Source organism: Camelus dromedarius, chromosome 24 (assembly GCF_036321535.1).
Source record: "Camelus dromedarius isolate mCamDro1 chromosome 24, mCamDro1.pat, whole genome shotgun sequence".
NCBI classification, from domain to species: Eukaryota; Metazoa; Chordata; class Mammalia; order Artiodactyla; family Camelidae; genus Camelus; species Camelus dromedarius.
The window spans coordinates 11,171,349-11,287,698 of NC_087459.1; the positions used below are offsets into that span (position 1 = coordinate 11,171,349).

Below are 116,350 nucleotides of genomic sequence, written 5' to 3' on the forward strand. Positions count from 1 at the left end.
CTGCCTGGGTCCCCACCGGAAAGAGCAGGGAGCTTCAGGGAGCAAGATGCCTGTTACGGGGTACAGCCCAGCAGTCCAGGCAGGTGAAGGCCAACAGCTGTTCCTCGGTTGGGGTACTCCGGCTCTCTGCTAGCTTTTCAGGAACAATTCAGCTGCAGCTATGAGCTCTTTGAAGCCAGTTTGAAGGGAATTGAAGAACTTAAATGGAAACACGTGTGGAATATATCTGGTGAATGTGCTTGATAAGCAGAATTTTTGTATTTTTGTAGAGGTGGGGAACAGAGAAATAGCTGGTGATGGAGAGGGCATTGAGTCAACAATGCTTTTATTTCCCTCAGTAGAATAGGATGGGATGGTGGGCCAGGTGTGATGCTGGGGGAGGGAGAGGCTAACAACCTAGAGGCAGGTGGGGATGATAGCGGCCCTCAAGCCCTGTGAAAGCAGGAGGAAAGCAAACCCAGGGCCCTGGAGGAGGGAGCAGCTTCTAGAAGGGGGAGCATATGTAACAGGAGGCTCACAGGGCAGGACTGGAAGCCTTGTGGAGAGATTCCTTTTGCCTGAGGAGAAAAACTTATTTTTTTTTTAAATTGAAGTATAGTCAGTTTACAATGCTGTGTCAGTTTCTGGTGTACAGCATAATGTTTCAGTCATACGTATACATACATTCTTTTCATATTCTTTTTCATTATAGGTTACTGCAAGATATTAGAAATGGTTCCCTGTGCTATGCAGTAGGACCTTTGCTTATTTATTTTATATATAGTAGTTGGTATCTGTAAATCTTAAACTCCCAATTTATCCCTTCCCACCCCCTTTCCCCCCAGTAACCATAAGCTTGTTTCCTCTGTCTATGAGCCTTTCTGTTTTGTAAATAAGTTCCGTTATGTCTTTTTTTTTTTTTAGATTATACATATAAGTGATATCATACGGCGTTTTTCTTTCTCTGTCTGACTTCACTTAGAATGATGATCTCCAGGTCCATCCGTGTTGCTGCAAATGGCATTATTTCATTCTTTTTATGGCTGAATAGTATTCCATTGTATATATAGACCACAATTTCTTTATCCAGTCATCTGTTGATGGACATTTAGATTGCTTTAAAGTCTTGGCTATTGTAAATAGTGCTGCTATGAACATTGGGGTGCATGTATCTTTTTGAATTAGAGTTTCTTCTGGATGTATGCCCAGGAGTGGGATTGCTTGATCATATGGTAAGTCTATTATTAGTTTTTTGAGGAATCTCCATGCTGCTTTTCATAATGGCTGCACCAAACTACAAAGAATACTCGTATTTACATCTTCTTTGACCTCTGATTACTCAATCTATGGCTATTAATCAACATTTCTCTAAGAAAGAAACATTAAAAACTGTATACTACTTTCATAACTAATAAACCAAAACTTACACTTTTACAAATGTGTTTGCTCCAATTTTTAAATGAGTGTATATATTGAATGGAACTTGTAAAATTTAATGAAATCACAAATCTGATAGATTCTCTTCAATGCTAAAAGTAGCTATAACATTTTAAAAATAACATTTGCTAACATCTCAGAGCTTAAGTACCAGGTCCTGTTCAGCTTTAGATATGTGATATTATCAATATTCAAAACAGCCCCATGATATAGGTCCTCTGATTATGGCCTTGAAATTCAGACATGGAGAAACTAAGCAACTTGCTCATGGTCACACAGGCAGTTGGGACTGGAGTCCAGGGTCCCATGCCATGTGCCCCTTTATCATTATAGTGAATACAAAATAGATTGTAACCATTTCATTAAAACCAATTAGAGAAATGCTAATAGTAATCACTTCCTTGTTTTTGTTTGTAGTTTTATCATCTAAGGATCCGCTCCTAGACATTATGTGTAAGTTTTAACTTATTTCTGAAAAAGTAGAAAAATACATATTGGATGACGTTGTGTCCAGCATTATTTATTCAGCATGACTTAGGAGATTTATCCATTTGTAGCCTGTAGTTGTGTTCCATTCATCTCCTTGTTGTATAGTCTTTTTTATTTTTAATTGAAGTATAGTTGGTTCATAGTCTTGTGTCCCTTGTCGTATAGTCTTTCACTGTATTTATATTTGTATATATATTTATATCACAAATCATGTATCTGTCCTGATACAGATGGGCTTTGGGGTTGTCTCCAGTTTTGGGCTAGTGTAACGAATATGACACTAACAGTCTTGTGTATGCTTCTGTATTTATCAGCTCAGGCTACGATGACAACACCACAGACAGGGTAGTTAAACAACACATTTATTTTCTCATGGTTCTGGAGATTAGAATTTCAAGTTCAAAGGTGCCACTATGGGTGGTTTCTGGAGAGACTTCTGTCCTCGGTCTGCAGATGGCTGCCTTCTCTCTGGGTCCAAATGGCCTTGGATGAGCAGAGGAGGAGGGGTGGAGGGGCAGGAGAGGGAGAGGTTCTGGTGTCTCTTCTAATAAGGACACCAGTCCTATCAGATTAGGGCTCCACCCTGAGGACTTCACTTAACCTCCATTTGGCCCTGTCTCCAGGTACCGCCACACTGGGGATGGGGCTTCAACAAAGGAACTTTGGGGAGGGACACAGCTCAGACTGTGACAGTCTCCCAGGGCACATGCACGTAGTTTTGCCTTTTGCATTTAATATATAATTTACCGGCATATGTTGTTTTATTGTTCTTTGCTTTATTGCACTACGAAGATACTGCGTTACTTTACAAATTGAAGGTTTGTGGCAACCCTGCCTTGTCAGGTGACGGTCAGCAGTTTTTAGCAAGAAAGTATTTTTATTTATTTTTGGGTGTTTGGGGGGGGGGGGATTGTTACTGAGTCCAAACTCATTCTGCTCGCCGCATGACAGGCCAATAAATCGGGAGACAGGGTGTTGGGGCAAGGAATAGAGACTTTATTTGGAAAGCCGGCAGACAGAGAGGATAGAAGACTACTGTCTTGGAGAACCATCCTACTCTAGTTAAAATACAGGCTCTCTTTATACACACACACAAAAAAACAAAACAAAACAAAACGGGGGGGGAGGGGTGTAGTTCATTGTTGCAAACTTCTTGCTGTAGAAATTCTTTGTTCTTGTAGCCGTCCATGTGGGTCAGGCCATGGTGTCCCTGAAAATCTCCAAGAAAACAAAGGTTATTCTCTATTTGCAACTTGCCATCTCTACATAAGTGCAGAAGTGCATCCTTAAAGGTCAGAGTCCTGAGAACAGGCTCTCCTGTCTATTTTAGGCTAAAGGCAACATTGTTTAACAAAAGGTGCAGAGCTGGCAAGACTGAGCCTGGAAAACAGGGCACAGGGTTATAACTAAAGGAAGAGATCCAGTATAGTCAGATCTGTTCTCCTCTATTACAGGATTAGGTTTGTTTGTTTGTTTGTTTGTTTATTTATTTCTGGAGGGACTGGGGATGGAACCCAGGACCCGTGCATGCTAAGCACGTGCTCTACCACTGAGCTATACCTTCCTCCCACCAGAAAATATTGTTAAATTGAAGAGTGTATGTTGTTTTTTTAGACAGTGCTCTTGCACGTCTAGCGACTACGATGAAGTATCAGCAACGCTTTTACACGCACTGGGAAACCAAAGCTTTGTGTGACTCACTTTGTTGCAATATTTGCTTTATCGCCTGGTCTGGAACTGAACTTGCAGTATTTCCGAGGTCTTACTGTACCTGGAATTTAATAAAAGATTTTATTGTGTTAATTGCAGATTCCCATGTAGTTTTAAGAAATAGTCCAGAGAGGGAGGGGATAGCTCCGTGGAAGAGCGTGTGTCTAGCAAGCATGAGGTCCTGGATTCAATCCCCAGTAACTCCATTAAAAATAAGGAAAGAAAGAAAAATCCAAGTACCTCCCCCCCAAGTAAAATAATAAATTTTAAAAAATAATAAAAAGAAATAATCCAGAAAGATTCTTTGTACACTTTTCCTAGTTTCACATCCTGGTGCCATTTTGAGGAACTGTAGTAAACCATCACAACCTGGACATAGATATGGGATTTCTCCCCTAGTTTTATTTGCACTTATTTGTGTGTGTGTGTGTGTGTGTGTGTGTGAATTAAGGTCTACACAATTTTCTCACCTATGTAGTTCTGCGCGTCCACCATCACAGTCAGATCCTTGATGTTGCCTTCTTTATAACCACAACTGCTTCCCTCTCACCAGTTGATTTTTGTGTATAGTATGAGGTCACATTTGTTTTCATTTCTTTTTTAAGTGATCTGTATTCAGTGGCCCTGGCATCATTTATTTACAGGGCCATCCTTTCCCCACTTCTCTGAAGCATCCCCTCTGCTGTAAATTGTCTCCATGTATGTATGAGTCTACGGTTCTTCCATTCATTGTCCCGTTTGTTTCTTCTCACATCGGAACTGCGCTGCCTTAATTACTACTGCACCTTTAAAAAGAGGTTGCTATGTAGTAGAAAAAGCTGTTTCTTACTTTTCTTCTGTAAACATTGCCTTGGCTATTCTTGGCCCTTTGTATTTCTTACTAGTTTCCAAAGGGGGAAGGTATAGCTCAGTGGCAGAGCATGTACTTAGTATGCATGAGGTGCTGGGTTCAATCCGCAGTCCCACCATTAAAAATAAATGGACAAACCTAATTACCATCACTCCTACCCCCACCAAATAAACAAGAAAACTAGTTTCCTGATGAATTTTCCACAACAGGACCTATGTGACATCTCATTCTCAGAACTAGAGTGAACTCACACCGATGTTTCTTCTCTCTCACAAAAGGGGGCTCCAAGGCAGCAGCTGTGTGTTCCCCATCAATGTTGTTACATTGATCTGACCTCGGGCTCTGGTCTCTAATACCCTCTGGAAGGAGCTGGGATATTGGGAAGATGGTTCTTACAAACCTTTGGCTATATAACTTCCTGCCATGAAATAAGGAGTGAAAAAGCCAAGCAATGTCAAGTTTAGATCCCCCCGCCCCCCTTTTCTGAATGGAATTAGGCAACTGGACTGTAGGAACGAGTCATCTCTGGCGGAACTGAGCTGGGAGTGGCTGTTGGGAGGCTTGGGCCGTCTTGCCTCCCATGTGTTGCAGTGGGTCCCAGGATCAGCATCTGATCTGCAGCAGTGTGGGAAGGGCGCTCCAGAATGGTCCTAAGTTGGGGCAGGAGAGCAGAGCCTCAGGACCCCCTACATCCATCCATAGCTTGGAGGTGGGGTTAGTCCAGAAGGAAGCAGGACCCTGGGTGGAGCAGCTATCCTCAGACAAGGCGATCCTTCTGACTGGCCTCTGAGAGCTGCTTCCTGGTACCTGTGCTACCTGCAGCTGAGGGATGCGCCCCAGGATCCTGGGGTGGGTCTGGGAGATGCCACTTCAGATCTGCTGCTCAGGTATGTGCTGGGAGCAACAACTCCAGTGCTCGGGGGGCCTCACTTCCTGGGATAAACTTAGAAGGGTCTTTAAGGACTCATCATCCCCTCCTGTTCTGTCCTTTGTAGGTTCCCCTCACTCCCATTTGGCGCCTCCGCTGGTCTCAGTGGCTTGCCTGGAGGTATGAGCCTGACCTTCATCCCGGAGAGGTCAGCATCCCCTTCTTGGGTCTTGCCTGCTGTACTTTTCCACGCCACCAACAGAGGCCCAGGGGGCAGCAAGAGAAGGCCAAGCAGAACCCGGGACCGCACCCTTCCCTGCCCTCACTGCTGACACCGAGTCTCCCTCCTCCTGGCCCTCGCGGTCAGTCGTCCCTGTCCAGGTGCTGACCTGCTGATCCCAGAGGGCTCGGGCAGCAGCTGGAGCTTTTAGTGTCACAGACTCGCCATGTCCCCTGGTAGAAGTGTTCTCTCACCTTTGTGAACCAGGGTGAGAGGCCCTGGTTGCAGGGACGGGGAGCACCAGTTCCCCACGTGGGTCGCTTGGACAGAGTAGGGCCTCCTTTCACCTTTTTGCTCCTCTGCCCTGAGTTTTGTCGGTGATGGAGAGCTACATACATGTGACGTGACTGATGTGAATTCAGATAGCTTCCTGGGTAAGGGCATCTTGTCCCGGGCTGACACTTTGTGGCAGTGTGGGCCTCACACTTGCTTGGTGCCAGATCATGTGATCAGACCCAGTGGGTCCCCTGGCCATGTTGCCCACTCCTGCTCCTCTTTTTGCCATAAAGTGGGTCCCTTGGTCTGAGGTGATATCATGTGTGACCCTGTATTGGTGGTTTCAACATTGTTTAGAGATGCTGGCTGAGGTCCTGTGGGCAAATTCGTATCTGGAAAATGTGTCTAATCCCATCAGAATTAACTGCTGCCCCTTTCAGGGCAGAAGGGGCTCCGCTGTCATCAGCTTTGTTGATGCTGCAACAAACACAGGAGTGTTACCGAGTCCAAACTCACTCTGCTTGCCGCATGACAGGCCAATAAATTGGGAGACGAGGTGTTGGGGCAAGGAATGGCGAGTGTATTTGGAAAGCCAGCAGAGCAAGAGAACTGCATACTAATGTCTTGGAGAACCATCCTGCTCTAGTCAGAATACAGGCTCCTTTGATACAAAAACACAGGGGAGGGGGTGTGGTTGGTTGTTGCAAACTTCTTGCTGTAGGAATTCTTCCTTCTTACAGCCATCTATGTGGGTCAGGTCATGGTGTCCCTGTTAACTGCCAACAAAACAAAGGTTATTTTCTATTCTGCAACTTGTTATCTTTATGCAAGTGCAGAAGTGTTCATATCCTTAAAGGTCGGAGCCTTGAGAAAAGGCTCTCCTGTTTACCAGACAGCCTAAAGGCAACATTGTTTACAAAAGGTGCAGAGCGAGCAAGACTAAGCCTAGAAAACAGGGCGCAGTGGTTAAAGCTAAAGGAACAGATCTAATACGGAGTCAGATTTGTCCTCCTCTATTACAAAGTCTTTTAGGCCCAAATCCACGGGAGACCAGAACCCCAGGTGCCAAGGGGATCCCTAGAACCTGAGAGTCACACACCATGGCCCAGGCTTCCCAAGGGACTGCACCCTGCATTGGCTCACCTGTCACACTTCTTTAAACTGGGCTCCTAGACTGTGGGCATCCCTGTTTCAGCACTGAAAACAAATTTAAAACAAGGTCAAAGAGCAATGTGAAAACACATACCCTGGGAGGAGCGGAGAAGAAAACTCAGTATTCCTGGCTCCTGACAACTTCATTTATTATGACAGCCCAGCTGCTTCTCCACACTGCCTCCCTGATGCTTCATACTTAAAAAGGAAAATGACCTAGTAGAGATTTTTAATTAGTCTAAAACCCTTGAGAAGTTGACTCGAAGAACACCTGCTAAATTTTCAACTCTTCACTCATTAACAGTGATGTACAGACATTAAACATAGTTGTCTCTCTTCCCAGACAACTATGTTCCCCAAAAATGAGAGGAGTGCTTTCCACTGGCCCCTGACTCTCATGACTGAGAACCTCCTCTGTGACTTGCCTTTCTAGAGCCCAGACCCCCCTCACTGCTAGAACTCTCCTTCAGAGGGGTTCCTCTTACTAGCATCAGCGAATCAACTCAGTCCTTCTTGCCAAAGACCGTCCCTCGTCCAGGATGCACCGCACACGCGGTCATTGCAATAAGTGCTCCCAGTGTTCCTGTGAACAGGTTAAGTCAGTTCCGCACACTGAGCTTGGACTCTGTGGGATCTCTTGTTTCTAACAATTCAAAGTTATGACACTCGGCACAAACTTAAAATAAGAACCTTGAGAATTTTAAACGCTTATGCTTCATTCTTTACCTAGAAGCATAGTTAAATTTTGGGAAGCTTGGGAGATGCATCCAAAGACAAAGCCCTGAGATTTTACAGGCACCAGTGACCACAGCATCCTCCGCATCTCCAGCTCTGTCAGGAGAATGTGCAAGGCTGGGTTCTCACAGAAACTGCCCAACCCCGTCCCTTCAGTCTCCCTCTCTTCCTGAAAACCGCGCCGAGAAGACCAGTGCGGAGGCCGCGCGGGGAAGTGCGGGAGCCCGGCGAGGTGCAGGCGGCGGCCCGGGGGCAGGAGGGGCCGGGGAGCGGGGCAGTGATGCTACGACCGCGTTGGGGGGTGCGGCAGGTGCCCCGCGCGGCGGGAGCCCGCTCCCTCCCGGTGAAGTGAGGCTGCCAGAGACTAAACTGACCCCGGTTCGCCTCTGCCCACCTGCCGCCCTTGGCCTCCGGGCCAGCCGCCGTCCGCAGGGGCCGGTGCTGCCGCAGCCGGGCCGCCTCGCTCGTGGTGCCCGAGCGCCCGCTGCGCGGGCTGCGCAGAGCCCGCCTCCTGTCATTTGAGGATTTTAACAATATCCATCGTTTTCCTCTTTTAAACCATAGATCATCTAGAAGCAGCATGTTGCTTGTTTTCTACATTAGATATATAAGGTTTTTAAAATGCATTTTTTACATATAGATTCCTAAATTAATTGTATTTGGGATAGAGAATATGACCCCTTTGTGATTATTTGAAATTTGAAACTTGGCTTCGTTTGCTTCAGATTTTTTAATGCTTCAAATGTGCTGGCCTTCCACTGTGGGGTGCACCACCGCCTGTATGTGCAAATGCGTCCATTTTTGCAACTGTGCTAATGGCAACACCCGTCTCTTTCCTGATTCTGTTTTCTTCTTGACATAGCAATTACTGAGAGCATTGTGTTAAAGCTTCCTAATAGGAGATACATGTATTTGTCAGTTTCACCTTGCAGGGCTGTCAGTTTTGGTTTTTATATGTTTTTAAGTTGTGCCGATTGGTGCGTGTAAGCTCAGAGATCTGACCTTGTTTACTCTTTATTAATGTTTTGCTCTTACTGCAAAGTATATAGTGCCTGAGAACTCATGTAGCTGCAGGACGTGATTGTGGTTATTTGCCCAGAAATCTTTCCCTGGTTACTTTCAACCTTCTCGTGTCCTTGTGCGCACGTGCGTACGAGCTCGTGTATTCAAGTTACTCCGTGGGTCCCTATGTGTCTTTGACATCTCTTGTGAAAAGAACATGAGTAACATTAAAAATGCAGTTAAAAAAATCTTTATAGGAACTTACTTTAGACCACTGATTCTCAGTATGCATATTTTATTTTATTGTTACTTTTTATTGAAGTATAGTCAGTTACAATGTGTCAGTTTCTGGTGTACAGCATGTTTCACTCATACATCAACATACATATATTTGTTTTCATATTCTTTTTCATTATACATTACTACAAGATATTGAATATAGTTCCCTGTGGTATACAGTAGCACCTTATTGTTTATCTATTTTATATATAGTAGTATCTGCTAATCCCAAACTCCCAGTTTATCCTCTCCCCGTCCTGGGTAACCACAGGTTTGTTCTCTATGTCTGAGAGTCTGTTTCTGTTTTGCAAATAAGTTCATTTGTCTTTAGATTTCACTTATAAGTGATATCATATGGTATTTTTCTTTCTCTTTTTGGCTTATTTCACTTAGAATGACAATCTCCAGGTCCATCCATGTTGTTGCAAGTGGCATTATTTCATTTTTTTTATGGCTGAGTAGTACTCCACTGTAGAAATCAGCATGCATATTTTAGGTTGAACGCTGGTATTTATTTTGTCCATTCCCTTTCCACTCATTTTTCTGGTTCTCTGTTTCTTTTCTTGCATTCATCTAGTTTCTCTTCTTATCTCATTTTCTGTTCTGCTAATTTAGAAAGTGTACACCAGTTTCTGCTTTTAAGTAGTTTGGAAATGCACATTGAACTTAACATCTAAGGTAAGTTCATGTCTACCTACCTTCCCCAGATATAAAATCACCTGAGGCCATCTGAACTGCTGTGGGATGAGTGCTGACCCCTAGCTCAGTACATCCTGCTGTCCTGCCGACAAGACAAAGCTGAGTTTACTGCTCACCGTGGTGACGGAGACGACTGGGCAGCCTTGCTGTCATCTGGGGCGGGGGAGCAGAGCCAGATTTTCTTGAGGATTCGAAGTTGGGTTTCAAATGGAGACTTGATGAATTGAAGAGTCAGGTAAGAATTAGGATGTAATGGTGTAGAGTTGCTGGAAACAAGGCAAGGGTTTTCAGGTATGGGGTTCCATGGTGTTAGGTAGGAAATTATGCTTTGAGTTGAAGGAGTTAATGGTTCTCTGGCAGAAGTTCCTGTAATGAACAGAAAAGTTATTTGCCTGGGCAATGATGAAGACACTAGCATAGGAATGCTGTGTCACTGTTAGCAGTTAACTCAGTGGTTTCATCCTTATTGTCCAATCACTACCTTTACCCCCACGCCTGATGGTACATATTAGTTACTGAGGTTTTTTGTTTTGTATGTTTTAACTTCACAAGTTAAGCATGTGTTGTTATTATCACGTATAATCAATGTTTCTGTAGCTACACCTCTGTGTTTACTTTTGGCGTGAATGATTTCTTCTTGCATTTCAGAATTTAGGGGGTGGATATTATTTGATTTCTTTAAGTACAGTCTAATTTAAGTGAAAGCTCGTTGGAAGTAAATACTCAGTTCTTATTTATTTGAAAAGTCCTTTGTTTCACCTTTATTCTTGGAAGTTAGTCAGACTGCACATGGAATTTTAGGTTTACCCTCACTCTTCAAATTTGGCCAGACTGGACATGGAATTTTCAGTTGTATGTTGGTGTTTTTCTCCGTAACATGAAGATGCCTCTCCATTGTCTTAAGGCTGTCGAGAAGCTAGGTCAGATTACTGCTGACACAGCCCTGCAGCCTCCCGCTCGGTGGTACATTCAGGGTGCGCAGGGGGGATGGAGCTAGGGCCCCACCGCAGGTGCCTGTGTACCTCCTGTGGCCCGTGAACCCCTGTTCTGCATATTGAGGCTGGGCAGTGGCCCACAGGGGTCCAGAGCATATTTGTCTCACTGTAATCTTGGTGTCTTGTGCCTGGCTTGTCCTCCTGAGAGTTCTCTCATTTCCCTGACAGTTCAGTATTGCATGAAAGACTGATTTTCTTTGAATCATTTATTCAGCAATTTTTGTTGTGATGTACCAACAGGAGTTTCTCTGCCTAACTTTGTCCACCGCATGGCTGGAAGCAAGACTGTTTCAAGCAAATAAAGTTTCTCCTAACAGGATTCAGTACTCTCAGGTTCAAACTTAAAGTTGATTTTTTTTTTAATGGTAGAATTGACTCTTCTCCATGACAGTGCTAGGGAACTAAAATACAGATGTGCTGCCACTGAAATGCATCTTATGAATGTAAACTGCCCCATTTTCAGTATTTTTTTTTTAAGTCTGAGACATGGGAGAGTCTGGAAAATGTGAATGAGTGTTTTAGCTATGTCTGTAAAAGGACAGACTCCAGTGAGATGTTTGAATTTCCCCCCACAGCCCTGGTGGCTTCTCAGATCACACTTTATAAAGAAAGAGATACAGGTGTCTTTATGCTACTGAAGATGGATATTATTATAAAGAGCAAAGCAAGTCAGAGGCAAGTTAGGTTCTGTCGTGTTATAGCCTGAGAAGCCGTGCAGGCAGCATGGTGGAGGTGTTGGTGTGGGGCTGGAGCGGAGAGACAGGAGTGTGTGTGTGTGCGCGCGCACGCATGCACATGTGTAAAAACATCAGTAAAAATTACTGAAATATGTCTTGTTTTTCAATATTGTCTGTGCCTGAGTGGCTCTTATGTAAGTGACATATGTTGTCTCAAGAGGTGATATTTTTAGTGGAAAGCTTCTTTAAAAATATTTGTGTTTGTTCTTCTGACTTAAATAATTTATACTCAATTATGTATTATATTTTACAAAGAGAAATACCGTAAGAAACAGTGTTTGCAATCAGTTGGTCCAGTTTAAAATAGGGCCTCTTTTTCACCAAAACAACGGGCTCTCTTTTGGAGGAAAATTATCATCAGTGCCATGGGGGAAGAATTTAATAATAGAAATGCTAAAAGACACTAAATGAGATAAACAACTGTTTAATATTTAGAATTTGAGATGATTAAAATTGTTAGTTTTTCTTTAAAATTAAAAAAAAGTCTCTTGGACCCTCTCCTCACTTCCTGCTGTTTGTAATGGAATTCACATGGCATTGTCATTTGTTCATGTGCTCATTACTGTTGAATTCAAGGAGCGTGTCCTGATCACCGAGTGAGGTAGGAGGGTGAAGGCGGCAGCGGTGAAGAGGAGGAGGCTGCGCCCTCAAGTAGCTCCCAGTCTGGGGAAAGAGGCAGACAAGTAAACATGCAGTTAAAATAAACGCCTCCAGTCCCAGAATATGTTCAGTAACACGGAGCACAGTCATTACCATAACTGACGGTGTCTAGGTTGCTTTCTTGATCATTTTCTAATTGAGGCTTACCAGCAACAGTCTCTAAGTAATTGTTACTCATTTATTATGGAGAAATTGGGTGCAGACATTAACCCCCCACCCCCACCCCACGCAGACCTCAAGCACTCAAATGCTCATTTTCTGTGTTTCCCTCTGGTGGGCAGAACTTTCGAGCATAGCATAGATTTTTTGTATCAATTTCTCAAGGACAGTTGCAAGCTATAGAAGATAACATTTTAAGGAAGCAATTATTTTATGAAAAGGAATAAAAATATATCTTAGTTCCATTGCTATGCAATGGAAATAAAGGAGGACAATATTATTTAGCCAGTAATGACCTTACAGACCCATCAGTGCATCATAAGAGTTTATTTTTCAAGCCAAACATTTGCACGAGCCCCTTACATTGATGGGGGGGAGGGGAGGCAGCACTAGTCATGATTTGGCATGACTGATCTTGCATTTCAGCCCCGAGAGGTCCAAAGGTGTCCCAGGAAGCCCTCGACCTCTGTGGTCTCCAGAGCCGGGGCTCCGAGTGTGCAGCTGGGTAGGAATGAGTTATCCTCTGCCTGGGAAGCCCAGTCCTGTTCTGATGGCGAGAAAAGCTCAGGTGGAACAAAAGCAGCAGTGCCTTTGGAAGGTGTGCCATGGGAACCTTGCTGTAAGACCTGATGAGTTTTGCTTGGTGTTCCACATGGCCACGTGGTTCGCCTCCCTGCATCCCTGGCGAGGGGTAGGGGAACCCAGTTGGCTTGGAGCATTGATTATTCATTCTCAAGACTTTCTGAAAGGGCCTGTCTTAGTGGCAGCAAGTGCAGGTGGGTTACCTAAACAGACCACTGCCCTTTCAGGGCCAAAGGGGAGGGTGCTTTGGAGGAACCTGTGAGGGCAAACGTAGTGTCTCCTGCAGTGCCTGTTGTAGTAAGAAGGGTTGTGCGTCTTTAAGCACAGAAAGATTCCTGACCATCCAGAAGGATGGGGATACAAGGGGGAGTAGACCTTGACAAATAGGTCAGAGTTCAGCAGCAGACAGGCACCGACTAGATCCTCAGTAAAAGTTAGTTAAGATAAAATAATAGGTGGGTTACAAAGGACTGAGCCCTCCAGACAGAGTCAGGCTGGCTCCTAGGAGCAGGTGACGCTGTGGAGCGTGGTTGCGGGGGCTGGGTCTGAGGGCTTGGGGTACTTGGCCATGGCTTTGCATTTCCTTCTTTCCTCTGGGAAGCTAAGTTAAGGGCTTAGTGGCAGATAGAGCATCTTCTGGTTTCTATTTTAGGTGACAATGCTGACAGAAGCTGTGCAAAATAGATGGGAGGAGAGTTTAAAGGCGCTTAGAAGAGTTGAAGGAATTTTATTTCTCAGACACAAACTTTACAGGTAGATCATTCCTCAGCCCTGCACTTGTCCTGATTGTTTTCTGCTTGATCTAATGACAGAAACCACCCTCCTCTCTGGCCATCGCCCCTTCTTTGTTAAAGCTCCCTGTGAGGGCGGGGGCAGGAGGGGCGCCCAGGGACCTGCGTTTGCAGAAACTCTCCATCGGGATGGATGCGTTCTATTTCAGAGCTCCATCCTCTTGGTCCCAGGGCACAAGTTTTGGGAAGAACAAAATGACCAACTTCAATATTGTTGACAATCAAAATATTTATATTAAAGACAGACCAAGGAATAATTTAGTGTGATAAGTGACCACACAGTTACAGAGAAGAGACGCCTTTCTCATTCCTCCAAGGGTTAGGGCAGGTTCCCATGGACTCTGAGAGGAGCAGATGGCACAAACCGATGTTCGTAGCTCCCAGGAACACTGCTACTGCAGCTCTGCTACAGGTGTGCTGTAGTAGATCAAATCCCCCCACTAGGGGACGGCATAAGTTGAAAGTGGGATTTACACAAGAAAGTGTCACTTTAGGAGTCTTTGAGTTTCAAATAACCACACAAAATTAGCCAGTAACTGACATAAAAAGGAAATGTTTGGACGTTTCAGAACACCTCAGGGATGGGCTTCATCCGTGTTTGAATGATGCCATCCACGCTGTCCATTTTTCTGCCACCATAGACTTGCTTCCTCCCATGGTTGACTTTCTCCTCCATCAGTCCATCTTTGTCTTCGTAAAATGGCAGACAAAGCCAGAGAAGTGCCCAGATTTTAGCACATGAAATCTCTGAGGGAGCCAGGAACTTTTCCTGCCAAAATTCTCAAAAGAGTTTTGATTGGCCTGGTTTGAGCCAAGTAGCCATCGTTGGATCAGTTCCAGGGGGAGCTGGGGGTAGGTGTTAGGGTACCTGGCAAGATTGGGGTCACCTGCCTATCCTGAAATGAAGTGAAGGACTGTATTGGGGGATAAATGGTTCCTGAAAGCAAAACTTTCTTTTTCCATCAGAAGGAGGAATTGGTGGTGGTGTAAAAATAACCATCCCCATGATTGCTGTTAAGACCCAAAAGGAGTTAAGTGCAGCTTTGAAACGTACACCTACTGTTTTTCCTGCCGGCACAGCCCTGTGGCCACAAAATCAAGTTCTTTTAGAGTGAAGATGTTGCCCTTTCCAGCACCTCTTTTGAGTACAATTAGCTCAATGGCGTAATGTATAGTTTTGTTATCCTTTGACCTCTGTAGCAATTACTTTTGTAACTTAAAAAAAAAAATCATTTCCCGAGAGGGCTTAAAACGAAGGATCGGGATCTGGCCAAGTCTGAGATCAAGGGACTCTGCCCTTGGCTAATAAGATGTTTTGGTTTTATGTTTTGAAATATTCAAAATCAACATTCCAGCAGACAAAGAATGAGTCATGTAGCCCCCAACACGCACGTCTGACTCACCCATAGCTGTCTCTCTTGGACTCTCTACCTTTGTCCTGGGTCCTGTCCCCGCCTCTCCTACTCCCAATACCGCCCTCTCTTTTTGCCTTCCTTCCCCGCCTTCCCTGTTTATTGCCCTGGTACCACTTTTCCCACAGTGATTCAGAAGGAGTTTGATGGTTTGCAGTCTGTGAGGATTTGGGGAATCTTTGGGTACCACCTAGTGCTACGTCTGTACTTGGAGTTGCTCCCATGTCTTCCCTTGGAGTGATGGTGGAATCTCCTGTTCGACTTTCCCACTGGCATGCTGATACACATGGACAACTTTTAGGTCCAAAGAAATACCTGTATCGCTGGGCAGCTAGCTAGCTATCTGCCTGTGTCTTTTTACCCGCAAAGGAAAACCGACCAAGAGCAGCTCAGGGCCCGTCAGCATCACAGAGGACCTCTGCGTGCGCGCGTCTTACACACGTGGCTATGCTTCTGCGCTGGCTTCTTGCTTCTCAACTTACTCAGTGTCTTATGCAGTTAAAAAAAGGCAAAGAGCAGGTATTTGCTTTCTTTTCCTTCAAACTTTGAATCTAGTGCATTGGAGAAATGCAACTTCCGCCCTTTTTGGAATGCTGTGTTAACATAGTATAATTTTTACTGGTTTTGTAATTTTTCCTGATTTTGCCCTTCCCTGACTATGTTTTAAAAGACATTGCCCCCTTACACCCAAGTGTGGTTGTACTTGTGTTGTTGGTTTGTTTTGAAACATTTTGCCTGCTTTCTCTTCAGTATTTCTGGATGTAAACTCATCCTGGTGGTATAGTACACGGCTGCTTGAAGTGCGAGGATGACTTCTGACTATGCCAAGCATTCCGCAAAGTGTATTTTATCTGTGATTAACCACTTGACTAACAATACTGGCTAACAGATGTTGCAAAACAAAACAAAATAAAATGTGTCTATTGTTTGCTTTCCTATTAATTTTGGTTTAAAACATGTTTGCACTTGTCTGACTTGTGTCTTATTGACATTGATTGGCATATTAAAAGTCACTCAGTGCCTGCCTTAAAGAATACTGGAAAAAAAAAAAACCTGTATCTCCAGTACTAAGCTATTAATACGTTTTTGCTATATAGCTTTCAAATGACAAGCTCTCTTCAGTTCACCTGGTCATGACATGGGCTGTGTTCAGATGCCAGCTCTCTTTAGGGTACAGCCTAACTTCTGAAGAAGTTCACCTTTAAGTAGGCTACCTCCGCTGGCTTTTATAGGACAGGGAGCTGCTGACTTAGGATTCACTTCTAACTGATTGATGGACTTGTTTCTAATTGTGATTTGATTTCCCATCTAATGCTTTTGCCAGAATGAATCAGAAGACAGAAGTTTCACAAAAAGATGATTATTTTGCCATTTAATTGACAGAGGTTGAAATATTTAACAAGACCCTCTAAGTTAAGCTTGAATGATGTCAGTGCACCTGATTCACATGTGAAGGTGGAGATGGGCGTTAAGGGCCGCCTTCCCGCCTCCTTGGCCGTGTCGGCCATCCATACACCTGTTTTCAGCAGAAGGGCTGCCGTGAGTATTTTTTCCTTGCCCGTGTTCACCACAGGTAAGGCAGTGCCCCTGTGTGCCCCAGTGGACTGATTCTGTGAAGGCAGAAGCAACTATGGGCATTCACTGAAACTAACAGAAAGAATAGAAAAAAGGGGTTTTCTGTTGTTAGACAGAGGATCTCAGAAATCAGAGAAAAAGTTCTTTTATTGGATGAAAATAGTTAATGATTATGCTATGGAAAAGACCTTATTTTAACATCTCATTGAGTCAAATCAAGGGAACCTCACCTTAATTTAGGACAGTGTTCTAACCCAAGGGTTTATGGTGGTCATGACTTGCCTACAGATGAGATGAAATTCAATATAGGTCATGATGGGTGCTTGTCTAAGCTACCACTTGGCTTAAAAACAGTTGGCAAGACCTCTGTGTGTTCTGAGATATGCACCCAAGGGTGGGTGGTGTGGAAGGAGGGCAGAAGTCTGGTCCCCAGGGAGTGAACTTTGCCTCTGTGACCTCCAATTCAGAGCTCAACGAAGGTTAGCAATGTGGGAAGATGCTTCTTTTTGGATCGGGAAATATGCCCTTGCCCAGAGTAATGTATATCTTCTTTAATTTTTGACAATAGAAACATTCAGGTTATGGTACACAGAGCTGTATGTTCCTACGCTGGTATTAAAACCCCAGGGGACACCATGAGGCGAATGGATTCTTCCTCACGCAGCAAGGTAAATTTCTGGATGTATTTTTCTGTACACACAGTACTGGGGCTACTCGGTTGGAAAATAAAGAAATTCCATTTTCACATTGCTGTGGGTCCCACACTGATGACTTCGGTGGTTTAGTGGGATGAATTGGCAACTCCTGCGCTTGAGAGAATCTCACTGACGAGGAGGAACACTGGCTTGGAGCGCCAACCACAATTCAGATCCAGTTGTGTCATTTGCAGTTGGCTTTGTGGCCTCGGTTCAGTTCCTTAGCCTGTTTTATCATTGTATTCTTTAAATAAAATAAGGGGACTGGGTTCCAGATGAAGATTCAAGTCACTTCCAACACGGAAAGATTGGTTTGCTCGGGCTGTCCACACACATAGGGTCACAGTAACGTCTGTTTTCCCTTTATCCAAACAGGTAGTGCTTTATAAAAGTTCTCTGAAAATGTTAAAGTACAAGATAATATCATAACTCTTCTGTTTCTATGGGAAAAAAGCACTTTATGTTTCCTAAACTGTCATTTTACACATGATCCTTTGTATTAAAATTGAATTTTCATTTGACATTACTTCTAAGTGGCAAATGTCAGAAGTAGTGATATACTCCGTATTGTCATCAGTAAATGGTTTCTTTTTCTTTTTTGTCAATTAAATCTGCTTTTTTTTTTTTTTACTTTTTCGCTCACATTTTACCATATTTAAAAAATATACCCCAATAACTGCTGTAAAATCTTGTATTTGGTTTTTTAAAAGATTTTATTTATTTTTATTTAGGAGGAGAAGGTAAGTAGGTTTATCTATTGATGTTTAGAGGGAGTACCAGGGATTGAACCCATGACCTTGTGCAAGCTAAGCATGCAGTCTACCACTTGAGCTATGCCCTCCCCCCTTAAAATCTTGTATTTCACTCTCTAATTGTTTTGTTTAGCAGAGAGAAAAAGTAATATAGGAAAATTAGCTTCTTATAAAACTACGAAGTAGTTCTATGTATTCAGAATGGTGAAAGATTTTTTTTTTCCTGGATGACTATAAACCTGGTTTCTGGGATCCTAACATTTATCGTTATTATAATTTTATTGTGTATCATTTCTTTTTTTAAAGATTTTTTAAATTGGAGTACAGTCAGTTCACAGTGTTGTCAGTAAACACATTTTCTGGAAATGCCACTACCACTCCTGTCCTGTCCGCTCTCCCACCTCCCACACCTCGCACATCACTTGGCCTCCTTCCTTCCCATTTTTGAGCTTTAAGAACTGCCTTCCTATATTCAATATCTTGTAATAACCTTTCATGAAAAAGAATATGAAAGAATGTATGTATATATATTGCAAGACCGGGACATTGTGCTGTACTCCAGAAATTGACACATTGTAACTGACTGTACTTCAATCAAAAAAAAAAAATCACCTTCCTTTAAATTAAGTTTAATGGGACAGAAATGTCACTGCTTAGGAATCTATCAGGTGCTTAGTTACATCTTTTGTCATTCTCAAGCCCTTAACTGTATGACTTAAGCCCAGGACAGATCCCTAAATGTGACTGAACCAACAGCTTTGGTTGAATGTGCTGTGGAGAGGTCATAGTACAGAACTTCCCCATTACACACAGGACACTTTGACGCTTCATTGCTCAAAGATCCAATCCCCCTCCCGAGTTATTCCTCAGAGCTCCTTCAAGCATGTGGGAAAATAAGCAAATTTTCAAAGCTCAAGGACCCTGTACTCCCAGTCTGCCAAGAGCTGCAGGTTGTTCCCCAGATGGCCTCTGACTTACCCCTCCTCCTTTCTCAGGAGAAACCCCACGCTTTAACCTCAAAGACATCATGCAGTTCTTGACTTTTCTTTCTGCGGCGCCCCATCTCAGCCTGTCTGTTTGAATAAGCAAGCTGGTTCATGATATCAAAATATTTGTGTAAATGGAGCCAGTCCTAATTTACTGCTTCTAACAGTGTTTCATGGGATTGTGGTAGGCTGTTTGTGCTGAGGTGTCGGGGTTAATCTCGGTGGCAATGAGACCTGGCCCGTATGTGATGCTAGGGAATGCTGGCCCCAAACTCTCTAATCACAGTTTACCCACCACTTAGATTAAGAACTTCCAAACACAGGACTCTAAGAGTGGTACCTCAGTCCCCACGTGGTGCTGCTCTTCTTTTAGGCTCAGCAAAATTTGGAGGCTTGTTTATTTCTCTCAAGAGCTTGAAAAGGGGGAATTTCTTAAGAGCCAAGAAAGAAGATTTGAAAACTTATTCAGAGTTTTCCATGCAGCCTGCAAAGAAAGGAAAGAAGGAAAAAGAGAAAGGAAGAGAGAAGAAAGAGAGGGTGGGAGCAAGATGGTCTGGATGCTGCGGGCTGTCTGCAAAGGGCACTCCTCTCCCAATGTCCATGTCACGGGGCTAGGGCAGAGAACCCTGGCAGATAGCAGCCATGTGACCGCTGCTACCACCTACTGAGTGTCTGTTTGGGAAGCCCTGACCTGGGTTAGTCAGTCACATGAGCTCTTTCAGCCACTCTTCTCGGTAGAGATTGTCCCTATTTTACAAAAGAGGACACAGGCTGAAAGAGGACGTGAAAATTGTCCAAACAGACAGAGCTGGTAAAGGGTAGAGATGGTCCTCCTACCTTGGCTCAGAGGTGAAGCATGATATAAGAGCAGAGTTACCCCTGACTCTACTGGCTGTTATGTTATTTCCTCAGCAAGAAAAACATCATTATCTGTCTTTCCTGTTCATCATAAAACTGAATAAAAACAACACCTCGTAGCGTGGCCATGATCACGTGACCAATTTACTGCCTCTCTGATGATTTTGATGACTAGGGAGTAACTGGCTTATAACACATCGTCCCTCCCCAAACCTTTGGCTAACGATAGGAATTTATTGCCATCAAGTCTTTACGGTCAGTGCAAGGTTCTAGTTTACTTACTTGGGCTCTGGCTTACTGTGCTGCAGTGGGCGATGTGCGTTTCCCCTCCTTGGATCGGAGATTAAGTATGAGCTGAGGGAAGGCCACTAAGTGTAAGGAGGCCTCAGGGACAGGGCAGAAGCATCGACATCATCCCTGCCTTCAGGGAACATCCATGGTAGCTGGACCCAGGGGCGCTTGAAAGAAACAAGACAATAAGAAATTAACTGCTGAATTGTGAAGAATAGGCTAGATTTGCAAAGTGTAGGAGTCTGAACAGAAATGAACTGCCTGGTGGAGGGTCACAAGTCCAGGAGACGCCAAAAGTTGGTATTTCCCTTCACGAACTCACCACTGGAAGGTGGCCTTTAGCTGATGATCCCAAATCTGGTGTGAATTAGACATTGAATAGTGAGCAGCTTCTGGATGACAGGTATTATGTGAGCAGAACTCTCCAAATACCAACCTGTAAACCAGAATGAAATGTGTTAAATTTAAATGAAAAATGTAATTGTCCAAGGTTCTGATCTGACAAAGAGGCAAATAAATAACAATTGGCGGTTTTGTATGTGGTGTATGTGAATGTGGGGACCAGTGCGTCATCACAAAGTGGCTGATAAATGAAGGCTAGTCTCACAACGTGTAGAGAAGTGAGGCGTCGCAGGAGGCGGAGAAAGATTGTGGAGTCCCGGTGGCGGCTGGAATCCTCTGGGTTATGTTAATGAGGGCTGAAATCATGGGGTTTCAGTATGAAGAGAGGAAATAGACTGACATCTTTGGAAATGAACAACAGTATTTGCACTCACAACTTATGGGCCAGGCTGGGTGTGATAAGGGAGGACTAGTCAGAGACCACTTCATAACTCATTAATCTCCTGTTTAACAAAGCAGGTGGGGAGAGCTAGAAAGCCTTAGCTACAGTTCTGCTCGTTACTTCCTTGAGAGAGGTAAACTGTTTAGTCAAAGAGAATGATTGATAGTAAAAATAAGGCTGGAGATTTACTGGAGAATATGCGAATACTGCTTTACAGTCCTTTATTCAGTCCAGTGACCACTCCTGAGGCTGAGATATATAAATATGTCTCCTAACTTGGAGACAGATTTCAAAATGAAATAGTGAGATTCCTTAACCACAGAATTCAAACACAGCGAGTTGCATAACCAGTATTAAGCTAGTGTGCCAAGTGTCTACGGCAGATCAGAGTGCTCACTGTGGTAACGGTTAGCATGTGAGAAAATGAAGGATGATTCACATCATAATGAATTTCTAAAAAAATAGTGTCTAATTTATTACTCTGAAGAATTCAAAGTCCAGTGTCCTCATTTTTTAAAAGCCACTCGCAGTTATTTTTGAGAAAGTCAGTCATGCTTGTAGTAATGTGAATAGCCAGAATTAGAGAAAGAAGAGGAAAAAACTTTCAAGAGTATAAATATTAGTTATATAGGATTATTGCAAGACCACATGTAGAATCATGACTATTTGGTTACTTACTCTGTCTGCATATATTTGTATAGAAATATGTATGTTAGCATATATGTATCTGTAAACTCACTCACCCAGTTATCCACCCACCCACCTACCCATCCATCCATCCATCCACCCACCCATCCGTCCACCACTTACCCATCCACCCATCCACCCATCATCCATCCACCCGCCCACCCATTCAGCCATCCATCACTCAACAGTCATTTAGTCCTTACTATGCATGAACTAAATGCCATGGGAAATAGTGGGAATAAAAAGATTATTAGATGGAGCCCTGGCCTCCATAAAGCACTGAATAGTAAGGGGGTAGGCATGCAAAAGATATAACTGAAAATTGTAATGGGTGTGGTGCAGACATGCTGGAAAAGCTTGCGCCTTTTTGCCTGTGGGACTCACAGACAGTCTGAGAAGATCCTATTCAGCTGGAATCTGGAGGATACGTGGAATTGTGCCAAGTGAAGTGGTGGAGCAAATACTTCTGGCAACATGGAGGCGGCATCAATCAACTTTTAAATCACTGAGCGCAGGACCCATTGTTTTAGAGGAGTCATTAGGCAGGTTTTAAGTGTATCCAGTGAAACGTTCCACCACATGTGCTTGGAACCCGTTAGTCATAACTTGGAGATATAAAATGCGTTCTTGGCCTATGACAGGAATATTATTGCTGGATTGCTGCTCTTAAAGAGGTGACCATATTCGCTATCTGGTGAAATGTGCAGTCTCTCCCGGGTTAGGTCCACAGACGACTTAAGCCCTGAGTAGCCCACAATTACTCAGGTGCCCAAAGGCCCACAGGCGGACTGGAGAGTTGTCCATGTCATGATATCCCTACAGTTTGCAGAGGGTGGGGGCAGGGAGAGGTTGCACATTGCCTTCAACTCTCACTTTCTCGTGTAGTTTGAAGGACTTCAGTTCTCATGTCAACCCAATGGAATGAATGGGTCAGTGTTCCTGCCTTAGTGTCACATACCAGAGGCCAGGGACTTGGAGACTGAAAAAAAAAAAAAAAAAAAAAGGAAAAAAGAATAGAAATGCAGCCCCTGCCTTCCAAGAGCTTATGTTCTAAGCTCGCGTCTTATGCTAATACAGTATTATAAAGACATTTCATGGGTATTTTCTTTATATTTTAAATTCTACTTTTTCTTTATATTTAAAATTCTAAATAAATGAAAATATCAACAGCTGTCATTGAAACCAGGGAACATAAATTGCTCTAAGTGCCTACTTGTCAGACATCAGTTTTGCCTATATGTGGGGTGATTACCACAGCTTTTCAGGTAAGTTTCTGAACTATCTGAAACTATTCTATTTGGTTCTATTAAATTTCCAAAGTCATATGAATAGGAGGTTTTTCACACTAGCACAGGATCTGGTCCTTACCTAATTTATATGATTTTCTTCTTTATCTATAAGATGAATACAATTAAGAAGTGAAATGCATGATTGATTCTTGACATTTTCAGAGAGGAAACTGAGGCTTACTGGAATAAGTAGGTAGATAAAAATCTCTGAATATATGCATGGAAGTCGGGGTGAGTGGAGGGATAAATTGGGAGTTTGGGATTTGCAGATACACACTACTGTAAGTAAAATAGGTAAACAAGTTTATACTGTATAGCACAGGGAACTACATTCAATATCTGTAATAACCCATAATGAAAAAGAATATGAAAAGGAATACATGTATATGTAGAAATGAATCACTATGCTGTATGCTGGAAATTAATATATCCCTGTAAATCAACTATATTTCAATAAAAAAAGAAAACCAAAGAAATTAAGGGGGAAAAAAGCTATTCTGCCCCTTCTGTCACAGGGTGAGAAATCTAAGAGAAAACATTGGAGCAAAAGAGGAAACGGGTGGGGAGGGTATAGCTCACTGGTAGACTGTGTGCCTAGCATGCACGAGGTCCAGGGCTCAGTCCTCAATACCTCCATTAAATAAATAAGTAAATAAATAAACTAGTGACCTTCCCCTTCAAAAAATAAATAAAATAAAAACAGAATAAATCTATAAAAAACTTTTAAAAAAGCATGCAAACTAACAAAAAATAAAGTTAAAACTAAAACAATTTTTAAAAAGAAATGCAGAAACACAGTGAATGATACATTTGAAACTGCTGAGAAGGGCAGAGTCTTCTGGGAGCCCAGGAACCTCCTAAGGGCTTGGGTAGGAATCCTGGTCATTGGAGCCCCTGGAGGGGGTCATTTTACCAGGATGAGGAAAGAAATACAGAGCAAGGGGAACATTTTAAAAGTGAGATGAGGAGAAGACAACAAACGGGGGACCTCAGTCGCCCGGCCTCAGGAGTGGTGCCCAGGGCGGTGGGTGCAGCCACATGGGTGAGGAGCCCAGGATTTCTTTCCCTTTTCATGCTGCAAAATATGAAGTCATCAACTTTGCAGGACTTACCAGACTGACCCAACCACCCAGCAATCTGAAATGTTTCTTTGAATCTGAAGATTTCTGTTTAGTTTCCTGAGAAATGACAGTCTTGTCTGGTTTTTTGGGGGTTTTTTTTTGTTTTTGTTTTTTGTTTTTGTTTTTTGCCTTTGGCCTCATTCTGTAATCAGGTTGTGAAGAAGGGATCATCCCACAGATCCCATAAATCTTTAGTCACTGGAAATAAAAGTGGTGACCCTGGAAAAATTCAAAGATCGATGGTTTCAAAATTGCTAAGTAAACTTAAAAAAAGTTTATCCCATCTTTACGTTATTGGCTCAGCCAAGCACCCCCGCCCCCTCCGCCCCACCCCCGCCAGCGCAGGAAGAACAGGTGGGACGAGGCCGGGCCGCCCCCCGCCCTGCTCTCTGGAGGCCGAGGGGCAGTGGGCTCCCGCGACTTTCGCGAGGGCAAGGCCCACGAGTACCGGAACCAGGCATTCGAAGGGCGGCCAAGGGAGCGGCTCGAGGCCGGGCCCAAGGAGAAGCCCTTGGAGGAGCCTGAGGCACCGCCGCCGGACAGTCGTCGGGGCCCAGCCCTCGGGGACCGCAGGCAGGAGCGCGAGCTCGGGAATGCTGGGGGCGGGAGCGGGCGGAACCTGGAGCAGGAGCGGGACTGGGACCGCGGCCGCGAGTGCGACCGACACCGCGACAAGGATGCCGGCCGCGAGTGGGACTCGGGTCGCGAGCGGAGCTAGAACCGAGACCGCGGCCGCGATTGGGACCGACACCGGGACAAGGATGCCGGCCGCGAGTGGGACTCGGGTCGCGAGCGGAGCTGCAACCGAGACCACGACCGCAGGCGCGACCGGGAGAGGTCCCGCAGCATGGACCGCCACCGCGACCAGGCCTGTGAGCGGGAGCGCGGCGGCGAAGGGACCACAGCTGGAGCCAGCAGCGTCCCCCGGGACCTCAAGGCTGAGGCCTGGACGCCCAGACCTAGGGCCGTGGGCTCGAGATCCGGGCTCACAAGCGGGTTCAACAGGGGGTCTTTGAAAGAGCTCTGAACTCAGGCTGAATAGAATGTTCTGGACTCCAGAAATGACTCATTTTGTGTATAATGGCTTCTCACAAAATTTCACACCTTTCCAATTTTGATGCTTTAAAAAAAACACACCAAGAACTCAACATTTCCATTAAAAATTACTGAAATGAGTTATCTACAAAAGCATATTGCTTTCTCAGATTCTAAAGTTATCTTTTCTAGTAACTTGACTCGTAAATTGTTTACATTTTTTTAAATTGCGTTATAGTCAGTTTACAATGAGTGTCAATTTCTGGTGTACAGCAGAATTCCTCAGCCATACATGAATATACATATATTCATTTTCCTGTTCTTGACTTGTAAATTTTAAGGGAAGTTGAGCTTTTAGGACTTGAGCTTTAAGGGAACTCCCAGAGCCATACCTTTCCTGACGTCTTGCCCGTGTTTCTGTTTCCGGAGGCTTTGTCAGTCTCCTGGCTGTGAGAGAGCCATGTTGGGTGTTAGCTCATATCTGGGAGGTTGAGAAACGCAGAACTTACAGGTAAGTCTTTCTCTTGTCATAAAGAAATTTGAATTACAAATTCAGCCAGGGAACAAAACACGTTTCCGAGCAAAAGCTCAGTTTTTTTTAAATTGAGTTACAGTTGGTTTACAATGCTGTGTCAATTTCTGGTGTGGAGCACAATTTTTCAGTCATACATGAACATACATACATTCATTTTCATATTCTTTTTCCCTGTGAGCTAACACAAGATCTTGTATATCATCTTACATTTTTTCAAAAACATGATTAAAAGCAACATCTGAGTAGAAGTTGTTAAATTTTAAAAACAGTTTATTTTAAAAAGGTTTAAATTTTACCACCCTAAAGAGAAAATAAACCAATTAAGTGTACTTTAAAGGGGGAGGTGGGTTTCTTTGATCTGAATAATCAGGAAAGTATTGTTTGTTGAACTTTACCATCTGAGCATTTCTTTCTGTATCCCAGGTAAAGTGCACTAGCTCCAAACTGTTACCAGGTTATAAACTTGCCATCAAAATCGAACAATACTTGTATAAAGGACGAAATGGAAAATAGTGATATTGGCTCAAGAACTACAAACTAGAAAGCTTTTCGCTGTGAAATACAGTACACTGTATTTTCCGAGTACTTAAGTGTGAAGTAGAGAAAACCTAATTTATTTGACTGTACAAAGACACTTTGGTAATTTTTTTTATATTTTTATAAACTTACTTTTGCAAATGTAAAATTAGAGAATTTCATTTGTTCCTCAGAGTCTATTCCATTGTATATCACTACAGATTTTCACTTTCTGACACAAATGTTTTACGGTATGAGAACAGAGAGAACTTACCCATTTGGGATGATTGGTTATAGACCAGAGTCAGTAGGTTAAATTGCATTAAAGTGGTGTCAGGTCCCAACATGTGACGTGATGTGAAGGTTTTTTTAACATATAAAACAAACTTTTCTAATTTAAATATGACAAATGTAAAAATCATGTGTGTTTCTTTAGGTTTACCTGACAGAAATTTCTGTAAATTGTATTTTATATTGCAGAGTATTATATCACTGTACATTAAAACATGGACTTCAGAACTTTGTTCCTTGAAGTAGAATAAACATCTACAGAAGGAAAAAAAAAAATAGAAAGACAACACAGGTTGGGAGAAAAATATTTGCAAATGATGCAACTGATAAGAGCTTAATCTTGAAAAATATACAACCAGCTCATGCAGCTTAATACCAAAAAACCCCAAACAACCCAATCAAAAAAATGGGCAGAAGACCTAAATAGACCTTCCTCCAAAGAAGGCATTTAGATGGCTAACAGGTACATGAAGAGATACTCAGTGATGCTAATTTTTACAGAAATGCCAGTTGAAACTACAATGAGGTATCACCTCACACCGGTCAGAATGGCCATCATTCAAAAATCTATAAATAAATGCTAGAGAGGGTATGAGGAAAATGGAACCCTCCTTCACTGTTGGGTCTACGTAAATTCGTGCAGCCACTATGAAGAACAGTATGGAGAATTAAAAAAAATAAAGCTAGAGTTATCATATGAGCCTGCAATCCCACTCCTGGGCATGTATCCAGAGAAAACTCTTATTTGAAAAAATAACGTGCACCCCATGGTCATTGCAGCACTATTTACAATAGCCAAGACATGGAAGTAAACGAAATGTTCATTGACAAATGAATGGATAAAGAAGATGTGGTCTATTTATACCATGGAATATTACTCAGCCATAAAGAAGAATGAAATAATGCCATTTGCAGCAACATGGATGGACGTATAGATTATCATATTAAGTGAACTAAGTCAGAGAAAGGTAAATATCATATGATATCACTTAAATGTAGAATCTTGAAAAATGCTAATGAACTTATTAACAAAATATAAATAGACTCATAGACATAGAAAACAAACTTACTGTTACCAAAGGGGAAAGCAAGGGTGGGGGAAGGATAAATTAGGAGTTTGGGATTAACATATACACACTACTATATATTAAATCAATAAAAAACAAGGTTCTAGTATATGGCACAGGGAACTATATTCAATATTCTGTAATAACCTATAACAGAAAAGAATGTGAAAAAGCAAATGTATATATACCTATATATACGTAAACACATCTGAATCACTTTGCTGTATACCTGAAACTAACACATTATAAATTAACTAGACTTTAATAAGAAGAAATTTAAACAAATTTAAAAATAATTATTATAGGTATGTACTTATGCCATTTATTTGTTTTAAGTTTGTTGTTGTATTTCTTTTTTCCCCCCACTGAAGTGTTTTCCCAGGTATTTTTTTTTTCTGTTTTGTGTCTGAGTTCTTTTTAAAAAAATGTTTATTGAAGTATAATCAGTTACAATGTGTCAGTTTCTGGTGTACAGCACAACGTCCCAGCCATGGATAGACATACATATGTTCATTTACATATTCTTTTTCATTGATGGTTATTAGAAGATACCGAATATAGTTCCCTGTGCTATACAAATAATTTTGTTTTTTTAATCTATTTTTATATATAGTTGTTAACATTTGCAAATGTAAAACTCCTAAATTTATCCCTTCCCACTCCCTTTCTCCCAGTAACGGTAAGACTGTATACTAGGTCTGCGAGTCTGTTTCTGATTTGTAGGTGAATTTATTAGTGTCCTCTTATTTTTGTTTAAGATTCCACATATGAGAGATATCATGGTATTTTTCTTTTTCTAGTTTACTTCACTTAGAATGATGATCTCCATGTCCATATATGTTGTTGCAAATGGCATTATTTTGTTCTTTTTTATGGCGGAGTAGTATTCCATTGTATAAATATACTACAACTTCTTTATCCAGTTGTCTGTTGATGGACATTTAGATTGCTTCCATGTCTTGGCTATTGTATATAGTGCTGCTATGAACAGTGGGATACATGTATCTTTTCTAATTAGAATTCCCTTCAAATATATGCCCAAGAGTGGGATTGCTGGATCATATGGTAAGTCTATTTTTAATTTTTTGAGGACTCTCCATACTGTTTTCCATAATGGCTGCACCAAACTACATTCCTACCAGCAGTGTGTGAGGGTTCCCTTTTCTTCATACCCTCTCCAGCATTTATTGTTCATGGGCTTTTGAATAATGCCCATTCTGACTGGTGTGAGGTTATACCTCACTGTAGTTTTGATTTGAATTTCTCTGATAATTAGTGATATTGAGCATTTTTTCATATACCTATTGGCCATTTGTATGTCCTCATTGGAGAATTGCTTGCTTAGGTCTTCTGCCCATTTTTGGATTGGTTTTGTTGTTGTTCTTATTAAGTTATATAAGCTGTTTATATATTCTGGGGATTAAACCTTTATTGTCACATCATTTGCAAGTATTTTCTCCATTCTGCAGGTTGTCGTTTTTCTTTACTTATGGTTTCCTTTGCTGTGCAAAAGCTATTAAGTCTAATTATAGGTTCTATTTGTTAATTTTTGCTTTTATTTCTATTGCCTTCGTAGACTGCCCTAGGAGAACATTGCTAAGATTCACGTCAGAGAATGTTTTGCCTATGTTTTCTTTTAGGAGGTTTACTGTGTCTTGTCTTATATTTAATTCTTTAAGCCATTTTGAGTTTATTTTTGTGTGTAGTGTGAGGGAGTGTTCTAACTTCATTGATTTACATGCTGTTGTCCAGTTTTTCCAACACGACTTGCTGAAGAGACTGTCTTTTCTCCATTTTATAGTCTTGCCTTCTTTGTCGGAGATTAATTTACTGTAGATCTGTGTGTTTATTTCTGGGCTCTGTTGTGTTCCATTGGTCCTTATGTCTGTTTTTATGCCAGTGCCACACAGTTTTGATTACTATATAGCTCTGTAGTATTGTCTGAAGTCTGGGAGGGTTATTCCTTCAGCTTCGTTCTTTTTCTCCAGTATTGCTTTGGCAATTCTAGGTCCTTTATGATTCCATATAAATTTTAGGATTATTTGTTCTAGTTCTGTGAAAAATGTCATGGATAACTTGACAGGGATTGCATTAAATCTGTAGATTGCTTTGGGCAGTATGGCCATTTTAACAATACTGATTCTTCTAGTCCAAGAGCATGGGATATCTTTCCATTTCCTTAAGTCATCTTTATTTTCCTTAATCAATGTTTTATAGTTCTCCATGTATAAGTTTTTCACCTCCTTGGTCAGTATTTTATTGTTTTGGACATGATTTTAAAAGTGATTGTTTCTTTACTTTCTTTTCCTGCTAATTCACTGTTAGTGTAAAGAAATGCAGCTGATTTGTATACGTTAATGTTGTATCCTGCTACTTTGCCGACTGCTTTTGTAGTTCTTCTCTGTCCTTTTCTTCTTTCAGATTCTTGCCTTACGGTTAATTGATTTTCTTTATTGTTATACTTGTGTTTCTCTTGCTTGTTTTTCCATATCTTAATATAGTTTTTTAAACATTTTTGGTTACTGTGTGGTTCATATATGTTGCTCTGTAACGATATCTAATTGTTTTAAACTGATGGTCATTTAGGGTCATATAAGTTCTAAAAGATCTGCTGTTTTACTCCCTCCCCCGCTTGTTTTGTTTTTTATTTTATTTTTACATATGAAGATGTAAAAAATAAAATATAGCTCTGTAGTATTTACATCTTCATATGCCTCCTTGCTTGGTGCTGAGTGTTTTGCCCACTTGCTTGGTGCTGAGCTAGGAGAAATGGCCCTTGGAAGTGCTTACACACCTATTTAAAACCCCTGCTTTTGTATCTGTGGTTCCCTGGGGTACTCATGAATGCTGAGCCCCCCGAGCTCCCTGGGCTAAGTGATTTAGGGGCCAGTCCCTCAGAAGGCAACTCTGAGTGCTGGCACCATAGATGATTTGTTCTGACCCTGTGCTCCTTAGAGAGAAGGTGAGAGTTGGGGTTGCATCCTGAGTGTGAGGCTCAGTGCTGGGCCCTGGGTTTATGGCACAGGTGTATCTCAGCTTTTCCTAACGTTCAGATATTTGCCCAGCCATCCAGTGTGTAGGAGAATGCACCATTTTTAGATTTCTCTCACAGGGAATTGACTCTTGTGTGGCTGTTTATTTAATACATCCATGGAAGGGGAGAGGATCAGGAAAACCCAGTTCCACCATTGTGTTGATGCCCCAATTGTACATTTTTAAATGGTTAACATATTGAATTTTATATAATGTGAATTATATCTACATAAAAATAGTTTTAAGAACAAAGAGAAAACAAACTTCAAACCACTGTTGCCATTAATGAGCACCAACTTACAGCTGTAAATGTAGCAAAAACACAGAAACAGTAAATTAGCGTTAAAAAGTGAAATTAAGACAGAAATTCAGCCAAGTGGTATCGGTGCTTTGGACTCACCTTGTAGAGCCAGGAAATAACTCGTCTCTGCTCCATCCATGCATGTGGTGCACTTCTCTGTCATCGAGACTTACCTGGCCCTGGTAGGTGACCCAGTGGCCAACAGTTTTCTTTAGAAAAACAAAAGTAGAACCCCAGTAACATATTGACTTTTATGTTAAGCTAAGTAACAATAACAGCTAGGCCCATTATAACAGCTGACAAAAAATATCAAGTATTGGGAATGACATGGAAAACTTGAGCTCTTAGATTGATGATGAGATGCCATAATGGTACAAACGTTTTGGAAAAAATTAATTTAACCACACTCCTTTTCTGTAAACTAGCAATTCTGCCCCTAGGTTTTTACCCGGGGAAAAATAGATCCTCTAAAACATGTGTAACTATATGTTTATAGCATCTTTAAAATTTTTTTCTTCAAAACTGGAGACATTAAATATCTTTGGTTAAACATGGTACAGCCATTTGAAGGTTTAAACTGGGACATTCAGGATTAAAATGGGTCACAGTTTTTGAATTACAACAAATGGTTAAATCTGATAAAAATCATGCTGAGAGCAAAGGTGAGGTAGGGGGATAGACTGTCCTGCTGAAAACAAGAGCCTTATTTGTAAATTGTAAGCTGAATCCCCGCTTCTCCTTTCCTTGTTCAGCTTCCAGGATCCTGGCAGCTACGTTCAGTGTTGCTGGACAGGAGACTGCAGGACACGCGTGAGTTTATGGAAGCTGTCCAAGGCAAAGACTTCCAGATCCATATTCATTCCCCCCGCATTTAATTCAGGAAGGAGCTCTGAGAGATCCAAGCCATCCCCCAGGCACACAGCATTCATTTTCAGCTGATTCCTACCAAGCACACAAATATGAATGGGCAGGGGAGGACTCTGGGGCATGTGAGGACATCTTCTAGTGTGAAAGGTGGAGGGAAAAAATAGTCGAGAGAGGTACCAGAGGAACAGAAAAAAATGAAAAGATCACAGGAAAACATGAGCTAAGTTGTCTATTAATGTATTTCAAGTAAATAGAGAAGATAGTGTATCCGATGATCACCATTTACATATAGAACAACTACACATATTTAAATATATTCATATGTAAATATATATATGTATGTACAGGTATATGAGCATATATAATATGCATATGTGTGTGGTTGCACAGCCACCCAGAAACTTCCACCAACAGGCTTGTTAGGCTCGTTTGCAGTTCTCCGTACCTGCATGGAATAGGAATACTCCTGACCCATTTGGAGAATTTGAACAGAACCACTTGGATTTATGCTCCCTAGAAAAAGCCCCTCAAATGCACTCCCAGTTTATTTATCACCTTCACGTACCCCCATCACACACCACCACAGATGGTTTTACTACCAACTTGACCATCAAGACAGTTTAGACAATCTGGTCCACTGGCTCCCAAGGATACATGAGGTTAACATTCACATGCAGTGTCTTCGTTGCAGAGCCCTGTGGATACCGGCCGCTTCTCACAGGAGTGGTTAACTAGGGATGAGTGAGCTTCCCTGCATCTCAGGACAAATCACAGCTTCTGGATGTTTTTATATATGAAATTATATTATCTGTTGCAGTGACTATTCTTGTAATGTCGACCATGTGAAGAGCTGGAAATAACATTTAGGCCTGACAGACTTCCTATATTGGCTTGAGATCCCACCCAGACACCTAGATCCTGGGACACAGGTAAATCGCTGTTATTCTTTATTTTCAAGCATATTGGCCTGAGTAAATTTCAAGAAAGTTTACTAAAATAGAATGACACAGGGTATTAGGATGATAACCAAATCAATTAGTGACTACACCGCTTATTTTTTACTGAAAAATTTTCTTATATAATGTAATTTTCTAGCTATAAAAGTATAATCAGAAATGTCTTGGTCTCGGTTTTAAATCTAAGAATTATTGGTTATTGTTTGATATTGTATAAATTATTTCATGCTTTTATGTGTCAGTATCTAAAACTGAATTAACCATGTCACCTCCTTTCACATGAATGTTCTGAGTATTAAAGGAGATTTTGTAGAAATGCTAATTACAGTTCCAGTGCATTCTAGGGGCTCAGTATAGGAGGGCTAGCTCGTAGCTGTTGTAGGAACAGTGACATTAGTAGCAGCAGCAGTAACGACAGCGCTCAGTAATACCACAACAGTATTTCTCACATTGTACTTTGATAATGTGATTACATAGTCAATTGTTTGATTGTCTTCTTTCAAATGTTATTTATCTCCACATGTAATGTGGTTGGCTGAAGTCTGTGAAGTGTTTATGATGTCTGTAACATTCCATGGATAATCTTGAATAATTTAATAAAAACTTGTATTTTCATTCTTCACAAGCAGACATTTTCTTTCTCAGCCATCTGTGTGTATTCTCTACCCTTTTTCATAAGATGTATTATCAGAGATAACCTTTATGAGAAGCTGACCATCTGCACAAATAATTCACTCTTGGATAGCACATTATTCTTTTGGGGGCATGGTCAACTACAATTTTAGGAGGATTCAGTATGGTAGGAGGGAATGAGAATGCATGAAGAAAACCCCAAGGCATTTAACAAATCTTTATGATTTGTCTAAGTGTAATAAAGGAGAACAAATCTGACTCTATATTGGATCTGTTAGTTTTGACCACTGTGCCCTGTTTTCTAGGCTCAGTCTTGCCAGCTCTGCACCTTTTGTGAAACAATGTTGCCTTTAGCCTGAAATAGACAGGAGAGTCTGTTCTAGGGGCTCTGAAGTTTCAGGATGTTAGCTCTTCTGCACTTAGGTAGAGCCTAAAATGTTGCCTGAGAGCCTGTTCTCAGGACTCTGACCTTTAAGGATGCACTTTTGCACTTAGGTAGAGAGGGTGAGTTGCAAGATAGAGAATAACCTTTGTTTTGTTGGAGGTTTACAGGGACACCATGGCCTGGCCCACACGGATGCTTCAAGAACAAAGACTTTCTACAGCAAGAAGTTTGCAGCAATGAACCACACCCCCTCCCCTGTTTTTTTTTTGTTTTGTTTTTTTTTTTGGATAAAAGAAGCCTGTATTCTGACTGGAGCAGGATGGCTCTCCAAGACAGTAGTCAGCCATCCCCTCGGTCTGCTGGCTTTCCGAATAATTTTGCTATTCCTTGCCCTAACACCTTGTCTCCCAATTTATTGGCCTGTTGTGTGGCCAGCAGAATGAGTTTGGACTCGGTAACATTGCTTCTTTAAGTATTCCCTGACCAGCCATCTGAACACTGGCACACCTCATCTGTGCTCCTGCAGCACCTGAATACACCCTGTGCAGTTTAATTCTTGATTTACTTATATCTTTCTATCCCCAAATTCCTTGACAGCAAAATAATCATGCACGATTGTACCTGGGTTTCCTCAGGAACTAACATAATGCCTGACACGTAGCATGTGCTTACAAAACAATCAGCTGATTAATAAATTGCATCTACCTTGCTGCTTAGACAAGTCTTCATTAAATTTGTATCTCATTGATAACCTAGAGTATAGATAACTAGTATTTTATGTTTTTAATACATGAGAAAATAAGTGACCTGCCAAGGCAATACAGCTTGGGCCGTGGTGCATCTGAGAGTAAAGCTGAGGACTGTTTGGAATTGAAAGTCCATTATAATTTTTGAATATTTTATGATACAGCCTCTGTGAAGCATGTCAATTTTGAATGACATAAATATATCAATAAATATTAGTTACTGTTTTATTGTCAAATTTATCTTGTATTGCTCTCCAGTTGGTTTATTTATGTAAAATTTTGGTCTTAATTCCATGAGACAGAACACATAATTTCTCTCATAACCTTAATGTGTCCAAGTTAGAAGTGATCCCTTACTACTTACCAAATATACATGGAATAGAACTGGCTTGAAAACACAACAAAAGCAGAGACACCAGCCCAGGTGAAAAAAGAGATGGAGGCTATATAGCATTGAATGTTAATTATTTATTATATTATTTTAACATTATTATGAGCCTTGATTATCTAATTAGTAAAAACATTAAACACAAGTTTAGACTGCATTTCTTTTTTATTTGACTTTTTTTTATTGATTTATAATCATTTTACAATGTTGTGTCAAATTCCAGTGTTCAGCACAATTTTTCAGTCATTCATGGACATATACACACTCATTGTCACATTTTTTTCTCTGTGAGTAATCATAACATTTTGTGCATATTTCCCTGTGCTATAGAGTGTAATCTTGTTTATCTATTCTACAATTTTGAAATCCCAGTCTATGTCTTCCCACCCTCCACCCCCCTTAGACTGCATTTCTAAGATGATCCCCAAGCCCACATCATCTCCCCCAGCCCGCATCACCTCCCCAAGCCGGCATCATGTTTCCAGGCCCACATGTACCTAACCTGACCTCACCACACTAAGCCTGCATCATGTCCCCAAGAACAAATCATCTCCCCAAGCCCACATGAGCTCCCAAGCCCACATCATCTCCCAAAGCCTGCATCATCTCCCTGAGCCCACAGCATATCTGCAAGACCGCTTCATCACCCCAAGCCCGAGTCATCTCCCAAAGTCCAATCATCTCCCCAAGTCCCCATCATCTCCTTGAGCCCACGTCATCTCCCCGAGCTGATTTCATGTCCTTGAGACCGCGTCATGTCCCCGAGCAGATGCCGTATCAGGGAGCTCCCATCATCTCAACGAGCCCAGATCATCTCCCTGAGCCCGCGTCATCTCCCTGAGCCAACATCATCTCCCCAAGTCTGAATCATCTCTCCAATTCCACATCTTTCCAGACCCACATTTTCCCAAGTCCACATCAGCTCTCCAAGTCCACATCATCTCCCTGAACCTGTGTTGTGTCCCCGAGCAGGCGTCATGTGACAGAGCCCGTGTCATGTCAGTGAGCCCACATCATGTCCACAAGCCCGAAAAATGTCTGCAAGCCTGCGTCATCACCCCTAGCCTGTTGCATGTCCGCAAGCCCACATCTCCCCAAGCCCGCAAAATGTCCCCAAGCCCACATCTACCAAAAGGCATATTGTTTCCCCAAGCCTGCATGATATCCCAACCCGCATCATCAAGCCGAGCCCGCATCATGTTCCCAAGTCAGCGTAATATCTGCGAGCCTGCATCATTTACGCACAACCATGTCATCTCCCATAGCCGCATGATCTCCCCAAGCCCACATCATCTCCCCAAGCTAACATCTCCCAAAAGGCACATCATTTCCCCAAGCCCGCATCATATCCCAAGCCCACATCATCTAGCCGAACCTGCATCATGTTCCCAAGTTGGCGTAGTATCTGCGAGCCTGCATCATTTACGCATGCCTGTGTCATCTGCCGAAGCCACATCATCTCCCCAAGGCCACATCATCTCCAAAAGCACGACTCATCTACCCAAGCCAAATCATCTCCCCAAGCCCGAATCATCTCCCCAAGCCCACATCATCTCCCCAAGCCCGTATCATCCCCTAAGCCCAATCATCTCCCCAAGCCCGCATCATCTCCCCACACCCGCATCATTTCCCAAGCTTGCATCATCCAGCCGAGCCTATGTCATGTCCCCAAGCCAGCGTAATATCTGCAAGTTCGCATCATTTACACAGACCCACATCATCTCCCCAAGCCAACATAATCTACCCAACGTCACATCATCTCACCGAGCCCAGTCATCTCCCTAAGCCCACATCATCTCCCCAACCCCGCATCATCTACCCAAGCCCAATCATCTCCCCAAACCCAATCATCTCCCCAAGCCCGCATCATCTCCCCAAGCCCAATCATCACCATAAGCCCACATCATCTCCCCAACCCCGCATCATCTCCCCAAGGCCAATAATTTCCCCAAGCCCACATCATCTCCTCAAGTCAGCATCATCTCCCCAAGCCCACATCATCTCCCCAAGCCCGCATCATCTCCCTAAGCACAATCATCTCCCCAAGTCAAAATCTCCCAAAAGGCACACTGTCACCACAAGCCCGCATAATTTCCCAAGCTCCCATCATCTAGCCGAGTCTGTATCATGTCCCCAATCCAGCGTAATATCATCAAGCCCACATCATTTACACAGGCCCGCATCATCTCCCCAGGCCAACATAATCTCCCCAAGCTCACATCATCTCCCTGAGCTGACATAGTCTCCCCGAGCCCTCATCATCTCCCAATGCCCAATCATCTCCCCAAGCCCGCATCATCTCCCCAAGCAAGCATCATCTCCCCAAGCCCACATCATCTCCCCAAGCCCAATCATCTCCCGATGCCCAATCATCTCCCCAAGCCCAATAATTTCCCCAAGCCCACATCAACTACCGATGCCCAATCTTCTCTCCAAGCCCGCATCATCTCCCGATGCCCAATCATCTCCCCAAGCCCGCATCATCTCCCCAAGTCCGCATCATCTCCCCAAGCCCTCATCAACTCCCAAAGCCCTCATCATGTTTCCAGGCCCACATGTACCTAACCCAACCTCACTACCTTAAGCCTGCATCATGTCCCCAATAACAAATCATCTCCCCCAGCCTGCATGATGTCCCAAGTCCACATCGTCTACCACAGCCTGCATCATCTCCCTGAGTCCACAGCATATCTGCAAGACCGCTTCGTCACCCAAGCCGGAGTCATCTCCCACAGTCCAATCATCTCCCCAAGCCCACATCATGTCTCCAACCCACATCTCCCCAAGCCCACATCATCTCCCTAAGCCCAATCATCTCCCCAAGCCCACATCATCTCCCCAACCCCTCATCAATTCCCCAAGGCCAATAATTTCCCCAAGCCCGCATCATCTCCCCAAGCCTACATCATGTCCCCAAGCCCGCATCATCTCGCCAAGCCCACATCATCTCCCCAAGCCCGCATCATCTCCCCAAGCCCAATCATCTCCCCAAGCCAAAATCTCCCAAAAGGCACATTGTCACCCCAAGCCCGCATAATTTCCCAAGCCCCCATCATCTATGTATATTCTATAATGTAGTTCTCTGTGATAATTTTAAAAATTGAACTTTGTGTCTAAAAAAATTGGAGTCTTATAACTACTTGGAGCTTGAATTCCACTACATTTCTTGCCTAAAACTTTGAAGCGATATGTTCTAGAAGTTATTAATGAACCCATCCCATTTATAAAATAAGGGAAATCATGTATTTCTTCATTGAAAGTGAGACTATGGCAAGTGCATATGTGGTCATTTCAGGTTAGATCTATGTTTTCATCATTTTGCCAGGACATGGACGTCTAAGCATTCTCCTAGTCACACTATAGAAAATGAAATCTTCTTTTTTCTTTTATGACATGGCTTTTAAATGTTATCTGGTTCAACTTCACCATCAGATTTAATCAAAAACTTAGAAAAAATAAGTATTTCTAGTGTGTGTAAATTAAAGTTTAAGGGTCAAAAATTAAAACTATGAACATGAAGAGAAGCATGGAAGTTCACCAAATTTCTGGGTCTATAGGCTCTCTTTCATTCTGGTGTCAAAATCGAAGCTATTAGCAATGACGGTGTACCAGGCCATCCATTAAACTATATGCTTCTCACCTAGCAGCATGTTGTGCAAATACCATTGCAGCAAATCACAGGAATGACGTGTTCTTCTGTGGGCCAGTCACACGGGGAATCTATTATTTCATACTTTATCGAGCAGAACAGAGAATGATTATAAAAAGTAGTGCTTCTATTTTGGAAACTTCTTTAACTTGAAATTTGAAATTTTCTTTGGGTATTGTTTCAGCTTCTTTTTAAAGTTTAAAATGTGTAACACTTAAAAATTGAAATCAAAAAGCACTAAGAATTGGGTGATTGTAGGCAAGCATTAAACTTACAAAAGAAACTATTTACCCCAAGTTTACTTCTAGGTAGCTATTTCTGTTTAACTCTAATATTGAAATAACATATGTTCCAGAGTCTACTCTATGTTTCCAAAAAAGAGGCTTTTTTGAACCACATACAAGAAAAGAGCAACAAATGTAGTAAGAAAAAGTCATTTAAGTCCAAGTTGGCCACTTGTTAATTATGAAAAAGGTAAAACATTTTAGGATATTACTGTGTGAGTTCAAAAATGAAAGAAGTTCCACAACAAACACAATTTGAAGATCACATCTCAACTAAATATTTCATGGAACATTTGCAGACACTGTAATGATTAAATATAAACATTGCAGTCCTAAAACAGTAATAAGTGTCACCAGTTTAAAGAATTGTATGTCATTAAACCACATTTTGAGATTCGTTATTCCTTCACCTGTAAGGAAATTGTGCTCACGTTTCAGACACCGTTCACTTTGTTCCTACGCCTTACACTTAGTTTTTCTCTCTTTATGCACAGAAAGTATAAGGGGAAAAAGACTTTTCCTCTACCCTCTTGGGTTCTACAGGGGAGGACAAATAATTTTCTTTCTACCCTTCTGAGTTTTGGGCTGAGACCACTGTAATAAAGACAGGTTTCCAAGAGAAAGACAAGCAGAAGTTTATTAACATGTACACCTCATGTATATGGGAGATACCCAAGGGAAAATGAGTAATTCAAAGAGAGTAAATTTGTGGAGAAATGACAGGACAGCAGAAAGAAGGTTCAGGCCTCCAGGGGTTGAAATAAAGGCTGTTTAGTAAAGTTTGTTATGCAGATTGCTCTGGTCCCAAAACTCAGAAGGGTAGAAAGAAAATTATTTGTCCTTCCCTGTAGAGCCCAGAGGGATAGAAGAAGTCTTTTTCCCCTTATGGGAAAATGGGGTGTCTAATGGTGTAATTAACTTCTGTCCTTTTTGGTAGAAATGGGAGAAGGAATGGCTGTGAAAATGTATGTCCTGCTTTTAAGCAAATAGGGGAAGGTGGGAGCTTTCCTTGTATCCTCAGCTCAAAAGAATTCTTACGCCCAAATCATACATCTGGGGGTGGCACACTCTGCTACACTTCACTTCAAAAGCTGACTCTATGAAATAAGCAACAAAGCAAATTAACAGGAGACTAGATTCACAAATTTATTATTTTAAATACTGCATATACAAGGAGTTTCACAGGAAAAAAAGAAAAGTACCCCCCCCCCCCGCAAAAGGGGTGAGATTTGAGAGCTTATATACCACCTTAATAGGGGAAGGGAATAGGGGGATATGGGAAATCTAGGGGAGAATAAAAAGGGTTTTTTGAAAGACAAACGGACCCTTTCTAAAGCCTTTTTATTTGTTTATTTTGCTTTATTTAACTTTGCTGCAGAAGCTTTATTGTTTCCATTTGGGCCGTGGCTTGGGCGGGGCTCCAGGGTGGTTACAAGCTGCCTGGTGGCCGCAGGCAGAAATTCTCAAGCAAGAAGCCCTGACACCAGGGGAACGCAGAGGCGCCCCTCAAAGGCCCCGGAGCTCCCGAGGCTCCAGTACTGCTCGAGGATGAGGCTTTGGAAGAGATACTCGCCCTGCCCACCCTGGGCTCAGCACACTGAGAGATTATTCAGAGGGTTGCCCACCTTGACGATGCCCTCCACCGACTCGCCTAGGCGGCCACTCCGTTAAGACGCGGGAGGGGGCGGGGCCAGGCACCCGCCCCGGGAAAGGGCGGGGCCGGGCGGCCCCCGCAGGGCTGGTGGGAAGGAGGAGGGTGGGGCCGGGCGGCTCCCATAGAGCCGTGAGGAGGGGGCGGGGCCGGGCGGCTCCGGAAGGGCCGTGGGGGTTTCCGCGGCGTCCAGGGTTGTCGTCCGTTTGTCTTGGGGCTGCTTCCGTACCGTAATTTCTGGAACAAGGCAGGCCACCTCGCTGCGCTGGCGTTTTCACCCTCAGACTCAGCCAGCTACCCGGGGTGGGGTCGCGATGGAGACAGAGCTGGGCGAGGTGAGTGCGGGGGACCCACGGGCGCCCGTGACCCGCCGGGTGGGCGGCCTCCAGGCGCGGGGTCGTCCTGCCGAGGCCGGGAGCTCAGGGCCGCTTGGCACGAAAGAGCGGGCTGTCTGGTGCCGGAGACAGAGAAGGGCCCAGAAGGCTGTCCTCGAGGTGGTGACTGGAAAGGAGGTAGGAGGCTGGAAAGAGGGGCGTCCCCGGTGAGACACGCCCCAACACAGCGGGACCCTCAGGCGCTCTCAGGTGCTCATTCCCTGAGATAAATTTATCAAATTGAGGGTGAAGACATAGCACAACGTTACAATATATTTACCATTATTTCCTCACTGAAACGTAGCACGTTCTTTATAAACGCTATTGATGATGGAACACGTCTCTTTTCATTAAATATATGTATATATAATTTCAACAAATAATTACAAAACCCGAAAATGTTGCTAGCTGCCACACAAGACAGCAAAAGGATGGCACAGTCCATAAAAACTAACTACGAAAAAAATTTAAAATACAACTGGAAATTTTAAATTTATATGCAGTAGCACAATATTTTAGGGCATTTATGAGAGTAGAAGACAGTGATTGGTTATTGGAACTATAATTTGTAGCCTTGATAGAACTGACAGAGTATTTAAAAATATCAAATCTTTGGGGAATCTTTTATTTTGTATTATTTTTGAAGCTCTTTCTCCGGCACTGATACCGAAGGATAAAGAAACAGTTCAAATGACAGCCACTTCACGAGGCTTTGTAAAACTCGTGAAAAATATATTTCAAAAGAAAGGAAAACTCAAGTTATCCCGGAAGTAAATGCTAGTGGGTTCTGTTAATTATTTTTGTTTCCTTATCTGAGAAGTTTGGGAAGGGAGCGTGAATTGAAATGGGTTGCTAGTTTTGGTTATAATTCAAGGGGCTTTATAATAAAAATTAAATGGGATTAGAATTTTTAAGTATAACCGAAAAGGCTCTAAAGCAAATGTTTGTGTTACTAAAATAGAAACTTAAAAATGATTACTAGTAACTACTTTTGATATTCAGAATTCAAATACTTTTTTCCCTTGTATCCTCCCATCTTTCTAACCTGAAATGAATAAAGTATTTTGAGATTTTATGCATGTATGTTAAATATATTCATATACAACTTTGGTATTTGATAAGTAAAATTTTTAGAATGTCACCATATGTATCACATAGAAACATACAAATTTTTGATTAAATGTATTTTCTTCTGGAAGTTAATGAAAGCTTTAAGATTCTCATTCCCAGGGCTGTAATAAAGCAGGAAATTTAGTCCCACAGTATTAAAAAAGGACATCAACTTGATTAATTCATTTTATAAAATAAAAGTATCTGAGATTAAATATCTTTTGAGTTGAATTTTTATTTCAGCTCCTGTTGTGTATTTTTATTTATTAAATAGCCTTAACTCTCAGGCTCTTTGGTTTGTAATCTTGTTTAATGATCTTACAACTATGTCTTTATAGTTACTGTTTGAAAGTCTAAAATGAGGGAAAAAGGAACCAATTATTCTATTTTCAATGGTAACCTATTTTGTGTGTGTGTGTGTGTGTGTGTGTGTGTGTGTGTGTGTGTATAGCAAATGCCTAGTAGATTAGAATTTAAACTCATCCTAACTATTGATGAAAGTTGTGTTCCATTCCTTGTAATGTTGGCTTTGTTTGGTGTGAAAAATACTAAGACAGCAGATTCTCAAGCTGTAACATACCAGCAAGAGAGAACAACCTCTGAAATAGTTTTCAGAAGCCAGAAAGAACACCTACATAACCTTGCACCGTGTACCTGGCTTGCATATCAAGCACTGAGTGAAGATTTGATTCCTGCTGTTTCAGTTGTCCTACAGTAACAGCCCCTGCCTGCAGTAATAGCCCTTGCCACTGTTAATATAAAGAAGACTTCCAAAATGCATCTCTCTGAGCTATATAGTCTCGCAGCAGAAATAACAGAGTAGATGTCCTTTCTCATGGTGGTTTTCTAAGACCAGATTATATACCTTTGTGGTTTAAATTAATGAGTTTCAGAGTACTTTGTATTTTGGGACGTGACAATATTTTACAAGTGCCCACCATGTGGAACAAGGTGATCAAAATGAATTAAGGTGGTTGGGTGTTAGAAAAATCATGGTAGTATTTTCTCACTTTTTTCTAGTTTTATCCAGATATAATTGGTATATAACACTGTATAAATTTAAGGTGCATAGCAGAATGATTTGATATATGTATATATTGCTGGATGATTACCACAGTTCGTTTTGTACCATCCATCACCTCACATAGTTACAGATTTTTTTCTTGTGATGAGAACTTTAAGATATGCTCTCCTAGCAAATTTCAAATATACAACACAGTATTAACAGCATCCTCCAAACATTTCAACTTGTTTTAATGTGAAATATAACTCATATGTAACCATGAGATATTTAGATAAATATGGATACAGATGTAGTTCTAGATACAAATACAGATATAGAATCAAGGTGTCTTTTAGAATTCAGAAGCCTCTCCATATATTCTACGAATAGCAAAGGTCAGAGTAGCCAGCAGAATGAAGACAGATGTTCTTGACAAATCTGTAGAAAGTTGCTGCAATTTATAAGAATATGTAGGCAGTCCTCACAAACTTCCTTGTTTGGGCCACAAAAGTGAGCAGTTTTCTAGGTAGCCAGCTCTGCAATTCATATCAGTAACTGCCTCAGTAACCCCTTCTTCCCTCCTGAGAGACACGTTTTTTGATGCCACTTCTCACTGACAAAATTTAGAAGAGAATAAAGTGATGGTGAACTGCCCAGAGACTATCCAGGACAGACACACATACACAGAGTACTGCAAAATAGAAACTGCTGAGCAATAAATTAAAAATCAATCAGCAGTGTATCACTCAGATAAAAAATAAGTAGCAGTTGCATTTCCAGCATCCATGAAGATCCTCTCATGATCCCTCATAACTATTCTCTTTCCACCCAAGAGGTAATCATAAGGAGGAGTTATATAGTAATCGCTTCCTTAACATTCCTTTATTGTTTTGCCGAATCAAGAATTCTTAAATACGATAGTTTAAATTATCAAATTTGATCATTATATAAATGGAGTCTGAAAGTATATGTTCTTAATATCTTGCTTTCATGTACTTTTTTTATTTAAACATTTTTTATTGAGTTATAGTCATTTTACAATGTTGTGTCAAATTCCAGTGTAGAATTTGAATATACATGAACATACATACATTCATTGTCACATTCTCTTTCACTGTGAGCCACCACATGATTCTGTATATATTTCCCTGTGCTACACAGTACAATCTTATTTATCAGTTCTACGTTTTGAAATCTCAGTCTGTCCCTTCCCACCCCCTGCCCCCCTGGCAACCACAAGTTTGTATTCTATGTCTATGAGTCTGTTTCTGTTTTGTATTTATGTTTGTTTGTTTTATTTTTAGATTCCGCGTATGAGTGATCTCATATGGTATTTTTCTTTGTCTTTCTGGCTTACTTCACTCAGAATGACATTCTCCAGGAACATCCATGTTGCTGTAAATGGCGTTATGTTTTTTTTTTTTTTTTTTTTTATGACTGAATAGCATTCCATTGTATAAATATACCACATCTTCTTTATCGAGTCATCTGTTGATGGACATTTAGGCTGTTTCCATGTCTTGGCTATGCTTTCATTTACTAAATAATGCTTTTGTGAAATTCATTCATGTTGCTTTATATAACAGGTATCTGTTCATTTTTTCCCTAATTTCATTGTGTGATAAAACACATTTACCAACTTGACCACTTTTAACTGTTCAATTCTTCAGATAAGCTCTCTGCTCCTTTTTCTCTCTTCGTCTTCCCTTTTTGGGTTTCCCATACTATGTATATTGTTCCATTTGATAGTGTCCCATAAATCCCTTAGGCTCTTTTCATTTTTCTTTATTATTATTTTTTGCTCCTCTGAGTTGATAATTTCAAACGATCTCTCTCCAAATCCACTGTTTTCTCTTCTATTTGATGAAGTCTGATGTTGAACACCTTTAATACATTTTTCAATTCGTTTATTGTATTTTTACAGCTCCAGAGTTTTTCTCTTATTATTTGCATCTCTTTAGGATATTCTCATTTTGTTCATAAATCATTTCCTAATTTTGCTTATTTGTCTGTCTACATTTTTCTTTTGGTTTTTGAGTAAACTTAAGGCGGTGTTTTCAAGTCTTTGTCTAGTTGGTTAGAAGTCTGAATTGCTCTAGGGTTAGTTTCTGGATATTTATTTTGTTCCTTTGAATGGGCTGTTTCCCTGTTTCTTTATGTACCTGTGATTTTTACTGAGATTTGGGAATTTGAAAAAGCAGCCATTTCTCCAGTTTTTATGGAATAGCTCTGTGTAGAGGAAGACCTTCACTAATCAGCTCAGTTTAAAGGCTCCAGGTCCTTTCTTATGTTTTCCAGGAATGATGCATCTTCTCTGGGCCTTTGCATGTGCTTTTTTTTTTAAATTTCCCCATCTATACAGCTGCTTTTAAGGGTGTCATCCCTGATTTCTCCCGGTCATCTTAGATTTCTATTTTATTTCTCTGCCCATAAGCTCATGCCCCAAGGTTCCAGTGGGACTGCAGACTACATGTATCTCCAGCATGTCACAGTACCCTCCACTGTTTTCAGCAGCCTCCAGTCTGATATCTAAACTCTGCCACCACTCTCATCACTGTTCTTAGTCAAGCAAGACAGAAATAACCCCCTCAACCAACCCCTAGAATGTGACAAGAAGGTTTCATCCTTGTCTTTCTGTCCAAGGTAGGAGCTGAGAATTGAGCTGTTTCCTCCAGATCGCACAGAGATGTAACATGAAGGAGGTGGGGCAAGGGTGAGCAGAATGCCACAAATTTCCTGCCGGTTTGAATGCAGCTGCTTCTTTGTGGGGTGTTCCTAACCATTTTCTAGAGCTCTCAGAAAGCTGTTTTGGGCCATAAATTGTTATTTGTTCAGTGCCATTTGGCTGACCTTGGATCTGTACTGTTTTTGTTCAAATATATTTAAAATATGTTTTTACAATTGTTCTTATATATCTGATAATTTTATATCTTGTCTTAAATGGAACTTTTCAAAGATTCTTTTATCCTGCTTATTCCTTCATTTAGAAATGCAGCTTTTATCCTAATTTTCACTTTAATTTTGCTAAACTTATTAATTACAATAATTTTTGTACAGAGTTTTTGAAGGGGTATTTCTACCTTCAAGCTGAGAACATCTCTAAGTAGTAAAGTTTTTTTCTCCCTTTTTATTCCTTACACATTCTTTCTTGTATCTTTTATGCTATACAGATTGTGACTACTTTTAAATTTTTAATGAGAAATAGTTATATGGATCCTTGAATGGTACATCATCTCAAAGATAAAGCTTTCAACATTTTACCATAAAGTATGATGCTTGCTCTAAGTTTTTTATATTTAACACTAATTATATAAGCAAAATCCTCTATATTTCCCTTTTTGGTATAACATGAAAGGTGTTCAATTTTAAAAATAACTTACATGTATCTCTGAGGAATGTGTTTCTTCTTTATCCTAATACTATAGTAAATTACCTTTCATTTCTTGAATATGTCAACTTGGTTTTGAGGTATTATACCTTTAGTACATTTAAAATTTTATTTTACACTTAAAGCTAGCTTATTACTTTCCTTTCTTACAAAGTTAATGTCAGGATTTTGTATCAAGATTCTGTTTGACCTCATAAAACAAGTAGTTTCTCACTTATGTACTGTACCCTGTAAGTCTGATGCATTTTATGCCTTAGTTCAGAATGTGTTATTGGAATAACTTCCTTAAACTTTGCAGTTTTGGTCAAGAATTCTCTGTGCCTTTTTCTCTGAGCCAAAGCAGGGTCATATTCAAGGCATCCCACGACATCCACGGTACACTCGTCAGAGAACATTACCGCAAACAGAGTTGCTTTATTTAGGAGTAGGTTTCCTCTAGTAATTTAATACAAATGGTGTAAGCCTTCAGTGTTTTCTAGGTTCTCACAAGCTTGGAACAGTAGTTGTTTAATATAGCCTTCATTTTCCAAGACCAGATCCAGCTTTTCCCTATGGATATGTGAGGAGAGAACTGAGGTCACTAAGTCAGCAATCTCTTCAAGTTTATTTGAGTTCACGTGTGGGCAGGTCAATCAGATGACTTGTTTCAGGCATTTCTTCAAATCATTCTTCTGGTTCATCAGTGAGGTCCTGTGTGGCTTCACTGGTTGATTCTTACCTTGAACCTGACAAATTTTTTTCCGAGATCTCATCACAGCCCGCTTTTTCCTGAAAACTTATTGCCAGATCATAGTTTTCAGCTTCTGACCAAACAGTTAATGGATCCTGTTGTCTCTGATGTGCAGTGTTTGGGTTTATCTTTGATTCCAAAAGCAGTGATCCATTGGACTCTGCCGGGTCCAGTAGCGACATCCCCTTGAGCTCCTCCACGGAAGTGGAGGAGACGTGCCCGGGGCCTGGGTCTTCGCACTGCCGATCGTCGTCAGGGTGTGGACCTCCGCTCTCCGCGCGTGTGCGACGTGGCGGCTGCTGTGCCCGCGGCTGCAGCCGCCGCCTCCCCGCTCGCTCTGCCGCGCCGCTCAGCCTGGAGAGACGGTAGCGGCGGCCGCTCCGGAGACGCCCGAGATCACCGTGGCTCCCAAGGCTCAGCCGCGGGAAGGGGCAACGGGAACCAACCGAGACCTTTCAGCCCGACGTCCCGGTCACCCCTCGCTTCGCCCCTGCACACGCCCACCCTCCCCGCCCTTTGCCCCCGGAGCTCGCTCTGCTGCCGCCGCCGCCGGTCCGTCGTCTTTTGACCCGACCCTTGTCTCCTCCTTTCTCCTTTCCTCTCGTGTTCCCATTGAATAAAAAGATACCGCAGCTTCATTACACATACTACCTTTCAATACGTGTATGCACTATAATTATTTTCACAAATATTCTGATTCCTTTTACCCCACCTTCTAAATCAAAGAATGTTTTAAAAGTGAAAAAAATGGAATACATGTCTTTTAAATTCTACCCTTAACCATTTCATGTGGTAACTACAGTTTTAAAAACAGATGTTTTGATATGAGTCATACTCATTTTGGCTTTGTTTCCAAATAATCACATTAAAATTTTTTCACAGATGTATTCGTAAGTGAATAATGTATGCTTTGTAGGAAATATAGTAAGTTTGAATCCACTTATCTCACTATGCTGAAGAATTTATTATTCAGTATCAATTTAATTAAAACTCACAATGTTGATTTAAGTCACAAAGTAGGGATTTAAATTAGATGCTGTCATAAATTGCAAGATAATTTCCCTTCAGTCAACATTTGCTGTTTTTAAATCACTTTTTCATTTCATAAATGGAGATATTTATCACAAATACCTTTTAATGATAAGTAATTCTCTGCAAATAGAATACACATATATATATCTGTATTTGTATCTGTATCTATATGTATCTGTAGTTAGATATTACTCCTGCAAAGTGACATCCCACTACCAAGAAAAAAGACCTCAAAAATATTTTTTATAGTCAAAAAGAATATACTCTCTCATGATATCTGTTAAACTCAATATGTGTCTTGCCATTTTAATAGGAAAATTAGATAATTAAAATAATCTCATTTTGTGAGTTCCTTTTCTATTCCCTTGGCAATGAGACCAAAATAGTTAAAATGTGTTTTTTGGAAGAAAGACTATAAATATTATTTTAGATGAAATCTCAATATTTTAAGTACATCCAGGACTGTTCTAGTTGAGGAGATTCGTTCATCATAGTTGTACATGTTCATTTTCCTACACAATTTTTTAAAGAAATCTGATTAGAATTTACCCAGCATAAATTACTTGTTCTCATTACTTGCTACTTTTGGTGGCTGACGTATCTCAGTAAATCAACAGTTATGTAGCTTTAAAAATTCTAATGTTCTGATTGCATGTAAATGATTAATATATTCTGATTTATCTACAATATTTAGATTAAAATATCTTGATTAGATACTTCTTATTAAAATAATACCAGGACTATTAATAAGAATGCTTAAGTAAATGCATTTGGAGAGCATGCTCACTGATGTTTAAAAAGGATGTTTCCTAATATAAATGCAAACAGCAGATAGTTTTAAATGCCTTTGTGAAAAGCAATATTAATAATCTGAGATTTAATTTTTTACTTGTTATCTTTTATGATCATACTTTTGAGAATACAGAATTAATTTGAGAAAGCAAGAGGTAATACAAGTGTAAAGTGTGAGTTGTTTTGCTGTTTTTAGTTTTATCTAAAAAATAAATTGTTTTAGTCTTTACATTTTATTACGTATTAACCAAACATCTTGGAAAATCAGGAGAGGATAAAAATCCTTATATAATATTTTTCTGGTAGTATGAAATATTACCTGACCAAATGTGAATTATGTATTAGAATTTATTTTTAATAATTCTAGCTTTTAAACCTTTGTTTAGCTTACAAACAATTCATTTTAACCGCCCAGTCAAGACTTTTCCCTAGAAGTAATGCTGGAAATAATCAAGACATACAAGCTTAGGTCTGTTTTCAGAGATGTCCTTCAGAGTGTTATTTATGAGAATGAAGATTCTGGAGGAAAAACACTAATAGTCAATAATATAGAAATGTTTGACTTAAGTGTTGCATATATGAATCACATACCAAGTAAGAATCAAATTTTGGTTAATAGTGGTAAGTGAAATGTTAATGACACAAGTCAGATGAAGTTCAGAATTACAGGCCTATATATAAGCCTGCTTATTCTTAGTTACATGAGTATAAATCTCTGTCTATAAGCATAAGCAAACGTACACATACACGTATATGTATACATACACACACATACACGTTGACGAAAATAAATCTTGGAAAGAATTATGCAAATTATTAATAGAATTAAGTTTGTTTTTCAAATTAAATATAACATCCAAACATAATAAATACTCATAGCCATTGAGTTCTACAGTGCTCATAAAGTTATCCCATCCTCCCTACACTTGCAGCTCAGTTTACCGATACAGGTAAAGTATACATCAAAAATGTTCATCGTTTTAAATTCAGGTAATACACAGTAATAGTATTAACCTATAAGTTGAGGTTAAAGAAACATTGTTAAATATTAAAATATAATAAGACTTATGTGGTAGAATGTTTTAATTTGAATGTATTTATTGCTTGGATTCAGTGGGAAAAAATTATAGGGCTAACCCATCAGAAATTAATTGATGAATAAATTCACAGAAGAGTACTTATAAAGAATAGATGAACTGAGGTACAAATGAAAGTTTTGGCCTTGGTGGGGAGAAATGATTCTAAGAATGGACTTTGTGACTTTGTGCTTGAAGGTATACATTGGACTAGAGGATAGAATGCATAGCTTCTCTTCAACGTATAATGAAGCGCTGTGGAAAAGTGTGGACTTCCTGAATTATGCAGACGGTGTCACATAAGGTAAATAAAAAAAAAATACATGCTTATACTTAAGTATTTGTAATAGATAAAGATTTCATATATCTACATATTATACATTTTATACTTTTCCAGTTTGCACCTTATTTTCAGTTCTTATCTTATTTTGTTATTTTCTTGATCCAAACTAAGGTATCTGAAACTGTGGATATATATAAATTAGTATCATATTTGAACATAACATTATTAGCAAAAGAGTAGAGGAAGTCATAGGAACAGTTTTGTGAAGAAGATTGAAGATTACGGGAGATTATTTTCTATTTCCACTAATTCTTTCTTTTAAAGGTACACACACACACAAGACTGACTACATAAAATGTGCTGAGAAAATTCCTAAACTGGTATCAAAAAGAAAGTTTTCCACAAACACACTACTCCTGTATCTCAATCCTTCACTTTGATGACTTTATGCTCATTTAGTCATCTCTCTTTTTAACAGTCACTTTTAGTAAACATTTGTTTGTTTTTGAGAAACTGTCTTGAGGGAGCTCAGCTGTTGGATTTAGAAGAAAATCAAAGCTTCTGTTATAAATATGTTCTCAGAATACAAGTACTATAATACTAGTATATTACAAAGTATTCTATTCAAAGAAAACTGTGTTTAAGATTTAAAGGAAAGTATGATGACAGTGATTCAAAAAATTAATGATAACAGCAAGAGGTAAAAATTACATTAAGAGAAAACAAATGAAGATTTTAAAATTGAAACATTCAATAACTAAAATTAAAAACTCACTGTTGGGACTCAACAACACATTAGAGGTGGCAGAAGGAACAATTAGTAAAGTTGAAAACAGGTCAAAAGAGATTACCCAGTCTGACAGACAGCAAAAAATTAAGATAGTTTCTCGTAGAACTGTGGTACACCAGTAAGCATGGCAACACACACAAACCTGGCAGACCAGAAGAGAGAGAGAAATACAAAAAAAATTAGAAGACATAATGCCTGAAAACTTTTTAAATTCAAAGAAAACGTTAATCTGCACACCTAAGTTCAACAAACATTGCAGAGAACAAACATAAGAGATTCACAACTAGACAGCACAGACAGTTGAAAGACAAGGAGAAAATCTTAAAAGCAACGAGCAAAAGAATTCATTCTGTGCAGCAAACCATGAGATTAGCAACTGACTCCTTATCAGACACGTTACAGAACTCCTTTAAGGCCTCGTATTAGTAAATAGTAAAGCAAGTGTACGTATTTTGTGGCCTTCATTTAGGATAGATAAATACCACTTTTCTGGTGTTCAGTCAACACCAAAAATGCCTTACTTTATTGGTCTTTGGAACCAAGTGTATGTAAGAAGTCTGGCTTGCCTGGATCTGGATGTGAGCCAAAGCTTGAAGAAATACAGACAAGGGTTAAGTGAGAATACCAAGGTTGGTAACCTGAAGAAAATCATACACACAATTTGGCTGAAAATGTAGCTGGTGAGCCAGAGTACCAGAGCATGGAAGAAATAGGCAGGCAGAAACCTAGTTCAGTGATCAGATGAATGCAGATCGCCTGGAAAGACTTGGGAGTAGCATAAATGTCCCATGAATAGATATTTTTTCACTAAAGCATGATGCACAGCACAGCATGTACATAAGCTGACTCGTTTCAGTTATCAGAGCTGTAGTGACAACACAAGGACCTACTCCTTTAACAGTAAATAAAGGGGAATCTACCTACAAGACTGGAGTATCAGCACAATGTACAGAAGAATAGGAGGGCAAAATACATATAATTTTCAAAAGACTGGGATGTGCTACAGTGTTATTAAATATCATGGAAAAGCTAAGAAGTGTGAACTATCTTTACAGGGTCACTATCAAGAAAGCGGTCAAAGTACTAGGAAAATAATCCATAATTTAAAGAGAAAGTTTTGAGAATTTTGAGAGTAGTGAGCAAATGTATACCAAGAGTAGGGCAGGAACATGAGAGGGCAGGCCCAGGAGAGGGCAGGTACAGGAGAGGGCCGGCCCAGGAGAGGGCCGGCCCAGGAGAAGTCCTATTAGACTTCCAAGAGATGACGTTGAGGGGCAGTGGGTATTTGAGTCTGGAATACAGGAGGGAGGTCTGGATTGGAAATGGCAGTTTGGAAGTTAGCAACTTGTAGAGAATACATAAAGCCCTAAGGCTGTTGGGGGCGGCAGCAGAAAGTAGTAGAGGCCAGAAGACTGAGCCTCAGGGGTGCTGTGTGCCAGCACTCAGGGGCTGGGACTGAGAAGACCGGCCAGGGCCGTGGGAGGAAACCAGAGCAGCCTGAGACCCGGGAAGCCCCGTGAGGAAAGGGCTTGAGGAAGTTGGGGAGAGCAGCGGTGGGAAGTGTGGCTGCCGGGCCGTGCGAGGAGAGGACAGAGCTCCCCGTGCAGTCAGCACCTGGTGGGTGGTGGGTGACCCTGTCGTGAGCAGTCGCAGTGAGTGGACACGCTTGCTTGGATGGAAAATGAGAGAAATCAGAGGAAGCGAATGGGAACAGCTCCTTTGCAGGGGCAGGAGGCGTGTGTGCCAGAGAGCAGAGAGATGGGGCCGCAGCTGGAGGGTGAATGCATCATTGTTTTTGAAGATGAGGGAAATAACAGTGTATGCTAATAGAAAAGATAGGTTAAAAGGGTAAATTAGTAACACCACATTCACTTAGGTCAGGGGAGTTGCAGGTGAGGGCAGGTGTGGGCACAGAAATGCCCCTGAGAGAGTCAGCTTCAAAACACTTGCCAGGTCCAGTCCACTCAAAACCAGCTCCCAGGAGTGTCAGCCACTTAGGAACTCTACCGCCCCCTGCAGTTTTGATCCTGGCAGGGCCAGAAGCCATAATTAGCCAGCTGAGGGAGGAAGGATGGAGTTAGGCAGGAAGAGGAGGCCTTCCCTGCCTTCCACCCCTCCTGCAAGTGGTCAGCCAGCAGCATGGCCTCGCTGAGTAACTGACGTGGTGTTTCCATAGTTACGTGATTAAAAAGTTCTCAAATGTTATACCATGCTCCCAAATAAACCTTGGATTGATTCAAGATTTAATTGGTGGAAATAAAAGCAAAAAATAAAATAAAGTGAAGAAAGCGTGTAAACATAAGGCTGAGCCACGGAGCAGGGTCAGCAGGCATGCGGAAACACGTTTTCATTTCATCTGGAGAGGTGTATTGGTTTCTGAAGTTTGTACTTAATGGTACATATTGCCACAGTGTCTGAAACCATGAAAACAGCTTTCTGCTGTTTGCATCTGCTAAATTCCCTGGAGACTGGCTGGGGCCCAGAGGGATGGGGAAAGGAATAAACTGAGGGATAAGGAGATTTAGAGATTTTTGGTGGGGAGCTCTCTGGGGGACTAGGCCTTCAGCATCCTGTGGTTCCACCCCACTCTAACCACAGTTGCATACAAACATGCCTTTCTCAGGGGCAAGCCTCACTTCTGGAAATGTCCCAAAACACTCAGCCACCTAGCACCAACATTTGAAGGGGATCCAAAATGGCCCACAGGCAATTGCAGAGATTTGAAATGCGTTAGGCTCCCACATGCACACTGGGCACACTGGGCCTCCGGGCCTCTGTGCGCACTCACGGGGACACTGGCTCTGGAGGGACAGTTGAGGGACAGTTGAGGGTCAGTGCTGTTGCTAGGCTACGACTGTTCCGGACTAAACATTCCAAGCCGTTGAGCTTTGCAGCCAAGGTGTGGCAGCGAGACCTCTGTGGCTTTTCTGTAGCGCCAGCGCTGAGATCGGGAGGCGGCAAGAGGCCAGGAGGGAAGTGAGCGGTGTTGGAAGGCGATAAGCCAGATGAAGAAGAGACTCGCTAACTTAGTGAGCTGGGTGGGCTTCAGCACCCATCAGAGAGCACGCAGGGATCGTGAGAAGCCCGTGCCTGGGTATCATGTCGATGTGAGAGAGCTGAAGAAGTTCCACAGAGCCGCATATTTAGGTGACAGGTGTACAGTGGAGGAGCTGCTGACATATAAGAGAAATGTCGTAGACAGCAGAGACAGGAAGAACAGGTAACAGCGGCGGGGTGGGGCGGGGTGGGGCGGGCCTGGGAGGAGCTGCCAACTATGGTTGTAAGACATGAATTTTAAATTGCCTTCCCATGTCAGAGATGTTGAAGTGTGAGACAATGAGCATGTTAGAATCATTGAAGTACAGTGTTCTTTCTCATCCTTGCAGCAGTAAAGTAGATATACGATCATTTTACTTAATTGAAATGTTGTCTTTGTAAAATAGTAACGGTAACAGTTATAATATTACCTAACAATTATTGAGCTATTATTTTGTGCAAGGAACTGCCTGATATTTTGCATAGCTTTTCATTTAAGCATCACAGTGGGGTCCTGTAAGATAGCTACTACTTCATGCCCATTTTGTTGATGAGGAAATTGAGGCACTGACAGGCTAAGTGAGAGCTAATAAGTGACAGTGTTAAAGTAGAAGTGAGGCCCAAGTTGAGCTGAATCTCAACGGCATGCCCTTTCTATTCAAACAGGTAGTTCTTCCATTAATGTGGTGAGTAGTAAGAGCTAATAAATATTGTTCTTTCCCCATAGAAAGAACTAAGATAAGACTAAATGTTAGTTTTAAAGGGGTAGGAATAGCATGCTGTTGAATGTTTACAATTACATGAGTAACTGTATCTTCGAAGTAGTACGCTCTAATTCCCTAAGAAGTCCTCTCATGTTCGCAGGACTGCCCTACACTTAGCCTGCGCCAGCGGCCAGTCACCAGTGGTGGATCTCCTTACACAGTGGTGGTGTGATCTGAATGCTCGTGACAAGGAAGGCAAGACAGCTCTCATCAAGGTGTGTAGCCGCCAACCGTGTCCACGTGAGATGGATTTGATTTAATTACTTAGAATAAAAATGAATTTATCTGTTTTAAATATAACGAATTGCTGGGACTTGAGGAATGTTAACTTGGAATGCCTAGCACTTACAGTCTGTTTCTTGGTGTGATACCAACAGGCTGTACAATGCCGGAAAGAAGTGTGTGTCACTATCCTGCTGAAACGGGGTGCTGACCCAAATCTTGCGGACGACTGTCAGAACACTGCTCTGCATTACGCCGTCTTGGCTGGAAATACATCAATTGCAGCAGAGCTGCTCCGCTATGATGCAAATATTGAGGCGATAAACAAGGTATAGCTCAACTGACTTTATTTACAAGATATTTGAAATACAGGGTCTTTTCTAGCTACAGGTGTTTTATTTATAGTAATATGTATACTGAATACAATACATCAGGCCCTGTTATCATGGAACCAACTCCAAAGCCAAGGCCAGAGGCTAGAGGTAGTGCCCACAGAAAGGGCAGAGCTCTGTCTCCCAGCCACACTTGTACCCCAGAAGGAACAGCTTCCCATTAGGAAGTGCCTGGGAGTGGGTGGTAGGCTCAGAGCCTACAGAAGATGAAGGCTTGCGGGGAGTGAAGTGATGGCAAGGGCGGGCTGCCTGCCTGGGGATGGGTGGGAGGAGGAAGGAACCCAGTACCCAGCAGGGGGAGCTGGGTGACTGCACCTGGGCAGGGGAGGCAGCAAGCCACAGGCCCTGAGCACCCCAGGATCCCAGGTTCTAGAACCTGGGCAAGTGAGGTCAGGTCATGTTTGACAGCCAGCAGGGGCATTCATTTGTGCTGGTGGCCACATGGCCCTCCGTGTACACCTTCACCTTGGGGTCTTCCATGCTCAGCCTGGTGTAGCTCCCCTGCGGGGCTGTGGCTGTAGGTGGGGAGCAAGTGATGGCGAAACTGGTCCTCCTGCTTTTTCTCCTGGCTCTCCCCTGAAGATTTTGATTGAATAAATGTACTCAGGTCTAGACGCAGGTATTTCAAAATACTTCCCCGAGATTCTGATACAACCCTTGGTTAAGAACTATTGAATGGATACGTGTAATGCATGTAAATTCACAGATCTCAAAAATAAGACATCTCTGGAAGAGCGGGGGTTTGATAGATGCTGCTTCTTTCAGTGCTCTCCTTTGCAGCCATGTTAGCCTGACTTTTACCCGTCTCTTCCTTTGTGACTGAGGAGTTTATTGGCAATATTACTGGCAGTATCTATTGCCTTGAAGAATAGCTCCTTTTCCTTTCTAACCACTGATCATTCAGTGGCACTCAGACAGTCTTAGAAACTTGCTTGTGGTGAGTGATTCAATAAGTAGAGTCGGATCCTTTAAAGATTTTGCACCTTTTGTTCCCATCCAGGTCATTAGGTCAGCAGGGTTTTTCTGATTGCAGTAATAGGAAATCATGAGCCTTCTTTTGGTTAAAGCTGTGTGACGGACTCTTGCAACCTATCTGTTAGATTCACTGAGCCCTAGCATAATCAAGATGAGAGTTTTTTTTAAATTAAAGTCTAATTGATTTACAGTGTTGTGATAGTTGCTGGTGTACAGCAAAGTGATTCAGTTATACATATATATATATATTCTTATTCAGTTATATATATATTCTTATTCAGTTATATATACATTCTTAGATAGATATATATGTACACACACACACACACACACACACATTCTTTTCCATTATGGTTTATTACAGGATATTGAGTATAGTTCCCTGTAGTATATACAGTAGGACCTTGTTGTTGATTTATTTTATATGTAGTAATTTGTATCTGCTAGTCCAAAACTGCTAATTTATTCCTCTCCCACCCCCTTTCCCCTTTGGTAACCATCAGTTTGTTTTCTATGTCTGTGAGTCTATTTCTGTTTTGTAAATAAGTTCATTTGTATCGTATTTTAGAATCCACATATTAAGTGATATCCTATGGGATTTCTCTTTCACTTTCTGACTTACCTCACTCAGTATGATAATGTCTAGGTCCTTCCATGTTGCTGCAAATGGCATTCTTTCATTCTTTTTTATGGCTGAGTTGTATTGCATTATATATAAGTATACCGTGCAAGATGGCAGTTTTAAACATCAAGACCCATGACATTAGTAACAAATTGGAATTGTTCTAATAATTTAGTTTCAGCCATCTCATGAATTAATTATCCATTTGATTAACAATTGGGGAGAATTAGATACAGGTAGGTTGTAGTTTTAGTAGGCATTGGAAAAATTCTTGAAGCAGGTATTATGAGCCTTTTTAAAAATGTATTTATCTTACAATATTTTTTTTAATTGAGGTATAGTTGATGTACTATATTATATGTTACAGGTATATAGCTGAGTGTTTCACAAATTTTTAAGGGCTATGCTCCACTTATGGTTATTATAAACTATTGGCTCTTCTCCCCAGGTTGTGCAATACATCCTTGTACCTTATTTTATGCCTGATTGTTTATGCCTCTTAATCCTTAATCCTAATTATCCATTTGATTCACAATCAGGGAGAATTCGATACAGATAGATTGTAGTTTTAGTAGGCATTGGAAAAATTCTTGAAGTGGGTATTATGAGTCTTAATCACAATTTTTATTACATGTTAGGGCCCAGTGTTTTTGTGTGTAAGACATATGATTCTAAAGAAAGGCAAGGTTTTATATACAAATACTTGATTTATACCCAACTGTTTGGAAACACAGCAAACATAAAAACACAAGTGGGCTATAGACTAAACATGCCTGGGTATGTTCAGTTTGTCTCCACACATTGAGTCAACATTTAAAATTTAGGAGACTTGTGCAGAAATCTACACTTCAGAACTTCTCCTAAAGAATCAAATCTGGTCCCCCTTGAGCCCAGGCCTATGTGGTCTGCTGTGCAGAGGTGGCCCCTTCTCGGTGGGGCGTGTGTTCTCCAGTTTGCTGCCCTCACTTGTGACCTTCACTTACTCGGGCCACCTGTGTTGTCTCTGTAAGCATTTGAATTTCCAACTCCTGTTGTATATTTTGATAGATATTTCAAGATTTTAAAGACAGTCTATATTAATTTATAGTCTACTTCATATTTTATAATAATCCCTTAAGAGTGGGATGGAATTTTTCTAATTAGAATTTTTAAGTTGGTTTCAGAAAAACTTTTTCTTTACATGCAAATAATCATATTCCCACTGGAATGTCTGCAAGCTTTATGAGATTAGTCATAGTTGTAATTGGATAGGTTATGCATGTTGCAGACAGTATGGTATCTTTCTCCTCAGCGTGGCTCCTTAGAAATGTAGTTGATTCAGTAGCTAAATGGTTCTCTCTGGAGCAGTGTTTAGAGTGTCGGGAGTAGTAGTTGAGCAGTAAGGTAACTAGAGAATGCCTGACACACGCTGCAATAGAAGCGAAGGTTCTTGGAACCAGCAAATGTCTGAAGTGAGTTTCAGAGAATGACTTCACAGGGAAACTTTGGAAGAGGTCCAGGAGGAACCTTTTAAAGAGAAGGAGCACAGAGGGGTGAGGAGGAAGGGGCTACTTTTTATTTACTTTATAGTGTATGTTTAAGTTCAGAGACTTAAGTTTTTAAATTCAGTTTTGAAATTTATATGTAATTTTGTACATTGTCAACTGTTTTTACTATTTTACAGTATAACTTGACACCATTTTTACTCGCCGTCAGGAAGAACAAAGAAGAAATGGTCAAATTTTTGATAGCGAACGGGGCAAATGTACATGCAGTCGACAAGCTGCAAAGGTACAATAGTTTGTTCTCTCTCTCTCTTTCTAATCTTAATGTTGTTCTAGAGTAGTAACAGCCAATCAGAAAGGTTAACCTAATAAGAAGAGGATTAACTTAGAATCAACACATCATCAGTTAGGTAGAAAAGCAATTATTCTGCCTGGTGTGACAAAGAACAGTATGCAGCAGGATTCATCTTCCTTTATGATAGCGACTGATGTCATTTGCATCCTGATTGTTTTGGTCATACGATCTTACAATAGTTCAGGGATTTCATTTTAGTTTTATTAGTATGGACTCTAATTTTAATTTACCTTATGAGACAGTGTTGAGTTTCTTCATTCTTTTATAATTTGTTTTAACCTCTTCTTGGTATATATATTTTTCTTAAAAGATGCATATTAAACAAAGAGGAGTTTGTTTTGTCTTTTGGATGACTCTGCTTTAAATTACTTTCTTTGAAGGATACTGATGTTATTAGGTTATCACTGAGTGAGTATCACTAAGAGAGTAACTATTACCAGATACTGTGGGCTCATCAGTTTTTATCCTTTTTCATTTCTAGTACATTTTGATGTTTTTATTTTTAATTGATGATGGTAGGAGGAAGAGAAATAGCTTTAATTATTGAATAAACATTCCCTTTAAAGAAGACAAGTCATTGGTGGATGATAAAGAGGAAAGAGCTGGGCTTTAGAGTCAGACGAGGTTGAATTCCCAGCTCTCCTGCTGGGGGACATGACTTATTACCAACCAATATGTTTCCTGACACGTAAAGGAGGGTCGTAGTACATCCTTCAAGGGTGGTTGTGCCTAAGAAAGACCATACGTAGACTATTCAGGTTAGTGCTGGGCACATGCTTCTCAGCGTGATTAACTGCAGCCATGACTCTTTTTATTGACATTTTTATTCATATTACTGTTTTCAGCCTGCAAAGAGCTTCTCCTTACCTGACCTCTAGCTGATTTTAAAGTATTGTATTTCAGACGAGGGAAGAAATGGGGAATCCTTTATTTAAATCTTTACCTACTTCAGATAATGACCTCAGCATCCTTTCTTGTCCTTCAGAGGACTTTAAATTAGCAACTTCTACTATGTGCTACCCAAGTAGGACAGGAGGCTTCTTTTTTGTCCCTCCGTTTTGGCCTTGGAGGTAATTTGCAAAGATGAGCACTCGAGCATGTACATGGTCAGTTCTCCAGGGGTGGGCAGGATATTAACTTGGTAAAATAGATCAAACTAACTGTTTAAGTTAAGCTAACTAAGTTCCTAAGAGTGAAGTTGTCTCTTTTATTTTAGATCAGCACTGATGCTTGCTGTACGTCATGACTCACCGGACGTAGTCAAGCTGCTTCTTCAGAGACGTGTTAATGCCGATCTGCTAGATGTACACGGACAGTCTGCTGAACGATATGCGTGTTCTAATGGTTTTAAACAGTAAGTGTTTACATTAAAGTACCAGTTATCTCTAAACTGAGGTTGGAAATGATCTAACTGTGACTTGTTATGTGACAGGTGAGAATTCCTAGTTGGGAGCAGGCACTTTGGGGATGGCAGTGAGACCCTCCACATCATCAGCTGGAAACCAGCAAAAAACCAGACTAGTGAGATGGAGCAGTGGGCACAGGGTTCTTTATCTCAGAGTTTGTAAGATGTTTATCCTTAGGGTCCTGCTGTTCTCCATTTCATTCCAGTGTAGCCCCAATGCATGGGGTACAAATAATGTCACATATCTGATTTTTCTAACTAGTTGTTTGGGTCTTGAAATGTTTAGTAGAGCAGAAAATCCTGTATTTTCCTTTGGGGACTTTCTTGTATAATCTTCCTCTTGAATTTTCCAAGAACCTGAGGAATTCCCTAAGGCCACAGTGACAATCCTCTCCCACAAGGCATTGGGGCAGGGTGAGGGCATTCTAATCGTTCTCTTGTTTCCCTTGATTCTGTTGCTGCAGCGTTGGTACTAAAACTGGTTTTAACAGGATCTCCTCGGCAGCTGGGTCTGGGGTCTGGATGTTGCTCTCTAAAGACCTTTAACAAAATTTTAAAAGAAGAAAAGGAAAAAGAAACTGGTCCTGCAGTCGGGTCATGATTGACCTCTGCTCCCGGGATGCCTGTGCTGATCCAGTTTCCGCGGTCTTCGTGGCGATGGACACGTAAACTTCAGAGTGACAGCTTGTTTAGTTCTCATACATATGCTTGTATGAGGTCATATATTTATAAATAAGTTTAACTACAAGTTAGATAGTAGCTGAGGTGCCCTGAAGTATAAACCACGAAGAACAGCTAATCACCGTAATTTGTAACATTTTCTGAAAACTGTCACATTTAAATGTTACACCTATGAAAAAAACACACCTTGGGTTTTATTTGGGATTCTCCAATAGTTCCAGCATTAAAGTTCAAGAACAAATTATTCCATTCTTCCAGTATTTCTCTGAGCATCTGGGGGATACATTATCTCATTAAATCTTCATAATACTCTTATGAGTATTAATAACTAACTGCCTGACAGTAAGATCCCAGTTTTATAAAGGAAGACTTTGAGCTGAAGAGAAGCACCTTGTCCAGGAACAAATAGCTGTTGGTTATAGAGCTGGGACTTCTGAGTTCGAGATACTTTCCGTATGTCAGGCTCGCTCTAGTTAAGTTGCTGAGCTGTAGTGCCCTCAGTTCATGACTACTTCACCTTACTTTTTTTTCTTTTTTAATTATACATCTTAAATTTAAAAGTGTAGATTGTACAAATTTGAATATATGGGACAATTAAAGTTTTGATACTGCCTGTGATATTGTCTGAAATAACCTAAGAATTTCATATATTTGGTAATTGTTTTTCATATTACTATTCAAGTAGTAATACTTATTTATCACATTTTTTTATACATAGCCTTTACCAGCTGATTGTCGACTACAGAGACGGAAAGATTCCAGATACTCCCCCTCAAAATAGCGACCCAGGACAGAGTTCTGGTAATAAGTTACTCTTGTTGGGCCCACCATAGATAAAGGAAGTAAGGTTGAGGAAATTTTGATAATGAAAGAGCAGTGAAAAAGGCCAGTGTGTAAATTTTGTGTATGTTTTCATTTTTTAAATTAATTTTTTCTTAATGGTCTAGTATTCAGAATTATGTAAGAAGTTAATTGTAGGTAATTTAAAATCTGAGACAATATTGTCTGAAAAGAAATTCATTTATTTAATCATGGCCCCTGAAGTCCCATATTATATCTTTGTGTAAGTAAGAAAAATAAGTTTTTAACTTTGTTGCACATTTCCTGTAACAGTATAACAAGTCGGCCTTGTTACAGAGCTGGCTCTTTAATTCTTACAGCAAATGGATTACATTGGGTAAATGAATGCTAGTTATTGCATAGTGATTAGTCTCACTAAAAAGTGGTTGTCTTTGAAACTGGGAGCTCAGCAATACCTTCCTGGTGCTGTAAACAAATGGCCAACAATTAGAACTGCACAGCTGGGCCAGTGTGCAGCATACTAGTAAGAGGTTGTTTTTTAAAGGTACCTAGTGATAGGGCAGAAGTCAGGAAAGCAGTGCCTTGTTGAGAAGCACTGGTTACTTTTCACATCATTACACCAACAAGGGCTCTCTCTCACCAATTTCATTCCTCAGAAGTGCAAACAGAATGAGATATGTTGCCTTCATGAGAGTCAGATGTTTTCTTCTTTTTTGGGGATACTTGTCATGAAACTATATTTTGTTAGAACAAGATTTTCTATTGCCATTAGTTAAAGGATTGTCATAATAAATACTCAGCACAACTCAGGACTCAACAAATTGTAAAAAAAAAAAAAAGCACAGAAGTGCTTCACATAAAAAAAAAAAAAAAAAAAAGACGACTGTGTTGCCTAGATGTGACCCCTAGCGTGCTGTTCAGTCTGAACTGTATGAGGGCACCTTTAACTTAGTACACCTTGATCAAGCAAAGAAATTCTGTTGTAGGAAATACAAAGATGGAAAAGACAGAGTTTTGGTCTTCAAGGTGCTCATAACACAATAGAGTTGTCCCTGGTTAATGTCTGTATATTTTTTAAACAGGATTTTCAAAGAAAACATTCCTATCTGTGAATTCATCCACTTAACAGATGACTATCAAGTGTCTTTTAGGTACTAAGCACCACTCTGACGTTACAGAATGCAAACAGGTCAAAAGCACAGTTCCTGGCCTCCAGGAGCTTGTTGCTGTCATCCTCATTTTTATGATTGGCTTTACTTTATTCTGTGCTTACTGTGTCCCAGAGCCCACTAGGACTTTGTAACCGTCTTTATGTATGTTTTATTGGTACTTAATATGTACCAAATACTTTTAAGTCCATGGTAAGGAAAGAAGTTTTTTAAAAATGGGTAGGATGTTAGGTAAGCCATGCAGAGCGAGTAGAAGTTTGCCAGGGAAGGAGGCAGAAGGGCAGTGTTTGGTGGGCGGAACATCTTTGAAGATTACATTTGGCAGAAAGGACAGTGGTGCAAAGGCTAAGATGTGCCAGTGAACTTTGCAGGATCTGTGAGTTTCATTTTGTTGGTGCAGAAAGGATGCTGTAGGAATGGTTGGGAACGAGGTGACTACCTAGCTCAGGCATGCTTCTGAAAGCTTTTCTAGTACTATAGAAAGGAGTAGGTCTGCTGTAGACCTTGGGAAATTTGTCAGAATGCTTTTAGCTGCCAATAATAATAGGAGCCCTAAGTAACAGTGGCTACAGCAACAGGAGTCAGGATTGTTTAGAAGGTTCGGTGATGTCATCAGGATCCCAGATGCTGTCCCTCCTTCAGCTGTGAGGCTGCTGGTGTTTGATGTCACCCTTCCTGGTCTGCTGATTAGCAGCAGCTCCAAGCATCATCTTCTCACATGACAATATCCGCAGGCGAGGAGGGCTGCTTCTCTCTGCATGTTTTCTGTTAACTAAGAAGAAAACAGAGGTGCTTCCGGTAGACTTCCCCTAACATCTTATGGGCTGGGCTACATCACATGCTCATTCCTAAAGCAGCCACTGGGAAAAGAAATGCAGTTACTGTGATGACCTTAAAACAATCATTTCTCTTTTTGCAGCTAAGGAGAGTTTACCTTCTTCGCATGCTGGGGCAGAAAATATCCAAGAAAAGTTGCAATTGCCCAGCAAGGACAATGAAGAAGAAGTGGTTGTCGATTTGGGAACCAGCAATGGCAGCTGCATGGATTCAGTGAAGAATGTTGAGCAGAAGAGTAAGAAGATTCGATTTGAGTCTTAGGGTTTCCTGTTATGACATAAAGCGGGGATGCACAAGCTTTTTCTATAAAGGGCCAGAGAGTCAATATTTTAGGCCATGTGATGTCTGTCACGTCCACTCATGTCTGCCATTGCAGTGTGAAAGCAGCCCCAGACCGTATGTGAGCGAATAGGGATGACCGTGCCCAGATAACACGAGGTTGACAAAGCCAAATGGCAGGGTGGGTTTGTCCCATGGGTATCATCCAGAAATACCATGCTATGTAAGCTTGACATTGTCAGTTTATGATACTGATTCTACTAATGGTTATCATTCTTTTGTGAGTCTCATAAAGTTTGGTTGGTATTTTGGTCCTTGTAAACAGCAGTTCACTTTAAAATATCAAATTTGGATAAACACCCTTTTCTTTTTTGATAAATATAAAGGAGGGGAAGTGGTTTTTATGCATTAATTACCTACCAGGAGTATACTCAGTATTCACTCAAGTGTGTAGTCTCCAGGTGTGGTCCCAAAGGAATGCTTTTTAACAAAACATTGGTCTTATACTTTTAATATTCTGTATTTTTCTGTTGCTCATATAAACTCTATTTTACTTTCTTCTTTAATAGAGAGTTTAGTGATTAAGGTTGCACCGAGGTTTGAAGACATCTCTGTAAGCCGGTAGGATTTTATGGATTTTTAAAAATTACATGTTGACTAAGGGAACACAGAGAAAAGAAACAAGGCTTGTTGAGTGTCCTACTCTGCGTTAGACACTGTTTTATGTACTTGGCATTTGTTACCTCATACAGTCACCACAACAGCTTTGCAGAGTAGCTGTGCTGTTATAGCTTACTTCTAGTTAATTAGGCAACTGTAATTTAAGGAGGTTGACTAGTTGACCCATGATTCCATGGTTAACAAGTAGTTGACCTGTGACTTAACCATCAGGCAGCCTGGCTCCCAAATCTGCTTTCTTATCCCTCAGCATAGACTTTTGTGACTTGTTTGTTTAAAGAAATGAACTCACTCATTTTTGATGTGTATTTTTGCTCCAAAGTATTTCACCCAAACATGATGCTGATGATTCACGGCCTCCATCAGATGATGACTTAGATCTTGCTCCCAAGGTAAAGTGTTCTCTTGTGAAATTAATTTTTCTGCTCTGAATTTAGTTTTGTGTAGTATTTACTCTTAAAATTTAGCAGTGTTCTGCCTATCATTGCTTTATGTTTGTATGAGAAAGTTGGTCAGAGTAAACCATTTTATAAAAATATGGCAGTTTTTTCTTTTTCTTTCTTTTTTTTTTTTAATTTTGGTAAATACTGAAGATGAGGCTGAAGCAAAATGGACTAGAAAATAGATCACGACAGGAAAATTGTACTGTGAAAAGTCTTCCCACAACAGAGGAAGTGTGAAGCTTGGCCAAGGATAAGGATTCTTTGACTTAAACCACACTGACGGCACTTGTATAATACTCGTGCCTCAGGGATATCTTCAGTGCACACAGCTACTTACTGTGATAATCATGGCCTCTTCCTGGGGCCCTTCAGTTCCAAAACTACGTAGCATGTATCTTTCTTTTTCCCCCTTGGACACTTTTTAATTTGATATCAGAGAGTTGTGAGGAAAGAGAGTTTTTTTGTTTTGTTTTGTTTTGTTTTTACTTTATTTCTATCTCTGGTTCTGCATTAAGACTAAAATAATAGTTGACATTCTAGAAATTTATAAATTAAAATTCTGTTTCTCAAAATCCATATTATAAAGAAATTCCTCTGTGTTTTCTAAATTATCCCATTATGAGTATATTCAAAACTCTGCATCTAACTGAAGAATACACATTTTCCCTAAAATAACAGCCAGCTTTAAATGTAGGCTCTTAATAACAACCATATGATGGAACCGATTTCAGAATTCTTTTGTATTATAGTTTTAAAAAGTATGTCCAGTCCTCGTGTACCATTTTAAAATTTCAAGTTTCAGACATTTTGTAGTATAGTTATTTACATATTTATCTTATAGCCCCTGCATCAGTATACACCGCTAGAGATTAGGGAACATAATTGTGCATTTCCTGGAGCACCTAGAATAAGGTCTTAAATGTAAGAAGCATTTTAGTATTTTTTGAATGTGAATGCATGAAGAGACATGGAATGCTGCATCATGCTGCAGGTAATATAACATGCACACTCTATCATAATGAAATCTATTTGATGATACAGGTAATATAATATGTGTACTATGTCATAGTGAAATCTATTTGAATTCTAAAAATATGACAAATTTCTATTCCCTTTGTTTAGGTTGTAAAAGTTCAGTTGTTATGAGAGGAAATATGTCATAAATGCCGAGGAAATAGATAAGAAGTATATGATAATTAGGAAAAGGTTACAGTCTGTTTTTCAGTATCCATCAACTGTGAGCTTAGAATTTGAGATGAAAACTTTTTAACCTTCTTTTAGCCCCCTCTCATGTTCCATTAAAGATATGTTTTCAAGCCCTATATTATCCTTAGAATCCTGATTACCAGTTCTTTGTCTAGGTGGAAAGCTGATGTGTTAGGAACTTTCTAAAATCTATTTTTCTCTCTCTCTAGTAATAATTGGCAGCATTCAGGTAGTGAGAGATGACCATGTTCAATTGAGTGACTTACAGTGACAAGATTTAACTCTTACAGTAGTATTTACAAACAAACAGTTGTAGAGTAATACAGGTCAGTGTTATTGGGGATATACTATGAACAAAGGCCTTTGTTTTATATATATGTTTTGTACATCATATATTTTGATATTTTTATAAAGTTTGCTGAAGAATAATATATATACTTGCATACATAACTTATATTTTTATATATATAATAAAAAGGTAAAACAGAGGCTTTCACTCATCGTATATCCCTAACAATACTGATACATCCCTGATCTATTATATATAAATGCTGAAATATATATATTTCTCCACATGCCTTGTTATACTTACATTTTTCTTTTTTTCTTGCCCTAAGTTTGTACTTGACTAGTCATGTCTCATTTTTTCTTTTCTTCCTCCTCCCCACTTTTTTTCTTTAATGGTTTGCCCCAAACCTAATATTTTTTTTTTTTGCAGAAAACACTTCTTCAGTGTCTGTTCTTTCAGTCCATCTCACTCTGCCTCTGTAAACATATTTAGTGACAGCTTTCTGTTTACTATGTGTGTGGCTTTCACTCATGAGTCATTGCCCCTCAGAATTACTTTTGTTTTTATTCCTCTTTCTTAGAAGTAGCTGAATTTGAACAATCATTTGTCTTCAGCTTTTTGGCAAATGGAATAGAAGTAGCTTATCCTGTTTGCTGTTCTAACTCATCCAAATAAGATACTGCTAAAAAGTAAACTCTCATATTTCCCCCATGAGAGATCATTCACACATACATAAGTCATGCAAGCACATTTCAAAATATAACAGTTACTTTAAATTTCTTAATGTTAGTTTTTTCAATAGGACTCTAAACTATCAGGGATAAGTTTTTGTTCTAGATCATTTTGGTCAAGAATGTCATCTAATGGATACCATAGTGTTGTATAATAATCAATGAGGGGTAAAGAAAGTAACATTTTGGGACCCCGAGGTCATCTCTCATGATCCTCACCCCATGAGAATACGTAGGTTGGTAAATGACAGACCCAGGACTTGAATCCATATCTGAATGACTCCGAAGCCAGCGCTCTTTGTGTTAGATCATCTAGGAATGGGGAATGTTATAATTACTTTATTCAATTTCATATTTGTTGTTCTTAAAGCTGTTATTTTCTTCTCTAGAAAGTCCGGCATCCAAGATTCGCAAAGCTAATTCAGGCCTGGGGAGAACCCGTGATAAACAGTAAGTTATTTGAAGACTGTCTTTTTGTGTTTTCACTGGTGAGAAATTATAGATAATTTCATCTACCATACCTTGTCGCTACAGCAGAGGCAAAAGATGGTGTTTTGAAACCAGGAACTAGCACCTTCTTTGAGGACAATAATTCTAATAATGAAAATGAAGATCCAGTTAGAACCTTTTCCCCACCATCAAGTGAAGTTTCAGACTTCTCTCATCCTGCCTCCCCAGCACCAGAACCTCTCACGTCTTCAGCAGTCCTTGGTGTTACAGAGGTAAGTCGTTTTGTTTTTAACTTTTCCCTCCTGTGCTTTTTCACTTACCGTCCCCCTGATTCTCATGGGGATGAAAAGGATCCTACAGAGGAATGGAAGTCCTCAAGATCACAATAGAAAACAGTGTGATAACAAGAGAGGTACACGTGCAGGACTGAGATTTGTAAAGTTTGGTGGCATAAACAGTTCTCAAATATGCCATTAAGAAAGGAAAGAATAAGAAAGCAACTGGAAAGAACAGCTGGATGAATATGAAGATGGGCAGGGGTACAAAGGGGAAGGATTCATCTAATAAGGACAAGACGAATGAGTGTCAAAATGAGAGAGATTATTATACAAACACAGCAGAAATAGTGGGGTTAAGTGAGAGCAGGAAGTCTATAGTACAAATTATGATAGAAATTACCTCAAATTCAAATTAAGAGAGGGAAAATCAGGTCATGGAAAAAAGTGCTCAGACTCTTCTGAAGGACATATAGCTGATTTTATGAACAACAGAAAGAAAATTTGATCCTCTCCTTTTTTCTTTTTGGTTATAGAATTTTGTTTTTTAACTCAAATGTAGTTGATGTACAGTATTGTATGAGTTACAGGTGTGCAGTAAAATGATTTGGTTATACATATATATGCATATATCTAATTCTTTTTCTTTCTTTTCCATTGTAGTTGTTTGTGAGATATTGAATATAGTGCCCTATGGAAGTTAGTTTTAACTTGAAGTTATTTCTTTTTTTAGAAGTCCTCACATTTAAATTGATGAAGTGATGTCTTATATTTAATCTAGGAAATTTTGTCTCTCCATTCCAACCCCAGTAACTGTTCTAGTTTTCCATGTGACTTATCATGCTGTTTCACACCTCGACCTTTGGCTCAGGCTGCCCTTTTTAGAACCCCCTTCACATCTGCTCTCTGCACAGGGTCTGTCTTTTAAGACACAGTCTGGTCTTCCCAGCATTTCCTGAGCTATTGACATGCAGCAAGTCTCTTCTCTCCTTTGTGCCCTTACTGTATCTGTTCACTGCAGGTGTAGAGCTGCTGAATGATACTTGTCTGTGTTGATTCATTTTCATGTGTCTCTGTCTCCCCTAGAATATAGAGCAGAATCTGTCTTTTATGTATATTGCCAGCTTCTCCCAGGATAATGCCTATGATGTGATGGATGCAGTAAATATATGTTCTCTTCCTGACTGATTGAATGACCAGGTGTAGGAATATGATGTTTTCTGAAGTTGGGTTTTTGTTACATTTTGTTTTGTTTTTATAGGAAGAAGCAACAAAGCCGAAAACTGGGGGGAAAGAGAATGGCACTCGGACTATTAACAGTGTTCTAAAGGAGCAAGCAGATCATAGCAAATTGATTCGTGTTGATGGAGCACACAAAGGTGACAGAGGTGGTAAGTCAGTGAGCATCTATGGATTTTCTTCTCTGCTTAAAAGCTAATGAGGTTGGAGGGGGGAGGGTATAGCTCAGTGGGAGAGCGCATGCCCAGCATGCACGAGGTCCTGGGTTCAATTCCCAGTACCGCCATTAAAAAAAAAAAGCTAGTGTAAAAAATGTAAAGTGTGTAGATCCAAATATGATGTCCATTTCTTCTCAAGTGTTTTTCTTTTGCCATCTTCTTTCATAAATATCCCAACTACGACCAAGTTTTCTTCCAGAAAATGCTTCAACCCTCTGAAATTCTTTTCTGCCACTTTATTTTATTGACATATTCATGAATCAAGATAGACTTATATATATATTTAACTTCCTAGCAGTATGTGTTCTCATTAATGTATCTGTGACTGCATTTTGTAGATGCAACTTCAGCATTAGGATTAGAAGAAAAGGAAGATGTCGAATCACCCTTGGATTCTGAGGTGCTGCCTTCTAGTATTATTTTCAAATATAAGCGTTGCGTGATGTTAAAACATAAATGGAGGGATGTTTTGACTTCACTTTCTCACTTTTGCATTTTCCCAGCCAAATTTTTTCCTCATTTTAACCCACACTTAGTAAAGTCATTCCATGCTACATGTCATAGCACTGCAGAGTGCACTTCTGTTAATTTTTCAGACTCACCTAATGAAACTGGTGTATGTAGTGCAAAAGCCAAGGCTTGGAAGTCACAGGGAATCGGTTTGTGTTCTGAAGTTACCTTTTCTAAAAACTAAAGAAAATAATTCTTGGTCAGCCTGTGACCAGATGTTTGTTTCTTCGTGATAAGTGAATGTGTAAAACTCTTAGTGAGATTCAGAGAGAAAGAGGTTGTACAAAAAAAAAAAAAAACCCACAAAAAAACGGTGTTTTTGTTTGTTTAACCACTTTGTTCTTGAAAAGACAGTGCCTGTGAATTGAAAGTACCATTATATTTGGATTGTCAAGTAGATCTGCAATGAACATTTCAGGATAAGCAAAAGCATGTGGAATAGTAATAAATATGTGGGGTTAAAATACCAGCAGTTTGGTTTAGTGATGTTTTAATGAGGACAGCCCATTTTGGGTAGGGAAAATAGCGTGCACTGAGTACCTTTATGGCGACTGAACTTGAAGGAAGCTAAGTGCAGGGTGGTGATGACCTATTCCAAGGTGATAGCCGTGGAAAGAGGCAAGAAGAGCCTGAACTCTTGGATCTCGGCAGCTCCTGCCTAGTGGCACAGCACTGTATCTGAAGTCAGCAGAGATAGCATCCTGGTTCTGACCCACTGTGGGATCTTGGAAAAACTTGTCTGACTTATTTGAATGTCAGTGACCTCGTTCAAAAACATGGTACTGATACGTACGTCTCAGGTTATGTGTCATGAACAAAAATGTGGTAACAAGTGTGAAAACACATTGTCAACTGTAAAGGGTGCTATAGAAATGTAAGACAGAATGATCACAGTGGCCACTAGTGACCTAGTGAAATGCTGAGGACACTTTTTTAAAATCTGAAGGACAATAAAATGGGAAAGTTAGAGCGGGCATGGGGATTTCTCATTTGGGGTATGTTGAGTGTTGGTAGACTATTATCGGACATCTCTGATAGGTATATAGTGCTTTGGTACTTGAAGCCCTCTGGGGGTTTTAGGTGTTTTGACCTTAAATAAATTCCTGTTCCTGAACACCAGCTATGCACCAGGCAGTTAGACACTGAATGTAGCAGTTGAGGGGTTAGGCTGTAGTGGCAGGAACAGAAGAACAAGTAAACAGGAACCCTTTATCAGGGACAGTAAGTCCTTCATATAAGGAACGTGGAGAGCGTTAGTTTAGACAACAGTGGGGGAGTTTGTAGTTAGGACGAGGGTGGAGTAAGGGTGGAACTTAGGTAGTCAGAAAAGAGCTGAGTGTGACCAGAGCTGCCAGGTGATGGACAGGAAGGAGCCAGTCACACTTAGGTCCCGGGGAGGGATGTTCCGGACAGAGAGATCAGCGGGTCACATCTGCTCATCACCATACTCCAGCATCTTGGAGTGACCAGGAAGCAGCAAGTGGGTAACCGTCCTTAGAATCACTGTTATTATTGTTGTGTGTAGAAAAGAGAATGTGCATCATAAGGGCCTGGCACATGCGGGTGGTCACTAAGCAGTGTTCTTATTCTTCCCTAAGTAAAGTAAAGCTTATGGTACTTTTTTGAAGAGCTGCATAGCTACATTAAACATTTTTCTGCTGTTAATTTAAACAAATATTTTTCTTTCTATTTTGGTACTTTATTCAACTATTTTCCCTATCAATAAAAGTTTTATCAAATAATAGTTAGATTCTGCTAAGCCTTTGTTTACTGAAATGTAGCAGTTTCCACAGTGTTCTGTTAATACTCAACATGACAGACTCTAAGGCTTCTTTTCATGCCATGTATGTTATTTTAATACTAAAAACAATATCTGTACTAAGAAACATTTTAAACTTATAGCACACTTATTAAAGAATATATTTAAATATGTATATTTTTAATTTTACTTTTTACTGAAGTGTAGTCAGTTTATAATGTTACTTTCAAGTGTACTGCAAAGCAATTCAGTTATACATATAAAAATACATATTTTTTTAAACGTCCTCTTCTTTTGTCGAGGAATGCAAAATGGAATTAGGTGTTTTGAAGTTAATTCTTTGTTGAAATCTGCATGTAAGTCAGTATTTTGTCTGTGAAAATATTTGCTCTAGCTTTCCATGCTCAGTTTACAGAGTCAAAAGCCAACTGAAGATAAAAGATAGACTTGATCTAAAGAGTGTATATGAAATTTTCTATTTAAATGTTTGGGTTTCCAGGATATGCTTATTTTGTTTTTAAGTGTAATTGCTTTTAAAGTAGGAAATTAAAATAATAATAATAAGGTAGGAAATGCAGGTATTTTGTTAGAAAGGAATCAGGAAATCTTTATGCAACTCATTATTAATATTAATTTTAACAGAGTATCTCCGAGATTGAACTACCGAACTGTATCGATCATTTATCTGGAGCTGCAGGTCTAGGAGAAAAAAATACATTAAATGGACAAATAGAAAGTAAGTACTGTATTTTATTAAAAAAAAAGTCATTTTACAGAATGTTGATTTAAAACATGGATTTGGATCTATTCTCTCAGCCAAAGAAAATCACCTGTTGAACATATAGTGAGAAAAAAGAGAAGAGGAAGTATATTGTATATCTTACCAGGTGTCAGCAACAGATTAAACTAGAATGCTGTTTAAGGAGCTCAGTTGTTAGCTTTCTTTCAAGATGCTCTGTGACCTGAGGACAGGCAGGAAACCAGGAGGAGGGAAGAAGGGAGTGAAGAATGAGAGAGGTAGAGAGGAGGGGAGTGAATGAAGGAAAAGGAGGGGGCGGTCCCTGGCAGGAGGTGGTAATGTAGAATAGTTCTTTAGGAGAAGGAAGACAAGAGTGTTTGAAATGAGACGGGTATGAATTGAGCTTCTTCCAGCACCAAAGCTTGTCCGGGAGGCACAGCAGAACGTTCCACTCCCCCGCCCCCCTGACCTTTAGGAAGGCAGGGAGGACTGTGGTACCTGATCACGCAGAGCCGGGTGTGGCTGCCGGTGAGCACAGGCATGTGTGGTCAGCTGTCAATGTCTGGACCTTCGTGTCATGCAGCGTGTTGCTGCCTTATAGGATGGTGTCTCATAGGCCAACAGAAGAGTGGGAAAGAGGAAGAGAGCAGGGTGCATTCCAGGGAGGTCAGGGGAGCTGGAGCCTGGTAAAGAGTCCACTGAAAAGTCTGCAGCTCCTGATGCAGCTTTTGGGGAAGTGTTACAGTGAGACGTGTGCAGCTGGATTTCAGAGAGATCAGTTAAGTCCGAGTGCTATAGAAGCAGACTCGGTATAGACCGGGGTTTCTCAAATTTTAGTCACCTGGGGACCCAGTGAAAAGTGCACATTCTGAGCAGTGGGCCTGTGTTTCTAACAAGCTCTCAGGTGAAGCCCTTGTTGCTGGTCTTCAGATCACGCTCAGAAGGTAGACTTGTGTTTAGGGGAATCTGGAAGAAGAGCCACTGGGGAGTTAAAGACAACAGCAACAAGGAAAAGCATGATTTTGTTTTTCTTTCTGAGCACGTTCATAGCCAGAGGGAGGCAAAGAGTTGAAGTAGAAACTAGAGATGTAAGCTACTGCTGCTAAGCAGAGAGGAAAAAGAAGTGGTGGGGATCGTCTGTCAGAAGAATAGAAAAGGGGAAGATTTAAGACCACAGATGTAGAGGTACCTTTGAAGAGGAAAGTGAAAGGAAGGAAGGAGGAAAAAAAGGCAGCAGGTAGGTGATTTTGGAATTGAGGAGGAAACTTGAGAGAACTCCTTTTCAATGGTGTCAGTGTATTTGCACTGAAGGTAGGTTAGATCATTGCCACTCCAGAGAATACTGGAATCAGGAGGGGGCCTAGAATTGGGGTAAACCACAGCCTCTCCTCCTATCAGGCTTCAAAGGTAAATGTTGTATTGGTATTTGTTATTCCAATGAGATTAACTTGAATATGAAGCATTGACTGTGCTTTTTGTTTGTTTGTTTAAGGATAGCTAATTTTTTGATAAGATGGTTGTTTCACAAAAATCCTTGTAAACATTAGCCTGATTTACCAAACCAAACTACTTTTGGAAAGAAAAGAAATTAACAGGGTTCATTCCATAAATGCTGAAGTTGTTATTTTCAGTGAATACTGCACAGGTTTTGAAATATAAAAGACTTTTAGTATCTAATAATTCTGTGGCAATTAAAATTTTTTTTGATCACCAGATTTCAATATTGAAAACTCAGTATACATTCTTTCTTGTATGAGTGGATCAAGAAACATTGATGGCTAGAGGATCCAAGAAATGTAGGCATACCAATAGCCCATGTGGGTATGGGAAAAATATTTTTATGAACTATTATCCTACAAGTGTGTATCCAAGGCGATCAATACATAACACTTTCTCTGATGAGAAGTGAATTGCACATTCAAATGAACTGCCATCACAACTGTGGACTTCCTAAATTACAGGACGAATTGAAGAGCATGATAAGTACTTGTAGTCTAACGGTGTCAATCGCATTAAAGATGTGCTGTGGCACTTTACGGTCAGCTTTCACATTTGTCTTCTTGGAGCCGTGATTTGTTCCTCTGATTAGAGATCGCTTTTCTCCTTCTCAGGCAGCAAGTTCACACTGGTATATGTACACGTTTCTATTTTATAAATAAGTCACTTGAAACATAATCGTACTTTTGAAATCTTAACTGCATGTTTTGTTAAACCTATATTCCCGTTCTTTATTGAGTATCTATAATGGATTCATGTTTCTGTCTTGTTGCTGTCCTAACTGCCCCTGAAAAACAAAACACCGAAAGCTAACGTGTTCATTTCCAAAGCAAGCACGAGGGTTGCGCAGTACTAACTCTGCGTGAATGGGTAGTTGGCTTTCATATTTACATCTAATTGACTATGTGTCCCTTTTGGCTTTTAGATTCTACTGAAAAATATCCTCACTTGAAGGTAAGAACTTTTATACTTTTATCTTGATTTTTTTTTTTATTTAGTGAGGGTACTGGGAATTTAGCTTAGGACCTCATGCACTGCTAAGCAGGCACTCTACCACTGAGCTAGACCCTCCCCCCTTGAATGATTACTACAGATTGTATCAAATGTACATTATTAATCGGTGTGTTTCAAAAACCATTCAGCCTGCAGTTGGAGTGAAAGATTCTGTTCCTAAGAAAACAGGAGAAATGAAGAATTTACAAACATTCAAATCAGGTAAATTCTGCAATACAAATTTAACTCTGAAAAGAAGTACAGTCTTCTTATTGCTAATTCCTTTTATTTCTTCAAATTTAATTGAAAGATGACATAAATAAGGCAGATGTTATTATTGGTATCCATGTTTGAAAAATATATATAAGCTTAAGAAATAGATTTTTAAAATGTCAGCTTTGACTTGGATGTTTCTGTTGAGGTTGGGAGACACTAAAGTGCTCAGCTTGGAGTCCCTATACTCTTCAGGGATTCTGAGAGATTGATTATTAGGTTCTAAGATTTTTCCAGAGTTTTAAAATGCTTAATTGAATTTTAACCTTTACGTAGAGTAAAGCTTCCCTTGCTAACATGTCAGTCATATTTCACTTTAATTATTTCATCTAGTGCTATCACATTGATGATATTTATTTATTTCTGTATTTATTTATTAATGAAGGTCCTAGGGATTGAACCCAGAACCTTGTGCATGCTAAGCATGTGGTCTACCACTGAGCTATTTCCCTAGCCCAAAGGTCTTAAGCCAACTGGATGGTTTGATTAGCGCTCTCTCTCTCTCTCTCTCTCTCTCTCTCTCTGTGTGTGTGTGGTGTCTTTGATTATTAAAAATGATGGAAGTAATTAGTCCTACCTTAATGTTTGGTAGATATGATATTTTAAAACAATAATCCTAAAAGTTTTTGGGTTTAGGGTATTTTTTATACTATTAAAAATTATTGAGAATTTTGAAGAACTTTTAAGTGGGTTGTATCTATTGATGTTTAGTATATTAGAAAATAAAGCTAAAAGATTTAAAAAACAAGCACACACAAACATTCCATTCACCATTAGAGCTTTGATGTTATCACATGTCATGTATCTGGAAACCTCCACTGCACCCTTAACAGAGAATGAGAATGAAAATAGCATTCAGTACTATTGTGAAAATAGTTTTGACCTCCTGGACTCCCTAGATGGAGGGAACATGGGGCTTCAGGGCTTCTCAGATGACACTTGAGAAGTGCTGTTTTAAACAGGGTTCATGGATGTGAAATAATAAAGGGGCCCTTGTGATGAAGTGGGCTTTAACGTTCACTTCTACATTTCTCGCCTTTTCTTCTTTAACTTGTCTTAAAAAGTTTGAATCTGACAACTTAATTCTTTTTAAAAAAGGAAAACATTTTTGTTAGATATTTCCTGTCTCGTGGCACTCTGTACTCTTTGGATCTGGTTTGTACCTAGATTTACCCTATTTTTATATGGAAAAAATTAGTCACTCAAGGCTATCCTTTCTTATATAAATTTATGATGTTTATCCAAGGCTTAAGGTAAGAATTCTGAAGATATTGGTACATTGAGGAAAGACTGTCTCATTGTAATTTATGTAGTACCATTCAGTAAAAGTTTTCTTAAAGCCCACGTCTCTAGGACTCAATACTGTCATGCATATTTAAACATCCAGTATATGGCTCATTAGACATACATTTTGTTAATGAAAAAATTCATATGTTGAAGAATCATAATTCATAAAGCTCTTACAGAATATAGACTGTTTTATAGAGAGTGATGAGTGAATCCAAATTAGCAGTACTAGAAAATTAAAGGTAGAAAAAAGAGACACAGTGGTTCCCTATATGAACGGCAATGACATGTAAAGTACAACCAGCTGGGAAGGAGCAGTGTGTTTGGGGGAGAGGAGGGCGTGGGGCTGCGGACGTGGGGCTGCTGCTCTGGGAAGAGAATTCATAAAAGTTAGTCATTTGTATTGTTGTTCACATTCTAATAAGTGGAAACTTTGTTTTCAGGTTCTTCAGACTGGGTTTCTACTAGTTTGAGCCTCAATAATGAGGCTGGTCAAAGAGCCGAGCATTTGAAAGTTGATAAATGTCCGTTGGTATCACGATCAGTGACCGCAAACCAGTCAGCACCCACAGAACTGAGGCAGACGGCCCTGGTAGATAAAGACCGGATGAATATTGGAGCTGTGTCTGTGTCAGAACATGCAGCGCTCCGTGGCCTGTGTGAGTCACAGCTGCCAGAGAACAGAAGCCGCAAAGAAGGTAATAAAGCAGCATAGAGAACTAGCCATAGTCTACCTGTGCGTGGCTTCACCATACTCTGACTTTGCAGAAATCATTTTGTGGCAGGATCTCCTTTGTGTTTACTCCTTTTATGCAACCTACAACCAGACAATACCTTTTGGCATGACATTTATATTCATTCTCTGACCATAGCAACATATTAAATAGCAAAGAGAATTAGGTGAAAGTAAGTTCGTTCAGAATAGTATTTAGCATGCTCCTGAGAGCAGGTAGGAGGGTGATGTCTAGAGCTTTGTGACTAGTTGGGAAACCTAGGTGGCCATCCAAAGATTCCCTTCTCAAAGTATGGTTTCTTAGCTTTATTTTTATCTAGCTCTGAATTTATAAATATTTGTTATAGCTATATTCAGTGTAACTGAAAAAGCACCTCTGCAACTAAATATCAAAGTATTTCTAGTATATTCTCTGCCTCTTTGTATTTTAGAAGTGGCTTTCCCAGCGGTAGTGGCAGTCATTGGGAATTTGCTACACAGGACCTCCTTCTTAACTGTGTCCACACAGTATATCATCTTGTTTTATTATTTTTAATGGATTGATGGGTCGAAAAGGATATTGGATTTTAAGGAGTGCTTTGTCACTTAAAAATAATATATGGAATATCAATTCTGATTCTTCTAGGATACCCAGTCTGTTGATTAACCACATCTAATATGTGTTCTACTTTATATACCAATTAATTTAGTGCCTTAATCAGTGATATAATCAGAGCTGTAGTAATAAGTCATACAATATTTTTTCTGCTCCTATAGTTTTATCTTTTCTTTCCTTACCTGCAGAATTAATGTTGTATTTACAAAAGATTCTGTTATCTCCTATAGTAGTGACTACAAGCTCTAAACTCAAAGTTTTTCTAATAAATACTGTTTATACACAGATACTTTTAAGAGTTTGTCCTCTACAGCATGGGAGCAAAGAGGATAGACATGTAAAGAAATAGTTTACAGTTCAGCTGGTGAAGACACAGTAGAAAAATCTGTGAAGTACCAAGGTAGCTCCAAGGAAAGAGATCCCTGTGTCTGTGTGGAAAGACAGCTGCAATCCAGGAGGACTTCACAGAGCAGGCTGAGTCTTCAAAGAGGAAAAGGAATCTGTCAGAACAATAGAGGGAAACATTTCAGATTAAGGAAAGATAAAGGCATAAAAAGTAACAGTAATTTTGGAAACCATGAATAACATTGCTCTTGAAGCCTGGTATGTTGTTAAAAAGGTACTGTTAGGAGGTAGAGAATAGAGTCTATCGTGACTTTGTATATTTCTACTGTATTTTTAAATTTTGTTTTTATTTCTCTTTGTCTTGTTCATGTCTGGTGAATCAATTTGTGAGTGAAACTTTGAGATGTTTGTATGCCTTTAATCTGGTAACATCTAGTATTTCCCAAATAGTTTGTTGAAGTTTTAGATAATTAGAAGTATTTCTTAAAGAAGTAAATATCCAGCTAAAGATTAAGCTTAATTTCAACTGTCAATTGATGAAATGTTTTTTCTGTTTTTATAAAGATGGTGCCTTTTATCTAGCTGTTCTAAGTAGTGAATTTTAACTAAGTATATTCATTTTTCAGCAGACCTAGACTTACAAAGGGCATCTGAGGAAGAGCAAGAAAGACTTGATGCGAGTGAAAATAACCACTCACAGGTATGTAAAAATGTAAATTTAAATTTCTTGTTTAATACTGTTTTCTGTGGTTTAATAACACAGTTCAAAAGAAATTGCCTTTCAAACTAGACTTTTAGAGTCAATAAATAATTACTTAATATTTAGTTTTTAATAGCATTTTATCTAATTACAAATGTTAAAGTATTGTTAGGATCTATAATAATTTATAGTTAAACTTTATCCTTGGAATTGAGGCAAAAAACCTTCCTGAATATGGTTTACTTCTTCCATCTTTATAACTTCCTCACATGATGAAGGTGATATCAAATATTAAATCATGTGATATAAGCAGTTGAAATTGTAAATAATATAGCAGTGATGGCCACCGAGTTAGTTTCATGTAAGGAACAGTCATTCCCAGTGGTCCAAAATTTGCAGTTTCAAATTGCAAGTCATTAATGCCAAGATGAAAGATTCTTCTGTCTTGTGATCTCTATGTAATCGATTTCAGAATCTACAATCAGGGAGAGAACAGGGGTCATAGAGTCAACCCAGCTGCCTAGTAAGAGAATCAAACCTTCCACGATTGGACCTTTGCTGTTAGGGAAGAAACAAAAACTTTCTAATTTATTTCATTTCAGGGTAGGAAATCAGTAAATATTATTAAAAATTCTTTTATTCACTCTCACTAGTGAATGTTAGAGTATAATATAACTCAGTGGATGCAGAGAATACGTATTGAGATAGATCACTATCATAGTATATCATTTGCATTAAAATTCAGGAATTTGTTCCTCTTTCTGATGTTAATTGATTTTGGCACCTAATAATTTACAGTTTGCTTATTGTCCAGTTACTAGTCCTTTAAAAAAAATCTTTACATGCACTGGAGGGGCTCACTATTTAAGGTATGAGAGGTGAAATATTTTTTAGTGAGGAAATCTTTGTAATGTTAAAAATCTAATCTCTGATTCTTGGTAGATTTAACATGTGTGAATTGTTTAGTTCAAACAAACAGTGACAAAGTTAGGTTTCTGAGTTCCTATTTTTCTCCTGTTTCAAGGCTAAGGCAAGTTATGTTTCACTTCTCAGTTTGTGACTAGCCAAACATAGATTAAGAAGTTTGTTAAATTTTAATTATTTTCTAATTTTTCTTTATCCGTACTTGACTACTTAAGGATAAATGTGTTTTACAAGCATGTAGTGTGAAAGAAAAGAAATCTGAAGATCAAATCACGCAGATTAATCTTTCACTTGTGCATCTGCAGAAAATGCCTAGAGAACCAGAAATGAATAAGGAACATGACAGAAAGGACATACCTGTGTCTTCAAAACGTTCTTGTGTGGAGAAGCATGAGGACATGTGGGTCAAACAAGGCAAATTCGACTGGAAAAATAATTCAGAACTTATCACAAAGAAGTCAAATCAGAAAATCAGTAAAATCCATGAAAAAGGCAAAATTACTTTTCATCGTAAGGTAGTGTCACTACATGACAACTGTGAACTACGTGGTGACTTAAAGGAACTACCTTCCAACGTGATAGATAATATATTTGATTTTGAGGAAGTAGATGCACCTGGAGCCTCTGTCTCTATAGGATTCCAGGCAGTCTCTGAACACAAAGAGCCCAGTCTTGAAAATGTTTTTCCATTTTATTCCAAGTCTGAGTCAAGAAAGTATGGTTGCCAGTCATCTTCAAAACTTTATTTAAATGAAAATAAGTTGGATGAAAATGGTAAGCCAGACACTGAACACGTTTTTAACAAAACTGAGGAGAGTTTTTGTAATGATAGAGAAAATGAAGTACGGAACCGAGTTCCATTTAAAGTGAAAGAAGACCAAGAATTTGCTACGAAAAGAAAACCGAAAAGGAACCAAAATACTCACTGGAAATCAGACATTGGACATGCACCTCAGGTAAGTGATCCAAAAAGCCTTTTTGGTTTGGGGCTTGCCCGCTCCAGTGAGAAGAAACACATGATTCAAATAAAAAGTCATGATATGCCTGCTGTTTCAATTACTTGTAAGAAAACCAAACCAATACAAGACCAGCTCCAGAAGCCATCGCTTGCAGATAACTGTGGTGCTGATAAGTCTAAAAACATGGACCCTGAATTAGGAAATGTGAGTTCTTCTCCATCAAATGGTAACAGAACATCCAAAGTATATCTAAAAGAGTTACAGCAAGGTATGCAAAGGTTTAAGAATGAGGTAGGCATGTTACAAGTAGAATTCCTGGGTTTGGAAAAAGAAAATTCAGCTTCAGAAAGAGGTAGAGGTTCCTTTGCTGCTACTCTGTTTTTTCTCTTTATCAATAATCTCCTCCATTCTGATCCATATTTGATCTTATTTTCCACTCTATGAAAATAGCCTATGTATAAAACGGGGTCATCTAAATATGTAATTGTGTAGAAACAGACTATTTCTGCCATCTAAATAACAGGAACTCAGGGAAGTATTTTCCTGGGTTTTGTTCCTTAACCAACCTAAGTCTCTGTGCCAGTCTTTCATATGAAGTGGGAAAGTAATTCAGCTGTGTGCCACGTGACCTGAGCCGGAATAAACGCAAGTGAAATGGCTTAGGAAATATAATAAGCTCAAGGTTGTGGTTTTTTTTTTTTTTGTATGTTTTTTTGTTTTAATCTGTTGGCTTAAATGTAAGTTGCACTTCCATAGAATGGGAAGGAAGCAGTGACTGAGAGAAGGGATATAAGCACAAGGTCTCACTAAACTGATCCGTGTATTGTGCGTTAGTGAGTGCGGGCTTATCTGTCTTACTGATCACTGGACACTTAGAATTCCATCATGGCCACTTTGAGATATTCTTAAGAAGAAATACATGTGCTCCCACATGTTCTTGAATCACCACTTTCGGGTGTTTCTGTTGAGTCACTTACAGTATATTATTTAATAAAATGTAGTAAGTTTTGACATGTATGATTTTATTATATAGGTAGTATGAACCCTCAGCAAAAAAAAATTCAGTATTTCTCTCCAAAAGAGAAAACTTGAGTTGTGAGATGCACTGAATGATTTTTTTTAGTTCTAGTAATAGATTTTTAAAATGTGTGTGTTCTTTTGTGTGAGGTGCAAAGAATGTTAAGGATAGAGCTCTGAAGGTGTTCTCCTGTAATAGAAAAAGGAGATGAGCCCTGCCCCCAGCTTTGCCAAAGTCACACTTTTAACTTATCTGATCAATTTGATGAATTTATTTGGTAGCTTATTAGATTCAGTGTTAGAGAATTGTATCATCTCTCTTGACACTGTAAAATGCTCAGGAATACTGCTTTAGGGAATTTGGACAAATCAGTTAACCTTTCTTGGTTGTGTTCCCATTGTCAGTAAACAGTGGGGCTAAAGTAGATCACTCATTACTCCTATGCCGTCTAGCTATAAAATGGTCATGGTTATTAAATGTGAAATTGGGAAGCATTATTCCTTTTGCAGAATTCCACACTAACTGGCAATTCATCAGTTTCACTCTGCTCCTTTCAGTAAACTTGGGTTTATATATTTTATTAAACACCACTTTTTTGATACCCCAGGATCCAAATGAAAGAAGAATTTTAAAAAGTAGTGGGGAAAGGATAGCTTTAGCACAGAAAGAAGAATGTTTCCTTTCTGTTACTGAAGCACCAAGGTGTGACATCTTCTAAATCTGGCTGGTTAATGTAAAATCTAGGTGGTAAAGACAGAAGAGGACAAATTTTATGCCTTTGTCTTTCTATTTCTCTGTCTCTGCCATTCACATGGGGAAGAGTGGATGTAAGAGCACAACATTCAGAAAGTCCTTTTTGAAATTTTAGAAATTGTTTCTTTTCCTCAAACAGAAAGAAGCAGAATTTACAAACACTTCAATGACTTGAAATGATAAAAATTAAAATAAGCACAAAAATATTTTAATCAATTGAAATCAGGGCAAAGTCTGAGTCAAATGATAAAATGAATGAAAACAAAGTGTTTCTAATGAATAAAGTAATAATTACCCTTTGTATCAAACTTTCACTAAAGGTTGAAGTAGAAGAGAAGAGGAACAAAAGTGAACTGAAAGGGTCAGAAACCATGTGTGGTGGCAGTTACCATGAAGGATTAACTCGGCAGAGGAAGAGGGGAAAAAGTGATGACCGGCAGTTTCCTGCTCTGCAGAAAGGAGATTCTGATAGGTAAGCCTAGATCAGTATTCAGCAGTAGGTAATTATTATTTTCCTAGATATTGTTCAGCATTTCTTCCCAGGCTCATCTCTCCACTTGCTTCCATGTATTTTGTACTCTTCCTTCCAGGTTCCCAGGACACACCTAAATGCCTTGTGCCTAATCTTTGTGCTCACATTCTAATCTCTTAAGTAGAATAATTTCCTCCTGTCTCTTTTGCTCATGACCTCCTGTTTATTTCCCTGTTCTGTAAAGCCTTCCTTATGCTCACTTTACTTTCATATGTCAGCTCTTGCATATCACATTGTATCATAATTGTTTATCTGTCTTTGAAGCAAGAATTTGTGTTTCCTTGCATATGGTTGGCACTTGTTAACCATTTTGTGAATTAATAAATGACTGAAGATGGGTAAGAGTTGGAGTTTTACAAAAATTGGGTTTTTTTTTTAAATTTATCAGTAGAACTATTTTTTAAAAATTGGCTTTTTTATGGATTGTTTTAAAGTAGCTGTCCTGGCTTGCATATGAAGGAAGTAAAGAAGAATGAAAGTGGAAAACGGACATTAAAAGCATCTGTGACTTCACATGTATTGGAGAAGACTGCCTCACTGGCTGGTGGTCTCCTACGCATGAATGAGAACAGCAGCTTAAGTGAAGGAGGTCAAGGTTGTGGCAGGTAAAATCTACAAATTCTTTATTTGTAGGTGAAGACGTATTAGCAGTGATTACCTTCTCTGGAAATAGAACAGCAGCATATAGTGCAAAGGCCAAGGCAAGAGAATTCTCAACTGTGTGGGAGGAACAGTGCCGAAAGGCTAACATGAGGACAAGTGCCTTTGACCGGAAGTAGTTTCAGTACTACGTCCCCAAGGAAGCCGGGCTGTAGTGAGTCGGTGTGAACAGCCCCTCAGAGGACATTCCCTGGGAAGGCAGGAGAGGACTGGGTGATAAGTGAAGGGGAACGTGGGGCTCGTGGGGGTTCCCTTTCTTTTTTTAATGATGAGACGGTAGATTGTAGAGCATGTCTCTTTGCTGTTGGATGCGATTCCATAGAAGACGTGTTTTTCAATTTAACTTTGCATTTCTGATATTAGAAAGTGTATTGATTGTACTATGTTATCTTTAAGATATTGTAGTAAACTATTCATGTATGGTTTTGTTGTAAGGGCTTATTCGTTAGTTTTGAAGCGTAATATTCTTACGCAATTGAATATGCAGATAATGACTTTAAAGTTACACCATTGTCCATAGATTTTTTAAAAACTGTATACTCATAATGAGTATACAGACACTTAGGCCATACTGAATAGGGTTTAATCATTCCTTGATGATTCTAGATTTTATAGTGTCCTTGACAGTATCACCATGAGTGGCTATGGTTTTGTATGCTATTGTAAAATATCAGATTATATTAACTTAATATTTGTTTAGGTTCCAGGAAGAAGGGGAAGATTTTGTTTATATACAATAGAATAATAAACTATTAACAATCTATCAGAGATGATTACTTTTGGATTACTAAGTTCTAAATTTAAAAAGCCATCATGGTCCATAAGGACCTGTCAAATGCATGAACAAACAGCTGAATGGATAATGAATGCCCGCTGATTAATGTCTTTAGCGAAAACAAATCTTTATTAAAAGTAGATTTCCAGTATTGCCTAGGTCTAAAGTCTTTGTATTTTTAAAAAATAGGTGTTAAGATTCAGAAATTATTATTATTATTATTTTCACTTTTTTTATTGAGTCATAGTCGTTTTGCAGTGTTGTGTCAAATTCCAGTGTAGAGCACAATTTTTCAGTTATACATGAACATACATATATTCATTGTCACATTTTTTTTGCTGTGAGCTTCCATAAGATCTTATATATATTTTGCTGTGCTATACAGTATAATCTTGTTTATCTATTCCACATTTTGAAATCCCAGTCTGTCCCTTCCCACCCTCCACCCCCTTGGCAACCACAAGTTTGCATTCTATGTCTATAAGTCTGTTCCTGTTTTGTATTTATGTTTTGTTTTTGTTTTTAGATTCGACATATGAGTGATCTCATATGGTTTTTTTCTTTCTCTTTCTGGCTTACTTCACTTAGAATGACATTCTCCAGGAGCATCCATGTTGCTGCAAATGGCGTTATGTTGTCGGGTTTTATGGCTGAATAGTATTATTCCATTGTATAAATATACCACCTCTTCTTTATCCAGTCATCTGTTGATGGACATTTAGGCTGTTTCCATGTCTTGGCTATTGTAAATAGTGCTGCTGTGAACATTGGGGTGCAGGTGTCATTTTGAAGTAGGGTTCCTTCTGGACATATGCCCCAGAAATTATTTATAATTATGCCTAGACATAGAATAATAATAGAGATTCATTTACTACATTAGTTAAAAATACTTAAAAATAAATATTACTTTCTTAGCATATTGTGAAATGCAAGTATTGAAGCCAGATTGCCTGGGTTGGAATTCTGGGCAGACATAGGGGCTTCGACAAATGACTTAGCCTTTCTGTGCCTCATTTTCTTCCTGGGTAAAGTACCTAATGTATTACCTACCTCCCAGGATTGTTGTGAGGATTAAAATGTCTTTAAGACATGTAAAGTGCTAATAATAATGCATAGCGGTTACATAGTAAGTCCTCAAAAAAGCTAATACCATGGTTATTAGAAAAGGGTTTCTTTCATATAAGGACTTCAGTAATACTTTCCAAACAGGTTTTATTGCCATAAAAGCCAGTTTTTATTGAAAAAGACAACAAGAAGAAAATCCTGGTGTATTTTTTCCTACCAAATAATACAAGTAATGTTATGTTTTTCCTTTTCCTCTGCTTGTCCCCTTGATTTAAATTTAATACTTTGTCAATAATATAATTGACATACTTTCTTTGTCCTTTAATGTTACTGTTTCCACTGTTTGTTTAATCCCTTTTATTGAAAATTAATTATCAATGCAAAGATTTTATATAAAAATAATAGATTTACATATTTCTTGTATTTTCAATATTTAGTATTTGGCTTAAATGAATTGCTTTTTTCTTTTTTCAGGTCTTCAAAGAAAATGTCTACTAAAAAGGACAAGGTATAGTAAAATACTACTTATAAAAATATTTCCCTATGGTAAAAATAATTCATAAATGATAAAAGAGTGGAAAAACAGAAAATCTTCCTTTGTTGTAGAGACATTTACTTAAAAATAATTTAGAAACACTATTGATAAAGTTAGCCTTTTGACAAAAGTCAGTTCTTTCGAGAAGTGTCTGTGTTTTTGCTCTCATAAAAAGATGGATATTTATCACCTCTGTACACTAAGCATATTTTATAACTATGTTGGAGACACTGTGAAATAGCATTATTTATTTGTAGGTCAAAGAGCAGATTAATTCTGTGGACGACCTCGATGACTTAACTCTGTCACCGGAAACAGCTTCTGAGGATCGCAAGTCGCTTTACCCTAATTGTAAGAATACCCTGAGGCTAATCGAAGAACTTGGCCCGGACAGTAAAGGTAGGACCCCTGTATGACTACACAGCCTTTTTAAGTATCTCGTGGTAAAGTGTGCACACCTAGTACTGCCCCAGGGAGCACGGCTACGTTACAGTCCGCTGCGTCTCAGAAACCTGCTTTGTGTCAAAGCAGAATCAGACGTGTTGTGCGCTGCCAGCCAGGGGCTGTGACCGTTCCCACTCCCTGTGCTTTCTGTTGACTCTGCTGCTCCTACGCCTTCACCCAAGGTCAGGTTATCACTGCTTCCCTCCTAGAACGCTGAAATCACCTCAGGACTTTCTTCTATGCTGTCCGCCTCCTGGAACGTTGGTCTACACCGCAACCATGATTACTAGATAGTTTTTAAAATTCAGATCTTTGTTACCCCTTTGCTTAAAATCCAGCTACTGCTTCTCACAGCTCCATAGTTAAAGGCCACAGTCCTCTGGCTTCATCTTGTTTCATTTTATTACCCTTCTTTCCACATGAGTTTTAGAATCAGCTTGTCAATGTAAAAAAAAAAAAAAAAAAAAAAAGGCTGCTAGTGTCCTGGAAATTAGACGTAGATTATGTTGAATCTGTAGATTAATTCGGGGAGAACTGACTTCTTAACCATATGGAATTTTTAACCCCGAACAAAGTTTATTTCTCCGTTTAGGTCTTCCTTGATTTTCTCAGTAATATTTTAGAGTTTTTAGTGTCTGGGTCTTTCCATCTTTTATGAGCTTACCTGTATTTCTTATTTTTCAGTGCGGTTATAAGTAGTGTATTCTTATTTATTTGTTTGTTTTAAAATAATGTATTTTAAATTTTAGTTTCTGATGAGAGAAATACTGTTGATTTCTGTATACTGACTCTGTGCCCTCCAACCTGACTGAACCCATTTATTAGTTCTAGTAGCCTTTTTATGGATTCTCTCAGATTTTCTACGTAACCAAAGGTGGTCAAGCTTTTTCTTCTTTAAACTACTGTCTTACTAAAGACAGTTCACGTTTAAGACTTGCAGCCAATAAATACATTCTCTGTCACAGCTAGTCAGCTCTGTCACTGTTGCAACAAGAGTAGCCATAGACAATACACAAGTTAATGGACGTGGCTGTATTTCAGTAAAACTTTATTTACCAAAGCAAGCAACCCGGCCCACAGGTTGGAGTTAGCTGACTCGCACCATGTAATCATATTCCCCGCTGATTAGCACAGTCTTACCTCTTCATTTCCCATCTAGATGTCTTTTGGTTTTTCATTTTGCCTGATTGCACTGGCTCCAGTATAGTGCTGAATAGAAGGAGTAAGAGAAGTCATTCCTGTCTGGTTCCTCACCTTCTGGGAAAAGCATTCCGTTTCTCACCATTGCATATGGTGTCAGCTGTAGGGTTAGCACAGATCTTTGTCATAGTGAAGACGTTCCCTTGGTTCCTAGTTTGCTGGAAGTTTTTATCAGGAATCGATATGGAGGTTTGGCAGGTGCCTCTTTTTATCCACTGACATGATCATATGGTTTCTTTTTTAGTTTGTTAATATGATGAATAACATTGATTTTTACGTGTTAAAACAGCCCTGCATTCTTGGGATACACCCCACTTGGTCGTGATGAATTTTCCTGTATTGTTGGATTTAATTTGCTAATGTTTTGTTTAGAATTTTTACCTCCATTTTCATGACATTAGTTTTCTTTCTTGTAATATCTTTGTCTGGTTTTGGATTCAGGGTAATGTTAGTTTTATAGAATGAGGACATATTTCTTCCTCTTCGTTTTTTGAGGAGAATTTGTGTAGAGCTGGTATTAAATTTTCCTAAAATACTTGGTCGAATTCACCAGTGTAACCATTGGCACTGGGATTTTCTTTGTCATAAGGTCTTTAAATAGGACTTCTGCTTTGGCTTTTAAGATATAGGGCTTTTTAGCTTATTTGTTCTTTCTTAATTGAGCTTTTGTAATTTCTCTCTCTGAAGGAATTTTACCCACTTCATCTGAATTGTCAGATTTACTTGCATAATGTTCATAATGTTACTTTGTCATTCTTTTAATATCTGCAGAGCTTAGAAGAATGTCTTCCATGTTATAGATGCTTAATATCCATTTGTTCAATATATGGATGAATGAATGTGAAAATGCACAGTCCTTTGTACACAAAAATTATTCATATATTTTGTTTCTATTTTTGTTTTCTTCCTAATGCAGATTCTGATAGGTTATTGAAAATTCCGGATCCAGTTCATTCATTCAGATCAATAGAACTGAAAGAATGTGACTCTGCACTACTTAGAGGAAAAATTAAAGAAATGGAAAATAAGGTGAACTGGCTACAAACAGAGCTGTTGAAAACAAGAGAAGAAACATCACAGTTAAAGCTTCAAAATGTGGAGTGGGAACGAGAGCTCTGCAGCATGAGGTACTGAATTTCTTGGTCTTAAAGAAATATTTGAACTCTTTATATTTACTTTAATACTGTAGGTATGTAGGAGAAGTCTTAAAATTGCTAACTTACCTTTTGAGATTTTACAGGGGAGGAAATTTCAAGAATATTGTGGAATATGAGACTCTTGGAAATAACACAGCCATACACACACACGCACACACACACACACACACACACACACACCCCATTCTATATTTATTTAAAAAAAGTCTTTGATCCTTATCTCTCAATTGTCCTCCAGAAAGTTTATATTACTTTACATTCCCACTTGCAGAATTATGAAATGACCATTTTTCTCAAGGCAAAAACTTAAAAAAAAATTTATGCAGTTTGATTCTTAACATATGAATGGATGGACTAAAAAGTAAAGTGAAGAGTTATTACTGGTTAGTTTTTTCAGCATCTCTCTCATACAGAGATAAGATTAGTTCAAAGGTCTATGCTGAAAGCACAGATTACTCTTAATTTCTTAATTACTTAATAGGGATCCTGCCTTGTACCAAAAGGGATTTAAAAATGATTTACTAAATAAATAATATTCAACAAGGTAAGTTCAAAGTGCTGCAAAAGGAGAAACATAAAGTGTAGGGCATCAGGGAGTAGACTCCCCAGCCTCGCCTTGGATTATGCTAATTACCGGGTCTGTGTTCTGGAAAAGTCGTCTGCGGATGTTACCTTCCCCTGGAGATCATGTAGGAGTCCCTGTAATATCTCATGAAGTTGAAATTTTATTTCTCATGAACTTATAAACCTGTTTCTAAATAGCAACTTCTCTTTTAATTAATAACTAAATTCTCTGTCCTAATGAAGGAGTAATTTATGACTATGTGGGGGGAAAAGGGTAATTTTCAATTCAAACCTTACTGAATAATTGCAAAATTTCTTCCCTACACTATTGACCAGAGTTACTCTTGACTGAAACTCAGTAGCATTATGTGTTTTCATTGCTACTTTTCAAATATATATATATATACACATAAGTCTATCATTATGAAGAGATTGAAGTGAGGAATTTAAAATGTGAGACTTAGAAATGAAAAAAAAAAATTGAGAACATAGAAATTCCATTAGGGTAATAAATCAGCATGTGAAGAACCAGATCATAAAACGAACTTTTTATTTTCTAACAAAATAAATTTTAAGGTAAGCATATTTCACTGCAGATTCACATTAGAACAAGAAACAAAGAAGAAGAGAAATGCTTATATATTATATGAAAAAACAAAGGATGACTTGAAAAGAAAAGAGAAACAATACAATGAGCAAGTTTACCTGAAACAACAACTTGAAATCACTGCCCGAGCACTAGAATGCAAAGTGAAGAGCATATGGAATAAAGCAAATCAGGTAAATTTGTGTTTCGTGAAAATTTCATATCTGTAACACTGTTTCATCAATATTCTTTATAATATTCTTTTGAATTAATCTATATTTTCATTTAAAACAAGTAAGAGTTATCTCATCCTAAATATGAACTATGACAGTTAGAGCTTAACTTACTAATTTCTTGGTGTTCTTGGCATCTAATAGATGCTCTGTGTCTTTTCTGAATGAAGGAATGGAAGTTAAATTGAGCTTAATCATTAACATAAGGATTGACGGTTTTGGTCCATTCAACAAAGTAACAAGTCGAATTCAAATCCATGAGTTAATTTTGGCTTTTTGAAGTTAAAATCCAGGCTGAATTGCCTTGAGACTGTGATGGAATTGGTTAAATGCCTTATAAAGAAATTTTCTTTCGCTGGGATTTCAAAATTTGTAGATACTGACAGGCATATGAAGCATAGATAAACAAGATTATACTGTATATAGCACAGGGAAATATATACAAGATCTTGTGGTAGCTCACAAAAAAAAGTCACAATGAATATATATATGTTCATGTACAACTGAAAAATTGTGCTCTACACTGGAATTTGACACAACATTGTAAAATGACTACAACTCAATTTAAAAAGTGTTAAAAAAAAAAAAAAGCTTTTTCTTTCATGATACTACATCCCTTGTGTTTTTGCTCTGTGATAAATTTAGCTGTCATATATAATAGAATTTGAGTTATTTATGTGCATTAAAGATCCCTGTGCTTAAAAAGGCTACTTCTTTTTAACAGTTTAAAAAAAATTTTTTTAAAGATTACCCTCCTAAGCTTTCTTTGACTTTTTTTCATGGTATAAAACCCAAAACCTAATGAAATATGTCTCCAGGTTTTAGAAGAGCAAAATGACACTCAGAGACAACTTTCTCGAGAGCAGAATGCCAGAGTAATACAAGATGAAATCCTGGCCCATCATCTTTCCCAACAAAAGGAGGCAGAAAAGGCTAATAAGAAAATGAATGCTGAGGTATTTCCTTTAGTCATCTTCAAACGTGTGTGTGTGTATGAATTTGTATACTTAGATAGTTTAAAAACCAATACTATAGGTACAGAAAGTATAGAAGGTTTTAAAAGCCTATATATGTAAATATATTTTCTGGGGGTTTCATTTCTGGTTCATTGGATAAAGCAATATTGTGAATTCAAATCCATTTGCCTGCAACAGTGACATAGTGACATTCACAATGGCCTCATCCAAGGAGAGGCTATTCATATTTCCCGTAGGAATTGATGAACTTTCCATTATCTCAAAACTGTTGCTACTAACAGTAGGCATTCTAGTTTCTGGCAGTGATCTGACTCCTTTGATAGACAAATGGAGAGGTTACTTTATCATTTCCACTGATGGTAAGGAGGAAAATGTATAGCCAGTTCAGAAACCGTAGTTTGGCGTAGTTTGGGTGTCATTCTCCTACGTGTGATAAAAAGTAACACTCTGCTCCATGTGGTATCTGATTTCAGTACAAGGAGCTTTTGAATATAGTGACAGACATGCCATAATCTATAGTGATAATTTATTGATCAGTATTTTATTTTTAATAAAACAGTTCACTGTATTTCCCTACTATTTCACATCCATCACTGTTATAAACACCATGAGGAAGAAATAAAAATTATTGCAGAAGCAAATAGTCTCCTGATTTTCTAAGAGCTCTGTAAATTTGACCTTCTTTACCTTTAGTGTATTCACCATTAGGGACATAGAAGGTTCTCTTGTGTTTATATATTTATCCTACAGAAGTGGCTTTGGTTTGGTGTAAGAGTCAGAGAGTCAGAAGCCCTGGGGGAAACCCTGCAGCTTGCTTGTGTTTTTAACCCTTTATTCCAGAATTGTCACAGCTAACTGTGTTAACTGATGTTTGTAGATGTACTTAGTACAGTGCTTAGATTTATCACTTATCTGTAGATGTAATTCTTATAATTCAGTCTAAAAATGTTAGAAAGGGAGAATATTCATGGAATATTTTCAGGAAAAAATTTTTTAGGAAATTTAAGCTGTCCAAATATATACAGAGCTAAGGCTCTTACTTTGGGGGTAGCTGTAAAGGTTAGATGTCAGATATAATTTTTAAGTGTTTTCAGATTTATTCATTTCTTATTTTAAGCCTTTTGGGTTTGTTATATTTCAGAGAAAGAAAGGCCTTCCCAGTTCTGAGCTTCGTAAACATCCTTTTGTGGTTTCTTTTTTACTTTCATGGATTCAGTATCTTTAATTAAATTTTTGAACTTTTGGGGATTTCTGCTTGTTTAAAGTTTGAGATTTGTATCCACCTTAAGTTCTTCCAGTTGGATACCCAGTTATTGCAAACTTTTTGTTGTATAAACTTAGAGATTAGTCTTTCACTTCAAAGGAAATTATGATATGTCAGTTTATTGAGTACAGTTCAAAGAGTAAGAGATGAGGGGTTTCACTTACAGGACACAATGGATTTTGAGCTGTCTGACCCAGAAGATAACAGCGAGGTGCTTCCTCAGCAACTTCCTGAAGCTGGAAGTCAATTCCGTGGCCAAGAAATTGAGCTCCATCCCAGGAGATATGCTTTTAGACCAACGACGTTGGTATTAGAATGTGTGCATAGAGACCGAGGCCAAGCCCAGTGTTCAAAGAAGGAAACTGAATCGTTGTCTCAGAGAAAACAAGGGAAAGTCAACAAATACATTGTAAAGCAGGCATTCTTGGAGGAGAGAGTATGTGAACTAGAAAGTGAAAACATGTTGCTTCGACAGCAACTGGAAGTTGCTCAAAATAAGGCCAAAAGCAAAAAGACAATACTTAATATCCCAGAGCCGTTTCTGGATCACATGGGAAAACTTGAAGCCATGAGCAAACGAGTTCTGATGCTGGAGGAAGGAAACAGGGAATTAGTCAATGAATACAAATGTTTAAAGGACAGACTGTATCAGCATGTAACTGACAGAGCAGAAATGAAAGTAAGTACCCAGAAAGGGAAGTAATTTTCAGAGTTCCTCAAAGAAAATTCAAAGTGGTATCTGATGGAAGCTGAATGTTGAAACTAGTTGAATATAAGAAATGTGTGCGCTATAAATATATACACTGTAAAGCAGCCTGAAAGCATATCTTGTATCCAGCAAACAAAAATTAGACCTGAGAGGTGCTTTACTTTGAGTAAAGATGCCGTGTCACCTGAACTTCTAAGAGATTAAGCTGTAAGTTGTTGATAGGTACAGACAGGTCTTAGTAATTTACTGTTATAGTGCCCAAGTCATTTTAATCGTTCTGTCACCACATTTTAGTATCGTGATGAAGCAGATAAATGAAATGCTCAGACCTAAAATGAGTATTTTGAAATTAAGATTCAATTGTGTGAACAAATAAAAAAAAGAGAGAGAAAAGATTCAATTGTGTGGATTACCTTGACAGTCAAATCCAGATTTCCCAGATGAACTGATGTGTAAATGCTGTATCTTGCAGTACTTTTCATTCAGTTGCTTTTCATATATTTTTAGTTGATATTTTATTTTTATTCATGTCAATTGGAATTAAATTTAGAGATATTTGCATCTCAAATCATGCATTGTCATGACCTCCACTCCTTAAAGGCATCTACTTTTCATTCAGTCATAATTTGGGACAAATGTAAATTTTAGCCAAACTGTGTTTGACTTAGTCTCCCCTGTTCTATTTATAATTTACTTTGAATAATTTTTCAAATAATGTGCTCACAATTCTCATTTCAAGGCTCAGTTAGTCATTTGGATCTAAGTTTGTCCAGTCCAGAGGGACTGGAGCGCTCTGTGATGTACGAGTTTGGCATTGGGGTCCCCTTTTCAGACTGAGGAGGAGCAGCCAGAGTCTTGAGTGGCAGGAAGGGAATGAGTGGGAGGGGTGGGGGAGCTGTAGGACCTGCAGTCCAGGAGGCAAGGGATGCCAGGTTGTCTCAGGTCCCCAAAGGCCATTGGAATAACCTCATTTTTATTGTGAGATAGGAGTCTATTGGAAGAATTTAAACACCAGATTGAATATGTGAAGAACTCTGAACTTAAGCCTCTAATGAGAAAGAGGGAGAATGTTCCACAGTGTGGAACTTACCACCACTCATCCCACCCACACACCTGTTTCTGTTTGAGGCTTCAGTGGGGGTAAAGCTTGGCCATTTCCTGGGAGGGGCAGGGAATGGCTGGTGGGGCTGCATCCATTGTCTAAGTTAACTTACTGTCAATAAGGCAGGAGGGTCATGCCTTCTGTGTCTTTAATGAAATTGGGTAAACAGGAATGTGTACCTATGAGGAAAAGAAGGTGAATTGATGTCTGTGGGGATAGTTCTCAAAGTCCATATGTTGGAGTTACATATTATTAATGTAACTTAATGATAAGGTGACTTAAAAATCAGTAACAGAGTTATCTCTTTAGGCCTGTGTGAGACAGCTTCAACAAGAGCTGACTGACACCCAAAAGAAAGTGTCCATGTTGGAAGCTTCCCTGGAGGTGACAGCACATCATCAGACTAATTCAGAAAATGAGAGACAGGATTCAGAGAGGAAATCACATCAAGCTGCGAGCCCAGTATGTATGAAATTCAGCACGTCGGCCGTGAATGTGCAGCGCAGAGTGTTGCAGGACACTAGCTTTTCAGGGACAGCTTTCTTTTGTATCTTCATTATAATTACACTTTTATTATCTTTATGATGAACTTTTTTCTTAAACTTTGACTTTCATTCTGCCATTTCTTTATATGTTGTTTTCTTATAATATTTACCCTTAGAGAATTTGAGAGTTATACATCTTTCCTCACGGAAGTTAACTTTTTTTCCTATTAAACAGTATTTTTTAGTGATCTCTCACCACAATAAGGCAAGCTAGATAAAATCAGAGGATAATGTTTCATGGCATGTTCCAGAAAATTGTCATGTTGCACCTTCACTTTTGTGAATGGATATAGAATCTGTGTGTATTTATTTCATGGATTTCAGAGTAACTTGTGCAGAAAGGTCATTATACAAACCAGTTGGAGTTAGGTATCGCCTTCATTTTCCCTTCACTTTACGTATGTTGTCAAAGCATGGAGAAGTTCAGATCATGAATGTACACCCAAAATAGAGAATTAAGAAAATTGTCTAGATCCTGCTTTTGGATTGTTTTTTAACTTTATTGAGATATAATTCACATATTATAGGGGGGATTGCATAACTCAAGTGGTAGAGTGCATGCTTAGCGTACACAAGGTCCTGGGTTCGATCCCCTGTACGTCCTCTAAAAATAAATAAGTAAAACCTAATTGCTTCCCTCCACCAAAAAAAAAAAAAAAAAAATAAAAATAAAAATAAAATTCACGTATCATATAATTCACCCATTTAGGATGCATAGTTAGTATCTCCTAGTATATTCAGAGATGTGCAGCTGTCACCACAATCAATTTTAGAACATTCCCATCACCCCAAAAAGAAAGCCTGCATCCCTTGGCCATCACCCCCAGCCCCCCGTCCCCATCAGCCCCCGGCAGCCACCAGGCTGACTTGTGTCTCTACAGATGTGCCTGTTCTGGGTGTTCCACATGAGTGGAATCACATGCTGTGTGGTCCTTCATGATTAGCTTTTTTCATTTGACAAAACGTCTTCAAGGTTCATCCACGTTACAGCGTTTGTCAGTATTTCCATTTCTGTTTATTGTCGAACAGTACTCGGTTGTGGGGCTAAACCGTTTATCCATCCACCAGTTGATGGACCTTTGGGTTGCCTCTGCTTTTTGGCTCTTGTTAATGATGCTGCTGTGAACATTTCTGTGCAAGTTTTGGTGTAAACATGTTTTCATTTCTTTGGGGAACAGACTTAAGAATGGAAATGCTGTCATATGGGTCATATGGTAACTGTGTTTTACCTTTTGAGGAACTGCCATACTGTTTTCCAGAGTGGGTGCACCATTTAACATTTTTATCCAAAGTGTGTAATTCTCCCAATTTCTATGCATTTCTGTCAGCACTGGTCATTAGCTCTCCTGGTAGGTGTGAACTGGCATCTCATTGTGGTTTTGGTTTGCATTTTTCTGATGACTGAGAATGTTGGGGATCTTTTCATGTGCTTATCCATTTGTGTATCTTCTTTGAAGACCTGTCTGTCCAGGTTTTTGCCCATTTTAGAATTGGATTGTCTTTTTATGATTGAATTGTAAGAGTTCTTTTTGTATCCTGGGTGCAAGTCTTTGATCAGATGTAGGATTTTCAGGTGTTTTCTCCTGCTCAGCAGCTTGCCTTCTTACCTTCTTGATGTTGTCTTTTGAAGAGTAGAAGCTTTTAACATTGATGAAGTTCAGTTAGTCTACTTCTGTCTTTTACTGTCCTACCTAAGAAACAAGTGCCAGGTCCAGTCATGAAGACACACACCTGTGTTCTCTTCTAAGAATTTTGTAGTTTCAGCTCTTTCATTTTGAGTTAGTTTTATATATATTGTATGAGGTAGAGGTCGAATTTTGTTCTTTTGCATGTGGATATCCAGTTGTCCCAGTACCATTTGTTGAAAAGACTATTATTGTCTCATTCAGTTATTTGACACTAGTATTGAAAATCAATTGACCGTAAATGTGAGGGTTTGTTTTAGATTCTCAGTGGTGATGCATTGATCTATGTCTGTCCTATGCCAGTACCAATTCATACGTTATGAGAACTGTTTCCGAGTCATCTTGCGTATTACCAGTTGTTTTACATAGTAATAAAAAGTCAGTGTCGTGGGATGTCTGCAACTACTTCTGTGGAGATTTGCTGCTTCCTGAAGGGGCCTGTGGCCAGCTTATGCCTTGCTGACTCTGTGACATGACAGAAAGTAGGCTTTCAAAGATGAAGTCCATCCCCCCCCCATTCAGACCTTTAGTTTCTCACCCAGTGCCTCCCACTTCACTCCAGTTTCCATCAAATCATGGTCACGGGATCTGCTGACTTAGCCTGCAATATACTTCATTATGTTGCACTCATTATAATTCATAGACTCGTCCATAGATTTCACTATCTAGAGGCAATAGATTAAGCATGGAGAAGATTAATTCAACCTTCCTCTTTGGAAGCCTCTGTAATCCATCATCTCACGGTTCATGATGAAGTCCTCTTTTGGCTTGGTTCGTGTGTGTAACACTGGTGCCGATCTTGTTCTTGGTGTAGATCCTGCATTCTCAGCTCCCTGTGTCTACCTCCTTTTACTTAAAAAGAGAGATGCCTAGCTGTGTTCTATAGCTTAATGTGTAATTAATGAAATAAATATTTCATCCCATCCAAGGAAAATTTTTAAGAGTACAGCTGTTAAATACTAGATAATATTCAATCAGTTTGTCAGAAACAGATAACAGATCAGTAATTTGAATTTCAAAAGTTCAAAGCCAGTCTGTGTGATATGGAGAAGCATTGTGCTACAACATAAAGCTGAGACAGTCTTACCTTCCCTTACCAACAAGCTTTTAAGTAAGGTAAAGGAAAAATTGTATTTAATTTAAATACTGCCAAAGGACACTACATTTATGGTTCCATAATATTTTATTTTCTCTCTGAGGAAAGGAAAGTGAAGAGTGAGTGCTAGATTAATAAGTTCTCAAAGCTGCCTGTCTCTTAGAAGATCAGTTAATTGAAATGAGGTAAAAAGGCTGATTTTTGGTAAACTATTTCTGGTTGTTCTTCAGTTATTAGACTTCAAATCCTATGTCTCCTTGCTTACCCATCTTCCTTATCCTCAAAGTTGAGGGGAAATTGTGAAATACATGCCTATGTGTAAGAAGCTGTAATTGGAGGGAACTCTGAAGTACCTTCCTTCTCACTAGTTCTTAGGTCTTTCTTTCAGCTATCTGCTATTTCTTAGCACTTTGTCATTAATAAGTTAATCTCAACATTTGTTACTTTCCACTTTATAGGAGACCAATTTCTCCTATATTCAAGTTACATTTCTTATTATCTTTTTTCACCCACTTTTCTGTTTATCTGTTTTTGCTTAACAAACTCCCCAAAGTTCAGTGGCTTAAATAGGCATTTATTTTGTTCACAACCTGCGCTTAGGAAAAGTGTGGCCAAGACAGCCGGCCCCTGTTCCTCTCAGCTTCAGGTGGGGCAGCTGGAAGGTGGGGGGCTGGAATCGCTTGAAGGTTCATCCATTGATGTCTGGTGGTTGATGTTGGCGGTGGGCTGTGGCTTTGGTGGGGCAGGCAGGCGGACCACCTCCCCTGGAACACCTAAGCTGTCTTTGTGGCCTGAGCTTGCCCTCATGAGCCTGGGTTCCAGGGTTAAGAGCGAGGCAGAAGCTGAACTGCCTTTTCAAACCTGCCCTGCAGTTCACTCGGTGCCCCTTTCACCGTTTGCTGTTCTTTAGGAGCAGGGCACTTAAGGTTGGCCCATAGTCTACCTTTTTTATGGAATTAATTTTGAAAATTTATGGAGACATTCAAAAACCAGCATAATTACTCATTAGCCACAATGTTTTCTTACTGCTTCCATATGAGAAATACACTTATCCCCACTCAGTCCCCCAGCAGGTCTCGGTCGCTGTGGTGTTAGGCTCAGGCTCCAGTCCAGGGTCTGACTTTACCATCTTCACCAGATTCAGGTGGGGTGAGGTTCCTGGGTGTGGTTTCTGGAGTACAGCCTCTTGGGTACACTCCTCTCAGTGCTGAGGCTTGAGGATAAGGAGACACGAGTTATTTACCGCCACACACCCGACATTCTGCTGAACTGCTAAGGACTCCCTCACTCACAGATGGAAGATGGGAGGCACACTGGCCCGTAGCAGTTCTGAAACGCAGCCTGATGCTCGGTCTTTGATTAGGACTTAGTCCCAACCCTGGGAGGGGTTCTCCTTCGCTGCCCTCTCTTGAGCTCTTTGTTCTGTCCCTTTCATGAGCAGTGGCCTGTGTTTGCAGCTGAGTAGTTCTCTCAAGCCAGCTTCCTCCTCGTAGACCTTCTAAGAAAAACCCAAAGGCCTCTTCCCATTTTGCACTGTCTGTCTCTTTCAGTCCAAGCTAGCAAGCAGTGTTTTTGCTACCACAGTTCTCCTTAAAACTGAGTTTCCTGTGAATTTTACTGGGGTTCATGCCATTGGAAAAGCTACTCTCACGTCTTTTTGAGATAAAGTCTTCACCTTGGGCTTTCTGTGAAGCTGTTGTGGGACCATGCCTTTAAAACTCTTATGCTTTTAAGATCTTTAAAGGAATTTGAGGCAGCACCTTAAATCTTTCCAAGGTCTTAACAAAGTCTTGGCTTCATCTTTAGACTGTTTTCCTGGCAGCACCCTAGATTGGATCTTAGCCCGGAAGCCATTTCTCTGCTTGCCCATTGTGTGACAGTTGGGCACATGGAGATGCTTTAAATAGGATACAGATACTTGAACCCAGTGAGTCCTAGTTCCTTTATATTTAATAATCTTTTTGTTTGTTTTAGCTTATTTCTCTGGTCAATTTTACTTTCAGCTGTTAGGTAGCAAGAGTCCCGTTTCCTCCGGCTTCAGTGTCATTTTCTTCCCTGGCCTAGAAGCCTTCACTCTCAGCCCTTCAAGGGCCCTCAGGCTTCCACTAACAGTCTCGTGGACACTTTGGATTTTCACTCCTACTCTTCTCTACATCTGTTCAGGTTTCACCTACCTCCAGGTTCAAAGGCATCCCCACATTTTGGGTTCTTTTTTAATGGCTGTGCCCCATTTTTAATATCAATATCTGTGCCAGTTATTTATTGCTAATAATTTATATAATAAACTGCCTCAAAGCCTGGTGACTCAAAACAGCATTTGCTTGGTTCACAAACCCGTGTTTAGACAAGGCTCAGTGGAGCCAGCTCATTTCTTCTCCACTTGGCATCAAGCGGGCACTAGAATAATCTAAAGGCTTGTTCCTGCTCACATCTGGAAGTTGGAGCTGGCTTTGGTTAAGGACACTCCCTGGGGTCATCAGCTGGGACAGCTGCATGTACAAAGACTCAGTAGGTGGCCTGGGCTTCACAACGTGGTGGCTGGGTTCTAAGGGTGAGCATCCCTACGGAGTGAAAGTCAGAAGCTATTTAGCCTTAGAAATCACACAGCAGTGCCCCACATTCTGTCCCCTAGAAACCAGTTGACTGAGGCCAGTACATACTTCAGGGGAGGGAATTTCATAGGGGAAGTGTCAAGGAATTTGTAGAGATGTTTTACAACCACCACCTCTGCCTGCCTTGTCTTAGCAAATAATCCTTCTATCTGAAGGAAAGTGGTTCTTCCCAAGTCCGTGTCACTGAAATTCCAGCAAGTTGTTTTGTTTGTTTTTGTTGAGTATGTACTCTTGTTTTGCAGAGAGCCACAAAGGATTACAAGAATTAAGGCTTTTTTGTTTGTTTGTTTGTTTGTTTAGAAAAATGTATGGATCACCTTACTAAACCACTACGGTTGGAGATGGATTTCTCCTTAACCCTGTGAATCATTCATTGCTCCTTGGAATGCAATTCAAACTAGCATAAAATATTTGTAGTTCAGAGAAAGGCTTATGGCATTAGAACCCATATTTGTAAGATGTATTAATTGCATTTTTTTCACAGTCTTGTTTTGGGAGACATTTATTAATTCAGCCCTAAGTAACTCAATATGATCTCCCTAAAATTAAAAATCATGGAGAGTTAAGACTTGGGTTAGGAAGGGGTAAGAGACTTTCCACTAAGAGGTGCCTTATAGTCACCTTTTTATGTAGGAAAGACATGAAACAATTACAGAAAAATAAGAGTGTAAAATCAAGCACAAATGTATAACAAAGATGACGACAGTGAACAGTATATTTTAGTGACTCTTGGTGGTTTGAACTTCTTTCTTGATTTTCTGGGTAATTTGAGTTTCTCCATTCCACAAGGCAGATACCATTTTATTGTAACTGAATTTATTTCAACCTTTGATGCTGGGTTAGAGTTAGGCTGTTCTTGGTCTGCTAACCTCATTAGCAAACAGTGTTATCTTCTTCATGCAGAATGCTGATCCTCCAACAAAAGTGGAATCTACATCTTCAGTACTTCTCCATCTGAGTGCAGAAACTCAACTTTTTCTAAAGGAGTTATTATCTATGAAAGAATTGTAAAAGAAATGTGACACACTAGAGGAGAAGAAGAAGTTGGAAGAAGAAGTAGTAAACCTCAGACGTCACCTAGAAATGAACACAGTGGAACGCAGTCCAGTAGAGCAGTACAAACGGGAGACTGAAGAGCGAGCAAGACGGGATGTAGCAGAAAAATGGAAAGAACTCAGTCAAGTCGTGCAGTACAACCGGGAGACTGAAGCGAGAGCAAGACAGGATGTAGCAGAAAAATTGAAAGAAATCAGCCAGTTTGTACAGGTGAAGCATTGATCTGTAACGTGCTCTAACTCACTTTGCTGAGAATTAGATTTCGGATGTGTACATTTTATGTGTTTCCTCTGCTTCCCATAGAGCAGTTTGTTTTGTAGATTTCTGGAAGGAAGGCCGCATTTGTTACTCCCTTTAAATAATTCAGTTTCCATCATTACTATCATTAGATTGATCTTCCAGAACAATTGTCACTAGAGAATCATTTTAAGGCCGATTGGTGTAAATCAAGACTACTAGGAGGAAAAGAATATATTGTGATGGAAATACTGTGCCACACTCTTGGATTACTCTTAGGTTGTATTGTTCAATTTTTAAAATTTTAAATTGATCCTATTATTCTTTAAACTATCACATTACACGAGTACTAATATAAGAGTGATTCAACTTTAATTTCGTAATTCAGATTTAATTCACTTGACATTGATGATAAGTATTTTAAAGTTCAGCTTTTCTTCACACTTAAAATTGCTCTCTGAATCACTGACTCAAAACTAAAAGGAACAAATACACTGTAATTACTCAGGTTATAAGTATTTTTAAAATTGTATCCTTTTAATTTGCTCTAGGCACAAGCAGCACCTCAAGAAAAGTCATTAAGAGAGTATAAATGTGCTTCAGTAAGTCAAATGGAATACAAAGTTAAAGATCTGGAAACTGAACTGAAAAGTTTTACTTTTCTAATGAAAAAGAATTGGAAAAATACAGACAACTGTACCTGGAAGAGCTAGAAAATAGAATGTCATTGGCAAGTCAACTAAACTCGTAAGTGAAAATGTAGCATTATAGAAAATAATCTAGGTCATTAATTTGCCTCTTAGGCATAATTTTTATTGAGCCAAGTGCATGAGGTGAGTAGCAAGTGAGAGCTAACTAGATAGTGTAATTTTGGGAAATGGTGTTAGTAAATGAACTCTCCTTAAAATGTCAGTCCAGGGCAGTTTGCATCTCACTGCCTTTTGTTGCTTTTACATGACTTTATTTTTTGTATTTGCATATATTTAACCTGATCTAGTCTTTAAGCTAGGGGTTTTGCAAACTTTGTAATTTAGACAGCCATATTATCACAAAATTTCTAGCTGGAATTCCCAGAAATAGAAATGTTAATGAGTTTAAAATTAACTGTGTTTTGGAAGAGTACAACTTAAAGCCAAGGGGCCCCATTCTGGTGTTTGGTGAATTTACTTTCTTGATTGTGATATTTGGTGTCACCACTAGTGGGCACCATGAGACGAAGTACTGTATCCTTCTAAGTTTGTCTCCGCTACGTAAAGGCATGCTTGGGAAAGGGGGAAATTAACATGGGGTGAAGGGCAGTATAGTGGTTCACAAAGTGGCTAAAAAGAATATGGTGGCCTGCCCGAGGGGGTGTGTGGAAGACAGAAAGGGCAGAGCCCACCTCCGGTGCCTGAATAACAGTGTTATAAGCTACAGGTCTCCCCGCTATCCAAAAGTAGAGTGTTTCTATGAAAGTTGTCGGTGTAAAGCAAAGAGGCAGTTACCTTAGGACACATCTTGCTGGTGGGTGCATAAAAGAAATATGCATAAAGCACAGGTGCTTACAGACACAGTCCAAAGCTGTGGCGGCGTGATGCCGGGATACTGAGTGTGGTTCTGGGGAAGGAGCTCGGTGGGGCCCCTCTCGCTGCTCGGGGTGCTCGTTGCCCCTCTGCTGGCTTGGGCTAAGACAATCACCCAGTGCTATTCTGGCTTTTTGCTTTTTTTTCATAAAAGTGAAAATGCGCTTGAGATTTTTTTAGTTATGGAAAACAGGTGTTGATGTAGGCCTCTGGTAAAAGCAAAGTAACAAAGTGAGCTTTGGGAAATTGGGGGACACTTGAAATTGCCCCTGGCGCTGTCGTAGTTCTTTCCCACCGTGGACTGTGCCACCTGGTGTCCCCCTAGAGTTGGTGGCTCTAAACTGTTCCTCAGTGCTACATGCTTAATTTCTCCCAGGTAATGAGTGAAATGTGTATATAAGGGGGGTGAAAGCAAATGCTTGAAAGTGGCTTTGAGGGATGGTTTATTTTTTATTTCTAAACTGGTTTACTGAGGGTATGTCTAGATGCAGCCAGTGCAGAAGGCAGCGGGAATCCTCTGTGGGGGCGTCTCCATCTCTGACTCTCCCCACTTTGAAGTACTTGTTAGTTAACGGCCCCCCCAGGCCCATACATCCTTCTTTAGGACAGTTTTAAACTGTAATTGTTTACAGTAGGTCTGCGCTGATGTATTTTTTGGTGTCAAAACACAGTTTAATGGGACAATCTGTTTACTATTACAGCAACTTTAAAAATACACATCACTTAGGGAGAAAATGAAATGAATGAAATGTGTGTTTTCCAATCCCCACAGGGCTAATGAGAGGCTGGCAGAGATGAACACTAAACTGCAGCTGGAGAAACAGCACAAGAGTTCTTTCCTCGGCTTTGTTCCTGCAAGGCCTGTTGATGGACCGCCTTCTGCTGAAAGTTCTACTACTAGCGTAGAGCCCAAAAGGAATGTTACTCGAAGAAGGAACTTCAGGAATTTTTCAGACCCTTCAACTAGCACGGGCGGTCACTTGTTCACGATTAGTTATATTATCTTTTTTCCCTTGGGTTTCAGATTTCTGATATAATTCTTGTTTTTAATTTGATGAAATTCTGAGTTGTTTATTTGACTTCTGCACACTAAGTAAAAGCCATAATTAATTGTGCTAATAAAGAAAGGAGACAGAAACTTTATAATTTTTTAAAGTCCCTGGACTTGTAATTTTCAAGATACCTGTCATTAACTTTATTCAATCAATGCAATTAAACTGACAAATTTTAAATTTCTTCAAAAGCTCCATTTTAAATTCTATTTTAGAAATTAAGTATTATTGCCTAATAACTAGAGATACACTTTCCAATGTTTGGCTTAGTTTCTGATTGATTTCGGCTTGGCATTGGTTCACAGTAATTTTCAAGTTTGCCTGCACCCCAGTTTTTCTGCCCCTAAGCATAAGTAAATGATTGGCATCGAGATACTTAACCACATACAGGTGTTTTTTATTTAAAGGAATCCAAGATAAATTCTTTTTATGAATTCAATAAACTTGTAACACTAAAAACATTAAGTTCTGTTTTTAAGTTTAAAATTTTTATCATTTTCTTCTGTAAGAGTACATCCTTAATTGCTATTTTACTTATAGCATTGTTATTTTAATTGTTATAAAATGTCTTACTGAGCAGTTGTAGAACATTTCTAAATATGTAGTCAAGTATAGCAAGTATTTAAAATTTTAAAATGAAGTTCGCTTATGTCTCTGCCTTGCCCTCACCTGTAGGAATACCGAGGTGGCAACAATAGGGAGTCTTTAAATTACAACCAGTTTTCATTGTGTATCGTTGTTAAAATAGCCATTTAAAGCGGTGCGCGTTGGCTTATGGTTTGATGGTGTTTTCATGATCTTCTTGATGTAGAGAAAGGTAGCACAGGCCCTTGTTAAGTGAGGTCCCAACCTGTTTCTTCTCACTTGGCTTCATGTCATAATAAATCGAAGAAGAAAAAAGCTCAGGTTTTGTAGACAGTGTTGTGGGTAAATCGAGTCTAATTGCTTCAGAGTCATGAAACCAGACTGCGTGGTGTTAAAAAAAAACGCATGGCTAACACTTCTGTCAGCGGCTAAGCATGATGCAAACTCGAAATGTTTTCATTAGTTGTCACCAAAAAATCGCCAGTGTGTCATTTACAGGATGATGGTGAGTGTGAGTGCAAAAGCAATGCGAGAGAAAGCTCCTGAGGACAGTTCCTTCCTTTAATGTTTTTGGAGGAAAGAGGTGTCTATTTTTAGTACTTGTAGGTACACTGGAAAATAACTTATTTTAAACTCAGTGTTGTACTTCCAAGGCACACGTAGTTCTTCTGTGGGGTTGTGGGGCCAAATCACGCTAGATTTAGCAGGGAGATTAACAAGCCCCGCTCTGTCCGGGTGCAGAGACACGGCTTCCTCAGCACTACAGGGTGCTTCACAGGAGCTATTGTACAGTTACTGTTTACAGATTTCTTAGTCAGACTTAGAGAAAGAAGGTGCCTTCTGGAATTGCTAGGGATGTAATTATTTCTGCTGGGAAAACATAAAGTATTGCTATGAGAGGTGTGAACATACTGTCATTTTAATGACAGGAAGGGATGGGTTTTTGCATGGGGCTTAACAAAACAACAGACTTGCACAGCTTTTCAGCTATGGTTCTAGAAAGCAAAATGTTCAAAATGACATTGGGATTGACTTTAACATTCTCCTTTATTTGCAAGGTTTTAACATTTTGGACTGTTCCTACTGTGAAGTTCCAGCTTGCTCCGCATTTTTTTCTAGCTTGACAGAAGTGTTGTTCTAAGTCTGTGATTTCAGTCGCGCTGGTTGTCGAAGCAAGCTTTTTCCAGTTCGTAACACTTGGGTTTATTGCCTCTCTTACTGCTGCATGAAGTATAGCCTTGTCCCTTGACATTGTTGTAGTGGTAACAGATGGACCCCTTATCTGTTTTGCTAATTTTTACCCTCAGATTTCACATTCTAGTTTATTTCTGGGATGTTTTGTCCTACATGTCAGAAGCAATTTTACAGTTTTACTCAATTGTGTTACTTAACTTTATTACTATAAAATACAAAAAGTTAAAATTAGCCTGAGCAGATACATCGCTGTTAGATTTTCTTGCACATAGAATTTTTTCTGAGAACTGAAAACTTAAAAATTGATTCCAGACAATATTATAACAGGCAAAATCTCTCTGTTTTAAAGACTTTTTTATGTTCAAGAGTTTTTAAGTTTTGGTGTGCCTAACATGAAGCATGGCCACAATAGTTAATAAATGTCCTTCAAATCTATTTTAAATAGGAAGACTAACTTTTACACTGATTGATTTTGGACTTTTGGTGTATTACTGACACTTTGAAACGTTTTCTAATGATTTATTTAAATAATTTTTAAATTTCTCAAATGTCCATTCAGTTTAGCAGCCCTTTTTCTAAATGGGATTATACCAATGCACCAGAGCTAAAACGATTAATATTCCTAAGACTTTAACTTTTTACATGACACAGCACTGCGTCTCAGCAGTATCTTGGTCACGTTTCTTTTAAAAGTAGGCTTCCAAGGCAGGGCACATCCACTCAGAATTTTAATTCTAATCAAACTATCACAGTAGTTAAGCTCACTTCTCATAAGGTGGAGGCAGAGTTTAGTAACCTTGTTTCTGGTATCAGTTCTCTACTCTGAGGACTCCCTCCTGCCCTCATTTCATTTTGTCTGAATGGACAAATGAGGAAGCACGTTATCTTTTGAAAGACAATCACTCAACTTCTTCCAGTTCTTTTTCTTTCATTCACTTTTTTCTCTGGACTTAATTTTTTAACTCCTTGATCAACAAATTCTTTCTCATTTCTTTTCTCTGCAGCAAAATACATATATTTAATAGTTACAAACTGACAAGTGTCATTTCCTTCATACGTTAACCTATTTACAACAGGATAATGAATGAGAGTGGTTAAATGCCTTGGTTTTATTACATTTCTGGAATTGTACTTATTTTTATAACATTTAAAATAAGAATGATACCAAGTTTGAACTTAAAAGTATCAATAATCTGAAAATATATTCACTTCGGAAATGAACGTGTGTGTATACGTGTTGGCAAGTGTGTTTTTATCAAATTGATCTCAGAAAGAGAGGGCAGCATTATCTTCCAGCCTGTGACCTCAGTTTTGACCTCAATCCTGCAGTGTCCCCAGTGGGACCTTCCATTTCTATGGGACATAGTCTGCGAACTGCCAGTTATGAGAGAATCCTCCTAATTAAAAATCATTAGAATTAAATCTTGCTGATACATTGTCTTCCTGTGTATGATTTTCTCACCTTTCTGTGTTTTTGTTAAATGGAAAAGTTTAAGTAAAACTGCAGGTGCCTTCTCCTTATTAATGTTGGACTTCAGACCACTTCCACCATCTGGACATAGGGGTCCTCACCTAGAAATAAACATAAAGGTCCCAGAAGTACCTATTTAGGAAAATAGCTTTGCAGAGGAAAAGATAGTGATCTCACATTCAACTCATGTAAAAGTGTGATCTACATTTTGCATAGTGTTTATTAATGGTTATATGAATTTATTTCAGTAAAGGCTTTTCCCTTCATCTGCTAGGCGTTTTTCACTTCACTGGCACTGTTGTCACGTTGTTGATGGCATAAGGCCTCTCTAGAATGCTCTCGTCAGACAATGTTATGGAAAACAGGCTCTGAAAATATTGGCAAACGGTAGCCAAAAATCTTGTCTTTGCACCTAACATTTACAAAGGCCTGGGCTCTCGTGTCGCTGTTATCACCACAGTGTTTATTATGTTCATGTACTATTTTAGACCCTGTTTAGTGAGCGGGTGACTTTTATAAGAAAGATTTTTAAAAGAACACTCTAGATGGGGACACTTGAAGTCTGAAGTGTCCCCACACATTTCATAATTAAATACGTAGCTAATTAAGTCAAGTTTCAAAAAGTTGGCCCTAGTTTCTAGAATGGAAACAAAGTTACAGTTAAAGAATTAGGTATTGTTTTCCTTGTTTGTAACTCTAGGAAGTTGTGAATCAGAAACCAACTTTGAAAACTGGCACTAGCCTCTCCTTTTCTTTTCTTTTCTTCAAGCAGATTTTCTGACATAAATATTTTAGTCATCTACAGAGAGCAAAATAAATTTAACTTGTTTGCAGTAGAATTTTCGCTTGACATTATAACAGAACCCCTTTCTTCATTTTGTGTATCTACGATTCTGTACTAAAAACATTAGCATAGAACAGACCTTAAAATCTTAGTTTTCTAAAAGTGCAGGAATGGAAAGCTCATTTTAAGGAAAAATCCATTAACGTTAAAAAAAACTAAACTTTTATAAAGGGTAATTTTTCTAAGAATGACAACGTAATGCATTCAGTGTGAAACATGAATTGTTGAAACTCTTTGTGCTCATAAGATCGGGCATCGCCCTGTAAAATTATGTGTACGCGACAGGGCAGTATTTATTGTGCTTTTCATCAAGTGAATCTAAATAGCCTTACATATGTATGTTCTCTATTATCTAAAATCAAAGTAAGTAGCAATTTATTTCATTCATGTGATTATTTTTCTGTTTAAGCAATCCCCAAGTTAGGTCAAGTCTCTAAAAGTAGTATTTAAAGGCCACATTTCATAAGCTAGCTGTCATTCCTATAATAGTGTTTCTTGTTTAACTTAAACATTAAAAATAATATTTGACTCATTTCAGATGCAGAAGAAGTCGATGATTTATATAGCTACAGAATTAAAAGAAGGTATGTTGCCAACATTTCTGAATTAAAGTTAGACGTTGATTTCCGAACTACACTGTAAACAGTAAATGGCACCTCTTTCTATTCTTTGAATAACAGGTACTATGTTAAATGTTTTTCTTACACATATCTAGTGAAAAATGTGAAAGCTTAATTTCATTCATAATGATAAATATACTTATTCCTCGTGTATTCCTCATGATCCATAGCTTTAAAAAAAACTCAAGAAGTCTGTGTTCTCTATTTCTGGCTGTGCCCTTCCTCTCCTGCTGTCCCCGTGGGCCTGTCACCTGCGCACGGACCTGTTCTCAGAAAGCATGGAGGTCATCAGCTCGAGTTTCTGGTAGTGACTGAGGCCAAAAACCCAGACTCAAGCAAACACAGTTCATGTAGCTGTCACCTGGTGGATGACAATTAAATTTCCTATCATTCTCTTTGTCACTGGTTAACCTTTTGCCCTCAGGAAAAATTCCAACTTCCTTAGCTTGGAAGAAAAACACCCACATCGATCTGGCTCTTGCCAAATCTTCAGCCGTATCTCTTTACTCCCCTGCTCTGCCCCTGTGCTCCAGCGGCTGGTCCGACTGCGTCCAGCTCCTCGGGTGCCCTTCCTGCCTCCGCTCTTTGTGTTTGCTTCTTGCCTCTCCCTCCCACACTTTCTTCTCCTCCTTCAGGTATCTGCTTACATATCACAGCCATCAAAGAGCAGACAGTATTGACACAAAGCTGGACGTCCCTTTTGAGTGTTCCAACTGTGCCCTCTTTTATACCTGACATGGCATTTATGTCTCTGTACCGAAATTGCCTGTTCATCTAGTTTTCCAGTTTATGGTACAAGATCTTTCAGGGTGGACTCTGTCATCTTCATCTTGTGAGTCCAGTGCTTGTCACAGTCCCTTAGCTCATGGTTGCTGAGTAAATGAATGAAGAATGAGAAAACCAGGCGCTCTGATCCTTAGCCACAGGAGCAGTTAATTCAACATGCAACCATGGGCAAAGTCTAGAGTAGTAATCTTGTATTTTGTGTTGTAATCGTACATAGGTATTTTTCTTTCGTCTTAAAACTTAGAAAAGTCTCAGCTTTTCTTAAAAAGTAAACTGACATTTAGTTACCTATGAAGTATTTTAAGTAAAGAATCTAATTCTTTCATTTTCTTTCCAGCTACTACTGAACTTCAACCAGTCCTACAGACTCTTCGTAGGCTCGATGGACGAGTGAAGTCTAAGTCAAGGTCTGGTTTCAAAAGCATGTCAAGAATATGTGGAGATTTTGAAGAAAGAGTGTATGATCTACATGATAAATAGTAAACATTTACCTGCTGGGCTGTTTGCCTAACATTTTAGTTATTTCCCGTTAAGATATTGACAGTGTTTATTAAAGGAAAATACTTCTGTATTATATGTGCATGATTAAAATTTATGCAGTATTTTAAATCACGTTTCTCTGCATCTCATTAACTTTTCAGCAAATTTTGGGAATAAAACCCAGCACTTTGGAGTATTACATACTCAAACCGAGCCCGGATGCCAGCTGTTTAAACAACAGCCAACCACGCAGCAAACTTGTCGTTGATATTGAGCAGTGTTGATTGATAGCTTTTTTGAATTTTCCAGTGTTAATCACTGTCTATAGACCTAAAGATTTAGACAGACAGCGTTTGGATCTGCTGTGGCTGTTTCAATGTTCTGATGGATCACAACAATCGTTACAGTGCCATCAGACTTTCTGTATGTTACCTTAAACACTGATTCACAGATGTTTACTCATGGAGAAACGAAATCTGCCTCAGGCTTTTCATTTTCTCTATTTACTTACTTTTTGGAAACAGTCTTAAAATTAGAGACATGTTCCAAGCACCAGACGCAAACGGACGTTGTCACAAACCTGCCATCTCCCCCATACATTCTCCTAAGGCGTTATCTATCTTTCCTAAATGTCACTTGTTCTTCCATAAGTGCCCTTTCTCTCCCCTCTCACCAAGAAGTCATTTGTTTTTCAGAAAATGCCTTTCTCCTTTTCCTGTCACTTATTAAATTGTATATAAGCCCCCAATTCTAGCCACCCCTCAAATCACACTTCTTTGTGAACTCTTGCATGTATTCATGCGTAATTTTCTTCTCACAGTAATCTGCTTTAGTCAATTTAATTTGCAGGTTCCCAATCACTGAACATAAGCCAGTGAAGGAAATATTCTCCTTCTCAACAATTTCCAGGAGCTAAAATTTTAATAACTCCTACTTACATCGTTTATTCCCTTTTCCATCCTTTCAGTGTGCTTACTTGGCAAAACTCCCAACTACACAACAGACTGATTCTCATTCTTCCCCCGTACGTCCCCCCAGGCATCTAAGTGCTGCTGAAGAAAGTCACGCACTGCCCGGCGGTCCTGCTACTTTTATTTAGTTAATTTGCATCTTCTTCCTTCTCAGTGATGATTTCCAATTCCCCTCTGTAAACATCTCCCTGTTTCTTCCCTCTCACGTGAGCCAGACAGTCTTACTTCTGACGACAAACTTCCTGAAGGATCTGCCTGCTTCCCCACCAGCAGTCTGTCCCCACCCACTCTGGTGTGTCTTCCCCTTCCTCCATCCCCACGCAGCGAGTCAGTGATGACCCCCACGTCTAAAAGTGACACATTTCTGGCCCTTGTCTAACTGAACTCGTTTCTCCGGGCATTCCATGTAACCGACTTCTAACTGACCACTGCCTACAGCATCCTCTTTAGTCTTTAGCTGAAGGTGATGTTGAAGGTGAGGGCTTCAGCCTTCTTGGTGAGTTCACTCCGTTTACCCTGGCTGTCTCCCATGGGTATACACAGGAAGTATACGTGTTTTTCAATTTTTGTTTATTTTCCTCCTGTTAGTCTGCCTCACGTCAGATTAATTCTTAGACCAGCCACATGAGCCTAGAAAGGTGGAGGAACGCTCCCCGCCCCCACCCCAGCTCAAGCCTGAGCACAGGTAGCTGCGCTCAATTACAGCTGGCGTGGGCGCTGCCTCGCCTGCAGGGAAGAGATCGATGGCAAACTGCGCTATTCCTACAGCACTAGCCAGTGAGCTGAAGCTCACCTGAATGTCCTCCAGGCTGAGGTGGGGTCACTGCTCCCGGCAGCAGAAGACTGCCTTTGTGAAAGGAAAATAAAAATGGAGTCTGCATTGCTCGAGAGGGCTCACTAAGGAGGTGTGACTTATGCACATCTCAGCCCACACAGAATCTGGCCCTGTGAGCATTTGTTGCCCTAATGAAGTCATCCGGAACACCTGCCAGAAACTTGAGATACTTACTAAGCCCCTACCCTAAAATAACCTGTGATTCCTTAAGGACACGTGTCTCCTGACTGGCTCACGTCAGTGTCAGTCATAGTCTTCATCAGGCAACTTTTGACAACCTCTTGGCTTTTTGCCTTTATAAGCCCCTGACTCCCGTCCTTGAAACACTCAGTTTTACCCAAATCTGTGTCGCCCAAGTTGCAATTTATTTCTTCCAGTTTTATTGAGGTATAATTGACCTACAGCACTGTATTATAAGTTGAAGGCATATAGCATAGTGATTTAATTTATATATATCATGAGATGATGACTGCAATGTACTTTGCTGTAACTATTAACATAACTATACCCCTGTCGCTGGGATACAGTAAGATGATTACTTAGGGTTCTCCAAGGGAGAAATGAAAATAATAGAGTACCTATATCTCTGTCTGTCTGTCTGTCTTTCTAGCTTTCTATCATGGCTGAAATCCGTAGGGTGGGCCTGCAGCCTGGAAATTCAGGTAAGAGTTAACATTGCAGTCTTGAGTCTGAATCCCAAGGGACGATAGTCTGGTGACTCAGATTGGGTTTCCATGCTTCAGCCATGAAAAGAATTCCCTCCACTTTGGGGAACCTCAGTCTTTGCTCTGAAGGCCTTCAGCTGTTTGGATGAGGCCCGTCAACATTATGGAGGGTAATCAGCTTTATTCAAAGTCACTGATTTAAATGCTAATCACACCTGAAATATACGTTCACAGAAACATCTAAACTGGTGTTTGACCAAGCAACTGGGCATCATAATCTAGCCAAGAGATATTTATCAGGAGTTGGAGAGGTTTGTTCTAAAGGGATATAAAGCTTCATTCCAGAAGGAAGTAATTTGCTCAGCACAGTTCTAGGTCACCCCTGGGCTCCTGATAATCATGAAATCAGATCTGATTTCCCAGCCTGTGACTCTTTGTGTCCAGCAGGTGGCACCAAATGACCAGTCATAGCTCAGATGCACAGGCTCGTCTTTGGGAACAGGTGCAATGTATTTATGTATGGCCAGCATCTTAAACAAAGCACTCATGTTGTCTGCGACTCTTCTTCTCCCTTGTACTGAGACGTGTGGATCAAAATGAGAAGTTCACAGGCAAATGGTTGTCTCTCCTGGAATGTGGTGATATTGTGGAATAATGAAAATGTTAAGTCAAACACAGAGACAGCCCAGTAAAATGGCACCTAAACACAGGTGTGGGGAACTCGTGTGTGTGTGTGTGTGTGTGAACTTGTGCTTCTGAGAAAGATTAAACAGGAGTGGAAGTGATGAAAAATACTTCAAAAAATGGTAAAGAAAATAGTGTAGAAAAACCTGTAAAGGGAATAAAGTTGGAGAAGACGAAACAGAGAGAGAAAAGCCAACTCGAGTGTGCATGAGACTGGGCTATGTGGATAAAGTGTTAACACGGGAACCCCTGGAGAAAGGATCCATGCGTCCTGATTACAGAAGACCTGAGTTCCAAATGAAGATCATGTAAGTGGAGGATTAGGAAAAAAGACACCAAACCATCTGCAACCAATTCAATGGAATCCTTTATTTTAAGGGACTCTTAACTTCATGCTCACAAAGACCAGGAACTTTACACATTACACACAGCATGTGTTCCAGGAGGCAGGGTTGAAGCTGTAGGCACTGAAAAAGGAACCTCCCTACTATGGAGAAGGAGACAGAAAACCGCAAGGCTGGGGTGGAATAGTAGACCTATTGGGTTCACTTCTTTGTTAAGCTGTTAAAATCTCCCTAGTTAGAGGGAGGGCATAGCTCAAGTGGTAGAGTGCATGCTTAGCATGCGTGAGGTCCTGGGTTCAATCCCCAGTACCTGCTCTAAAAAGAAATAAATAAACAAACCTAATTACCACCCGCACCACCCAAAATAAAAAAAAAAAAAATCCCTAATTAAAAGCAAACGTCTTTTTTTCTTTTAATCTGCTAATCTTCTTTTTTTCCATCCGCTAAGGTGGAGGCTGTGAGGAGGGGGTTTATTGCTTGCTGCTGCATTGAGGGACCTGTCACTCTGTATAGAAGCTGCTTCCAGAGCAGGACAATCCCCATCATAATTGAAGGAATGGAAGGTAGCTTGAGCTTAATTATTAACATAATGATTGATGGTTTTGGTCCATTCAACAAAGTAATAGTCTTAATTCAAATCCATGTGTTAATTTTGGCTTTTGTAGCTTAAAGTACAGGCTAAATTGCCTTGAGACTGTGATGGAACTGGTTAAATGCTTTATAACGAAGTTTTTTTTCACGAAAATACATCCCCCTCTGTTTTTGCTCTGTGATAACTTTAGCTGTCATTTAAATTAGAATTTGAGTTATTTATGTGCGATAAAGATCCTTGTGCTTAAAAAGGCTGTGTCTTTTTTTTTTTTTAACACTTTTTTGATTTTTTAAAAAAAGATTCCCCTTCTAGGCTTTTTTTTTTTTTTTTGACTTTTTTTCATCATATAAAACCCAAAACCTAATGAAATATGTCTCCCGGTTTTAGAGGAGCAAAAAGACGCTCAGAGACAACTTTCTCAAGAGCAGAATGCCAGAGTAATACAAGATGAAATCCTGGCCCATCATCTTTCCCAACAAAAGGAGGCAGAAAATGCTAATAAGAAAATGAATGCTGAGGTATTTCCTTTAGTCATTTTCAATCGTGTGTGTATGAATTTGTATACTTACATAGTTTTAAAACCAATACTATAGGTACAGAAAGTATAGAGAGTTTTAAAAGCCTATATATGTAACTATATTTTCTGGGGGTTTCATTTCTGGTCCATTGGATAAAGCAATATTGTGAATTCAAATCCATTTGCCTGCAACAGTGACATAGTGACATTCACAATGGCCTCATCCAAGGAGAGGCTGTTCATATTTTCCATAGGAATTGATGAACTTTCCATTATCTCAAAACTGTTCATAATAATGGCGAGCATTCTAGTTTCTGGCAGTGATCTGACTCCATTGATACACGAATGGACACGTTACTTTATCATTTCCACTGATGGTAAGGAGGAAAAAGTATAGCCAGTTCAGAAACCGTGGTTTGGGTGTCATTCTCCTACGTGAGATAAAAAGTAACACTCTGCTCTATGTGGTATCTGATTTCAGTACAAGGAGCTTTAGAATATAGTGACAGGCATGCCATAATCTATACTTAGTGATAATTTATTGATCAGTATTTTATTTTTAATAAAACAGTTCACAGTATTTCCCTGCTATTCACATCCCACATCATGTCTCCAAACACACATATCCCGAAGCCCGTGTCATCTTCCCAAGCCCAATCATCTCCCCAAGCCCGCATCATCTCCCCAAGCCCACATCAACTCCCTAAGCACAATCATCTCCCCAAACCCGCATCATCTCCCCAAGACCGCATCATCTCCCTAAGCCCAATCAGATCCCCAAGCCCCCATCATTTCCATGAGCACACGTGATATCCCCGAGCCGGTGTCATGTCCTCGAGCCCACGTCATGTCCCAGAGCCGAACCATAACAGGGAGCCCACATATCTCCACAGCCCAGGGCATATCTCTGAGCCCACATCATCTCCTCGAGCCAACATCTCCCCAAGCCAACATAATCTCCCCAAGTCTGAATCATTTCTCCAAGCCCACATCTTTCCAAACCCACATCTTCCAAGCCCACATTAGCTCACCAACTCCACGTCATCTCCCTGAACCTGTGTTGTGTCCCCGAACCGGTGTCATGTCCCAGAGCACGAGTCATGTCAGAGAGGCCACATCATGTCCACAATCCCCAAAAATGTCTGCGAGCCTGTGTCATCTCCCCGAGTCTCTGTCATGTCCCCAAACCTGCATCATGCCCTTAAGCTGACATATCCCCAAGACCACATTATCTCCCCAAGCCCTCATCAAGTTTCCAGGCCCACATTTCCCCAAGCTGACCTCACCAACCTAAGCCACCTTCATCTCCCCAAGCCTGCATCATCTCCCCAAGCCCGCAGCGACTCCCCATGCCCGCATCATGTTTCCAGGCCCACATGTCCCCAAGCCGACCTCACCACCCTAAGCCCGCATCATGTCCCCAAGCCCACATCATGTCTCCAACCCACATCTCCCCAAGCCCGCATCATCTCCCCAAGCCCGCATCATCTCCC

At 39.7% G+C, this 116,350-nt stretch overlaps 1 protein-coding gene across 1 annotated transcript; it reads left to right on the forward strand.

The window, feature by feature from the left end:
* Positions 1 to 40,721: 40,721 nt before the first annotated feature.
* Positions 40,722 to 104,734, forward strand: LOC135319260 (ankyrin repeat domain-containing protein 30A-like). Its single transcript, XM_064478773.1, has 33 exons — positions 40,722 to 40,919; positions 47,189 to 47,571; positions 50,166 to 50,216; positions 54,886 to 55,000; positions 55,163 to 55,336; positions 58,660 to 58,766; positions 60,052 to 60,189; positions 61,640 to 61,722; positions 63,811 to 63,963; positions 64,577 to 64,628; positions 65,008 to 65,077; positions 67,744 to 67,804; positions 67,889 to 68,076; positions 69,341 to 69,470; positions 69,875 to 69,936; positions 72,448 to 72,541; positions 74,967 to 74,995; positions 75,184 to 75,256; positions 77,038 to 77,292; positions 78,894 to 78,967; positions 80,197 to 80,847; positions 82,942 to 83,093; positions 83,588 to 83,758; positions 86,128 to 86,161; positions 86,446 to 86,587; positions 88,749 to 88,959; positions 90,150 to 90,333; positions 91,191 to 91,328; positions 92,780 to 93,292; positions 94,734 to 94,886; positions 101,266 to 101,628; positions 102,207 to 102,402; positions 103,990 to 104,734. The coding sequence occupies exons 1-31, from the start codon at positions 40,722 to 40,724 to the stop codon at positions 101,371 to 101,373; spliced, it is 4,947 nt and encodes a 1,648-aa protein (XP_064334843.1). The 3' UTR covers positions 101,374 to 101,628; positions 102,207 to 102,402; positions 103,990 to 104,734.
* The last annotated feature ends 11,616 nt before the right edge of the window (positions 104,735 to 116,350 follow it).

Excerpts from the sequence above, each read along its gene's own strand:
- LOC135319260 (XM_064478773.1), top strand. The coding sequence starts at position 40,722 with ATGGAGACAGAGCTGGGCGAGGTGAGTGCGGGGGACCCACGGGCGCCC. Across the intron at positions 83,759-86,127 it reads GGAGGTCAAGGTTGTGGCAG|GTCTTCAAAGAAAATGTCTA; the intron begins GTAAAATCTACA and ends TTCTTTTTTCAG. Across the intron at positions 91,329-92,779 it reads ATAAGAAAATGAATGCTGAG|GACACAATGGATTTTGAGCT; the intron begins GTATTTCCTTTA and ends TTTCACTTACAG.